At 51.6% G+C, this 134,348-nt stretch overlaps 8 protein-coding genes and 1 pseudogene across 8 annotated transcripts; 2 read left to right on the forward strand and 7 right to left on the reverse strand.

Annotated features, from left to right (window-relative positions):
- Window positions 1-7,468: 7,468 nt before the first annotated feature.
- On the reverse strand, window positions 7,469-11,268 carry LOC132321458 (olfactory receptor 14C36-like). The gene is made up of 2 exons (XM_059834953.1): window positions 10,329-11,268; window positions 7,469-7,686 (listed from the first exon to the last, which is right to left on the reverse strand). The coding sequence occupies exons 1-2, from the start codon at window positions 11,239-11,241 to the stop codon at window positions 7,469-7,471; spliced, it is 1,131 nt and encodes a 376-aa protein (XP_059690936.1). The 5' UTR covers window positions 11,242-11,268.
- A 13,310-nt stretch (window positions 11,269-24,578) lies between these two features.
- On the forward strand, window positions 24,579-25,514 carry LOC132321459 (olfactory receptor 14J1-like). Its single transcript, XM_059834954.1, has one exon. The coding sequence runs from the start codon at window positions 24,579-24,581 to the stop codon at window positions 25,512-25,514; it is 936 nt and encodes a 311-aa protein (XP_059690937.1).
- Window positions 25,515-34,464: 8,950 nt separating this feature from the next.
- LOC132321460 (olfactory receptor 14C36-like) lies at window positions 34,465-37,113 on the reverse strand. Its single transcript, XM_059834955.1, has 2 exons — window positions 36,114-37,113; window positions 34,465-34,550 (listed from the first exon to the last, which is right to left on the reverse strand). The coding sequence occupies exons 1-2, from the start codon at window positions 37,111-37,113 to the stop codon at window positions 34,465-34,467; spliced, it is 1,086 nt and encodes a 361-aa protein (XP_059690938.1).
- Window positions 37,114-39,708: 2,595 nt separating this feature from the next.
- On the reverse strand, window positions 39,709-45,669 carry LOC132321461 (olfactory receptor 14J1-like). The gene is made up of 4 exons (XM_059834956.1): window positions 45,274-45,669; window positions 44,767-45,090; window positions 40,094-40,180; window positions 39,709-39,747 (listed from the first exon to the last, which is right to left on the reverse strand). Exons 1-4 carry the CDS (start codon window positions 45,667-45,669, stop codon window positions 39,709-39,711), a joined length of 846 nt encoding a protein of 281 aa, XP_059690939.1.
- A 16,108-nt stretch (window positions 45,670-61,777) lies between these two features.
- On the reverse strand, window positions 61,778-62,722 carry LOC132321462 (olfactory receptor 14A16-like). Its single transcript, XM_059834957.1, has one exon. It carries the CDS (start codon window positions 62,708-62,710, stop codon window positions 61,778-61,780), a length of 933 nt encoding a protein of 310 aa, XP_059690940.1. The 5' UTR covers window positions 62,711-62,722.
- Window positions 62,723-83,278: 20,556 nt separating this feature from the next.
- On the reverse strand, window positions 83,279-83,674 carry LOC132321508 (olfactory receptor 14A16-like; the record flags this gene model as incomplete). The annotated part of the gene is made up of 1 exon (XM_059835003.1): window positions 83,279-83,674. A coding segment is annotated over exon 1 (396 nt), but the record flags the coding sequence as incomplete, so codon positions are not given.
- Window positions 83,675-95,701: 12,027 nt separating this feature from the next.
- LOC132321501 (olfactory receptor 14J1-like) lies at window positions 95,702-96,619 on the reverse strand. The gene has a single exon (XM_059834995.1). It carries the CDS (start codon window positions 96,617-96,619, stop codon window positions 95,702-95,704), a length of 918 nt encoding a protein of 305 aa, XP_059690978.1.
- A 14,913-nt stretch (window positions 96,620-111,532) lies between these two features.
- LOC132321463 (olfactory receptor 14C36-like) lies at window positions 111,533-112,468 on the forward strand. The gene has a single exon (XM_059834958.1). The coding sequence runs from the start codon at window positions 111,533-111,535 to the stop codon at window positions 112,466-112,468; it is 936 nt and encodes a 311-aa protein (XP_059690941.1).
- Window positions 112,469-121,469: 9,001 nt separating this feature from the next.
- LOC132321464 (olfactory receptor 14C36-like) lies at window positions 121,470-122,443 on the reverse strand (annotated as a pseudogene).
- Window positions 122,444-134,348: the final 11,905 nt, after the last annotated feature.

The raw sequence follows: 134,348 nt of genomic DNA on the forward strand, positions 1-134,348 counted from the left end.
GGCAGAGGAAGGAGAAAAGACAGAGAGGCAGAAGTAGAGAGATGATATCTGCCAATATAAAGACAGTAGTTCTTCTGAGCAATGCTTCTCCAATTGAAGAAATGATAAGAAAATTTATTTTGTTAAGGGGCTGCATAAAAGAATTCACAGAGAGCAAGGGAGTGGAATCAGCTTGCCAGTACATGCCATTGCTGCTGTTAAGAAAAAACTATGAAAAAAAATCATGAAACTTCATGAAAAGCCAGCCATGCTGGAAAGGAAGACTTTTCCAGGTATTACATTGAGTTCTTTTCTGCAGAGGTTTCCAGTTTTCTCCTGAAAATCTACTGGATTCAGTTACCCACACAGAGGTGGTCGCTGTCCTTTGGAGCTGAAGCACCCACGTGGGAAATGCATCCCAGGACGTCTGGGAGCCCTTCTGGAGCCTGAGCTGGTAGGCAGGCAGAGTACCTCGGGGTGGTGGAAGACATCGCCTGCCTTCAGCGCTGCTGGGTAGGCTGTGACGAGGCTTCTCCAGCACAGCAGCACGTTGTGTCCCCTTGGGTGCTGGCTGTGAGGTCAGGTCTGAGCAGCCAGCAGTGGGACAGATACTCTGAGGTCTCGAAAGCCATTGCAATGCTGCCCCCAACAAGATGACAGATTTGGGGAGGTCAGGGGGAGCTGGGACAAGATTTGGGCGAGGGCAGAGAGGTTTGGCCAAGAGAGATGAAAGGTTTTGAAGAGGAAAGATGCGTTAGGGTAATTTTGATGCCACCGTGATACTGACTGAGAAAACATTCACGTGAGGCCTTTACCCTCTTTCTAAGCAGTAACCTGAAGCCCTAACCCTACCCCAAAATGGCACCCTTCACCCTGACAGGAACCCACTGCTCTAATCCCTAACCTCAAACCTTACCTCTAAACCAAAGCCCAAACCAGAAACTCCTCCTCCTACCCTGTTACTCACTCCAATTCCCAGCCTTTATCCCTGCCATTAAATGCTAGCCTTGACCCTCACCCTCCCCACAGCCCTACACAAACCCTAATCCACAAAGCGAGCCCCTCCCCTGGCACTAACTAGACACCCTCAGCAGAACACCAAACCCTCCCCAAAGCCCAACAGGGCCAAGGTCTTTGTCCTCTGGGCTATGGCAGGTGCCTCTGCTACTGACGCCTACCAGGAGAAACCCGGAGGCTCTGGACTTTGGTTCTTCCTCGCCCCTTCTGGGGAGGCTGGGAAGTGTTGCACTGTTTTTCTGCACTTGGCATTGCTCATCCTCACATCCCCCTGCCCCCAGGAAGAGCCCTGAGCCACACGTGAGGGACCAGCTCTGCCTGCCCAGGGCCTGGGGCTCAGGGTTTGGCCTTTCTGCTTCATCTAACAATCCAAGGGCTTTCTCAGCATTACAGCCACCTGCACAGTGCCTTTGCCTCCCTGCAATCACAGCCTCCAGTTATCGGCTCTAACGAGTCCCTGGGGAGGCTCTGTCAGTAATGGCCCTCAGTGGGACCCAGTAATGCTTCAAGGTACTTCAGCTTTTGCTTCTGCCTTTGCCTTCTTGAGAGGTTTGATCCCTCTCATCATCAGAGGTACATGGACTACAGGCCCAAATACACCGTGGGGCTCATTAAAACACAGAAAGCCCTAACGAGCTCTTTCCCTGCGTGTCACTTTCTTCCAGTCTTCAAGACTTGTACAGCTAATTGGAATCATTTCATAGTGCAGTTAAAGAGGAAGATTTCAAAGTGCCCCTAATAAAAAATACATTTTTTAAAATGTTACATTTTATTCCTTTCAGTTTAAAGAAGAGGTGACAGCAGCATTCTCCAGTTGATATTGACCCAGAGTGTCGGGGAGGAAAAGCAGTCCCTTGAGGCCTGACACTGCACGGACACCCTTGCTCCTCACCTCCCCAGCCCCACCATTTCTGTCCTTGGCCACCTGGGACTTGCCTCACTTTGCCTTCCGTCAGACTTCTCGGGACTCTGGGAGCTGAATGTTACAGCGCCATTGCACCACCTCCCACCTGCTTTCCTTAGAGAACTGCCTGCACACCGGCACAGAGGGAATGTTCCTCTTTGCAAGCAAAGAGAAGGAAAGCAAGGAAAAGTTTCATAAACATTAAAACGCACTCCTCAACCACACGTAAAGTACAAGCTAGGTCTCATGAGGCTGACTTTCTACAAGGGATAATCTCATGAGAAATGCTTTAGATAGGGAGATACAAAAAAGTAAATATCAACATAATTAAAGATTTGGCTCTTAAAGAGAGACAATAAGACTACTGAAGGACAGGCCGGCTTTTAGTCCCTGAAGCTCAAAGCAGCAGCAGCGTAGGTGAGAGGTACCAGAACGAACAAAGAGAAAGGGAAGGAGAAAACTGGAGAATAATGGAAAGGGCCTTTGCCCAGGCAGTCTGCATCTGAAACGATGACTTTAGAAATGGTCTTTGTATCAGGGCAGGGGAATGTCTATGAAAGATCAGAGAAATGAAATACAGCGTAGGACAGGCAGAAGAGTGGTACTGTTGTTACAGGGGAAGGTCAGCATTTCCTTGGAATATGCCTTTTGAAAGGTCATGGGATTGGTAGAGGTCTCTTGTGAGTGAGGACAAAGCAATGGTGCACCCCTCTTGGAAAGAAGGCCAAAAGTGCAGCCCAGGGAACCCCAGGCTGCACAAGCTCACTTCACAGAATCACAGAATCAGAGAATCACTAAGGTTGGAAAAGACCTGTAAGATCATCAAGTCCAACCATCAACCAACAAACACAACCATGCCCATTAAACCATGTCTCACAATGCCTCGTCCACACGTTCCTTGAAAACCTCCAAGGATGGTGACTCCAGCACTTCCTTGGGCAGCTTATTCCATTGTCTTACCACTCTCTCAGAGAAGAAACTTTTCTAATATCCAGCCTGAATCTGCCCTGGCGCAACTTGAGGCCATTTCCTCTTGTCCTGTCACTAGTCACGTGGGAGAAGAGGCCAACACCCACCTCTCTGAAACCCCCTTTCAGGTAATTGTAGAGAGCAATGAGGTCTCCCCTCAGCCTCCTCTTCTGCAGACTGAACAACCCCAGTTCCCTCAGCCGCTCCTCATCAGACTTATGCTCCAGACACCTCACGAGCTTTCTCGCCCTTCTCTGGACACACTCCAGCACCTCAATGTCCTTCTTGTATTGAGGGGCCCAAAACTGAACACAGTATTCAAGGTACGGCCTCACCAGCGCCGAGTACAGGTGTACTCGTTTGGTGAGGAGTGTGCCATCAGTTAGAGGCCTCTTGGGTGACATTTCTGGGACCTTGAAAGAGAAGAATTTGTCCAAAAGCAGTCAGCATAGACTTATCAAGGGTGAATCATGCCTCACCGACTTGATTGCCTTCATGATGAAGTAGCTGCATTTGTGCATGAGGGGAGAACAGTAGATGTTGTTTACCTCAGCTTAAGCAAGACTTGTGGCATGGTGACCCTCAATACTCTTCTACCCAAGTTAGGTTCTTACAGTCTGGATGGGTTGACAAACAGATGGGTGAAACATCAGTTGGATGATCAGGCTGAGAGAGCAGTGGTGACGGGGTCATAGTCTACCTGGAGGCCACTGGGACATACTGGGGCATTGTGGGGCAGCACAGGGGACTCTGCTGAGACCTGTGCAGTTTAATACATGTATCTATGACTTGGAGGAGGTAACTCTCATCTTGTTTGTCGATGATCCTAAATTGGGAGGACCATTGCTGTGCCCTAGGGATGCCATAGAGGGGAAACTGGAGAGGTGGGAGGACCGTCCTGTCAGAACCTTCATGGCATAGAAGGCGGCCAAATGGCAGGTCCTGCGCCTGGGACAGACTAACGCCCTGCAGTGGTAGGGGCTGATGTCTGCCTGGCTGGGGATCAGCTCTGCATAAATGGCCCTGGTGGTGCTGGGGGACAGAAAGCAGAATATCATCTGTACACTACAGGGTCAATTTTTGGGCCTCATGTGGGGCAGGGGAGGAGGGAGTGAGCGGCTGTGTGGCTGCTGGGCTATTGGCCAGAAATAACCCATTACAGCAAGGAACATGTTGATAGCCGGGAGCGAGTTCAGAGGAAGACCGCCAAGATGCTCAGGGGCTTGAGGACTTACATTGGAGGAGGAACTGAGGGACAAGTCCTTGTTCAGCCTGGAGAAGGGAAGGCCTCAGGAATATCAGCCTGCCAGTCACTGTGGGGATGTTTTCAGGAAGATGGAGCCAGTCTTGTCACCGTGATCTTTGGCAGGAGGATAATCGCCCATAGTCAAATGTTGAAATAAGGACTATTAAGGCTGGAGATAAGGACAATCTTTTTCTCCATGAGGGCATCCAAGCATCAGAGAAGGTTTCCCAGAGACAATGTGCCATCTCTGTCCCTGGATGCTTTCAGCCTCCACTGGATAAAGCCTTAAGCAACGTGGTCTGACTCCATAGCTGCTTCTGCCATGAGCAGGAGGTCAGAGCAGAGACCCCCTGGAGTCCCATTCAGAAGAGTGGAAAACTAAATGATGCTGCAGTTCCTTCCCCTCTGGGTCTTTCCTTGATGAGAGTCAGGAAAGTTTTCAGTTCCACATGACCACCATGGAAGTAAGTCAGATGTTAGTATGGTCAGAGCAGCTGGAGCTTGCTTATCCGCTTCCAGGCAGTGTTGCTCAGATGCAGGGCTGCTTGACAGGTTTCTCTCAAGCAGCCCTGATCATTCCCTTTGCTTCACCTTTCATTCCCCTTTTCACTCTTTTCCCACCTCTCAAGCCCTACTCTTCAATCATCCTTATCGCCTCCCATGTAAAATCCAACTCCTTTTCACCGTTTCCCCACTGGCCCTGCCTTGGCTTCACTTTGGACCTTCCTTTGGTGGTTCTGAGATGGTTACCACGGTACTTTCTACCTTGGTTAGCAGCTCCATTACACTAGCAGTCTTCTTGTCATCTGTAGTGTTCTGATCTCGTTGGAGGCACCACGATTCAGGATGACCATTGGCACACGTGCTTTAACAGCTGGACTGTTGGAGCTTCAGTCCAGAGAGACCTTGACACACCTGGAGATTTGGCCATGTCCTGGCCCTGGCTGGGGTGGAGTTAACTTTCCCCATAGCAGCCCTCATGGTGCTCAGCTTTGTATTTGTAGCCGGAGTGCTGTTGCTACCACACCGCTGTTTTGGCTCTTGCTTAGCAGTGCCGGTGCAGCATCAAGGCTACCTCTCCAACCTCCCTCCCCTGCAAAGGCCTGGGGAGGTGGGCAAGGGCTTGGGAGGGGACAGAAAGTGTTTTGGGTGCTCTTGGGATGTGTCCTTCACACAATGATGTGTTTTGCATCGGTCTAAGGCTATCCACTGTGGAAAGTGGACTTATGAGGAGGTAAGATGGCCTTAATATACAGGTGAGGAATGTCTTCTATGTTGTATTGAACCATGTCTGCCTTCCGTTTTGTTTGTTGGCAAGTAAGAAACTTCCTTCTGTGCCTGTGTGCAGCTCTTTCTCCAGGTGAAACAGTGGGAACTGGTGCCAAGGGGCTGAAACATGCAGTTGCAGGCTTTAGTTGAGAAGACTCTGTTTGTACAGCACTGCTGTAAGGCGCACGTGGTTGAAGATAGAAATGGTGGAGTTGGTGGAAGGTACCAAGACTGCCCATATAGTTTCTGCCATAAAGGGTAGTGACTTCCATATATATTCCTCGGCAGTTAGGATATGCTCTCTTTCAGTATCAGTTGCAGATTGCTGCTATCACTTAAGGTTTATGCAGAAAAATAAAGGGAAGTGGGAAAAGAATAAATTCTTTCTTCCTGTTGGTGAATGATGAACTCTTTTCACTTTGAATACACTCCTGAAAGCTCTCAAATGAACCACATAAAAACAGAAAATCAGGAAAATTGGCTTGTTAGGGCGTTTTTCATGTTCGAGTGCCCTCTGGAGCCAACTTCCTGAACTGCAGATCCTGAAAGATTGAACAGGCCTCTAGAGAAGGAGAAGCAGAAGCAAACCTCCACGATTCTGAGGGGGTTAGTGAGCCCCACCAAGCGCCATCACTGCAGAGACCACAGAGGGAACGCTGGACAAGGTGACCATCCCTGAGGGCTGGTGAAAGAGGAAGTCAAAGGTGACAGATAAGAGGTGGAAAATGAAATGTGGGGGTGGCTCTGATGCCAAGCAGGCCCTTGATGTCTTTCTCTAAGGAGGATGACCTAGTCCTGACCCCCATCACCTTGCAAAAGGCATCCTGTCCCTCACTGGATGCTCAGGGCTCTTCCTATGAGCAGTGGGATGTGGGGTGCGCAATGGCAAGTGCAGGACAGCGGTCGCACAGCTGCCAGCCTCTATGAAGGATGAGGAGGCAAGAAAGCACTGGGGCTGTAAGGAAATGGTGACCTTCTTGGAAGAGGCAGAAGTGACAGCGAAGAGGACAAGGACCCCACTTGTGTTATTGAGAGGTCCCAGACCCACCAAGACTCTCAGCTGTCCCCACCGCAGGCTTTCCTACACTGTCCTATGCCTGTGCCTGTTTCCCAGCAGATTTAACCACCTACCATGACTTCCTGAATACAGTAATACAATAAATTCAGTAAGTTTGCAGATGATGGTGAAATAGGAGGAGGTCTGGATTTGATTGAGGGTGGAGAGGCCTTATAGAGAGAACTGGATAGACTGGAGAGCTGGGCAATCGCCAACCACATCAAATTTAACAGGAGCAAGAGCTGGATTCTCCACCTGGGATGCAGTAATCCGAGTTATACATACAAATTGGGGGAGGAGAGGCTGAAGAGCAGCCCTGCAGAAAGAGATCTGGGGTTTTTGGGTTCAGGGCAAATTGAATAGGAGTCAATAGTGTGCCGTGGCAGCCAAAAGGGCCACCCGTGTCCTGGGGTGCATCAAGCACATCATCGCTAGCTGGTGGAGGGAGGTGATTGTCCCACTCCGCACTGCACTGGTACGGCCCCACCTCAAGTGCTGTGTGCTGTTTGGGGCACCTCAGTAGAAGAAGGACACCAAAGTATTAAAGTGTGTCCAGGGAAGGGCAACCAAGGTGGTGAAAGGTCTCGAGGGCAAGACTTGGGAGCAGTGGCTGAGGTCACTTGATTTGTTCAGCTTGGAGAAGAGAAGGCTGAGGGGTGAGCTCATCGCAGTCTACAACTTCCTCAAGGAGGGCAGCGGAGAGGGAGATGCTGATCTCCCCTCTCTGGTGACCAGCGATAGGACCCGAGGAAATGGAATGGAGCTGCGTCAGGGGACGTTCAGATTGGACATGAGTAAAAGGTTCTTCACTGAGAGGGCTGTTAGTCATGGGAACAGGCTCCCGAGGGAAGTGCTCACGGTACCAAGCCTGTCAGAGTTCAAGGAGCGTCTTGAAAACATATGTCATGTGCTTTAGTTTTAAGTAGTCCTGGTGAGGATTAGGGAGTTGGACTCAATGATCCTTATGGGTCCCTTCCAACATTAGATATTCGATGATTCCTTGACTTCATCAGGTCAATTCTGTCTTTTACATGCAGTTGTTGATCTTCAGAATGAGACTCATTCTATAGAAACGCTGTTGCTGGTACCAGTTGCAAAACCGATTGTCTGACTGCAGGATCTGCCCAATTCTTTTCAAACCTTTTCCCCTCAATAGCAGGATGGAGAAGAATACCATCTGCACCCTCCTGCCCTTGACCATCACACCCAGAGCAGCGTAGTCATGCTTGCTACTTTCCAGGTCTCCTAGGACAACATCAGTGGTTCTCGTGTGGAAGAGCAGAAGGGGTTAACATTCCAAGATCAGGACAAGCTTCCGCAGCCTCCCAGCAATGCACCCCTTGATCAAGGACAGCTGACAGAGCTCCTTAGAAGCTGCTAGAGCTTGCCAGCAGCTTGTCAGAAGTCTACGTCTCCTCTGACTCTTCTTACTTGGCAGCCAAAGGCCCCTTGAATGTCCTCAGAGGGCTCCATGGATCTTCAAGATGCAGGTTCACTAAGGCTCTCAAAAAAGTCCCCAGAAGACATTGTCAGGACTCCATTCGGCCAAGAGCTGAGGAACTCGGGGTGATTCCAGTATTGATCCTGAAGTGAGCCCGAGGTTGGTCTAGAGGCATCCGAAGGTGCTTTCCAGCATGAATGGGTTTGTGATTCTGTCATCTCTCATAATAGCTACTGCAATTCTTGCAGTCATCAATTCCTCCTCTGCATCTGGATTAGCACCAAGCATGGTAACCCTAGAGCCACACCCTCTCAATGGTGTCAGGATGCCACTAAGGACTGAAACATTTTATGTTGAAAGTTTCATTGTGGATGACTCTTTGTTTTCAGACAGAACAGGCCCTTCTCACAGCCTGAAACACCTGTGCATTGCAACATGATGCCAAATGAGAGGGATGCAATCAGAAATTCATGACACGAGGGTAATGATGTTATAACATCTGAGGGGTCCTTGGGAAAGCCAGTAAAAACTCAAAATGCCCTAAAAATCTCAGACATGACTTTGTAAGGTTGGCTTTGCCACTATGGCAGTCTGAGGGAGCTGGGTTTGTTCAGTGGAGAGAAGAGAAGCCTTTGGGGACACCTGGGGACAGCCTTTCCACACCTACCAGGAGATCACCAGGAAGAGGCAGCCAGGCTCTCCTTCCCTGTTGTGAATGATGGGAGGGTGAGGGCCAATGGACTTCACTTGAAACATGGGAGGAAAAGCTCTTTACCCATGAAGAGGGTCAAGCCCTGAGGCAGGTTGCCCAGAGAGGTTGTGCTCTGTCAGTCCTTGCAAGTTTTCGAGCCTCACACAAATAAAACTCTGAGCCACCTGGTGTGACTTGATAGCTGACCTTGCTGGGAGCAGCAGGTTGGCTCTCGTGCAGCATGAGGGACTGCACATTTCCTTCCACCACAGGGCTTCCCTGAACCATGCTAGGGAAAGCACTCAGCTTCACCTTGGAGGTGAGCAAACCTAAGTTTGGTCAGATTATCTTTTTTGTCTTGCGCATGTCACCACTGCTTACCTGCAGAGCTGCTTGGCAGGTACCTCCAAACAGCCTCGATCATGTCCTTTGCTTCATCTTCTCTTTTCTTTTCCCCTCTTTTCCCCCATCTGAGCTCTGCCCCTTGGTCATCCTTATCTCCTCGCATACAAACAGCCCACCTGTGTTTGCTCTTCCCACACTGGTCTTGCCTTTGCTTGCTCTGTAGCAAGCATTTCTGAGATGGGTAGCATGGAGAATTCTATATTGGAAAGCAATTCCATTAAACTAATACCTCAATTTACCATTTGTAGTGCTCTGCAACTCATGCTGTTACCTTGTGAGAGACACCACAATCAGGGTGAGCCATTTGCACAAACAGCTGACAAAACAGTGACTCAGTCCATGAGGACCTGGAGGATCTCTGGGATTCAGCCAACAGAAACCTCCTGAATTTACAAGGAGAAGCCACCAGTCCTGTACCGGGGGGAGAAGAATAACCCTGTACCTCAGGGCAGGCTGGTACCTGACTGGCTGAGCAGGGACCCAAAGCAGAAGGGCCTGGGCCCAACGAGGGATGCCATATGACCCAGTAGCACGTGCTCACCAGAAGAAAGATCAGCTGCGTTAGGAATGATGTGGCCACCCAGACAGTGGGAGTTATCATCCTCGTCGAGTGAGCACCGTTGTGGCCACATTTGGAGTAGTGTGTCCCTCTGTGGGGTTTCCTGCTTTAGGCAATTTGGGAGGAACTGGAGAGTGCCCAGAAGAGCTCTGCAGAGATGGGGGTCGGGGTCTAGTGCCCTCCTTGGGGGTGCTGAGGCAGCTGGGTGTTCGCCTGGTGGATTTAGACTGGACAGGAGAGTCCAGTGCACACACACAGTGCCCTGCTCTTCTCCTCGCTCATCCCATCTCCCCACAGAGCCTTTTCCCTAGCGAGCACATCTAGGCTGGCCTGGCCAGCCACTCCTGCACCCCCTCCCCAGGCTGTGGAGCCCAGGGCCATAGGGTGAGTCCGCAGGGTCATGCTGGTCATGCTGGGAGGCAGACCCAGCTCCGGGTGACTACTGCACCCTTCACCTCAGCACACAGACGCTGCCCCACGGCTCCAGAGAAGATCTCAGAGAAAGGATCTCAGACAAACCACCCAGAGCAGGGTCCTTTATTTTGTTTAAACAAACAGCTCCCAATTTATACAAAGTCTCTGGGTGACATAGGACAGGCAGATACTGAAATAGAAATAGGATGAAGAATGACTTCCTTTTTGTGGACAGCATTAATACAACCAAGAAAAGCTAAAAACCAACGAAACCAAACTAAAAAACCTCCCAAAGAGAGTCTGGGCATGTAATGAGTTATGTGACAAGAGACATGCAGAAAACGATGGGCAGTTCATTGCCGCTTGGGAAAAGCAACCAGTCATCAGTTTCCTTAGGGCATCCTTGAGCTCCTGGTTCCTCATGCTGTAGATGAGGGGGTTCACTGCTGGAGGCACCACCGAGTACAGAAATGACACCACCAGGTCCAGGGATGGGGAGGAGATGGAGGGGGGCTTCAGGTAGGCAAACACAATAGTGCTGATAAAAAGGGAGACCACGGCCAGGTGAGGGAGGCACGTGGAAAAGGCTTTGTGCCGTCCCTGCTCTGAGGGGATCCTCAGCACGGCCCTCAAGATCTGCACATAGGACAGCACAATGAAAACAAAACACCCAAAAGCAAAAGAAGCGCTAACCACAATAAACCCAATCTCCCTGAGGTACAAGTCTGAGCAGGAGAGCTTGAGGATCTGTGGAATTTCACAGAAGAACTGGTCCAAGGCATTGCCTTTGCAGAGTGGTAGTGAAAATGTATTGGCTGTATGCAGCACAGCATTGAGCAACCCACTGCCCCAGGCAGCTGCTGCCATGTGGACACAAGCTCTGCTGCCCAGGAGGGTCCCGTAGTGCAGGGGTTTGCAGATGGCAATGTAGCGGTCATAGGACATGACAGTGAGAAGAGAAAACTCTGCTGAAATGAAAAAGACGAACAGAAAGACTTGGGCAGCACATCCTGCATAGGAAATGGTGCTGGTGTCCCAGAGGGAATTGGCCATGGCTTTGGGGACAGTGGTGGAGATGGAGCCCAGGTCAAGGAGGGAGAGGTTGAGGAGGAAGAAGTACATGGGGCTGTGGAGGTGGTGGTCACAGGCTATGGCGGTGATGATGAGGCCATTGCCCAGGAGGGCAGCCAGGTAGATGCCCAGGAAGAGGCAGAAGTGCAAGAGCTGCAGCTCCCGCGTATCTGCGAATGCCAGGAGGAGGAACTGGGTGATGGAGCTGCTGTTGGACATTTGCTGCCTCTGGGCATGGGGACCTGTCCAAGGAAGAAAAGTCATTGAGAAGCTAGGGGAGACTTTTCTGAGCAAAACCAAAGCAATTTCCTTCAGACCCTCCCCTTGCTACACACCCTGCTCCCCTGATTTACTTTTCTAGGAGACCTTCCTTCAGCTCCATGGCTGAAGCACTGGTTTGGTGCTGCCTGAATATGCTGTGAGAAGTGGGCTGCTGAGGTTTCAGCCCTGTTCTGCAGCAGTGAGTTCACGGGAACGGTGGAAGCAGGGGCCAGTCCTGGTGTTCAAATATGTCAGATGAAACCACCCCTAATGCAGAAGAGCTTGTCAGCATCTGCATTCCCAGTGCTAAGGAACGAGGTTGGCAGAAAGCAGACTGAAAGTTTTCTCTTTGTTTTTAAATTCCCCCATCTTGTTTGAGGATGGTTTTGGGATGTCAGAAACCCTCAGTATTTCTGTTGCATGCAGTGAGAACACAGTGAAAGCAAGAGGATTGCCTTTGGGTTAGAGCAGAGTGAGGGGAGCTGGTCTGTCCCTCAGTCTGAGATGCCCTGGGTTTGCATCTTTCTGAGACTGAGGGCGATCCCACTGCTTTGTTTCTGTGAAAAGCCCCCAGACACTGCTGAGAGCAGAGGGATCCACTGCAGACCATTAAATGTCTCACTCTTTCTCGACGTCTCAGCAACCCATTTCTAGCCAAGGACACACACGGCTTATTTCACCAACCCAACAGCATTTCCTTGGTCATAACATCTCTGTGCTTATCCATGGTGCTTTCAGATAATACAAAGATTTGGGACAGATTTGCATCCTGGAGGGCAGCTCACAGCATGAAGGATACCTCAAGGAGATACCTATGTTTTTCATGATGGAGTCTCACTAAGGGAAAAATAGCTCATTCCCCAGCCCCACAGACTGCACTGTCCACAGCCTCACAGGTGTGAGGAAAGCTGGGACCCTTGTTCCCATGGACACACTTGCATGGAAGGACGCACAAGATCAGTGTGTGACTCTGCAGATGAAACTCCCATCCCCAGAGAGCCTGACAGCAAGAACGAAGAATCCGAGTTCACATCCCTGATATCATCCCTGGGAGAAGGCAGTCCTGTCCCTCTGATGGTGCAGCAGGAAATACCTGCTCTGGAGCACATTTTCCTCCTCCAGAGGAAAACCCTCCCAAAACATCCCATACTCTGTGGGGTGTAAAAGCTTTTGGAGAGTCATGTAGGAACCGCAAATCCATTCCCCTTCAGCCAGATACTTACCGTGTCAAGGGCTGTGAAAACATCTTTCCAAGTGAGCTCTCAGCATCCTCCCATTCCAGACTGGCTTTAACCTCTCCTTGCCTCACTCCTCTCCCCTCGGTGCCTGCAGGCAGTGCCCTCAGCCCTGCTGTGCTCTGCAGAGGAGCTGCTCCTGGGCAGAGCTGTCTCTCCTCAGCGCTGCCCGCTTGCCATGAGCTCCCTCCATCCCAGGAGCCCGGCCCAGCTCAGCAGCAGAGGAGCAGCCCAAGGCGGCACTTTCTCTGCCCCTCGGGGCTCCCCCCAGGGGTCCCTGGGGCTCCAGGGGAACCTGCTGTGAAACAGGCTGGAGCAATCACTGAGGTTCCCTCCCGCAGCTGGGGAGAGACACTTCTTTCCAGCACTGACATTTCCCTGCTGAGAGACAGAGTCACACCCAAATATCAACTTTTCTTGGCCCATCTTTAGACAGGACAGCCAGACAGGGACAGGCAGGGATCTCCTTTACCCCTGCTGAGGGAAGGGATGCAGCTGAGCCCGACAAGGCATCTCATCCTGGGTTTGGAGTGCTGGGGCTGGAAGGGCACTCAGCTCCCTCCCATGCACACCACAGACCCACAGCAGGTGGGATTCCTCCTGCCCCCCTTCAGGTGGACACACAATAGGCACCTGCATGTGAGCTCCTGCTCTCAGCTCCCATGGTAATTAACGGAGCTGGAGGCCAGGAGTGAGCTGTTCAGATGCAGTTGTCTGGTGACATCTGAGGTGCCAGAGGTGGTCAAAGATGTGTGCCGGTAATAGAGACAGATTGAAGATACGTGCAGGCTGATGTAGAGACAGGCCAACATCTGGGGCATCTTCTTGGAGGCTCTTGGGAATTTCCTTTGGCCAACTGAAAGGACAGCTGCTGCCCAAATTAAGGGCAACTGAACCTGTCCCTACTCGTTATGTTCAGTTCAGCCTATAGAGATATTCATAGGATGGAATGGAGTCGTATGCCATAGGGAGAGCTCCGTCTCTTTCTTCCTCTCCTCCAGGTGCTGGGTTTATTTGATCTTCACTGACTGTATTGGCAGGTGTCTCGTGTTCATCCCCACATTGGGGTACAGAATTCAAGGCAGCTGCTCAATGTAAGGTTCAAATCCAGGCCCACAGAGCTACATGAGATGCCAAGACTGGCAAGAAAATCACAGGACCACCAGGAAAGCAATTCCCATTCAGGGTGGGTGTGTGACAGACACTCCAGTCTGCACGCCAGGCAGACTCTGTCCAGAGAAGAGAGTCTCCCATTTTGGTCATTCAAACTCATACTGTATTCCCTTAGGAGGAAATGACTCTATTCCTCTTCTCCACAGTCAGTCAGAAATGATGTTCTCATGAGACCTTCCTGCTGCATTGTCAGACAGAGACAAGGCCATGCAGGTGCCATGATGGCCGGTACCGAGTGGGAGCTGCCCACAGGCTGCACTGGGACAAGGAGCTGCTGAAGTTGTCCTGTGCCCAAGGGATCTCTGCAGCACAGTACAGGTGTGGAGGCCACGCTGTACATGCAGCACAGCATAGCACTAATTGCTCGGTGCACGATGGTCTTCTGGTCAGGACCAGTGATCAGGTTTCCCTGGGAGAAGTCTGCGCTCCACCCCGGTGCCACGGCTGAGGTGCTGCAGCCCAAAGGTGCATGGCCAGGAGGAGCTGGAGCACAGGCAGGAGGAGCTGAAGCCCCAGGACTTGCCACTCTACTGTGATGGTTTGGGATTAAATGAGATGTGGTGGCACAGCTTGCTGAGCTGGGGTGCTGCAGTGGAGGGATACAGGCTCTGATGGAGAAGGTGACAGATGGACGAGAATCGGGGGGAAGCACGCTGTGTGAAGGAGCAACTGGGATATATGGAGCTCCTCTATGAGATGGGCCACAGGTTGGGCCAGCTTCTGTGAGTGAGGATGAGAACAGAAATCAGTAAGGGTGACATGGTCTTGGCACTCATAACCTACATGGTCAGGGAGAGGAAACAGCAATAGTCCTCTCTCAGCAAGCCGAGGAAGTCTCCAGGTTAAGCAGCAGGTTCCTGTGGGGGACTGTAAGTGCCCTGGCATTCCCTGGCCAGGCAAAGCGACAGGATGGCGGCAGCCTGGAGGCTCCTGGGACAAGTTCCTAACAGAGCTGCCAGGTAGGGACAACAAGGGGGATGCTCACCTGGAGGCGGTACTGGCAAACAAGGAAATATTGGGGTCCCAGGTGTCAAAGGAAGGCCAGCAGCAGAGCACAGGCTGGTGGACTCCAGAGACAAAGACTTTGATATACAGGGGGGACTGATCCAGGTGGTGCCATGGGAAGCAGCTCTGAAGGCGGAAGGAGCTCAGGAAATGTGATAGGCCTTGCAGGACAGCCTCTCCCGAGCACAAGAAGGATCTCTCTGAATACCTATGGAAAAGAAACATTCATCTGTTGGCCAGTATTGCTATGATGGCCAACCCCATCCTGGCTTGTATCAGAAACAGTGTGGACGGCAGGACTAGGGAAGTGATTGTCCCCCTGTAGAGAGGTGGGTGCTGGTCTCTTCTCCCAAGTGACAAGTGATAGGAGAAGAGGAAACAGCCACAAGTTGTGCCAGGGAAAGTTTAGACTGGATATTACGAAAAGTTTCTTCACCAAAAGGGCTGTCAGACACTGGAACAGGCTGCCCAAGGACGTAGTGGAGTCACCATCACTGGAGGTTTTAAAAGACGTGTGGATGAGGCGCTGAGGGACATGGTTTAGTGGTGGACTTAGCAGGGTTAGCTTTACGGTTGGACTTGATGATCTTAAAGGTCTTTTCCAACCTAAACCATTCTATGAATCGATGATTCTATGATCCTTGTACAGAGTCCGCACATGTGCGGCGCATCAATGCCACCTTTACAGAGAAGGAAACAAGGCATTTGACCAGGTCGTTGAACCCTGCAATAGGTATGCCATGCCTCCTGAGGTTCCCGCAAGCACCTAAGCTTTTGTGCAGAGAAGTGTGAGTCCTCTTTAGGTGTCCTGCCTGTCTCCCGCCCCATGCTGTGCCTTAGGCTGTGAAGAGAATCAAAACCAACTTTATGACTCAGTTAGCTTCATTTTACATGCTGAAATACAGGGCAGATGAAGGGAGCTCTGAGCTTCCAGGCTCTCTGCCACCCAGTTAGGACTTCAGAGAATGGAAATGCAGGTAATCCTCTTGTGCCAGTGTACACCACATCATAATTTTGCCTTCCTTTGTACCTTTTCGCTAACCTGGGATCTGCCCGTTGGCTGCCTTTGGTTAAAAAAGAAACTATTCTTCTCTTCCACCTCCCCTTCCTCAAAAAAGCAGAGGAAAAAGATATGGAGCATGAATCACTTAAGGACAGTACTGTAATCTTTAAATTATAAGAAAGAGCAAAGATAGTACAACGAATTCCAAACATCCTTGAGAGCTTCCTTATTTTTACTTGTCTCCAAAGCTCAGCCTGATTAGATCTTGAAAGGACTACCTCAAATCTCTGCAACCCAAATCCCTCCAACCTTCTCTTAGCCAAGGTCTTTTAGCCCAGGACACTTCTGCCTGTCACTTCAGCACACTGTCCAATCTCTCTTTTTCAGCTGGGTGACATCAAGGTACTCCATTGCAACGCCTTCCCTAGAAATGTCTTCTCTCCATGCTGATCCCACTTGGATCATGCCATGTTATGTACGGCTCCATCCTCCTCTTGCAGAGCTCCATTGGATGGGCAGTTTTCCATTTCTTTCATGCCCATTCAACTTCACAACATTTTCTCTTGCATGCATACCACATATTGTCTGAAGCAGCACATTTATCCCCCACAGCTTCACACCTTTCCCACTGCAGGCTGAGATATTTCTCCTCTTGGAGCAGACATTGTGCAAAACTGCTCCATATATGGAAACCCACTTCAATGCTGCATATTCATTTGGGCTAAAAAAAGATAATAAAAATATCCTGAGCTAGTTTCTCAAAGACACATTTTCAAAGCGGCAAAGCAGATTCAATACAGAAATGCTGAGAGCCAAGTTACAAAGAGAGAAGGAAAAATAGGTGAAGACTCACAAATTTGTCTACACTGACAAATTCTCTGTCAGTCAAGAGCAAGTCCCACAGCCTGGGGGACGTTTTCATGAATTGACCCTCTGGGAAGTTTTGTTTCTTGGGCCTCTTGGCTCGAGCCTGTGACATTGACATTTCCAGGAAGAAGAAGAGTTCCAGTTCAGGTATCAAACTTTTGCCCATCCTGCCTGGAGATCCAGGACAGTTGTGTCACACAACACCCAGTGTCATAGTGAAGACAGAGGCAGTGTGAGTTGTCGTGGTTTGGACTCAAATGGAAGCTCAACTCCTGAGCTGTCAGGACCACATTGCTGCAGTTAGACAGAAGTTCCCTGACATGACTGTGCGTTCCGACGTAGTTGGCAGAGTTTTTCACAGCCCTCACTGAGAAGGGCAGGGTGTCAAGGAGAGGAGAACTCATTTCCGTTTCCCAAATCCCACGGCAGTGCCCAAACCGTCCTTCCCTTGTCCCCTGGCACCCCATTGCTTGAGATGCTAATCTGCTGGGGCTTCTCTCAGAAAACCTTCAATAATCCTTCAGATGCTTGTGTGATTTCCCTAAGAGTATCAGTATCAAAAAAGAAGAAGAAACAAAACAAAACCAAACCCGCAACATTAATCTGCCTAAATATAAATATCTGCAACACAGCAGTTTGCATCTCTGATGGCCACTCTGGGCAATGCCACTTAGATCAGTATTTGCAGTGTTGGTCATTATACCTCATCCTCAAGGACAAATCTACAGCAGTTCAGAGGAAAGGTGCCCTTGAAAAGTCATCTTTTGTGTCCCCCAGGAGGCACGAGCACTGCTGATTCCCCACTCCAGAGTGGCAGAGGCTGGATCCCCTTCTCAGGACAGACCCCTTGCCAGGAAGCCACAGGCATGGGGGGAGCTCCCCTGGTTCTTACTGGCAATTCACTCGCATCCCTTTTGGTGTATATCCTCCTTCTCTGTGTCTAATCTCCCCACACACAGGAATGACGGAAGAACAAACATTTCATAAAAACTTGTCATAAAGTCCTTGTTAGAGGCAAGAAGTCCCCCCATGAAATCTGGAGGGAACCCGGAAGATTGCCTTAAGCACCAAGAAGAGCCAAGAAGCTCAAGGCCTCTTCTGAAGTGCAGCAAATTCTTGCAGCCAAGACCTGAGCCTGGAAGTGGGAAGGAATTTCTGTCTGTGGGTGGAGGAGGAACAAGTGTGTTGTGGGAGTATGTCAGGGCTGAAGGCCCTTGCGCAAATCAGAGATGATGGAGACATTCCCACCTTGTGCGCTTGCCTCAGCCTAGGAAATGGGGAGATCCTGCTGCTGGGGGTGTCTGTGCTCAGTCATGCCCCATGAGCTGACCTTGCTCTCTTTTGCAAGAAAGAAGAAAACAGGAGGACTCGGTTTGCAGTATCTAAGTCAGACAGTGGGACACAAATAAGTAATTACATTGTTGGAGGGGAGTCAGAATATGAGAAGGAAAGAAGGGTGAAGTAATGATTTCTGTGTTAAAAAATGGGGAAACTGAGACCCAACTTGTGCATCTTTCCTCTGCGCAAGGATCTACTTTTTTTTTTTTCAGAGGAGCTGACCCTATCAGAGTAGCTTTCACAGTTGTCCTCTGCTAGGAAGCCCAGAGAACAAGAGGGATGGGATTCACCGAGTTGGATTTAGACATGTCCAGTGGAAGGGCTTGATCCAGCTGCCCACTTCTACCTGCCAATAGGGAGATGCCCTGAGGAATCCCAGACATGCAGGAATGCCACGCCTCAGCCTGGCTGGGTGACAGAAGAGAAAACAGCATGCTTAGAGTCAGTTTCCTCCCACTCCTGGGCAGGTGTGGCATTTCAACAGCTCCCACTTGCAGGATCACAACTGGCTTTACTTTAAAGAAGGAAGAAAGCCAGGCAAGTTTTTTACACTCTTCAAGACCAGACCTATATTTCTTTAAGACACAAACTCCCTTCTCCCGCTTCTCATTCCACAACCAGTCCCAAGATTCTGCACTTCTAAAGATATACCTGGTACACAAAAGAGGCACTTACGAGTGGTCCCCACCTGATCAAATGAGATCCACCACCTGTTTATTCCTGGTGGATCACAACATGTATGAGCTCTCAATGCAGGCCACAGTTTTTCTGAGTGCATTTCCAAGAACCCCCTTGACCTCCCTCTTACGCAGGCTGCAGAAGAGTGGATTGACCAGGGGCGTGAGGATGGTGTAGAAAAAGGAGAGGACTTCATGGAGCTGCCTCAGGGAGGCTGTCCTGGTGTCACGTAGAAAAGGACGAGGGTGCCATAGAAAACAGTCACCACGATGAGGTGAGAGGAGCGGGTGGAGAAGGCCTTCTGCCTCCCCATGGTGGTTGGGATCCTCAGGACTGCAGCTCTGGTGCAGATGTAGGATACCAGTGTGAGTCCAAATGGGAAGGCTCCACACACATGGGTGTGTCCCAGTGGGTGGCTCCCCAATTTGGCACAAGTCCCTGATGATTCCCTGTCTCAAACTTCATATCTTTATCGTGACTTGGAGATGGCCGAGGCAGTCACCTAGACAGTCGAGAGAGCTCCTGGAATGGAGGAGCCCTTTTACTCAGTCATTCACCCCACCTACACTGGGGTGCCTTGGTCCTGAAGGTGCTTCCATGGGGAGGGTGCCTCAGATTCACTGCTCGCTCTAAATCACATCCCATGTAGATGGCTGAGAGACAACTGTGAGAGAGCTGAGGGATTGAGATGGATCCCTAAGATACGAGCAAGATGGAGAAAGAGACAGCGAGAGATTAAGAGAGTTGAGAACATAAGGGGCATGTCTTGGCACCCTGGCCCCATACACTCTGCCCCAACCTCTGCCTGTCCACTGAGGTGTGTGAGTGCCCATTAGCTTATGCCCCACAGCTCTGACTGCACTGACCACCACGCTGCCTGTATCTGGGTTCAGCAGTGTCAAGGACACAGAGAGGGTATCTAAGGAAAGAGGAGCTGGAATGAGAAGACAGGCAGGACAGGGCTGTACCAAGACACGTGGTCTCACTTCATAGCTGCCACTGTGCAAAGAGCCACTGGCACAAAATGGCAACACTGTGGCAGGGATTAGAGAAGAGGAGAGGTTTCCTTTTAATTTTGGAGAGACTTTAAGGTACAATTGTAACCCTCATGTCTTCAAAGGATGGCCCCGCTGAGCAAGAGTCCATACCTTGTGCAAATGAGCACGCGTTGCCCGGTATGTGGCTCTGGGCACTTGGCATTACCTATGGGAAAACTAAGCTGCCAAGTCGATGCTTAGTACAGTTCTCCTGAAGACCACTGTAGGAGGAGATGATATCACCCTCTAGAGTGCTGATCCTTCCCTGCTATCAAAGGAGGCCAGAGAATGAACTCATCTTTTTAGACATTAAAGTTATGAAAGTCTATGTCTGAACAAGCTAATTCCACTGAATGTGCTGGATTAGCTGAAGTATTGGCTCTGGGAGCATTGTGTCAAGGACTGGACATTTGTTTCACCAAACATGAGTGATCTGGAGACAGGTGCACTGTTACTCCAAACTACATTCCTGACCAATATTCTAGATTCTGGACCAAATTAGAAGAGAGGTCATTCTCAACAGTTCAACTGGACTGAATTTCAGGCATGCTTTTGTTCTGACCAGGAGGTTAAAAGAGATGTAAGTGCCACTTGGTCGAGAAAGCAAGCTGTTATTGTTCTCTTCATTGTGTTCCACCTATTTTCTGTCATTTCCTAAAGACTAAGAGGTTCAGCAAAGATCTGCCACCAAAATAATCGGGAAACCAGATTTAGGAGGAAGGCGAAGTTGCATGAGAACTGGAGGAGGGTGAAGCTTGTTGAGAATTGGGTGTGCCATGGAGGGATGAAGTCCTCTGCTTGTTGCTTTCTGTCTTGGTTTGCACGCTTAGAAAATGCCACTGTGGTATTCACCAGGGTTTGTAAAGTGCTTGTAGGTCATTTCAAAGGCATTGCTATGTAGGGTCGTCCTACGATGACCTATTGCAGAAGAGAGTCTGGTGTGATATTCGATTAAGGAGATCTTACACTGCTAAGAAATAAAGGTCTCATTTCTGCAGATGCATCATAACCATGTGTTTGCCCTCCCCACCCCTCTCTCCTTTCAAAATCCACTTACAACACCTCTTCTGAGGTGGAAAAGCGGCTTCTGAAGATTATCCCACTTCTCTTGAAACCTGCCTTGAGAGCATCTTTCATCAGCTGGTTCCTGAGGCTGAAAATAAAGGGACTCAGCAAAGGAGTTGGCAGTGTGTTGAGAAGGGCCACTGCCTTGTTTCAGGAAATGTGGTGACTTGAAGGCTGGACATACATGAAGATGCAGCCCAGAAGGGAGTAGAAGTAGCACTGAGTTAAGCAGCCTGGGCAGGACATGGCTTTGCTGGCCATGCACAAGTTTCCTACGGCTTTGGGTATGATGGATATGGTGATGAAAACCTCCAAACAGGAGAGGTTACAGGGGAAAAAGTACGTGGGTCTGTAGAGGTCTCCTTGAGCAAGAACGAGGGGATGATCGGCAGGTTTGTCCCTAAGATCACCAGGTACGAAACCAGGACATCGATTGCCATGAGGGGCTCCTGATGGTGGAGGGAGGGGAAGCCCAAGAGAAAGAACTCTGTGACAGTCGTATGGTTCAACATTTCTGCATCCGAGCTGCAGTGGTGGGGGGCGTGGGGAGAATAACCCCATGCATCAGGACAGGCTGGGACGTGAGCAGCTGAGGAGCAGGTCCTGGGCACTACGAGGGACGCCCTACAACCCGTAGCGTACCGTCCCTATGAACAAGGGCAGCTGCACGTGGGGCCGTGTTAGGAGGAGTGTGGGCCACCCAGACAACTTGAGTGATCATCCCCCTTGACTCAGCACTGGTGTGGCTCCACACACATGGGTGTGTCCCAGTGGGTGGCTCCCCAGTTTGGAGAAGTCAGGAGGAACTACTGAGTGTCGAGTGCGGGTCTGCCAAGATGGGTTTCGGGACTGGGTGCACATGACCTGTGTGGGGCAGCAGAGGGACCTGGGCAGCATTGACCCAGTGACAGAGAGGCTCAGAGCAGTATAGGAGTAGCCTGAGACTGCTGGAAAGGTGGTTTCAGAGATGATGGAGCTTTTGTTCGTAGTGGGAAATGGCATGAGAAAGAACTTATAGCACAAAGGGCAGCTGGAGAGGTCCAGACTGGACACAAGGAAAGAGAAATGTCACTCGAAGGGCAGTGCTGTGGTGTAAGAAGTCACCCAGAAGGAGACTGGATCAACCCAAGGCTTTGTGTTGCAAGGGACAACGAGGAAGGATGGAGAGATATCAGTAAAGGAAGATGCTCAGGTGAGAGCCAGGTGGGGTAGCAGGGTGGATGTCTACAGCCTGCAGAGAAAGAGGTGCAGGTGTGGGAGACCGTAGGACAGCCAATGGTGGAGATGAGAGAGGGATGGAGAAAGTCAGAAAAGCCCCCAAGAGAGATCAGCTCTTTCCCTCCTCGGCTGTGGCTGTTGTCTCTGCCACTGACACCTATGAGGAAGCACCTTGTCCTTACAGCACTAGGGGCTCATTGCCTCCCCTTCCCCACCTGGGAGCCTGGGAGGTATCCTACCGTAGTCCTGCCCTGGGCATTGCCCATCCCCACATCACACCGCCCCAGGAAGAGCCCTGAGCAATGTGTGAGGGACTGGATCTCCTTCCCAGGGGCTGGGGGTCAGAGCTTGGCCCTTTGCCTTTAGGTAACACATCCAGGGTTACTCAGAATCTCTTCCTTCACATTGCCTTTGCCTACCTGTCATCACTGCCTGGAGTTTTCTGCTCTAAGCAGCCCCTGGGGAGGCTTTGTCAGCAATGTCCCTCTGTGGGACCCATTAACACTCCAAGAAACAGTGGAGATTGCATCAGACACTGACTTCTTGAGAGGTTTCTTCAACTCCCTGTCATTGTCTGAGGTTCATGGACTGGGCACCAAACCCACCCGAGGGGTCATTAAAACACCTTGAGATGGTCCTCTGCTGCGAGGCTGTGCCGGGCTCCTGGGACAGAGGGAGCTCAGGGCAAGCGGGCAGCACTGCCGAGAGACAGCTCTGCCCAGGAGCAGCTCCTCTGCACAGCGCAGCAGGGCTGAGGGCACTGCCTGCAGGCACCGAGGGGAGAGGATCAAGGCAGAGAGAGGTTAAAGGCAGTCTGGGGTGGGAGGACAGAGGTGAGCTCACTGGAGGAGAAATCTTCACAGCCCTTGACACGGTAAGTCACTGGGTGTGGGGCAATTTAGGTACAGTTCATGGACAGATCTCCTAATGATGGCACATCCCACAAACTCTGAGACCTTTTAGGAAGAACTGCCACAGGTTCTCCAGTGTAGAGGAGGAGGAGGTGCCCCAGAGCAGGGCTTCCCCGCTGTACCATCAGAGGGACAGGGCATGAGGGCTGCCTTCTGCCAGGGACGGCTGCAGGGTGTGAAGGTGGGTGTGCAGCCAGGGGTGCCCAGGGCTGTCCTTCCGAGCAGGGTCCCTGCACCCCCGGGGCTGGGTGCTGGGGCAGGGACTCTGCCGCCTGCCAGGGTCAGCACTCAGCCTGCCCGGGGAGCTCCCCACGGCGCTGTGGGGAGAAGCTGGGGGTGCAAGGAGAGACCAGTGCAATGGCAGGGTGCTTCTGCTGTTGAGAGGGTGCTGTGTGGGTCAGGGCTGCTCACAGCTCCACATCACTGCAGGATCTTCCCAGGAGACTTTTCAGGAAGCACAGCAAGGCAGGGGCTGCCTGAAAGGGAAGGATCCTGGTCTTTCACTCTTCTCCTCTGGGTTGTCTGGGTGGGCAATGGCACATAGAAATTAATCTCTCATTTCCGGAGGAGGCACTGAAATTCCAAGTCTGTTCCTCTTAGAGGTGAATAAAGCGGGGAGTATTGGAAATCACCATGCCGTGGTCACAGACAGCATCAGTGTCACTTTTCCAGCCTCGCCAGGGCTGGTCTGATGTTCCCCTCAGAGCCTGCACACCCAGAGATGCCCCTGGGCAGTGTCCTGCTGCAGGGAGGGCTCTGCAGGGCAGAGCTGAGCAGGCAGCGGGTGGGATGGGCTCTGTGAGCACTGCCAGGGAGGAGACACAGGGGACAGAGAACCAGCTCCTGGCAGGGACAGCTGCAGGCAGCAGAGACAGGGATGGGGTTGGGAGGACACTGCAAACGAGCACAGGGGGAGGGTGCGCTCAGGCAGCTCTCTTTCTGTGTTTCCCTGCAGATGTCTGCTGGGCACTGTCTGCGGGGCAATGAGCTGACTCTCTCTGTAGAACCTCCCATCGGAGGGACCCCCGAGTCTCTGCTTTGCCTGTCCTGCAGGGCTTGCAAGCTGCCCCCCAGAAAGGCGCAGCTCTGCTGTGGGATCCTCGGGAGTGCGGAGCCTTTCCTTGGGGGTCGGCACTCTCCTCGCAGAGTCAGTTGCTTCTCTCTGGGAGGGGTCGTGTCCTGCCCTCTCCATCACACCTCCACCTCTGGGCTGGTCTGGAGAAGAGTTTGCAGAGCTGTCCTTTGAAACAGGACTCCTCTGGTCTCATCAGAGTCCAGGTTTAGGGTTTTTTTAAAAGAGTAATTTGTGTGTGAAGGCATCTTCAAGGCAGCAAAATGAAAACACAGGGAAGATGGGAAAAGGACTGATAAACACTGCAGCTGTGTGAGAAAACACAGACAAAATTATTAAAAAGACATGCTAAGACTCTCTTCCGCAGCCCACGTCCTTCCCAGTCATGAGTGCAGATATTGAATTTTTCCATGAAAGATGGATTACATCTGACATCCCCTGTGAACATCAGAGTTGTCACAAACCAGCTCCCATGTACCCACTGCAGCAGAGCAAAGCTGACTCCTCAGCAGCAGAAGGGCAGAGCTCCTGCTCCTCACAGCACACTCAGCCAGCACAAACTAGAGAAAGGAAATGCATTCCAACTGGGGGGAGTTGCTATGAAAAATGGAGTGGGTTTTCTCAGAGAAATCTGTCCTAATTTTCTCCTGTCTTTTCCTTGTTTGGACAGAGCCCCAGACCAAGAAACAGCAAATGTCCAACAGCAGCTCCATCACCCAGTTCCTCCTCCTGGCCTTCACAGACACACGGGAGCTGCAGGTCTTGCACTTCTGCCTCTTCCTGGGCATCTACCTGGCTGCCCTCCTGGGCAATGGCCTCATCATCACCGCCATAGTCTGCGACCACCACCTCCACAGCCCCATGTACTTCTTCCTCCTCAACCTCTCCCTCCTTGACCTGGGCTCCATCTCCACCACTCTCCCCAAAGCCATGGCCAATTCCCTCTGGGACACCAGGGCCATTTCCTACTTGGGATGTGCTGCCCAAGTCTTTTTTTTTCTGTTCTTGATTGTAGGGGAGTATTGTCTTCTGACCATCATGGCCTACGACCGCTACATTGCCATCTGCAAACCCCTGCACTACGGGACCCTCCTGGGCAGCAGAGCTTGTGTCCACATGGCAGCAGCTGCCTGGGGCAGTGGGTTGCTCAATGCTGTGCTGCACACGGCCAATACATTTTCAATACCACCTTGTGAAGGCAATGCCTTGGACCAGTTCTTCTGTGAAATCCCACAGATCCTCAAGCTCTCCTGCTCAGACGCCTACCTCAGGGAAGTTGGGCTTCTTGTGGTTAGTGTTTCTTTTGCTTTCGGGTGCTTTGTTTTCATTGTTCTGTCCTATGTGCAGATCTTGAGGGCCGTGCTGAGGATCCCCTCTGAGCAGGGACGGCTCAAAGCCTTTTCCACGTGCCTCCCTCACCTGGCGGTGGTCTCCCTGTTCCTCAGCACTGGCATATTTGCCTACCTGAAGCCCCCCTCCATCTCTTCCCCATCCCTGGACCTGGTGGTAGCAGTTCTGTACTCGGTGGTGCCTCCAGCAGTGAACCCCCTCATCTACAGCATGAGGAACGTGGAGCTGAAGGAGGCCCTAAGGAAACTGATGCAATGGACATTTCTCCATCAACAATAACCTGCCTCCCCTTCTCTGCGGAGTGCCCAGGGATTCTCTTAGCCCAGGATTGTGCTTTTTTCCCCTATGATAATCCTACCTGGCAGTAATTGCTGGGGTTCATACCACTGCTCTTGAGGCTTGGTCCTGTTGTGTCTGACCCTTTCACAAATATGTTGAACGCTGTGTCACGTCTGGCCTCTCTAATAGCATCTCTGAAATAAAAGGCAATCTCCTGAGTGCAGTGCCTGACGGCTGAGCTTTCCTTGTAAAGGTCCGGCCAACAACACTCCAAAGGAATTGGACTTTTCAAAGTTTTCTCCTTCTGTTCTCACTGTGTTTGGGGACATAATCTCGAATCACACCTGGGACACTAAGAACTTGTCTGAAAACCACCTTCCTGGTGTCCAGAGGCACTGGAGGTGGTGCGTGAACTCCCAGTCCCCTTCCTCCGGCTGCCAGAGGTATGACAGGGCTGATAGCAGCTGTCAGTGCCTCTGGAAAGGAATGTGGAGGGCTCAGGAGAGGACAGGCACTCTCCATGTGCCCGGGGGTGGGCTGTGAATGGAGACTCAGAAGGTGAAACCCCCTCAGAGGTGCTGGGGAGCAGGGCTGGCAGGGAGCAGAGCGGGGCATTTTCCCATGTCTGCCCATACACCCCAGCCCTGGGGAGGGGCCTTTCTTGCGTGGCCAGCTCCGTCCTCCTGCTGGGCTCAGGGTACTGGGGCATGGCCAGCTCTGCCCAGCCTCTCACCTGGGCCAGACCCCCGGATCCCACAGCAGGGCTGTCTGCAGATGGCCCCATGGGACACGACGGAGGTTGTGCAGGGGAGGCAGTGGTGGGGGGCTGCACATAGGGGGCTGCTGGGGGAGCAGGCACAGAGGACTGCTGTGTGGACTGTGTCGGGGGATTGTTTCCCTGTCCTTTGATGCTCTCTGGTCCATGCAGCGCCTGCACTGTGGGGCTCTGGGACCATGTGGGGACCACTCAGCTGCAAAGGTCTCATCTTCTTGTCCCACAGTCCCCAGCTCGGTGTCAGCCGACGGGCACTGCCACAGAGCCTCTGTGCTGGGTGTAGGGTGTCTCCTCGTGCCCTGCTCTGAGCCCATGCAGGCACCTGCAGTGCATGTCTTTGCTTGTAGCTGACCACCATGGCCCGCCTGCATGCTCCCAGGACATCCTGACCAGGCTGTCCTTGGAGATGGGTTGTGATGGTGGCTGAGGTGAGCAGCTCTGGTGCAGGCATGATCTGCAGCAGAGCACTCCAGCACTGTACAGGGTATAGAGTGTACAGGGGCTTTCCTGAACCAGGGACACCTCAGGGGAGTGGAGAGACCCATCAGGAGCCAGCAGCTAACATGACAGTGGCCAACGAGACCTGGGTAGGGCCAGGAGTAATGGTGGCCAAGCCCCCACACGTATAAAATAAAACCCTAGGGAGTGCCATGAGCAGGGCGGACAAATGGGGTGTGGTGCATCAGAAAGGGCGTGGCGCAGCAGTTTGCGGGGCAGTTCATGTGGAAGGGTGTGCAGGAAGGGCGCTGTAACTCCACTGGCTTGACCAGGGAGATATGGTATCTACCCAGCAGAACGCCATGGCCTCTCTAAACTCTGCATCCACTGTGACTGTCGAGTCTTTGCAGAGCTCCATTGGGAACATGCTGGAAACACACCCTACCTTTCCTGGAACAAGCCTGTCAGGCAGACCGGACACATCATATGGAGGATTCCCTATCCTCTCTCCACCTAGCTGAACGCAGTCACTCAAGGGATAGGGGGAAACGGCGACAGGTTCCTGCCTGTCACAACAGACGCATCTCCTCCATCACTACCCCACCTTCCCAGGTGTCCTTGCACAACAGGTACGAGAATCTGCAAGTGGAACCCAATAATGACGAGGACGATGGTTCATCTAGGTTGGAGGTGTCCCCAAGGTTAAGTCAGACTACTCCCTGCGTCAAAACCACTTCCATAAAGAGAAAAAGATGGGCCACTGTCATAGGAGACTCTCTCCTGAGGGGAACAGAAGGCCCAACATCCAGACTGGACCCACTTCTTAGGGAAGTCTGCTGCCTCCCTAGGGTCTGCGTTAAAGATGTGATGGGAAAACTTCCTACCCTGGTACAGCCCTCGCATTATTATCCATTCTTGCTTTTTCATGTCAGCAGCAATGAATCACAGAATCACAGAATCACTAAGGTTGGAAAAGACCTGTAAGATGATCAGGTCCAACCACCACCCCAACACCACCATGCCCACTAAACCATGTCCCGCAGTGCCACATCCACAGGTTCCTTGAACCCCTCCAGTGCTGGTGACTCCATCACCTCCCTGGGCAGCCTGTTCTAATAAGTTGCAATAAGAAGTCCAAGGGCAATCAAGAGAGAATTTAGGGCCTTGGGACGACTGGTTAAGGGATCAGGAGCACAAGTAGTGCTCTCCTCTGTCCTTCCAGTTGCAGGAAATGATGAAGAAAGAAACAGGACGAGCCAGCAGAACAATACCTGGCTCTGAGCCTGGTGTCACCAGCAGAATTTGGGGATTTTTGATCATGAGTCGATCTACACAACACCAGGCCTGCTGTCAACAGATGGGGTACACCTGTCCCAGAAGAGGAAAAGAATCTTTGCCGAGGAGCTAGCAGGGCTCCTTGAAAGAGCTTTAAATTGGATTTGAAGGGGGAAAGGGATAAAACCAGGCTCACTAGAGACAAACCTGGGGGTGGCACACCAATGTTGGAGGGACGCTGTGCTAGCGAGGTCCTTCAGTCTGCTCCACGATGTGCTGAGTACAATGGAGCACATTTGAAGTGTGTTTATACTAATGCGTGCAGCATGCAAAATAAACGAGAGGAACTAGAAGCTTTGGCCCAGTACAGCCGAGGGTGCCCCCAACCTTCATGTCCCTCACCAGTCACTCTTTGTTTGTCAGTACTAGGTCCAGTAGAACACCTCTCCTTGTTGTCTCCTCCACCAGTTATCATCAATACACTGGGGGAACCTCCCGGACTGTAAATGCCTGGCTGTGAAGCCTTCCCAGCAGGTATCAGGGTGAGTGAAATCTCGCAGGAGAACTGAGACCTGTGATGGTGGGATGACTCTCAGCTCTCTGTAGAAGGCCTCATCATTTTCCCCACCCTGATCAGGTTGCCTGTAATCAACACCCACAACAGCATCTCTCATGTCAGCCTGCCCCTTAATCCTTACCTACAAGCTCTCAACTCGCTCTTCATCTGCCCCCAGGGAGAGCTCGATACATTCCAGTTGCTCTCTCCACATAAAGAGCAACTCCACCACCTCCCCTTGCTGGCCTATCTTTCCTAAAAAGAACACAGCCATCCATGACAACATTCCAGTCATGTGAGCTATCCCACCATGTCTCAGTCATTGTAATGAGATCATGGCCCTGCGACCGCACACAGATCTCCAATTCTTCCTGTTTATTCTCCATGCTGCTCATTCTGGGCGTCACCTCAAAGCACCAGGAGGAAAAGAAGGTTATCAGAAGTAGTCAACATGGATTCACCAAGAAAAGTCATGTCTGACCAATCTGATAGCCTCCTACGATGACATGTCTGGATGGATAGATGCGGGGAGGGCAGTGGATGTTGTCTGCCTTGGCTTCAGCAAGGCTTTCGACACCGTCTCCCACATCATCCTCAGAGGCAAGCGTAGGAAGTGTGATGGAATGGACAGTGGGGTGGATTTGGAACTGGCTGATAGATAGAGCTCTGAGGGTTGTGATTAGTGGCCCAGAGTCTAGTTGGAGGTCTGTCACAAGTGGCGTTCCTCAGGGGTCAGTACTGGGTCCAGTCCTGTTCAATATATTCAGCAATGACCTGGATGAAGGGATAGAGTGTGCCCTCAGCAAGTTTGCTGATGACACAAAACTGGGAGGAGTGGCGGACACAGTGGAAGGTTGAGCTGCCATTCAGCGTGACCTGGACAGGCTGGAGAGTTGGGCAGAGAGGAACAAGATGAAATTCAGCAAAGGCAAGTGTAGGGCACTGCACCGGGGGCGGAATAACCCCCTGCATCAGCACAGGTTAGGGGCTGAGCTGCTGGAGAGCAGCTCTGTGGAAAGGGACCTGGGAGTCCTGGGGGACAACAGGATGACCACGAGCCACCAATGTGCCCTTGGGGCCAAGGAGGCCAATGGCATCCTGGGCTGCATCCAGAAGAGTGTGGCTAGGAGGGCGAGGGAGGTTATCCTCCCCCTCTACTCTGCCCTGCTGAGGCCGCATCTGGAGTGCTGTGTCCAGTTCTGGGCTCCCCGGTTCAAGAAGGACAGGGAGCTGCTGGAGAGGGTCCAGCAAAGGGCTACGAAGATGATTAGGGGAGTGGAACATCTTTCTTAGGAGGAAAGGCTGAGGGACTTGGGTCTTTCTAGTCTGGAGAAGAGAAGACTGAGGGGGATCTTATCACTGCTTAGAAATAGTTAAGGGGTGGGTGCCAGGAGGATGGGGCCAGTCTTTTTTCAGTGGTGCCCAGTGACAGGACAAGAGGTAATGGGCACAAACACGGTCATAGGAAGTTCCGACTACACATGAGGAGGAACTTCTTTCCTTTGAGGGTGTCAGAGCCCTGGCACAAGCTGCCCAGAGAGGTTTTGGAGTCTCCTTCTCTGGAGATATTCAAAACTCACGTGGAAGCATTCCTGTGCAATCTGCTGTAGGTGAACCTCCTCTGGTGGGGGGGTTGGACTAGATGATCTCCAGAGGTCCCTTGCAACCCCTCTCATTCTGTGATTCTGTGATTTTCTTGGTGGCTCCTTATCCCCTTCTGCAAGAGGGTGGGGAAAACTCTAGTCAGGTCCATGTTGAAGCTGTTTCCGTGTTGGAGGCAGTGAATGGATTTCTTTTGTCCCTGTCCACCAAATGCAGTATTGGCTGTGAGTGAGGCTGTTGCAGTGGTCAGGAGGGTATTTTTGCCCTCACAGAGATGGCCGTGCCTCCTTTCCATGCAGGACTCAACTTGCTTATCCCCAGCAGAAGGTTTCTTTAGCAGCGTTGTGCCCGCTTTCTCCCAGTTCTGAGCTCCTTGGCCCCTTGGGGAGGCAGGAGGAGGGCAGGGCCTGTGGGAACCGGAGTCAGAGGCCAGTAGAGGACAGAGACAAGCAAGAGGTCACTTCTTCCTGAGACCCCGTACGCAGCGCGGTGTTGTGTATATGTGTTCTGAGCGGTGCTGAGGAGGGGGGATAATGCCCGCTGTGCTGTGTGTGCATCTGTAATGGTGTTGGTATCTGCATGGGGGTGTGTGATGCTATGGATAGTTGCAACGGGATCAGTATCTGCAATGGCCGCTCCATCTGCAGTGGGAGACAATCTGCCACGGCATCTGCAAAGGTATCTGCATCCGGAATGCTGTGTGTGCAACTGTCCTGTCAGCTACAGTTCTCCAATGCAGCCATCATTGCGGATGCAGATACCATTATGGATAACAGTGCCAATGCTGGTGCAGATGCCACTGCAGATGGAAATACACTTTCAGGTGCAATTGCTGATGGAGATGCTATTGAGGATGCAGGTGCCATTGCAGAAACCATGGCAGACGCAGACACCATTGGAGATGCAGGTGCCTTTGAAGATTCCTTTGAAGGTACCGGCACCAGTGCCACTGGAGATGCCACTGCAGATGCAGATACCATTACAGACACCACCGGAGACGCAGGTGCTGTGTCAAACAGCATTGCAGCTGCAGATACCACAGCAGATGGCATTGAAGGTGCTAGTATGATTTCCAATGCAACTGCATCTCAATTATGCTGAGTAGAAGCAGCTACTGCAATTAAATACTCATGCTTTTACTCATACTTTTTGTCTTTGTCTTCTTGAAAGTGGATCTGCAAACCCAGTTCCTATTTCATGTAATGAAGACTTCCGATGGGATTTCTAGGAAAGGACCGATGGCAGGGAAAGGGAGGGCTCGAGGTTGTTTGGGGATGAAATAGGGCTAAAAACAGCTAGTCACGATGAAGGAGGTTGCTGATAAGTACACTTGTCTGGCCATGCCCTGCAACTGATGGACCCAGCCTGTCCTGCCTTCTTGTTAAACTCCATTTCACTACTTCCTGGGGTGAGGGGGATCTCTGCTCTTTGTATGTGTGGAGGTGTGAGTGCCAGCCCCTGGAGGGGGGACCACAAGTCATAGGGGCTCACGTGCCCAGGGGGAAGCAACTGGAGAGACTGGGAGGGGGGAGTTGACTACTGGAGGGAGCAGGTGGTCCAAAGCATCGCCTGGAGAAACTGTGGGGTCTTGGGGCTCTGGTACTGGTAAGGCCATAGGTCTGGACCAGGAGGGGAAGTGGTCCTTTACATGCCCCGGCAAGTACCTCAGATACAGCTCTCGAGGTGGCACTGGCTGCTTATGGTCAGACCCTTAAGCTCTGCCTGAAAACCTGGGAACTGCTCTCAATACTTTCTAAAAAGAAAGGAAAAAACCCCAGCACCTTTTGACCAGCTGCAATGTTTCAATACTTTCATTAAAATGTCACTGTATTTTCTATCCTGCCAAAATGGGACTTTTGAGACTGTGTATTTATTGCGGGAGAAGAAATCCTGATCTTGCCCTGTGCTTGCGTTGCCAGTACTCTGTCTATCATGCTGCGTATTTAATCTCCCTAACCTTCCAGGTGTTTCTGCCTCTCCTGATCAAACTCCCCACGTCGGAAGTCATCTCTCCAGAAGCTGATCTGGACATGCGCACTTTCCATTGTTCTCCAGAGGTTTTCCGCCTCTTACTCTTTGATTGTTCAGATCCCTCTCACCTATCACCCTGCTTTGAGCCCCAGGGACGTAAAGCGTCATTGTCTTTCAGTACTCTCTTGTCTTTCAGTACTCTCCCTCATAGTCCCTATAGGCAACTCTTCACCTGGGGTGGCAAAGCTTGTTGGAAGCTGCTAAAAATAACCATACAGCTGAGAAGTGTGTTTATTGTGGATTAAGCTCTCTTGTGTTTTACTTTTTCTTCTTTTTTCTTTCCCCCAATTAAAGAACCCTGTTTCCATGGCAGTTCTCCACGGAGAGCAGGTAGGAATTGCTGCAAAGCAGCTGTAATATTCAGCTGCAGACTTTGGTGGAGAAGTCTGATGTAAAGAAAAGTGATGCAAGTCCCCGGTGGCCAACGAGAGCAATGGCAGGGTTGGAGAGGTGAGGAGCAAGGTTGTCCATACCGTGTCTGGCCTCAAGGGACTGCTTTTCCTACCTGTCCACACCTCTTTAGGATACATTCTGCATCCATATCAACTGGAGAATTCTCCGATCACATCTTCAGATTGCTCATTGAAAAGGATGAGCTAGCTATGCTACTTCAGGGTAGGTGCCTACCTGTCTAATTGGCTATACAAATGTTGAAGACCTGAAGAAAACTGTAGAAGAGGCATAGCTCGTTAGCGCTTTCTGCATTTTAATGAGCCCCATGGTGTATGTAGTGCTGACTCCAGGAGCCTCAGGTACTGAGAAGAGACTGAACAATCCCCTCAAGGAGACAAAGGCAGAAGACAAACCTAAACTACTCTGAAGCATTACTGGGCCCCACTGAGGGCCATTACTGACAAAGCCTCCCCAGGGACTCGTTAGAGCCGATAATTGGAGGCTGTGATTGCAGGTAGGCAAAGGCACTGTGCAGGTGGCTCTGATGCTGACAAAGCCCTTGGATTGTTACATGGAGCACAAAGGCCAAGCCCTGACCCCCGGCCCATGGGAAAGGGGATCCTGTCCCTCACACGTGGGTCAGGGCCCTTCCTGGGGCAGTGGATGTGGGGTCTGCAATGCCCAGTGCAGGACAATGGAACAACACTCCCAGCTTCCCCATGGGGTTGCAAGGAAGAAATGAGGCTCCAGTGCCATGAGGGCAACATGTCTTCTCACAGCCCTTGGTGGCACAGACAACTGCCATAGCCCAGAGGACAAAGACCTGGGTTCTGTTCGTGTCTTCCAGCCTGGCCAGCGCCCTTGGCAGTTTCCATCGCAGGCTGTCCCACACCTGCCCCTGTTTTCCTGCAGGCTGTAGACATCCATCTTGCTTCTCCACCTTGCTCTCCCCTGGACATTTCTCTGCCTTCACTGACATCTCACCACCCTCACTGGCCGTTCGTTGAAACACAAAGCCACGGTCTGATCACCAGCTCTCACTGGGTGACCTCTTGCACCACAGCCCTACCCTTCGAGTGACATTTCTTCTTCCTCATGTCCAGGCTCCACTTTCCAAGCTGCACTTTGTAGCAGCTTTCCTCTCTCCTGCTTTTTCCCACCTCCAAGGAAAGCTCAAAATTCTCAGAAAGCACCTTCCAAGCAGGCAACCTAACTCATCAGCCTTCTTGTGGCCTTTCACCTGAGCTGACAAAAGTAACCTCACTGTGATCTTCTAAACCACGTGACTTTCCCGGCCTTTCAACCTCTTGGATAGACACAAACGAGCCCTATGCCTGCTGCTGTCCCGTCAGGTACTCAGGCAGAAGGCACATGCCAACCCATATCCATGCCCTCTTCCTGGATGGGGCTCCACCATGTGGGGGGATAATGACGACGTTCAAGAGTGTTGGCCCAAATGCTAATCACTGAGGGATTCTGGGTATGACTGCCTTCTAAAAAGACTTTGTACCGCTGATGACATTTGGGCCTCATCATCCAGCCAACTTTCCACCCACCCTACCATCCATTTCTTCATCCTGGAGAGCATCAATCCGGCTCTAAGGAGACTCTGGGAGATGATGTCAAAGGCCTTGCAAAAGGCCAGGTACACAACGTGCCCTCGTTTCCCCTAACCATTCTGCTTCAGCAATGCCTTTCTTGTCCTTCAAGGGCCTGGAGATGGCTGCAGGACAACTTTCCCCATGTCCTCCTAGAGTCTGAGGTAGGCAGGCCACTTGCAATTCTATCAATCCGCATCCCTGCCGTTCTTGAAGAGGGGTTTGATGTCTGCTTTTTCCAAGGACCACAGAACCTCCATGATTCCTCCGGCACTTTTGAGGTCACAATCCAGAATCACAGGCAAGGGTGACGTAGCAGTCAGGAGCACTTGCTATGAGCCTGTCCAAGGCAGCTGAGATGAATGTAGCTGGGAAAATGGAAATTTGTTCTTGGAGTCACACACAGAAATGTCGGAGCTCTGCCAGATGCCCATGTCTCAGCTGGACTCGTGCACTCCTCCTACACACACGGGTGATCAGAGAGAGGAGTCCTTGCCTTGCACGTGCAGAGGCAGTGCACTGCAGCAGTCACAGTGTCAATCTGACCTCCTGCTGCTGCTCCCAGAGGCTGGGAGGCACCTCAGCCCTGCGGTGTATCGCCCTGCTCTGCACTCGTATGAGATGCTCCACGGCATGAGGAATGGACACGGGGACGTGGATTAAATGAAGCACATCCCAGTGCTGCATCCAGGTGCTTTCCCAGGGGATGTTACTCTCAAAGTGAGAAGTGACCTCGAGACACTGTCTGTCCCAGAGGCCTTCATGGCAGCCCCAGAAAGAGCTGATGGCATTTGTGCTCACTCGGGTTCATCTCCCCACACGCACACCATGTGCATGCTTACGTCTCGTCTGTACAATGCAAACCTGGACTTCTGACCTGGTCATTCGGTGTCCCTCTGTGGAGGGACAAGCAACCTCTCCGAGCTGGGGTGAGCGGCCAGTGCTGGACATGGTGGTGGTTATTGGCTGGTGTGTGACGACTGCCCTGGGGCAGCTGCCCGGGGTGTCCAGCGAACACGGGCACAGGTCAGACCCTGCTCTGCTGGTCCTCCATGTCTCTCGCAGGAGCCCGGCTGTGCGAGGACCCTGCTGTGTGCCCCCACCCTGCCCACTCCCACACTTGAGCTGTTCACTGGAGTTCTCCTCTCCGGGGCACTTGCCATCCCAGCCATCCCAGCCCCTCTCTGAATCTTGCCACCTCCCTGCCCTCTCCCCAGCCAAGCCCAGCAGAGCAGCCCTGGTGGGACTGGTCCCACAGCAGGAAATGGAGGCCAGTGAGAATGTCCATCCAGCCGGCACGCTGAGGAGATCTCCGCTGCAGGCAGCTTGCAGCCCCAGGTGCCAAACTTGCTCCCCAGGACGGCATGAGAGAATTGGCCCAGGGGATGCTCAGGAAGGGCCTTTTGCCCCTGGGACAGGGCAGCCTGCCCCCAGCTGCCACTCTCAGCAAAGGGTTTCTCTTTCCATGTCACCCCTGCACACACACAGTGCCCTGCTCTTCTCCTCGCACTGACCAGCCACCCCTGCACCCCCTCCCCAGGCTCCCCACATCCTCGAAGCTGGCGGCGTTGCTCTGAAGAGCAAGCAGGCTGTAGTTCCCAGGGCCATGGGGTGAGTCCACAGGGTCATGCTGGTCATGCTGGGAGGCAGACCCAGCTCCCGGTGACTACTGCCCCCTTCACCTCAGCACACAGACGCTGCCCCACGGCTCCAGAGAAGATCTCAGAGAAAGGATCTCAGGCAAACCACCATGAGCAGGGTCCTTTATTTTGTTTAAACACACAGCTCCCAATTTACACAAAGTCTCTGGGTCACAGAGGACAGGCAGATACTGAAATAGAAATAGGATGAAGACTGACTTCCTTTTTGTGGACAGCATTAATACAACCAAGAAAAGCTAAAAACCAAAGAAACCAAACCTAACAACCTACCAAAGAGAGTCTGGGCATGTAATGAGTTATGTGACAAGTGATATGCAGAAGAAGATGGGCAGTTCATTGCTGCTTCTGAAAAGCAACCAGTCATCAGTTTCCTTAGGGCATCCTTGAGCTCCTGGTTCCTCATGCTGTAGATGAGGGGGTTCACTGCTGGAGGCACCACCGAGTACAGAACTGCCACCACCAGGTCCAGGGATGGGGAGGAGATGGAGGGGGGCTTTAGGTAGGCAAACATGATAGTGCTGATGAACAGGGAGACCACAGCTAGGTGAGGGAGGCATGTGGAAAAGGCTTTGTGCCGTCCCTGCTCAGAGGGGATCCTCAGCACGGTCCTCAAGATCTGCACATAGGACAGCACGATGAAAACAAAACACCCAAAAGCAAAAGAAACACTAACCACAATAAACCCAACCTCCCTGAGGTACAAGTCTGAGCAGGAGAGCTTGAGGATCTGTGGAATTTCACAGAAGAACTGGTCCACAGCATTGCCTTGGCAGAGTGGTAGTGAAAATGTATCGGCTGTGTGCAGCACAGCATAGAAAAAAATACTGCCCCAGGCAGCTGCTGCCATGTGGACACAAGCTCTGCTGCCCAGGAGGGACCCGTAGTGCAGGGGTTTGCAGATGGCAATGTAGCGGTCGTAGGCCATGATGGTGAGAAGATAAAACTCTGCTGACATGAAAAGGACAAACAGAAAGACTTGGGCAGCACATCCTGCAAAGGAGATGGCCCTGGTGTCCCAGAGGGAATTGGCCATGGATTTGGGGACAGTGGTGGAGATGGAGCCCAGGTCGATGAGAGAAAGGTTGAGAAGGAAGAAGTACATGGGGGTGTGGAGGTGGTGGTCGCAGGCTATGGCGGTGATGATGAGGCCATTTCCCAGGAGGGCAGCCAGGTAGATGCCCAGGAAGAGGCAGAAGTGCAAGAGCTGCAGCTCCCGCGTGTCTGCGAATGCCAGGAGGAGGAACTGGGTGATGGAGCTGCTGTTGGACATTTTCTGTCTCTTGGTCTGGGGGCTATGTCCAAAAAAGGAAAAAACAGGAAAAATTAGGACAGATTTCTCTGAGAAAACCCACTCCATTTTTCATCACAACGCCACGCAGTTGGAATACCTTTCCATTCTCTAGTTTGAGCTGGCTGAGTGTGCTGTGAGGAGCAGGAGCTCTGCCCTTCTGTTGCTGAGGAGTCAGCTTTGCTCTGCTGCAGTGGGTACATGGGAGCTGACTTGTGACATCTCTGATGTTCACAGGGGATGTCAGATGTAATCCATCTTTCATGGAAAAGTTCAATATCTGCACTCATGACATGGAAGAACGTGGGCTGTGAAAGAGAGGCTCAGCATGACTTTCTTATAACTTTCTCTGCGTTTTTTGACAGGGCTGCAGTGTACATCAGTCCTTTTCCCATCTGCCCTGTGTTTTCATTTTGCCGCCTTGAAGACGACTTCACACACAAATTACTCTTTTAAAAAAAAACCCTAAACCTGGACTCTGATGAGACCAGAGGAGTCCTGTTTCAAAGGACAGCTCTGCAAACTCTTCTCCAGCCCAGCCCAGAGGTGGAGGTGTGATGGAGAGGGCAGGACACGACCCCTCCCAGAGAGAAGCAACTGACTCTGCGAGGAGAGTGCCGACCCCCAAGGAAAGGCTCCGCACTCCCGAGGATCCCACAGCAGAGCTGCGCCTTTCTGGGGGGCAGCTTGCAAGCCCTGCAGGACAGGCAAAGCAGAGACTCGGGGGTCCCTCCGATGGGAGGTTCTACAGAGAGAGTCAGCTCATTGCCCCGCAGACAGTGCCCAGCAGACATCTGCAGGGAAACACAGAAAGAGAGCTGCCTGAGCGCACCCTCCCCCTGTGCTTGTTTGCAGTGTCCTCCCAACCCCATCCCTGTCTCTGCTGCCTGCAGCTGTCCCTGCCAGGAGCTGGTTCTCTGTCCCCTGTGTCTCCTCCCTGGCAGTGCTCACAGAGCCCATCCCACCCGCTGCCTGCTCAGCTCTGCCCTGCAGAGCCCTCCCTGCAGCAGGACACTGCCCAGGGGCATCTCTGGGTGTGCAGGCTCTGAGGGGAACATCAGACCAGCCCTGGCGAGGCTGGAAAAGTGACACTGATGCTGTCTGTGACCACGGCATGGTGATTTCCAATACTCCCCGCTTTATTCACCTCTAAGAGGGACAGACTTGGAATTTCAGTGCCTCCTCCGGAAATGAGAGATTAATTCTATGTGCCATCGCCCACCCAGACAACCCAGAGGAGAAGAGTGAAAGACCAGGATCCTTCCCTTTCAGGCAGCCCCTGCCTTGCTGTGCTTCCTGAAAAGTCTCCTGGGAAGATCCTGCAGTGATGTGGAGCTGTGAGCAGCCCTGACCCACACAGCACCCTCTCAACAGCAGAAGCACCCTGCCATTGCACTGGTCTCTCCTTCCACCCCAGCTTCTCCCCACAGCGCCGTGGGGAGCTCCCCGGGCAGGCTGAGTGCTGACCCTGGCAGGCGGCAGAGTCCCTGCCCCAGCACCCAGCCCCGGGGGTGCAGGGACCCTGCTCGGAAGGACAGCCCTGGGCACCCCTGGCTGCACACCCACCTTCACACCCTGCAGCCGTCCCTGGCAGAAGGCAGCCCTCATGCCCTGTCCCTCTGATGGTGCAGCAGGGAAGCCCTGCTCTGTAGCACCTCCTTCTCCTCTACACCAGAGAACATGCGGCACTTCTTCCTGAAAGCTCTCAGAGTTTGTGGGATGTGCCATCATTAGGAGATCTGTCCATGAACTGTACCTAAATTGCCCCACACCCAGAGACTTACCGTGTCAAGGGCTGTGAAGATTTCTCCTCCAGTGAGCTCGCCTCTGTCCTCCCACCCCAGACTGCCTTTAACCTCTCTCTGCCTTGATCCTCTCCCCTCGGTGCCTGCAGGCAGTACCCTCAGCCCTGCTGCGCTGTGCAGAGGAGCTGCTCCTGGGCAGAGCTGTCTCTCCTCAGCGCTGCCCGCTTGCCATGAGCTCCCTCCATCCCAGGAGCCCGGCCCAGCTCAGCAGCAGAGGAGCAGCCCAAGGCGGCACTTTCTCTGCCCCTCGGGGCTCCCCCCAGGGGTCCCTGGGGCTCCAGGGGAACCTGCTGTGAAACAGGCTGGAGCAATCACTGAGGTTCCCTCCCGCAGCTGGGGAGAGACGCTTCTTCCCAGCACTGACATTTCTCCTATCAGGAAAAGAGTCAGGCATGAGAATCACGTTTTGTTTGTTTCATCATTAGACAGGACACCAGGAAGGTGACAGGCAGGGATCTAATTTCTGCAAGCTGGGGGCATGTCTTCAGTTGACTGAATTCAGACATTTCATTCTGGGTTTGTAGTCCTAGGGATAGAAAGACATCCAGAATTCTTTTGTCCAAGCCATCTCTCTCCTCTGAAGCAAAGCCTTTGCACACCCAGGCTCTTGGACACTTGATAACAGGTTCCCCTATGGCAAGTATGACCCTGCCTGATGCCACAGCTGTGGTGCTTCAGCCCAGATGTGCAGCAATGCCCTCAGCCAGGGCCACGGACAGGACAAACTGGAGCCGTTACTGTGGGAGACAGAGCTGTGACCTGATGGCACAGCTCAGTCCAGCTGGTCTTCAAGGACAGCATCCTCCAAGCTCTGCAATAACCCAGACCGCAACTCAAAGGAAACTAGAAAGGGCACCATAATGAGTGTTTACTACTTCAGGAGCAGTTAAAGAAGAAAACCAAGGTACTCTGTGGCCACTGCTGAGTTTCATAAGAGCAGGTGTAGACAGAGCTGAGATTCTCTCTTATCCTCTTTGCCTCAGTCTTCCCCAGCAAGGTCTCGCAGGCCTCTGTGGCTCAGGGCAGGACCCTGAAGGAGATCAGCCAGTGGTGGATGGGGATCAAGTCAGGGGTCACCTGAGCAAACGCAACCCTTACCAGTCTATGGGACAAGTGGGGCGGCATCCCAGGGAGCTGAGAGGGCAAGCCAATCTCACAGTGATGACACTCTCCATCATCTTTAGAGGGTGATGGAGGCTGGGGGGACTCTCTGATGACTGGCAGTACCCAAACATGGCACGCACCTTTCAAAAATGCACAACAGATGAGCAGTGAAACTGAAGGCTCTGCCCCAGAGTGTGTCCATTCACTCAGATCCCATTTCTGGGTGGCTGAAAAAGGTGGTGTCTGGTTTTACTCAGGGTAGTGTGTGTCTCGCCATCCTCTTTGCTTTCTGTGATGAAAGGACAGGATTGCTGGGCGTGGGGAGAGCAGTGGTTGTCTTTTAACCTGGAAGTCAGTGAAGTTTTCAGCATCATCTCCCACATTATTCTTGTGCCCAAGTTAGGATATGATGGCCTGCGTGGGTGAGTCAGTAGATGGCTAAAACCACAGTCGGATGGTGGGGCTCAGAGGGATGAGGTCAATGTGTGGTACTCTGCCTGGAGGCATCTAGCTAAAAGGGTCCTGCAAGAGTCTGTCGTGCTACCTGCTCTGTTTCATGTGTTTTTAATGACCTGCAGGAGATGAGAGAGTTCATTTTCATAGCATTTGTAGATGCAACTATATTGAGGAGAGCAGAAACTATACTGCAGTCCACAGCTGCCATCCCAAAGGACATAGACAGGCCAGAGGGATGGGCAAAAAGTAGAAAAATAAAATCATAGAATCATTTAGGTTGGAAAAGACCTTTAAGACCACCGAGTCCCACTGTTAACCTGACACTTCCATGTCCACCACTAAACCAAGTCCCTAAGCGCCACATCTACACATCTTTGAAATACCCCAGGGATGGTGACTTAACCACTTCCCTGCACAGCCTGTTCCTAGGCTTGATAACCCTTTTGGTGAAGAAATTTTTCCTAATATCCAATCTAAAGCTCCCCTGGCACAACTTGAGGCCGTTTCCTCTTGTCCTATCACTTGTTACCTGGGAAAAGAAACCAACACCCACCTCACTACAACCTCCTTTTAGGTAGTTGTAGAGAGCGATAAGGTCTCCCTGAGCCTACTTTTCTCCAGTTCCCTTAGCCATTCCTCATAACACTTGTTCTCTGGACCCTTCATCAGCTTCATTGGTCTTTGTTGGACATGCTCCAGCACCTCAATGTCCTTCTTGTAGTGAGGGGCCCAAAACTGAACACAGCAGTCGAGGTGCAGACTCACCAGCACCGAGTACAGGGGGACAATCACCTCCGTACTCCTGCTGGCTACAGTATTTCTGGTACAGGCCAGGATGCCGTTGGCCTTCTTGTCCTCCTGGGCACACTGCTGGCTCATATTCAGCCAGCTGTCAACCAGCACCTCCAGGTCCTTTTCTGCGGGGCAGCTTTCCAGCCACTTGTCCCCAAGCCTGGAGCGTTGCATGGGGTTGTTGTGACCCAAGTGCAGGACCCAGCACTCGGCCTTGTTGAATCTCATCCAATTGGCCTCGGCCCATCCACCCAGCCTGTACAGATCCCTCTGCAGAGCCTTCCGACCCTCGAGCAGATCAACACTCCTGCCCAACTTGGTGTCGTCTGCAAACTTACTGAGGGTGCACTCGATCCCCTCATCCAGATCGTCCATAAATATATTAAACAAGACCAACCCCAAACCTGAGCCCTGGGGGACACCACTTGTGACCAGCTGCCAACATGACTGAACTCCATTCACCACAACCCTTTGGGGCCTGGCCATCCAAGCCATTTTTTTACCCAGCAAAGAGTACCCCCATCCAAGCCATGAGCAGCCAGTTTCTCCAGGCAAATGCGCTAGGAAACGGTGCCAAAGGCTTTACTTATGTCCAGGTAAACAATACCCACAGCCTTTCCCTCGTCCAATAAATGGGTTACCTTGTACTAGAAGGAGATACAGGTATCAGTAGCTGCAATGGTATCTCTATCTGCAGTGGTATCTGCACCTGTATGGGCACCTGCAATCATCTATGCATCTGCAATCCTCTCTGTATCTGCAACAGCGTCTCCATCTGCCATGCTAACTGCATCTTCAATGGTTTCTCCATCTGCAATTAAATTTTCTCTGCATCTCCAAAGGTACCTTCCTCTGAAATGGTATCTCTATCAGCAATGCTACCTCCATCTGCAAGGGCATCTGCAGCACTATCGCGCCTCCAATTTTGTGTACATCTGCTATGGCGTATGCTCAGAACCTGGAGTGGCATTTGCACCTCTAGTGGCATCTCCATCTGCAATCGCATCCAAAACTGTACGTGTTTCCGCAAGGGCATCTGCAGTGGTATCTGTGTCTGCCGTGGCATCTACAGTGTCATCTGCTTCTGCAAGGGAATCTGCAGTGGTATCTCTGATGGTATGGGTAGTGTTGTCTCTGCCTGTATTGGTATCGGTGTCTGTCATGGTGTCTAGATGGGTACCGGTATGTCTAATTGTACCTGCATCTGCGTCTCTTCTGGCATCTGTGCATGTATCTTCAATTGTATTTGTAGCAGCACCCGTATGTTTAACCCTGCCTCTATCAGTCATGGCACCTCTATCGGTAATGGTATCACGAGCAGTAGCTGTAGTTGTAGGTGTAATGGAATGTGGGTTTGTGTCTGTGACTGTACTTGTATCTGCGATTGTATGTGTGATTGTATCTTGATCTGTAATTGTATCTGCAATTGTATGTGTAATGATTTGTGTGACTGGTCATGTAGCTCTACTTGTGCATGTTATGGTGTCTCCGACTCTAATTGTATCAGTAATTAGATCTATTTTATGCCTGTATCTGCAATTGAACGTGTATATGTGTCTTTTAATTATAATGGTGGCTCTGTGTGCTGGTTTTGGCTGGGATAGAGTTAATTTTCTTTGTGGCAGCATGTATGGTGCTATGCTTTGGATTTCTAATGACAACAGCTTTGATAACACACCGATGGTTTAGTTATTGCTGAACAGCGCTTACTGTCATGAAAATTCAAGACTGGCCAGTGCCGACCGAGCAGAGAGGCTAGGACGCAAAGTAAGGAATTAGAAGGGTAAATCTTTGTTCATGCGCATGAGGAGTCCCAGCCAAATTGGGGCACCCCGAACGAGGTTTTACATGGGCTTCCCATACCCTTCAAGCTCTCGGGGAATTTTTATGGTACCCCGTGAGGTAAATTAAACAGACTTTTGTGCTTAAATATTTAATGACCAATGCATCGGTCAGAGTCCTACCGCAACAAGCATTTCTACAAGGAGTCTGCAAATACGCATCACAAGCAGATTCCTTACCTACACTTGCACCAGCCCAGCTCTGCTGCCCAAAGTTTGCCCCTGAGCTTGGGCCCCTGAGCGCTCCCACTCCAGGATGGCTACAAGACAATGCGGACGCTGTTGCTGATCTCATCACCCAGGGAAACTTCACTCCCTTACAGGAAGTCCTTCTGTTTCTGGCATCCCTGCTTCCAGCCAGTTTAACCCCTTCTGCAGCTGGGCCTCCTTGCCCTCCCTGCCAGATCATTCCTCGGTCACAAATGACCCCTGCTGAGCAATTGTAATTTGAATTTCCCCTCCATATGCAAGGGGCCAGCTGCATGGGGGTAGGGGGCTGCTCAGTGCTGGTCTGTCCAAACCCTGTGCCTGATCTCCATGCTCTGTCATGCCATCTTATTAAACTCTGCTCCGGCTATTTGCTGGGTGAGAGTGCTCACTATTGCCTGTGTGTTTGGGGCGAATGCATGTACACGCTTTGCTGGTGAAATCCAGGGGCTGGCTGCAGCAGGAGGACACCAGGGTGTGGAGAGAGGCAGGGCTGGAGCTGCCAAGTGGATAACGGCCCCAGGTCTGGGCAGGGCACTTGGGCAGACCCAAGCGCAGGCCCACACTGGAGGGACCGTGAGCGTGTGTGCCCGTGGGTAAGCGCTGCAGGATCTGCACAGGCCACTTGTCACCTGCACACCAGACCAGCTTGAGAAGGGAGCGGGATGGGCCCGGTTGTGATACTCATGCCTGTGTGTGTTCTGCCGGTGGTGTGGGTGCTGCAAAGGTGCTGTTCCCTGCTGGAGTTGGTCAGGTGTGTCCATCTGTATTTCCTCGCCGAGACCGGCATTTAACAATTTCCTTTGAGTGATTCCCCGTTGGGTGACCTCTCACTTTGGGAGGATCCAGTCACTGCCCACCCCAGGAACGTGCTGCCCCTGCAGAACCCCCAGGCTCTCCAGGTAGCTGTAGATTCCCCTCCTGGAGGACGTCTTCTGCCCAGTCGTATGTGGGACAGCCCTGGGTGTGTAACTCAGTGCTCATTTACCATCTCCACGGTCACCATACACCAAAGAGTGAGCCCAAGATCCAGACCTGGGTCTCTAACAGCTGTGACAATGTGACAACGAGAGTTTCTCTCTCAATTCCAAGGAGAGAAAGGCCCTTTTGAGGTGAAATTCCTTGGGCCTGTTGCTGCCATCAGCTTTGGAAGAAGAGCCCAAACTTCAATCAGCACACTGGGGAGATCCCATTTGATTTCAGAAATGCTATGAGAGTGTAGCTCTGTCCCAGTGAAAGACAGACTTTTATTTCAGAGCCAGGGAAGACAGAGCAGGCTCATTAATCAGCAGAAGTAAGGAGAATCTCAACATTTATGTAGAAACACAGTAAAGGCTAATAACAACAAAGATAATGAAAACAAAAAGGACAAAACAGCAAACAAAGGACAGTCCAGCAATGGGATACATGGGAAACATCCCTAAAATCACTTTCTTCATGGCATCCTTGAGGTCCCGGTTCCTCATGCTGTAGATGAGGGGGTTCAAGGCTGGGGTCACCACCGAGTACAGCATTGCCATCACTGAATCCAGAGCTGCAGAGGAGATGGAGGGGGGCTTGAGGTAGGCGAATGTGCCAGTACAGGTAAACAGGGAGACCACGGCCAGGTGAGGGAGGCACGTGGAAAAGGCTTTGTGCCGTCCCTGCTCAGAGGGAATCCTCAACACGGCCCTCAAGATCTGCACATAGGACAGCAAGATGAAAATAAAACAACCCCAGAATAGAAAAGCACTAAAACTGAAAGGCCCAGCTACCTGGAGGTAGGAGTCTGAGCAGGAGAGCTTGAGGACTGGGGGAATTTCACAGAAGAACTGGTCCAAGGCATTGCTTTCGCAAAGTGGTAGTGAAAATGTATTGGTAGTGTGAAGAAGAGAATTGAGAAACCCACTGCCCCAGGCAGCTGTTGCTATTTTGGCACAAGCTCTGCTGCCCAGGAGGGTCCCGTAGTGCAGGGGTTTGCAGATGGCAATGTAGCGGTCGAAGGCCATGACAGTGAGAAGAAAAAATTCTGCTGACATCAAAAATAAAACAAAAAAGACTTGGGCAGCACATCCTGAGTAGGAGATGGCCCTGGTGTGCCAGAGGGAATTGGCCATGGCTTTGGGGAGAGTGGTGGAGACGAAGCCCAGGTCGATGAAGGAAAGGTTGAGGAGGAAGAAGTACATGGGGCTGTGGAGGTGGTGGTCGCAGGCTATGGCGGTGATGATGAGGCCATTGCCCAGGAGGGCAGCCAGGTAGATGCCCAGGAAGAGGCAGAAGTACAAGAGCTGCAGCTCCCGTGTGTCTGTGAATGCCAGGAGGAGGAACTGGGTGATGGAGCTGCTGTTGGACATTTGCTTTCTGTGGGCATTGGGACCTGTCCAAGGTGAAAAAGACAATGACAATTGAGGACAGACTTCTGTGAGGAAAATAACATGCCATTTGTCATAGAAATCCCCATCCCTGTGATGAATGAGGAACAAGCCAGCGCATTCCCCAGCCCTGTCAATTGAATGGCATGGTGCCTGACAGTTTAAAACAGAGCTTGGGCACCTACTTCCCATGAAGACACTTCCAGGGAAGGACACACAGAGTCAGTGCCAGAACAGAAGCTGACCTGTACCCCCATCCATACCCCAGAGAGCAAGAGCATCACGGAAGGGTGGGGAAACAGGGAAGAAAACTGCAATGCTTCAAAAAAATGAGGTGAGGTCAGAAAGGCAGAGGGGCGTGCTGTGAAGCCTTCTCCTTACCCAGCTGTGCTCACCACCTCTCACATGGTGTCACTGTAGGGCAGGTGGTTTTAGTCTCTTTTTTGTGTACTGCACCCCAAGACACATCCACCTGGAGGGCAAGCTGCCCAGGGCATGACTCATAACGGGGACCCCATGGCCATGAAGGCAGAGGCTCTGCTGGGTAGGAGAGGAGACCAGGGGGTTGCTCTGGGGAAGGTATCTGCACTCCAGGGCATGGCAGGGAGGTGCCCGAATAGCCCTGCCATGGCATTTCTGGTAGCAGCTCCTTCTCATTCCCTGCCCTTGTCTCTGCTGGAGATGTCCCTGCTGGAAGCTAATTCCCTGTCCCCATGTCTCTCTCCTACCATCTCCCACAGACCCCATCCCACTCACCGTGTGCTCAGCTCTGCCCTACAGGCACCTCCTGGCACCAGGGTACTGCCCAGGGGCACCTCTGTCTGTGCTGGAGCTACGGAGCAGATCAGACAAGAGCTAATGAGAAGTGGGGTCTCAGGGCCTTCCCCAGAACATAGAAAAAAATTCCCATCTCCCACTGCCCTCCCAGACAACCAAGAGGAGAAAACTCAAACCACCGGCAGCTTCCCTTTCAGGTAACCGCCACATAGACCTTCCTTTTGAAAAGTGCCCTTGGAAATGTCCTTGGGGGTATGTGGAGCTGTGAGCAGCCCTGACCCAGGCAGCACCCTCGCAACAGCAGAAGGACCCTGCCCTGTGCTGAAGGGCCACCCACAGTGCCGTGGGGAGCTCCCCAGGAAAGGCTGAGTGCTGACCCTGGCAGGCGGCAGAGTCCCTGCCCCAGCACCCAGCCCCGGGGGTGCAGGGACCCTGCTCGGAAGAACAGCCCTGGGCACCCCTGGCTGCACACCCACCTTCACACCCTGCAGCCGTCCCTGGCAGAAGGCAGCCCTCATGCCCTGTCCCGCTGATGGTGCAGCAGGGAAGCCCTGCTCTGGGGCACCTCCTCCTCCTCTATACAGGAGTGACATTCCTGGGTACCATGCCAGCTTTACGAGAGCCCTCCATGAACTATAGCTGCATTGCCCTGCAGCCAGAGACTTACCGTGTCAAGGGCTGTGAAGATTTCTCCTCCAGTGAGCTCGCCTCTGTCCTCCCACCCCAGACTGCCTTTAACCTCTCTCTGCCTTGATCCTCTCCTCTCGGTGCCTGCAGGCAGTGCCCTCAGCCCTGCTGCGCTGTGCAGAGGAGCTGCTCCTGGGCAGAGCTGTCTCTCCTCAGCGCTGCCCGCTTGCCATGAGCTCCCTCCATCCCAGCAGCCCGGCCCAGCTCAGCAGCAGAGGAGCAGCCCAAGGCGGCACTTTCTCTGCCCCTCGGGGCTCCCCCCAGGGGTCCCTGGGGCTCCAGGGGAACCTGCTGTGAAACAGGCTGGAGCAATCACTGAGGTTCCCTCCCGCAGCTGGGGAGAGACACTTCTTCCCAGCACTGACATTTCTCCTATCAGGAAAAGAGTCAGCCATGAGAATCACGTTTTGTTTGTTTCATCATTAGACAGGATACCAGGAAGGTGACAGGCAGGGATCTAATTTCTGCAAGCTGGGGACACGTCTTCAGTTGACTGAATTCAGACATTTCATTCTGGGTTTGTAGTCCTAGGGATAGAAAGGTATCCAGAATTCTTTTGTCCAAGCCATCTCTCTCCTCTGAAGCAAAGCCTTTGCACACCCAGGCTCTTGGACACTTGATAACAGGTTCCCCTATGGCAAGTATGACCCTGCCTGATGCCACAGCTGTGGTGCTTCAGCCCAGATGTGCAGCAATGACCTCAGCCAGGGCCACGGACAGGACAAACTGGAGCCGTTACTGTGGGAGACAGAGCTGTGACCTGATGGCACAGCTCAGTCCAGCTGGTCTTCAAGGACAGCATCCTCCAAGCTCTGCAATAACCCAGACCGCAACTCAAATGAAGCTAGAAAGGGCACCATAATGAGTGTTTACTACTTCAGGAACAGTTGAAGAAGAAAACCAAGGTACTCTGTGGCCACTGCTGAGTTTCATAAGAGCAGGTGTAGACAGAGCTGAGATTCTCTCTTATCCTCTTTGCCTCAGTCTTCCCCAGCAAGGTCTCGCAGGCCTCTGTGACTCAGGGCAGGACCCTGAAGGAGATCAGCCAGTGGTGGATGGGGATCAAGTCAGGGGTCACCTGAGCAAACGCAACCCTTACCAGTCTATGGGACAAGCGGGGCGGCATCCCAGGGAGCTGAGAGGGCAAGCCAATCTCACAGTGATGACACTCTCCATCATCTTTAGAGGGTGATGGAGGCTGGGGGGACTCTCTGATGACTGGCAGCACCCAAACATGGCACGCACCTTTCAAAAATGCAAAACAGATGAGCAGTGAAACTCAAGGCTGTGCTCCAGAGTGTGTCCATTCACTCAGATCCCATTTCTGGGTGGCTGAAAAAGAAGGTGACTGGTTTTACTCAGGGTAGTGTGTGTCTCGCCATCCTCTTTGCTTTCTGTGATGAAAGGACAGGATTGCTGGGCGTGGGGAGAGCAGTGGTTGTCTTTTAACCTGGAAGTCAGTGAAGTTTTCAGCATCATCTCCCACATTATTCTTGTGCCCAAGTTAGGATATGATGGCCTGCGTGGGTGAGTCAGTAGATGGCTAAAACAACAGTCGGATGGTGGAGCTCAGAGGGATGAGGTCAATGTGTGGTACTCTGCCTGGAGGCATCTAGCTAAAAGGGTCCTGCAAGAGTCTGTCGTGCTACCTGCTCTGTTTCATGTGTTTTTAATGACCTGCAGGAGATGAGAGAGTTCATTTTCATAGCATTTGTAGATGCAACTATATTGAGGAGAGCAGAAACTATACTGCAGTCCACAGCTGCCATCCCAAAGGACATAGACAGGCCAGAGGGATGGGCAAAAAAGTAGAAACATAAAATCATAGAATCATTTAGGTTGGAAAAGACCTTTAAGACCACCGAGTCCCACCGTTAACCTGACGCTACCATGTCCACCACTAAACCAAGTCCCTAAGCGCCACATCTACGCATCTTTGAAATACCCCAGGGATGGTGACTTAACCACTTCCCTGCACAGCCTGCTCCTAAGCTTGATAACCCTTTTGGTGAAGAAGTTTTTCCTAATATCCAATCTAAAGCTCCCCTGGCACAACTTGAGGCTGTTTCCTCTTGTCCTATCACTTGTTACCTGGGAAAAGAGACCAACACCCACCTCACTACAACCTCCTTTCAGGTAGTTGTAGAGAGCGATAAGGTCTCCCTGAGCCTCCTGTTCTCCAGTTCCCTTAGCCATTCCTCATAACACTTGTTCTCTGGACCCTTCATCAGCTTCATTGGTCTTTGTTGGACACGCTTCAGCACCTCAATGTCCTTCTTGTAGTGACGGGCCCAAAACTGAACACAGCAGTCGAGGTGCAGACTCACCAGCACCGAGTACAGGGGGACAATCACCTCCTTACTCCTGCTGGCTACAGTATTTCTGGTACAGGCCAGGATGCCGTTGGCCTTCTTGGCCACCTGGGCACACTGCTGGCTCATCTTCAGCCAGCTGTCGATCAACACCCCCAGGTCCTTTTCTGCGGGTCATCTTTCCAGGCACTCGTCCCCAAGCCTGTAGTGTTGCATGGCGTTGTTGTGACCCAAGTGCAGGACCTGGCACTTGGCCTTGTTGAACCACATAGAGTTGGCCTTGGCCCATCAATCCAGCCTGTCCAGATCCCTCTGCAGAGCCTTCCGACCCTCAAGCAGATCAACACTCCTACACAACTTGGTGTCATCTGCAAACTTGCTGAGGGAGCACTCGATCCCCTCATCCAGATCGTCCATAAATATATTAAACAAGACCAACACCAAACCTGAGCCCTGGGGGACACCACTTGTGACCGGCTGCCAACTGGACTGAACTCCTGTCGTGGTTTAAGCCCAGCCGGACTAATCACCACACAGCCGCTCACTCACTCCCCACCAGGTGGGGTGGGGGAGAGAACCAGAAGAGTAAAAGTGAGAAAACTCGTGGGCTGAGATAAAAACAGTTTAATAGGTAGAGCAAAGAACACCGCGCGGAGAAGCAAAGCGAAAGAAGGAATTAATTCACCACTTCCCGTCGGCAGGCAGGTGTTCAGCTATCTGCAGGGAAGCAGGGCTCTATCACGCGTAGCGGTTGCTCGGGAAGACAAACGCCATTACTCCGAATGTCCCCACCTTCCTTCTTCCTCCCCCAGCTTGACATACTGAGCATGATGTCATATGGTATGGAATATCCCTTTGGTCAGTTGGGGTCAGCTGTCCCGGCTGTGTTCCCTCCCAACTTCCCGTGCACCCCCAGCCCACTCACTGGTGGGGTGGGGTGAGGAGCAGAAAAGGCCTTGGCTCTGTGTGAGCCCTGTTCAGCAGTAACTAAAACATTCCTGCTTTATCAACATTGTTTCCAGCCCAAATCCAAAACACAGCCCCATACAATCCAAAACACAGCCCCATACTAGCTGCTATGAAGAAAGTTAACCCCATCCCAGCCAAAACCAGCACATTCTCCACCCCTTATTCCATACCATTTACATCATGCTCAGGTCTCACACCATCCAAAACGTTCTCATTCCCTATCATCGCCCTTTCCATCCTTTGATATAGTACACAGATATCCTTCCCTTAGTCTATGGACCACCCCTGTAAAATATTTCTAAAATGTCCATAAATGTCCATTGACTTCATGTAGTCCATAACTTCGGGCTCCATCTGTTATGGTGGTCACTCAGGAGAGAAGAGGTGTTGTATTGCATGGAGTTATTGGGCACCACAGCTAGCTCAGGTCGGGTCACTGCTGCACTTGCAATGCTTCTTGTAAGGCTTGTCCTCCATTGGTTCAGGTGGTTCCTGCTGTAGTAATTCCTGTAACATAGAACTCAAATCATGGATTAGTTTCACCCAGAATTAAATCACCTTGAGGTACACACTGGACTTCCCCATTCTTCTGCATTACCCACCAAGTGCACCCAGGTCCTTGAGCAAAAATAACCCGGCGAATAGGTTTACCTTTTCCTGAGGAAGGAATAACCCAGACTGTTTTTCCCAGCAAGTTCCTTATATGTACTACGGGAATCTTATCTCCTTCCACAGTGCGCAGGGGTTTTGATTGGGCAGGGCCAGGTCGACTGGCAGAGCCTCTAGTGTTAACTAGCCAAGTGGCTTCTGCTAAATGTGTATCCCAATGCTTAAATGTCCCAGCACCCATTGCTTTCAGTGTTGTTTTTAACAGTGCGTTGTATCGTTCCATTTTCCCGGAGGCTGGTGCATGGTAGGGGATGTGATACACCCAGTCAATGCCATGCTCCTTGGCCCAGGTGTTAATGAGGTTGTTTCGGAAATGAGTCCCGTTGTCTGATTCAATTCTTTCAGGGGTGCCGTGTCGCCATAAAATTTGCTTTTCAAGGCCCAAGATAGTGTTCCGGGCAGTGGCATGGGTCACGGGGTATGTTTCCATCCATCCGGTAGTTGCTTCCACCATTGTAAGCACATGCTGCTTCCCGTGGGGGGTTCGTGGTAGTGTGATATAATCAACCTGCCAGGCTTCCCCGTATTGATATTTCAGCCATCGCCCTATACCAAAAAGGCTTTAGCCGCTTAGTGTGTTTGATTATGGCACATGTTTCACATTCATGGATAACCTGTGCAATGGCATCAATAGTCAAGTCCACCCCTCGATCACGAGCCCATTGGTATGTTGCATCCCTTCCTAAATGTCCTGATGTGTCATGGGCCCATCGAGCTATAAATAGCTCACCCTTATGTTCCCAATCTAGATCCACCTGAGCCACTTCAATTCTAGCAGCTTGGTCCACCCGCTCATTGTTTCGATGTTCTTCAGTGGCACGACTCTTGGGTATGTGAGCATCTACATGACGTACTCTTACAACCAGGTTCTCTACCCGAGCAGCAATATCTTGCCATAATTCAGCAGCCCAGATGGGCTTACCTCTGCGCTGCCAGTTGCTCTGCTTCCATTGCTGTAGCCACCCCCACAGGGCATTTGCCACCATCCATGAGTCTGTATAGAGATAAAGTACTGGCCATTTCCCTCGTTCAGCAATATCTAAAGCCAGCTGAATGGCTTTCACCTCTGCAAACTGACTCGATTCACCTTGTCCTTCAGCAGTTTCTGCAACTTGTCGCGTAGGACTCCACACAGCAGCTTTCCACCTTCGATGTTTTCCCACAATACGACAGGATCCATCTGTAAACAGGGCATATTGCTTCTCAGTCTCTGATAATTCATTATACAGAGGGGCCTCTTCAGCACGAGTCACCTCCTCTGGTGACACTCCGAAGTTTCGGCCCTCTGGCCAGTCCATGATCACTTCCAGGATTCCCGGGCGGTCGGGGTTTCCCATCCGAGCTCGTTGCGTTATCAGTGCAACCCACTTACTCCATGTAGCCTCGGTTGTGTGATGCGTAGAGGGGATCTTCCCTTTGAACATCCAGCCCAGCACAGGCAATCGAGGGGCCAAAAGGAGCTGTGCTTCAGTAACAACTACTTCCGAAGCAGCTCAAATTCCTTCATATGCTGCTAATATTTCTTTTTCAGTTGGAGTGTAACGGGCTTCAGATCCCCTATATCCCCGGCTCCAAAACCCTAGAGGTCAACCTCGAGTCTCCCCAGGTGCTTTCTGCCAGAGGCTCCAGGTGGGGCCGTTATCCCCGGCTGAGGTGTAAAGTACATTTTTCACACCTTGTCCTGTCCGGACCGGCCCAAGCGCTACTGCACGAACTATCTCCTGTTTAATTTGTTCAAAGGCTTGCTGCTGTTCAGGGCCCCATTCAAAGTCGTTCTTCTTCCGGGTCACTCGATAGAGAGGGCTCACGATCAGACTATAACTTGGAATATGCATTCTCCAGAAACCCACAACACCTAAGAAAGCTTGTGTTTCCTTTTTGTTAGTTGGTGGAGACATGGCTGTTATTTTATTGATCACATCCATTGGGATATGGCGACGCCCATCCTGCCATTTTATTCCTAAAAACTGAATTTCCTGTGCAGGCCCTTTGACCTTACTTTGTTTTATAGCAAAACCAGCTTTCAGGAGAATCTGGATTATTCTTCTCCCCTTCTCAAACACTTCCTCCGCTGTGTTGCCCCACACAATGATGTCCTCAATATACTGCAGGTGTTCCGGAGCTTCGCCTTGTTCCAGTGCACTCTGTATCAGCCCATGACAAATGGTAGGACTATGTTTCCACCCCTGGGGCAGTCGATTCCAGGTGTACTGGATACCCCTCCATGTGAAAGCAAACTGTGGCCTGCACTCTGCTGCCAGAGGGATCGAGAAGAACGCATTGGCGATATCTATTGTTGCATACCATTTGGCAGCCTTTGACTCCAGTTCATATTGAAGCTCTAGCATGTCTGGTACGGCAGCACTCAGCGGCGGTGTGACTTCGTTCAGGCCTCGATAGTCCACTGTTAACCGCCACTCTCCGTTAGATTTTTGCACGGGCCATATGGGACTCTTAAAGGGTGAATGAGTCTTACTGATCACTCCTTGACTTTCCAGTTGATGGATCAACTTATGGATGGGAACCAGGGAGTCTCGATTGGTGTGATATTGTTGCCGCTCACTCACTCCCCCCTGGTGGGGTGGGGGAGAGAACCAGAAGAGTAAAGGTGAGAAAACTCGTGGGCTGAGATAAAAACAGTTTAATAGGTAGAGCAAAAAACACTGTGTGGAGAAGCAAAGCAAAAGAAGGAATTCATTCACCACTTCCCGTCGGCAGGCATGTGTTCAGCTATCTGCAGGGAAGCAGGGCTCCATCATGCATAGCGGTTGCTCGGGAAGACAAATGCCACAAATGTCCCCACCTTCCTTCTTCCTCCCCCAGCTTGACATACTGAGCATGATGTCATATGGTATGGAATATCCCTTTGGTCAGTTGGGGTCAGCTGTCCCGGCTGTGTCCCCTCCCAACTTCCCGTGCACCCCCAGCCCACTCACCGGTGGGGTGGGGTGAGGAGCAGAAAAGGCCTTGGTGCTGTGTGAGCCCTGCTCAGCAGTAACTAAACCATCCCTGCTTTATCAACATTGTTTCCAGCCCAAATCCAAAACACAGCCCCATACAATCCAAAACACAGCCCCATACTAGCTGCTATGAGGAAAGTTAACCCTATCCCAGCCAAAACCAGCACAGCTGGTCACCAGAGAGAGGAGATCAGCATCTCCCCCTCCGCTGCCCTCCTTGAGGAAGTTGCAGACTGCGATGAGCTCACCCCTCAGCCTTCTCTTCTCCAAGCTGAAACAAATCAAGTGACCTCAGCCACTGCTCCTAATTATGCCCTCGAGACCTTTCACCACCTTGGTTGCCCTTCCCTTGACACACTTTAATACTTTGGTGTCCTTCTTCTACTGAGGTGCCCCAAACAGCACACAGCACTTGAGGTGGGGCCGTACCAGTGCAGTGCGGAGTGGGACAATCACCTCCCTCCACCAGCTAGCGATGCTGTGCTTGATGCACCCCAGGACACGGGTGGCCCTTTTGGCTGCCACGGCACACTATTGACTCCTATTCAATTTGCCTTGAACCCAAAAACCCCAGATCTCTTTCTGCAGGGCTGCTCTTCAGCCTCTCCTCCCCCAGTTTGTATGTATAACTCGGATTACTGCATCCCAGGTGGAGAATCCAGCTCTTGCTCCTGTTAAATTTGATGTGGTTGGTGATTGCCCAGCTCTCCAGTCTATCCAGTTCTCTCTATAAGGCCTCTCCACCCTCAATCAAATCCAGACCTCCTCCTATTTCACCATCATCTGCAAACTTACTGAATTTATTGTATTACTGTATTCAGGAAGTCATGGTAGGTGGTTAAATCTGCTGGGAAACAGGCACAGGCATAGGACAGTGTAGGAAAGCCTGCGGTGGGGACAGCTGAGAGTCTTGGTGGGTCTGGGACCTCTCAACAACACAAGTGGGGTCCTTGTCCTCTTCCCTGTCACTTCTGCCTCTTCCAAGGAGGTCACCATTTCCTTACAGCCCCAGTGCTTTCTTGCCTCCTCATCCTTCATAGAGGCTGGGAGCTGTGCGACCGCTGTCCTGCACTTGCCATTGCACACCCCACATCCCACTGCTCATAGGAAGAGCCCTGAGCATCCAGTGAGGGACAGGATGCCTTTTGCAAGGTGATGGGGGTCAGGACTAGGTCATCCTCCCTAGAGAAAGACATCAAGGGCCTGCTTGGCATCAGAGCCACCCCCACATTTCATTTGCCACCTCTTATCCATCACCTCTGACTTCCTCTTTCACCAGCCCCCAGGGATGGTCACCTTGTCCAGCGTTCCCTCCGTGGCCTCCAGTGATGGCTCTCGGTTGGGCTCACTAATACCTTCAGAAACCTGGAGGTTTGCTTCTCCTTTTCCTTCTCTAGAGGCCTGATCAATCTTTCAGGATCTGCAGTTCAGGAACTTGGCTCCAGACGGCACTCGAACATTAAAAAAAGCCCTAACAAGCCAATTTTCCTGATTTTCTGTTTTTATGTGGTTCATTTGAGAGCTTTCAGGAGTGTATTCAAGGTGAAAAGAGTTCATCATTCACCAACAGGAAGAAAGAATTTATTCTTTTCCCACTTCCCTTTATTTTTCTGCATAAACCTCAAGTGATAGCAGCAATCTACAACTGATACTGAAAGAGAGCATATCCTAACTGAGGAGGAACAGATATGGAAGTCAAGAGCCTTTATGGCAGAAACTATATGTGCAGTCTTGGTACCTGCCACCAACGCCACCATTTCTATCTTCAACCACGTGCGCCTTACAGCAGTGCTGTACAAACAGAGTCTTCTCAACTAAAGCCTGCAGCTGCGTGTTTCAGCCCCTTGGCACCAATTCCCACTGTTTCACCTGGAGAACGAGCTGCACACAGGCACAGAAGGAAGTTTCTTACTTGCCAACAAACAAAACCAAAGGTAGACATAGTTCAATACAACATAGAAGACATTCCTCACCTGTATATTAAGGCCATCTTACCTCCTCATAAGTCCACTTTCCACAGTGGATAGCCTTAGACCGATGCAAAACACATCATTGTGTGAAGGACACATCCCAAGAGCACCCAAAACACTTTCTGTCCCCTCCCAAGCCCTTGCCCACCTCCCCAGGCCTTTGCAGGGGAGGGAGGTTGGAGAGGTAGCCTTGATGCTGTACCAGCACTGCTAAGCAAGAGCCAAAACAGCGGTGTGGTAGCAACAGCACTGTGGCTACAAATATAAAGCTGAGCACCATGAGGGCTGCTATGGGGAACGTTAACTCCACCCCAGCCAGGGCCAGGACATGGCCAAATCTCCAGGTGTGTCAAGGTCTCTCTGGACTGAAGCTCCAACAGTCCAGCTGTTAAAGCACGTGTGCCAATGGTCATCCTGAGTCGTGGTGCCTCCAACGAGATCAGAACACTACAGATGACAAGAAGACTGCTAGTGTAATGGAGCTGCTAACCAAGGTAGAAAGTACCGTGGTAACCATCTCAGAACCACCAAAGGAGGGTCCAAAGTGAAGCCAAGGCAGGGCCAGTGGGGAAACAGTGAAAAGGAGTTGGATTTTACATGGGAGGGGATAAGGATGATTGAAGAGTAGGGCTTGAGAGATGGGAAAAGAGTGAAAGGGGAATGAAAGGTGAAGCAAAGGGAATGATCAGGGCTGCTTGAGAGAAACCTGTCAAGCAGCCCTGCATCTGAGCAACACTGCCTGGAAGCGGATAAGCAAGCTCCAGCTGCTCTGACCATACTAACATCTGACTTACTTCCATGGTGGTCATGTGGAACTGAAAACTTTCCTGACTCTCATCAAGGAAAGACCCAGAGGGGAAGGAACTGCAGCATCATTTAGTTTTCCACTCTTCTGAATGGGACTCCAGGGGGTCTCTGCTCTGACCTCCTCCTCACAGCAGAAGCAGCTATGGAGTCAGACCACGTTGCTTAAGGCTTTATCCAGTGGAGGCTGAAAGCATCCAAGGACAGAGATGGCACAATGTCTCTGGGAAACCTGCTCTGATGCTTGGATGCCCTCATGGAGAAAATGTTTTTCCTTATCTCCAGCCTGACTAGTCCTTATTTCAACACTTGACTATTGTTGATTATCCTCCTGCCAAAGGTCACGGTGACAAGACTGGTTCCATCTCCCTGAAAACATCCCCACAGTGACTGGCAGGCTGATATTCCTGAGGCCTTCCCTTCTCCAGGCTGAACAAGGACTTGTCCCTCAGTTCCTCCTCCAATGTAAGTCCTCAAGCCCCTGAGCATCTTGGCGGTCTTCCTCTGAACTCGCTCCCGGCTATCAACATGTTCCTTGCTGTAATGGGTTATTTCTGGCCAATAGCCCAGCAGCCACACAGCCGCTCACTCCCTCCTCCCCTGCCACACATGAGGCCCAGAAATTTACATGGTAGTGTACAGATGTTCTAATTTGCTTTCTGTCCTCCAGCACCACCAGGGCCATTTACGCAGAGCTGATCCCCAGCCAGGCAGTCCTCAGCCCCTACCACTGCAGGGCGTTAGTCTGTCCCAGGCACAGGACCTGCCATTTGGCCACCTTCTATCCCATGAAGGTTCTGACAGGACGGTCCTCCCACCTCTCCAGTTTCCCCTCTATGGCATCCCTAGGGCACAGCAATGGTCCTCCCAATTTAGGGTCATCGACAAACAAGGTGAGAGTTGCCTCCTCCAAGTCATAGCTACACGTATGAAACTGCCCAGGTTCAGCAGAGTCCCCTGTGCTGCCCCACATGCCCCAGTATGTCCCATTAGCCTCCAGGTAGACTATGACCCCGTCACCACTGCTCTCTCAGCCTGATCATCCAACTGGTGCTTCACCCATCTGGTTGTCAACCCATCCAGACTGTAAGAACCTAACTTGGGTAGAAGAATATTGAGGGAGACCATGCCACAAGTCTTGCTTAAGCTGAGGTAAACAACATCTACTGTTCTCCCCTCATGCACAAATGCAGCTACATCATCATGAAGGCAATCAAGTCGGTGAGGCATGATTCACCCTTGGTGAGTCCATGCTGACTGCTTTTGGACAAATTCTTCTCTTTCAAGGTCCCAGAAATGTCACCCAAGAGGCCTCTAACTGATGGCACATACCTCACCAAATGAGTACACCTGTACTCGGCGCTGGTGAGGCCGTACCTTGAATACTGTGTTCAGTTTTGGGCCCCTCACTACAAGAAGGACATTGAGGTGCTGGAGTGTGTCCAGAGAAGGGCGAGAAAGCTCCTGAGGTGTCTGGAGCACAAGTCTTATGAGGAGCGGCTGAGGGAACTGGGGTTGTTCAGTCTGCAGAAGAGGAGGCTGAGGGGAGACCTCATTGCTCTCTACAATTACCTGAAAGGGGGTTTCAGAGAGGTGGGTGTTGGCCTCTTCTCCCAAGTGACTAGTGACAGGACAAGAGGAAATGGCCTCAAGTTGCACCAGGGGAGGTTTAGACTCGATATTAGAAAAAATTTCTTTACTGAGAGAGTGGTAAGGCAATGGAATAAGCTGCCCAAGGAAGTGCTGGAGTCACCATCCTTGGAGGTTTTCAAGTAACGTGTGGATGAGGCATTGTGAGACATGGTTTAATGGGCATGGTGGTGTTTGTAGGTTGATGGTTGGACTTGATGATCTTACAGGTCTTTTCCAACCTTAGTGATTCTGTGATTCTGTGATTCTGTGAAGTGAGCTTGTACAGCCTGGGGTTCCCTGGGCTGCACTTTTGGCCTCCTTCCAAGAGGGGTGCACCATTGCTTTGTCCTCACTCACAAGAGACCTCTACCAATCCCATGACCTTTCAAAAGGCATATTCCAAGGAAATGCTGACCTTCCCCTGTAACAACAGTACCACTCTTCTGCCTGTCCTACGCTGTATTTCATTTCTCTGATCTTTCATAGACATTCCCCTGCCCTGATACAAAGACCATTTCTAAAGTCGTCGTTTCAGATGCAGACTGCCTGGGCAAAGGCCCTTTCCATTATTCTCCAGTTTTCTCCTTCCCTTTCTCTTTGTTCGTTCTGGTACCTCTCACCTACGCTGCTGCTGCTTTGAGCTTCAGGGACTAAAAGCCGTCCTGTCCTTCAGTAGTCTAATTGTCTCTCTTTAAGAGCCAACTCTTTAATTATGTTGATATTTACTTTTTTGTATCTCCCTATCTAAAGCATTTCTCATGAGATTATCCCTTGTAGAAAGTCAGCCTCATGAGACCTATCTTCTACTTTATGTGTGGTTGAGGAGTGCGTTTTAATGTTTATGAAACTTTTCCTTGCTTTCCTTCTCTTTGCTTGCAAAGAGGAACATTCCCTCTGTGCCGGTGTGCAGGCAGTTCTCTAAGGAAAGCAGGTGGGAGGTGGTGCAATGGCTCTGTAACATTCAGCTCCCTGAGTCCTGAGAAGTCTGACGGAAGGCAAAGTGAGGCAAGTCCCAGGTGGCCAAGGACAGAAATGGTGGGGCTGGGGAGGTGAGGAGCAAGGGTGTCCATGCAGTGTCAGGCCTCAAGGGACTGCTTTTCCTCCTCGACACTCTGGGTCAATATCAACTGGAGAATGCTGCTGTCACCTCTTCTTTAAACTGAAAGGAATAAAATGTAACATTTTAAAAAATGTATTTTTTATTAGGGGCACTTTGAAATCTTCCTCTTTAACTGCACTATGAAATGATTCCAATTAGCTGTACAAGTCTTGAAGACTTGAAGAAAGTGACATGCAGGGAAATAGCTCCGTAGGGCTTTCTGTGTTTTAATGAGCCCCACAGTGTATTTGGGCCTGTAATCCATGAACCTCTGATGATGAGAGTGATCAAGCCTCTCAAGAAGTCAAAGGCAGAAGCAAAAGCTAAAGAACCTTGAAGCATTAATGGGTCCCACTGAGGGCCATTACTGACAGAGCCTCCCCAGGGACTCGTTAGAGCCGATAACTGGAGGCTGTGATTGCAGGGAGGCAAAGGCACTGTGCAGGTGGCTGTAATGCTGAGAAAGCCCTTGGATTGTTAGATGAAGCAGAAAGGCCAAACCCTGAGCCCCAGGCCCTGGGCAGGCAGAGCTGGTCCCTCACGTGTGGCTCAGGGCTGAGGGTGTCCAGTTAGTGCCAGGGGAGGGGCTCGCTTTGTGGATTAGGGTTTGTGTAGGGCTGTGGGGAGGGTGAGGGTCAAGGCTAGCATTTAATGGCAGGGATACAGGCTGGGAATTGGAGTGAGAAACAGGGTAGGAGGAGGAGTTTCTGGTTTGGGCTTTGGTTTAGAGGTAAGGTTTGAGGTTAGGGATTAGAGCAGTGGGTTCCTGTCAGGGTGAAGGGTGCCATTTTGGGGTAGGGTTAGGGCTTCAGGTTACTGCTTAGAAAGAGGGTAAAGGCCTCACGTGAATGTTTTCTCAGTCAGTATCACGGTGGCATCAAAATTACCCTAACGCATCTTTCCTCTTCAAAACCTTTCATCTCTCTTGGCCAAACCTCTCTTCCCTCCCCCAAATCTTGTCCCAGCTCCCCCTGACCTCCCCAAATCTGTCATCTTGTTGGGGGCAGCATTGCAATGGCTTTCGAGACCTCAGAGTATCTGTATTCCCACCGCTGGCTGCTCAGACCTGACCTCACAGCCAGCACCCAAGGGGACACAACATGTTGCTGTGCTGGAGAGGCCTCGTCACAGCTCTGCCCAGCGGCGCTGAAGGCAGGCGATGTCTTCCACCACCCCGAGGTACCCTGCCTGCCTACCAGCTCAGGCTCCAGAAGGGCTCCCAGATGTCATGGGATTCATTTCCCACGTGGGTGCTTCAGCTCCAAAGGACAGCGACCACCTCTGTGTGGGTAACTGAATCCAGTAGATTTTCAGGAGAAAACTGGAAACCTCTGCAGAAAAGAACTCGATGTAATACCTGGAAAAATCTTCCTTTCCAGCATGGCTGGCTTTTCATGAAGTTTCATGATTTTCTTCATAGTTTTTTATTAATAGCAGCAAGGGCAGGTACGGGCAAGCTGATTACACTCCCTCGCTCTCTGTGAGTGGTTTTATGCAGCCCCTCACCAAAATAAATTTTCTTATCATTTCTTCAATTGGAGAAGCATTGCTCAGAAGAACTTCTGTCTTTATACTGGCACATTTCATCTTTACTTCTGCCTCTCTGTCTTTTCTCCTTCCTCTGCCTTTTCTGTCTCCAAGGAAAAGACTCACTGCATGACAGAATAACTCAGGTTGGAAGAGATTTAACCATTGTCTTGTCCATCTCTCCTGCTCGAGGCAGGAGATGCTCACCCTGATGGCTCAGCCCTGGGTATGTCCCTCAGTGACACTCACCATCCCCACTGTCACTAGACACACCCAGAGATCAGTTCAAAATCCATCCCTTGGTCTCTAAGAGGTCATAATGTGACAAGGAGGTTTTTGCTCCCATATCCGTGGATCAATGGGCCCTTTTGGACTCTTGTTCTGCTTGATAGCAGCTTTGGAAGAAGAGCCAACCATGCAGGAAGCGTTCAGGGGAGACCCCATTTTACTACAGAGCTAGTGTGAGAGAGTCAGATATGAGCCAGAGTTACACAAATTTTTCTGAGGTGGCCAGATGAGAGAGAGCACGTTCCTGCCTCAGGTGTAGTGGGACAAATTCAAACAGTCATGCAGGAAAATGACAGGGAGAAATAACAACAACAAAACCAGCAACAGAGTGAATAAACAAAGCTCTAACACATTACAGGATGCACTGGGAATCATGTGTGAAGGAGATGGCAGGTCTCAGCTGTTGAAAAGTGTCCGTGAAAACCATTTCTTGATGGCATCCTTGAGCTCCTGGTTCCTCATGCTGTAGATGAGGGGGTTCACTGCTGGAGGCACCACTGAGTACAGAATTGCCACCACAAGGTCCAGGGATGGGGAGGAGATGGAGGGGGGCTTCAGGTAGGAAAACATGATGGTGCTGAGGAACAGGGACACCACAGCCACGTGAGGGAGGCACGTGGAAAAGGCTTTGTGCCGTCCCTGCTCAGAGGGGATCCTCAGCACGGCCCTCAAGATCTGCACATAGGACAGCACAATGAAAACAAAACACCCAAAACTAAAACAAGCACCAACCACAAGAAGCCCAACTACCCTGAGGTAGGCGTCTGAGCAGGAGAGCTTGAGGATCTGTGGGATTTCACAGAAGAACTGGTCCAAGGCATTACCTTGGCAGAGTGGTAGTGAAAATGTATTGGCTGTGTGCAGCACAGCATTGAGCAACCCACTGCCCCAGGCAGCTGCTGCCATGTGGACACAAGCTCTGCTGCCCAGGAGGGTCCCGTAGTGCAGGGGTTTGCAGATGGCAATGTAGCGGTCGTAGGCCATGATGGTGAGAAGAGAAAACTCTGCTGCACTGAGAAAGAGAAACAGAAATACCTGGGCAGCACATCCTGAGTAGGAAATGGCCCCGGTGTGCCAGAGGGAATTGGCCATGGCTTTGGGGAGAGTGGTGGAGATGGAGCCCAGGTCGATGAAAGAAAGGTTGAGGAGGAAGAAGTACATGGGGCTGTGGAGGTGGTGGTCGCAGACTATGGCGGTGATGATGAGGCCATTGCCCAGGAGGGCAGCCAGGTAGATGCCCAGGAAGAGGCAGAAGTGCAAGAGCTGCAGCTCCTGTGTGTGTGTGAATGCCAGGAGGAGGAACTGGGTGATGGAGCTGCTGTTGGACATTTTCTTCCTCCAGGCATGGGGACCTGTGCAAGGAGAAAAAGGCAGTGACAAGTTGAGAAGGACTTCTCTGATGAAAAACCTATGCCATTTCCCATAGAAATCCCCCTCCCTCAGCTGAATGAGGACTGAGTCAGCTCATTCCCCAACCCCACCAACTGAGCGACATGGTGCCTCACAGTTTAAAAAAAACTGAGGCACCTACCTGCCTTGAAGACATACCTGGCGCAGTGTCCCCCCAAACAGAAGCTGACCTTCACCCTCCACACCAACTCCTGAGATTTGAGAGCACCACAGGCAGGTGTAGAAATACATAATATGTCTGTGGTCTGAAAAACTGAAGCAAGGAGAGAAAGGCTGTTGGGCAGGCAGTGAAGCCGTCCCCTTACCCAGCCGTGCTCTCCACCTCACAGATAGCAACACTGCAGGGCACTTGTTTTTAGCATATTTGTTGTGTATCGACTGTAGGACACATGCACTGGTCCTACGCTGGAGGTCCAGCTGCTGAGGAGGTGAACAACCCTCTGCAAATGTCCCCAGAGTGATCTGGAGCTGTGATCAGCTCTGACCCACACAGCACCCTCTCAACAGCAGAAGGACCCTGCCATTGCACTGGTCTCTCCTTCCACCCCCAGCTTCTCCCCACAGCGCCGTGGGGAGCTCCCCGGGCAGGCTGAGTGCTGACCCTGGCAGGCGGCAGAGTCCCTGCCCCAGCACCCAGCCCCGGGGGTGCAGGGACCCTGCTCGGAAGGACAGCCCTGGGCACCCCTGGCTGCACACCCACCTTCACACCCTGCAGCCGTCCCTGGCAGAAGGCAGCCCTCATGCCCTGTCCCTCTGATGGTGCAGCAGGGAAGCCCTGCTCTGGGGCACCTCCTCCTCCTCTATACAGGAGTGAGATTCCTGGGTACCATGCCAGCTTTACGAGAGCCCTCCACGAACTGCAGCTGCATTGCCCTGCACCCAGAGACCTACCGTGTCAAGGGCTGTGAAGATTTCTCCTACTTTGCGCTCTCAGCATCCTCCCCCTCCAGACTGCCTTTAAACCCTTCGCTGCCTCACTCCTCTCCCCTCGGTGCCTGCAGGCAGTGCCCTCAGCCCTGCTGCGCTCTGCAGAGGAGCTGCTCCTGGGCAGAGCTGTCTCTCCGCAGTGCTGCCCGCTTGCCATGAGCTCCCTCTGTCCCAGGAGCCCGGCACAGCCTCGCAGCAGAGGACCATCTCAAGGTGTTTTAATGACCCCTCGGGTGGGTTTGGTGCCCAGTCCATGAACCTCAGACAATGACAGGGAGTTGAAGAAACCTCTCAAGAAGTCAGTGTCTGATGCAATCTCCACTGTTTCTTGCAGTGTTAATGGGTCCCACGGAGGGACATTGCTGACAAAGCCTCCCCAGGGGCTGCTTAGAGCAGAAAACTCCAGGCAGTGATGACAGGTAGGCAAAGGCAATGTGAAGGAAGAGATTCTGAGTAACCCTGGATGTGTTACCTAAAGGCAAAGGGCCAAGCTCTGACCCCCAGCCCCTGGGAAGGGAGATCCAGTCCCTCACACATTGCTCAGGGCTCTTCCTGGGGCGGTGTGATGTGGGGATGGGCAATGCCCAGGGCAGGACTACGGTAGGATACCTCCCAGGCTCCCAGGTGGGGAGGGGGAGGCAATGAGCCCCGAGTGCTGTAAGGACAAGGTGCTTCCTCATAGGTGTCAGTGGCAGAGACAACAGCCACAGGCGAGGAGGGAAAGAGCTGATCTCTGTTGGGGGCTTTTCCGACTTTCTCCATCCCTCTCTCATCTCCACCATTGGCTGTCCTACGGTCTCCCACACCTGCACCTCTCTCTGCAGGCTGTAGACATCCACCCTGCTACCCCACCTGGCTCTCACCTGAGCATCTTCCTTTACTGATATCTCTCCATCCTTCCTCGTTGTCCCTTGCAACACAAAGCCTTGGGTTGATCCAGTCTCCTTCTGGGTGACTTCTTACACCACAGCACTGCCCTTCGATTGACATTTCTCTTTCCTTGTGTCCAGTCTGGACCTCTCCAGCTGCACTTTGTTCTATAAGTTCTTTCTCATGCCATTTCCCACTATGAAGAAAAGCACCATCATCTCTGAAACCACCTTTCCAGCAGTCTCAGGCTAATCCTATACTGCTCTGAGCCTCTCTGCCACTGGGTCAGTGCTGCCCAGGTCCCTCAGCCGCCCCACACAGATCATATGCACCCGGTCCCATACCCCATCTTGGCAGACCTGCACTCGACACTCTCTAGTTCCTCCTGACTTCTCCAAACTGGGGAGCCGCCCTCTGGGACATACCCATGTGTGTGGAGCCACACCAGTGCTGAGTCAAGGGGGATGATCTCTCAAGTTGTCTGGGTGGCCCACACTCCTCCTAACACAGCCCCACGTGCAGCTGCCCTTGTTCATAGGGACCATACGCTACTGGTTGTAGGGTACCCCTCGTAGTGCCCAGGCCCTTCTCCTCAGCTGCTCACGTCCCAGCCTGTCCTGATGTATGGGGTTATTCTCCCCTCGCCCCCCACCACTGCAGCTCGGATGCAGAAATGTTGAACCATACAACTGTCACAGAGTTCCTTCTCTTGGGCTTCCCCTCCCTCCACCATCAGGAGTCCCTCATGGCAATCGCTCTCCTGGCTTCGCACCTGGTGATCTTAGGGACAAACCTGCTGATCATTCCCTCATTCTGTCTGAAGGAGACCTCCACAGTCCCACGTACTTTTCCCTCTGTAACCTCTCCTGTTTGGAGGTTTTCATCACCATATCCATCATACCCAAAGACGTAGGAAACTTGTGCATGGCCAGCAAAGCCATATCCTGCCCAGGCTGCTTAACTCAGTGCTACTTCTGTTCCCTTCTGGGCTGCATCTTCATGTATGTCCAGCCTTCAAGTCACCACATTTCCTGAAACAAGGCAGTGGCCCTTCTCAACACAGTGCCAACTCCTTTGATGAGTCCCTTTTGTTTTCAGCCTCAGGAACCAGCTGATGAAAGATGCTCTCAAGGCAGGTTTCAAAAGAAGTGGGATAATCTTCAGAAACCACTTTTCCACCTGAGGAGAGGTGTTGTAAGTGGATTTTGAAAGGGGAGAGGGGTGGGGAGGGCAAACACATGGTTATGATGCATCTGCAGAAATGAGACCTCTCTTTCTTAGCAGTGTAAGATCTCCTTAATCGAATATCACACCAGACTCTCTTCTGCAACACGTCATCATAAGATGACCCTGCATAGCAATGCCTTTCAAATGACCTACAAGCACTTTACAAACCCTGGTGAATACCACAGTGGCATTTTCTAAGCGTGCAAACCAAGACAGAGAGCAACAAGCAGAGGACTTCATCCCTCCATGGCACACCCAATTCTCAACAAGCTTCGCCCTCGTCCGGTTCTCATGCAACTGCGCCTTCCTTCTAAATCTGGTTTCCTGATTATTTTGGTGACAGATCTTTGCTGAACCTCTTAGTCTTTAGGAAATGACAGGACATAGGTGGAACACAATGAAGAGAACAATAACAGCTTAATTTTTCCACCAAGTGGATAATACATCTCCGTTAACGTCCTGGTCAGAACAAAAACATGCCTGAAATTCAGTCCAGTTGAACTGTTGAGAATGACCTCTCTTCTAATTTGGTCCCGAATCTAGAATATTGGTCAGGAATGTAGGTTTGAGTAACAGTGCACCTGTCTCCATATCACTCATGTTTGGTGAAATAAATGTCCAGTCCTTGACACAATGCTCCCAGAGCCAATACTTCAGCTAATCCAGCACATTCAGTGGAATTAGCTTGTTCAGACATAGACTTTTATAACTTTAATGTCTAAAAAGATGAGTTCATTCTCTGGCCTCCTTTGATAGCGGGGAAGGATCAGCACTCTAGAAGGTGATATCATCTCCTCCTACAGTGGTCTTCAGGAGAACTGTACTTAGCATCGACTTGGCAGCTTAGTTTTCCCATAGGGAATGCCAAGTGCCCTGAGCCACATACCGGGCAACGTGTGGTCGTTTGCAGAAGAGATGGACTCTTGCTCAGCGGGGCCATCCTTTGAAGACATGAGGGTTACAACTGTACCTTAAAGTCTCTCCCAAATTAAAAGGAAACCTCTCCTCTTCTCTAATCCCTGTCACAGTGTTGACATTTTGTGCCAGTGGCTCTTGGCACAGTGGCAGCTATGAAGTGAGACCATGTGTCTTGGTACAGTCCTGTCCTGCCTGTCTTCTCATTCCAGCTCCTCTTTCCTTAGATACCCTCTCTGTGTCCTGGACACTGCTGAACCCAGATACAGGCAGCGTGGTGGTCAGTGCAGTCAGAGCTGTGGGGCATACGCTAATGGGCACTCACACACCTCAGTGGACAGGCAGAGGTTGGGGCAGAGTGTATGGGGCCAGGGTGCCAAGACATGTCCCTTATGTTCTCAACTCTCTTAATCTCTCGCTGTCTCTTTCTCCATCTTGCGCGTATCTTAGGGATCCATCTCAATCCCTCAGCTCTCTCACAGTTGTCTCTCAGCCATCTACATGGGATGTGATTTAGAGCGAGCAGTGAATCTGAGGCACCCTCCCCATGGAAGCACCTTCAGGAACAACGCACCCCAGTGTAGGTGGGGTGAATGACTGAGTAAAAGGGCTCCTCCATTCCAGGAGCTCTCTGGGCTGTCTAGGTGACTGCCTCGGCCATCTCCAAGTCACGATAAAGATATGAAGTTTGAGACAGGGAATCATCAGGGACTTGTGCCAAATTGGGGAGCCACCCACTGGGACACACCCATGTGTGTGGAGCCTTCCCATTTGGACTCACACTGGTATCCTACATCTGCATCAGAGCTGCAGTCCTGAGGATCCCAACCACCATGGGGAGGCAGAAGGCCTTCTCCACCCGCTCCTCTCACCTCATCGTGGTGACTGTTTTCTATGGCACCCTCGTCCTTGTCTATATGACACCCAGGACAGCCTCCCTGAGGCAGCTCCATAAAGTCCTCTCCTTTTTCTACACCATCCTCACGCCCCTGGTCAATCCACTCCTCTACAGCCTGCGGAACAGGGAGGTCGAGGGGGCTCTTGGAAATGCACTCAGAAAAACTGTGGCCTGCATTGAGAGCTCATACATGTTGTGATCCACCAGGAATAAACAGGTGGTGGATCTCTTTTGATCAAGTGGGGACCACTCGTAAGTGCCTCTTTTGTGTACCAGGTATATCTTTAGAAGTGCAGAATCTTGGGCCTGGTTGTGGAATGAGAAGCGGGAGAAGGGAATTTGTGTCTTAAAGAAATATAGGTCTGGTCTTGAAGAGTGTAAAAAACTTGCCTGGCTTTCTTCCTTCTTTAAAGTAAAGCCAGTTGTGATCCTGCAAGTGGGAGCTGTTGAAATGCCACACCTGCCCAGGAGCGGGAGGAAACTGACTCTAAGCATGCTGTTTTCTCTTCTGTCACCCAGCCAGGCTGAGGCGTGGCATTCCTGCATGTCTGGGATTCCTCAGGGCATCTCCCTATTGGCAGGGAGAAGTGGGCAGCTGGATCAAGCCCTTCCACTGGACATGTCTAAATCCAACTCGGTGAATCCCATCCCTCTTCTTCTCTGGGCTTCCTAGCAGAGGACAACTGTGAAAGCTACTCTGATAGGGTCAGCCCCTCTGAAAAAAAAATAAAGTAGATCCTTGCGCAGAGGAAAGATGCACAAGTTGGGTCTCAGTTTCCCCATCTTTTAACACAGAAATCATTACTTCCCCCTTCTTTCCTTCTCATATTCTGACTCCCATCCAACAATGTAATTCCTTAATTGTTTCCCACTGTCTGACTTAGATACTGCAAACCGAGTCCTCCTGTTTTCTTCTTTCTTGCAAAAGAGAGCAAGGTCAGCTCATGGGGCATGACTGAGCACACACACCCCCAGCAGCAGGCTCTCCCCATTTCCTAGGCTGAGGCAAGCGCACAAGGTGGGAATGTCTCCATCATCTCTGATTTGCGCAAGGGCCTTCAGCCCTGACATATTCCCACAACACACTTGTTCCTCCTCCACCCACAGACAGAAATTCCTTCCCACTTCCAGGCTCAGGTCTTGGCTGCAAGAATTTGCTGCACTTCAGAAGAGGCCTTGAGCTTCTTGGCTCTTCTTGGTGCTTAAGGCAATCTTCCGGGCTCCCTCCAGATTTCATGGGGGGACTTCTTGTCTCTAACAAGGACTTTATGACAAGTTTTTATGAAATGTTTGGTTTTCTATCACTCCTGTGTGTGGAAAGAGTAGACACAGAGAAGGAAGAAATACACCAAAAGGGATGCGAGTGAAGTGCCAGTAAGAACCAGGTGAGCTCCCCCCATGCCTGTGGCTTCCTGGCAAGGAGTCTGTCCTGAGAAGGGCATCCAGCCTCTACCCCACTCTGGAGTGGGGAATCAGCAGCACTCGTGCCTCCTGGGGGACACAAAAGATGACTTTTCAAGGGCACTTTTCCTCTGAACTGCTGTAGATTTGTCCTTGAGGCTGAGGTATAATGGCCAACAGTGCAAATAGTGATTTAACTGGTGTTGCCCAGAGTGGCCATCAGAGATGCAAACTACTGTGTTGCAGATATTTATATTTAGGCAGATTAATGTTGGGGCTTTGGTTTAGTTTTGTTTCTACTTTTTTAAAATGCTGATACTCTTAGGGAAATCACACAAGCACCTGAAGGACTATTGAAGGTTTTCTGAGAGAAGCCCCAGCAGATTAGCATCTCAAGCAATGGGGTGCCAGAGGGCAAGGGAAGGATGGTTTGGGCACTGCCCTGGGATTTGGGAAATGGAAATGAGTTCTCCTCTCCTTGACATGCTGCCCTTCTCAGTGAGGGCTGTGAAAAACTCTGCCAACTAGGTCGGAACGCACAGTCATGTCAGGGAACTTCTGTCTAACTGCAGCCAACGTGGTCCTGACAGCTCAGGATTTGTGTTTCCATTGGAGTCCAAACCATGACAATTCACACTGCCTCCGTCTTCACTATGACACTGGGTGTTGTGAGACACAACTGTCCTGGATCTCCAGGCAGGATGGGCAAAAGTTTGATACCTGAACCGGAACTTTTCCTCTTCCTGGAAATGTCAATGCCACAGGCTCGAGCCAAGAAGCCCAAGAAACAAAACTTCCCAGAGGGTCAAGTAATGAAAACATCCCCCAGGCTGTGGGACTTCCTCTTGACTGACAGAGAATTCGTGAGTGTAGACAAATTTGTGAGTCTTCACCTATTTTTCCCTCTCTCTTTGTAACTTGGCTCTCAGCATTTCTGTATTGAATCTGCTTTGCTGCTTTCAAAATGTGTCTTTGAGAAACTAGCTCGGGATATTTTCATTATCTTTTTTTATCCCAAATGAATATGCAGCATTGAAGTGGGTTTCCATATATGGAGCAGTTTTGCACAATGTCTGCTCCAAGAGGAGAAATATCTCAGCCTGCAGTGGGAAAAGAGTGAAGCTGTGGAGGATAAATGTGCTGCTTCAGAAAATATGTGGCATGCATGCAAGAGAAAATGTTGTGAAGGTGAATGGGCATGAAAGAAATGGAAAACTGCCCATCCAATGGAGCTCTGCAAGAGGAGGATGGAGCCGTACATAACATGGCATGATCCAAGTGGGATCAGCATGGAGAGAAGACTTTTCTAGGGAAGGCGTTGCAATGGAGTACCTTGATGTCACCCAACTGAAAAAGAGAGATTGGACAGTGTGCTGAAGTGACGGGCAGAAGTGTCCTGGGCTAAAAGACCTTTGTTAAAAAAAGGTTGGAGGGATTTGTGTTGCAGAGATTTGAGGTAGGCCTTTCAAGATCTAAGCAAGCTGAGATTTGGAGACAAGTAAAAATAATGAAGCTCTCAAGGATGTTTTGGAATTCGTTGTACTATCTTTGCTCTCGCTTATCATTTAAAGATTACAGTATTGCCCTTAAGTAATCCATGCTCCATATCTTTTTTCTCTGCTTTTTTGAGCAGGGGAAGGTGGAAGAGAAGAATAGTTTCTTTTTTAACAAAAGGCAGCCAACGGGCAGATCCCAGGTTAGCGAAAAGGTACAAAGGAAGGCAAAATTTTGATGTGGTGTACACTGGCACAAGAGGATTACCTGCATTTCCATTCTCTGAAGCCCTAACTGGGTGGCAGAGAGCCTGGAAGCTCAGAGCTCCCTTCATCTGCCCTGCATTTCAGCATGTAAAATGAAGCTAACTGAGTCATAAAGTTGGTTTTGATTCTCTTCACAGCCTAAGGCACAGCATGGGGCAGGAGACAGGCAGGACACCTAAAGCGGACTCACACTTCTCTGCACAAAAGCTTAGGTGCTTGCGGGAACCTCAGGAGGCATGGCATACCGATTCCAGGGTTCAACGACCTGGTCAAATGCCTTGTCTCCTTCTCTGTAATGGTGGCATTGATGCGTCGCACATGTGCAGACTCTGTACAAGGATCATAGAATCATCGATTCATAGAATGGTTTAGGTTGGAAAAGACCTTTAAGATCATCAAGTCCAACTGTAAACCTAACCCTGCTAAGTCCACCGCTAAACCATGTCCCTCAGCGCCTCATCCACACGTCTTTTAAAACCTCCAGTGATGGTGACTCCACTACGTCCTTGGGCAGCCTGTTCCAGTGTCTGACAGCCCTTTTGGTGAAGAAACTTTTCCTAATATCCAGTCTGAACTTTCCCTGGCACAACCTGTGGCTGTTTCCTCTTCTCCTATCACTTGTCACTTGGGAGAAGAGACCAGCACCCACCTCTCTACAGGGGGACAATCACTTCCCTAGTCCTGCCGGCCACACTGTTTCTGATACAAACCAGGATGCAGTTGGCCATCATAGCAATGTTGGCCAACATATGAAAGTTTCTTTTCCATAGGTATTCAGAGAGATCCTTCTTGTGCTCGGGAGAGGCTGTCCTGCAAGTCCTATCACATTTCCTGAGCTCCTTCCCCCTTCAGAGCTGCTTCCCACGGCACCACCTGGATCAGTCCCCCCGTACATCAAAGTCTTCTCCTCTGGAGTCCACCAGCCTGTGCTCTGCTGCTGGCCTTCCTTTGACACCTGGGACCCCACTATTTCCTTGTTTGCCAGTACCGGCTCCAGGTGAGCATCCCCCTTACTGTCCCACCTGGCAGCTCTGTTAGGAACTTGTCCCAGGAGCCTCCAGGCTGCCGGCATCCTGTCGCTTTGCCTGGCCAGGGAATGCCAGGGCACTTACAGTCCCCCACAGGAACCTGCTCCTTAACCTGGAGACTTCCTTGGCTTGCTGAGAGAGGACTATTGCTGTTTCCTCTCCCTGACCAGGTAGGATATGACTGCCGAGACCATGTCACCCTTACTGACTTCTCTTCTCATCCTCACTCACAGAAGCTGGCCCAACCTGTGGCCCATCTCATAGAGGAGCTCCATATATCCTAGCTGCTCCTTCACACAGGGTGCTTCCCCCCAATTCTTGTCCTCCCTGTCACCTTCTCCATCAGAGCCTGTATCCCTCCACTGCAGCACCCCAGCTCAGCAAGCTGTGCCACCACATCTCATTTAATCCCAAACCATCACAGTAGAGTGACAAGTCCTGGGGCTTCAGCTCCTCCTGCCTGTGCTCCAGCTCCTCCTGGCCATGCACCTTTGGGCTGCAGCACTTCAGCCGTGGCACCGGGGTGGACTGCAGACTTCTCACAGGGAAACCTGATCACTGATCCTGACCGGAAGACCATTGTGCATCAAACAGTTAGTGCTGTGCTGCGCTGTGCTGCGTGTACAGCGTGGCCTCCACACCTGTACTGTGCTGTAGAGATCCCTTGGGCACAGGACAACCTCAGCAGCTCCTTGTCACAGTGCAGCCTGCGGGCAGCTCCCACGCGGTACCGGCCATCATGGCACCTGCATGGCCTTGTCTCTGTCTGACAATGCAGCAGGAAGGTCTCATGAGAACATCATTTCTGACTGACTGTGGAGAAGAGGCATAGTCTCGTTTCCTCGTAAGCGAATACAGTAAGAGTTTGAATGGCCAAAATGTGAGACTTTTTTCTCTGGACAGGGTCTGCATGGCATGCTTCGCATGCCTGGGAGTCCCATTCGATGCTACAACACCTAGGCATCCCACCACCTAACTAGATAAAAGATTACCTATACTATTCTCTCCTTATAATCTTAGCCCTCACAGCATTTTAAATGGTACCTCACAGAGTCTGAGTACCTTCCTTACTGGGATCATCATGGACCAGGATCTACTGGTGAAGAACTCTCCCAGCACACTTGGATGCAGCCCCTACGGTCCAATGGACTGGTAGGTGTGCGGTTTGCTCAGGTAACCCCTGGCTTCATCCCCATTCACAGCTGGTTGTTCTCCTCCAGAGCCCTGCCTCAAAGCACAAAGGCCTGGGAGACCTTGCTGGTGGAAACTGAGGCAAAGGGGACACAGAGCATCTCAGATCTATCTACAGCTACTCTTACTAAACTTAGCAGTGGTTCCACAGTCTCTCTGTTTCTTCCTTAACTCTTCCTGAAGTACCAACAGGTCATCTTGGTGCCCTTGAATTCCCTGTTGAGTGTCAATTGAGTTTTGGTATGGACCATTGCTGTGCTTGGAGCATGCGGTCCATGAAGACAAGAAGTGTGCAGGCACACTGAGAAAAGGATTCTTCTGTTCCTGGACTGTATCATCATGGGAGTGAGTACAGATCCCTGTGTGATGTGCTTTGTGTTCACGCAATGCCTGCAGCTATTGGGCAGAGAAGGGACAGATGTTGCCTCTCTGATGACATCTGATGACCAATACCTCTGAGTGATGGCAACAGCAATGGCACACAGCAACCAAATTGCATTGTGTGCAATGCCGCCTGCGGTGTCTTGTCACACACCCACCCTGAATGGGAATTGCTTTCCTGTTGGTCCTGTGATTTTCTTGCCAGCCCTGGCATCTCATGTAGCTCTGTGGGCCTGGATTTGAACATTACATTGAGCAGCTGCCTTGAATTCTGTACCACAATGTGGGGATGAACACGAGACACCTGCCAATACAGTCAGTGAAGATCTAGTAAACCCAACACCTGGAGGAGAGGAAGAAAGAGACGGAGCTCTCCCTGTGGCATACGACTCCATTCCATCCTATGAATATCTCTATAGGCTGACCTGAACATAACGAGTAGGGACAGGTTCAGTTGCCCTTAATTTGGGCAGCAGCTGTCCTTTCAGTTAGCCAAAGGAAATTCCCAAGAGCCTCCAAGAAGATGCCCCAGATGTTGGCCTGTCTCTACATCAGCCTGCACGTACCTTCAATCTGTCTCTATTAGCGGCACATATCTTTGACCACCTCTGGCACCTCAGATGTCACCAGACAACTGCATCTGAACAGCTCACTCCTGGCCTCCAGCTCCATTAATTACCATGGGAGCTGAGAGCAGGAGCTCACATGCAGGTGCCTATTGTGTGTCCACCTGAAGGGGGGCAGGAGGAATCCCACCTGCTGTGGGTCTGTGGTGTGCATGGGAGGGAGCTGAGTGCCCTTCCAGCCCCAGCACTCCAAACCCAGGATGAGATGCCTTGTCGGGCTCAGCTGCATCCCTTCCCTCAGCAGGGGTAAAGGAGATCCCTGCCTGTCCCTGTCTGGCTGTCCTGTCTAAAGATGGGCCAAGAAAAGTTGATATTTAGGCGTGAGTCTGTCTCTCAGCAGGGAAATGATGTGCTGGAAAGAAGTGTCTCTCCCCAGCTGCGGGAGGGAACCTCAGTGATTGCTCCAGCCTGTTTCACAGCAGGTTCCCCTGGAGCCCCAGGGACCCCTGGGGGGAGCCCCGAGGGGCAGAGAAAGTGCCGCCTTGGGCTGCACTGCTTCTGAGCTGGGCCGGGCTCCTGGGATGGAGGGAGCTCATGGCAAGCGGGCAGCGCTGAGGAGAGACAGCTCTGCCCAGGAGCAGCTCCTCTGCAGAGCGCAGCAGGGCTGAGGGCACTGCCTGCAGGCACCGAGGGGAGAGGATCAAGGCAGAGAGAGGTTAAAGGCAGTCTGGGGTGGGAGGACAGAGGCGAGCTCACTGGAGGAGAAATCTTCACAGCCCTTGACACGGTAAGTCTCTGGCTGCAGGGCGATTTAGGTACAGTTCACGGCCAGATCTCCTAATGCTGGCACATTCCACAAACGCTGAGACCTTTGAGGAAGAAGTGCCGCAGGTTCTCTGGTGTAGAGGAGAAGAAGGTGCTCCAGAGCAGGGCTTCCCTGCTGCACCATGAGAGGGACAGGGCATGAGGGCTGCCTTCTGCCAGGGACGGCTGCAGGGTGTGAAGGTGGGTGTGCAGCCAGGGGTGCCCAGGGCTGTCCTTCCGAGCAGGGTCCCTGCACCCCCGGGGCTGGGTGCTGGGGCAGGGACTCTGCCGCCTGCCAGGGTCAGCACTCAGCCTGCCCGGGGAGCTCCCCACGGCGCTGTGGGGAGAAGCTGGGGGTGGAAGGAGAGACCAGTGCGATGGCAGGGTCCTTCTGCTGTTGAGAGGGTGCTGTGTGGGTCAGGGCTGCTCACAGCTCCACATCACTGCAGGATCTTCCCAGGAGACTTTTCAGGAAGCACAGCAAGGCAGGGGCTGCCTGAAAGGAAAGGATCCTGGTCTTTCACTCTTCTCCTCTGGGTTGTCTGGGTGGGCAATGGCACATAGAAATTAACCTCTCATTTCTGGAGGAGGCGCTGAAATTCCAAGTCTGTTCCTCTTAGAGGTGAATAAAGCGGGGAGTATTGGAAATCACCATGCCGTGGTTACAGACAGCATCAGTGTCACTTTTCCAGCCTCGCCAGGGCTGGTCTGATGTTCCCCTCAGAGCCTGCACACCCAGAGATGCCCCTGGGCAGTGTCCTGCTGCAGGGAGGGCTCTGCAGGGCAGAGCTGAGCAGGCAGCGGGTGGGATGGGCTCTGTGAGCACTGCCAGGGAGGAGACACAGGGGACAGAGAACCAGCTCCTGGCAGGGACAGCTGCAGGCAGCAGAGACAGGGACGGGGTTGGGAGGACACTGCAAACAAGCACAGGGGGAGGGTGCGCTCAGGCAGCTCTCTTTCTGTGTTTCCCTGCAGATGTCTGCTGGGCACTGTCTGCGGGGCAATGAGCTGACTCTCTCTGTAGAACCTCCCATCGGAGGGACCCCCGAGTCTCTGCTTTGCCTGTCCTGCAGGGCTTGCAAGCTGCCCCCCAGAAAGGCGCAGCTCTGCTGTGGGATCCTCGGGAGTGCGGAGCCTTTCACAGAATCACAGAATCACAGAATCACAGAATCACTAAGGTTGGAAAAGACCTGTAAGATCATCAAGTCCAACCAAAAAAAAAAAAAAATAAAAAAAACCAAAAACAAACCACACCACAACAACAAACCACAACACACCAAAAAACCAACCCACTCAACACCACACAGCTCCGTGCCCATCAAGCTACATCCCACAATGCCACATCCACACGCTCCTTGAATACCTCCAGGGAGGGTGACTCTACCACCTCCCTGGGCAGCCTATTCCAATGTTTCACTACTCTCTCAGTAAAGAACTTTTTCCTAATATCCAGCCTGAACCTCCCCTGCCGCAACTTGAGGCCATTTCCTCTAGTCCTGTCACTAGTCACTTGGGAGAAGAGACCAACACCCACCTCACCACAACCCCCTTTCAGGCAGTTGTAGAGAGCGATGAGGTCTCCCCTCAGCCGCCTCTTCTCCAGACTGAACACCCCCAGCTCCCTCAGCCGCTCCTCATCAGACTTGTGTTCCAGACCCCTCACCAGCTTCGTCGCCCTTCTCTGGACACGCTCCAGCACCTCAGTGTCTTTCTTGTAGTGAGGGGCCCAAAACTGAACACAGTATTCGAGGTGCACCTCTCCTCGCAGAGTCAGTTGCTTCTCTCTGTGAGGGGTCGTATCCTGCCCTCTCCATCACACCTCCACCTCTGGGCTGGGCTAGAGAAGAGTTTGCAGAGCTGTCCTTTGAAACAGGACTCCTCTGGTCTCATCAGAGTCCAGGTTTTAGGGTTTTTTTTAAAAGAGTAATTTGTGAGTGAAGTCATCTTCAAGGCAGCACAAGCGAAAGGACAGGGTGGATGGGAAAAGAACTGATAGACACTGCAGCTCTCCTGACTCTGCATTAAGTTACAAATGGCTGAGACCTTTTGCCTGTCCCATCTCAAGACTCTTCACATTTTCAGTCATAAAAAAGAGGATTTCTACCCCTAAAAAAAACACCCGCCAGATGTGATGGTGTAAAAAAAAACCCACAGACAATATTGTCAAAAAGACATGCTAAGCCCCTCTTCCTCAGGGCACGTTCCTCTCAGTCATGAGTGCAGATATTCAACTTTTCCATGAAAGGTGGATTACATCTGACATCCCCTGTGATCATCGGAGCTGTGACAAATGAGCTCCCATGTACCCACTGCAGGAGAGCAAAGCTGACTCCTCAGCAGCAGAAGGGCAGAGTTCCTGCTCCTCACAGCACACTCAGCCAGCACAAACTAGAGAAAGGAAATGCATTCCAACTGCGGGGGGATTTCTGTGAAAAATGGAGAAGCTTTTCTCAGAGAAATCTGTCCTAATTTTTTCCCATCTTTTCCTTCTTAGTTCAGAGCCACATACCAAGAGAAAGAAAATGTCCAACAGCAGCTCCATCACCCAGTTCCTCCTCCTGGCATTCGCAGACACGCGGGAGCTGCAGCTCTTGCACTTCTGCCTCTTCCTGGGCATCTACCTGGCTGCCCTCCTGCGCAATGGCCTCATCATCACCGCCATAGCCTGTGACCACCACCTCCACAGCCCCATGTACTTCTTCCTCCTCAACCTCTCCCTCCTTGACCTGGGCTCCCTCTCCACCACTGTCCCCAAAGCCATGGCCAGTTCCCTCTGGGACACCAGGGCCATCTCCTACTCAGGATGTGCTGCACAGGTCTTTCTGTTTGTTTTTTTCATGTCAGCAGAACTGTATCTTCTCACTGTCATGTCCTATGACCGCTACATTGCCATCTGCAAACCCCTGCACTACGGGACCCTCCTGGGCAGCACAGCTTGTGTCCACATGGCAGTAGCTGCCTGGGGCAGTGGGTTTCTCAATTCCCTTCTTCACACAGCCAATACATTTTCACTACCACTCTGCCAAGGCAATGCCATGGACCAGTTCTTCTATGAAATTCCACATATCAGCAAGCTCTCCTGCTCAGATGCCTACCTCATGGAAATTGGGCTTCTTGTGGTTACTGCCTGTTTAGTCCTTGGGGTTTTTGTTTTCATTGTGCTGTCCTATGTGCAGATCTTGAGGGCCGTTCTGAGGATCCCCTCTGAGCAGGGACAGCACAAAGCCTTTTCCACGTGCCTCCCTCACCTGGCTGTGGTTTCCCTGTTTCTCATCACTGCAGTGTTTGCCCACCTGAAGCCCCCCTCTATCTCCTCCCCATCCTTGGACCTGGTGGTGGCAGTTCTGTACTCGGTGGTGCCTCCAGCAGTGAACCCCCTCATCTACAGCATGAGGAACCAGGAGCTCAAGAATGCCTTAGGGAACCTGACCCCATGGATGCTGTTTCACAGAAAATAACCTGGCTCCCCTCCTATCCACATTTCCCAGAGATTCTCTTAGGCCACAAGTCGGCTTTTTCCTCTTGTGATAATTCTACTCATGAAAAATTTTCTTGGTTTATACTCCTTCTGTTGAGTCTTGGTGGTGTCATGGGTCACCCTTGCACAACACTGTATCAGCTGTGGCCTGTCCAATGGCAGCTTTTCGGTAAAAGGGGATCTCCCAGGTGCAGTGCCTGAAGGCTGGTTGAGTTGCTTCCAAGAAAATATCCATAGAGTTGCTCTTTTAAAGTTTCTGTTCTCCTTTTGTTCTCAGTGTTTTTGGGGTTAAGCTCATGGTAAGGTTGCGTTCCATTGGGAAAAAAAAAAAGTTCTGGTTTTAAAAGCTCTCTTCTTGATGGCCAGTGGTGGTACAGATGGTCCATGAGCTCCCCATTATCTCCTCAGCTTGCTACATATATGACAGTACTCCTAGCATATATCAGAGGTGTCAGGAGAACATGGGGACTCACACTGTGCCCTGGGGTTGGAATGACTGGAGACTCAGAAGGTGTAACTCCCTCAAAGGGAACGTGCCACAAAAGCAAAGCACTAAGTCGAGCTACCCACAAACAAGGACTCTGCAGTTCCACTGGAAAATTGTCCCAAACCAGTCCCACACTCCCACCATTTCCGTCTCTGCCCATACAGCCCAGCTCCACTGCCATTATTAACAGAAAGGAAACCAGGTTCCCACTGACACTTATTACACACTGATTCCCACAGCTCTTGCCACAGCTGGACTCTCAGCCCAGCCCATTCTCAGACAGCTCCAGCTACATCAGGTGCTCATGGCCTTGTCTCGACAAATATTGAAAATCTCCATCGACTGATCACCCACCAACTGGCCTGCGTCCTTGCTCCCCTGTTTGGCTCTGAGGGATTTCTCAAAAACCTCTCTCTCAGCCTCTCCTTCTCCATCGCGTGCTCCAGGCCCCAACCATTCTTCTGGCCTCTGCAGGACTCGCTCCAGCCTGTCAGGGTGCTTCTTGTGCTGGGGAGCCCCATACTAAACACAGTAGTGCAGACGCGGTCCTGTGGTGGGTTGACTTTGACCAGCAGCCAGACACCAACCCAGCTGCTCAGTCCCTCCCCCTACTCAATAGGGCCAAGGGAGAAAATAAGATGGACTAGCTCATGGGTCAAAGTGAAGACAGGGAGATCGCTTACTAATTCCTGTCACCGGCAAAGAAGAGCTGGCTTGGGGAAGAGAAATTTAATTTATTGTCAATTAAAAGAGATTTGGATAGTGAGAAGATCTAACAGAAATATTAAAGAACATTTCCCCACCCCGCTCCTTTTTCCCAGGTTCACATTACTCCTTCATTCCCAGTTCTTCTACCCAACCCAACCCTGAGAGGCGCAGGGCGGGTGGGAAATGGGAAGGGTCAATCCGTACATAACAGTTCATCTCGGCCACTCCTTCTTCCTCACACTTCTCCTCTGCTCCAGCATGCATCCTCTCCACAGGATCCCACTGTAGTTCTGGTCAAGGCTATGTGCTGTTCACTTCTTTCTGTCTTACTTTTTTCCTTCATCCTCACGGCATAGTTGAGGTTGGGAGGGGTCTCTGGAGATCATCTAGTTCAACCCCCAGTTGAGGCAGGGTCAGCTGGAGCAGGTTGCTCAGGACCTTGTCTAGGTGGGTTTGGAAAGTCTCCAAGGATGGAGATTGCACCATCTCTCTGGGCAACCTGTTCCAGTGTTTAACCACCCTCCCAATCAAAATGTGTTTTTTTGCATTCAGATGGAATTTTATGTGGTTTTAATCTGTGTCCACCACCCCTTGTCTTGTTCATTGGGAACTACCGAAGAGAGTTTCATAGAATCCCAGAATCATAGAATAGTTTGGGTTGGAGGGACCTTTAGAGGTCATCTAGTCCAACCCCCCTGCAATGAGCAGGGACGTCTTCCACTAGATCAGGTTGCTCAGAGCCCCGTCCAACCTGACCTGGAATGTTTCCAGGGATGGGGCATCTACCACCTCTCTGAGCAACCTGTTTCACCATCCTCGTCATAAAAGATTTCTTCCTTATAGCTGGTCTAATTCTATCCTCTCTTAGTTTAAAACCATTAGCCCTTGTCCTATCGCAACAGGCCCTGCTAAAAGCTTTGTCCCCATCTTTCTTATAAGTCCTCTTTAAGCGTTGAAAGGCTGCAATAAGGTCTCCCCGGAGCCTTCTCTTCTCCAGGCTAAACAGCCTTCCTCCATAGGAGAGGTGTTCTATCCCTCTGATCATTTTTGTGGCCTCCTCCGGAACCGCTCCGTGTCTTTCCTGTGCTGAGGGCTCCAGAGCTGGATGCAGGACTCCAGGTGGGGTCTCACCAGCGCAGAGTAGAGGGGCAGAATCACCTCCCTCGGCCTGCTGGCCTCACTTCTTTTGATGCAGCCCAGGATATGGTTGGCCTTCTGGGCTGTGAGCACCCATTGCCGGCTCATGTCCGGCTTTTCATCCCCCAGTAGCCCCAAGTCCTTCTCGGCAGGGCTGCTCTCAATAAGGGAGTTTGGCTCCCTTGTCTTCATTCACTCCCATCAGGAATTTATGTGCTCCAATAAGGCCCCTCTGAGCCTGTTCTTCTCCAGACTGAACAGTCCTAGATCTCTCAGCCTTTCCTCCTATGGAAGATGCTGTAGTCCCTTAAACCATTTGTGGTTTCACCAGTGCAGAGGAGAGGGGAAAGACCACCTCCCTCCATCTGCCAGCAATGTTCTCCCAGGAGGCTGTTGGCCTTTGCTGCAGGGGTGCCGTATTGGCACATGCTCAGCAGCTTGTCCTGGGGACACCCAGTCCTTCTCGGCAGGGCTGCTATCTAGCTGGTCAGCCCCCAGCATGATGTCCACAGTGTGGCTGGATCACAGGCTTTCCTCCCCCGGGGACATTCTCAGCAGCAGCTTGTCCTTCTTCAAGAATCACAGAATCATTAAGTTTGGAAAAGACCTGTAAAATCGTCAAGTCCAACCATCAACCCAACACCACCATGCCCATGAAACCTTGCCCTGCAGTGCCACGTCCACATTTTCCTTTAACACCTCCAGTGACGGTGACCTCACCACTTCCCTGGGCAGCCTGTTCCAATGCTTCACCTCTCTCTCAGTAAAGAAATTTTTCCTAATATCCAGCCTAAACCTCCCCTGGTACAACTTGAGGCCATTTCCTCCTGTTCTATTGCTAGTCACTTGGGAGAAGAGACCAGCACCCACCTCTCTGCAACCCCCTTTCAAGTAGTTGTAGAGAGCAATAAGGTGTCTCCTCAGCCTTCTATTCTCCAGACTGAACAACCCCAGTTCCCTCAGGTAGTGAGCGAGAAGGTCTCCCTGAGAGTCCTTTTCTCCATTTCCCTTAGCCACTCCTCACAACATTTGTTCGCAGGAACCTTCACCAGCTTCATTGCCCTTCTTTGGACAAACTCCAGCATCTCAATGTCTTTCTTGTAGCTAGGGGCCCAAAACTGAACAAAGTAGTCGAGGTGTGGCCTCATCAGTGCTGAGTACAGGGGGACAATCACTTCCCTACTCCTGTTGTTTCTGATACGGTCCTGGATGCCATTGGCCTTCTTGGCCACCTGGGCAAACTGCTGGCTCATATTCAGACAGCTTTCGACCTACACCCCCAGGTTAACGGCCCCAGGTGTGGGCAGGACACCTGGGCAGACCCAAGCGCAGGCCCACACTGGAGGGACCGTGAGCGTGTGTGCCCGTGGGTAAGCGCTGCAGGATCTGCACAGACCACTTGTCACCTGCACACCAGACCAGCTTGAGAAGGGAGCGGGATGAGGCCGGTTGTGATACTCATGCCTGTGTGTGTTCTGCCGGTGCTGTGGGTGCTGCAAAGGTGCTGTTCCCTGCTGGAGTTGGTCAGGTGTGTCCATCTGTATTTCCTCGCCGAGACCGGCATTTAGCAATTTCCTTTGAGTGATTCCCCGTTGGGTGACCTTTTACTTTGGGAGGATCCAGTCACTGCCCACCCCAGGAACGTGCTGCCCCTGCAGAACCCCCAGGCTCTCCAGGTAGCTGTAGATTCCCCTCCTGGAGGACGTCTTCTGCACAGTCATATGTGGGACAGCCCTGGGTGCGTAACTCAGTGCTCATTTACCATCTCCACGGCCACCATACACCAAAGGGTGAGTCCAAGATCCAGCCCCAGGTCTCTAACAGCTGTGACAATGTGACAACGAGAGTTTCTCTCTCAATTCCAAGGAGAAAAAGGCCCTTTTGAGGTGAAATTCCTTGGGCCTGTTGCTGCCATCAGCTTTGGAAGAAGAGCCCAAACTTCAGTCAGCACACTGGGGAGATCCCATTTGATTTCAGAAATGCTATGAGAGTGTAGCTCTGTCCCAGTGAAAGACAGACTTTTATTTCAGAGCCAGGGAAGACAAAGCAGGCTCATTCCTCAGTAGAAGTAAGGAGAATCTCAACATTTATGTAGGAACACAATAAAGGCTAAGAACAACAGATAATGAAAACAGAAAGGACAAAAGAGCAAACAAAGGACAGTCCAGCAATGGGATACATGGGAAATATCCCTAAAATCACTTTCTTCATGGCATCCTTGAGGTCCCGGTTCCTCATGCTGTAGATGAGGGGGTTCAAGGCTGGGGTCACCACCGAGTACAGCATTGCCATCACTGAATCCAGAGCTGCAGAGGAGATGGAGGGGGGCTTGAGGTAGGCGAACGTGCCAGTACAGATAAACAGGGAGACCACAGCCAGGTGAGGGAGGCACGTGGAAAAGGCTTTGTGCCGTCCCTGCTCAGAGGGGATCCTCAACACGGCCCTCAAGATCTGCACATAGGACAGCAAGATGAATATAAAACAACCCCAGAATAGAAAAGCACTAAAACTAAGAGGCCCAGCTACCCTGAGGTAGGAGTCTGAGCAGGAGAGCTTGAGGACTGGGGGAATTTCACAGAAGAACTGGTCCAAGGCATTGCTTTCGCAAAGTGGTAGTGAAAATGTATTGGTAGTGTGAAGAAGAGAATTGAGAAACCCACTGCCCCAGGCAGCTGTTGCTATTTTGGCACAAGCTCTGCTGCCCAGGAGGCTCCCATAGTGCAGGGGTTTGCAGATGGCAATGTAGCGGTCGAAGGCCATGACAGTGAGAAGAAAAAATTCTGCTGACATCAAAAATAAAACAAAAAAGACTTGGGCAGCACATCCTGCATAGGAGATGGCCCTGGTGTCCCAGAGGGAATTGGCCATGGCTTTGGGGAGAGTGGTGGAGACGAAGCCCAGGTCGATGAAGGAAAGGTTGAGGAGGAAGAAGTACATGGGGCTGTGGAGGTGGTGGTCGCAGGCTATGGCGGTGATGATGAGGCCATTACCCAGGAGGGCAGCCAGGTAGATGCCCAGGAAGAGCCAGAAGTGCAAGAGCTGCAGCTCCCGTGTGTCTGCGAATGCCAGGAGGAGGAACTGGCTGATGGAGCTGCTGTTGGACATTTGCTTTCTGTGGGCATTGGGACCTGTCCAAGGTGAAAAAGACAATGACAATTGAGGACAGACTTCTGTGAGGAAAATAACATGCCATTTGTCATAGAAATCCCCATCCCTGTGATGAATGAGGAACAAGCCAGCGCATTCCCCAGCCCTGTCAATTGAATGGCATGGTGCCTGACAGTTTAAAACAGAGCTTGGGCACCTACTTCCCATGAAGACACTTCCAGGGAAGGACACACAGAGTCAGTGCCAGAACAGAAGCTGACCTGTACCCCCATCCATACCCCAGAGAGCAAGAGCATCACGGAAGGGTGGGGAAACAGGGAAGAAAACTGCAATGCTTCAAAAAAATGAGGTGAGGTCAGAAAGGCAGAGGGGCGTGCTATGAAGCCTTCTCCTTACCCAGCTGTGCTCACCACCTCTCAGATGGTGTCACTGTAGGGCAGGTGGTTTTAGTCTCTTTTTTGTGTACTGCATCCCAAGACACATCCACCTGGAAGGCAAGCTGCCCAGGGGATGACTCATAACGGGGACCCCATGGCCATGAAGGCAGAGGCTCTGCTGGGCAGGAGAGGAGACCAGGGGGTTGCTCTGGGGAAGGTATCTGCACTCCAGGGCATGGCAGGGAGGTGCCTGAATAGCCCCTGCCATGGCATTTCTGGTAGCAGCTCCTTCTCATTCCCTGCCCTTGTCTCTGCTGGAGATGTCCCTGCTGGAAGCTGATTCCCTGTCCCCATGTCTCTCTCCTACCATCTCTCAAAGACCCCATCCCACTCACCGTGTGCTCAGCTCTGCCCTGCAGACACCTCCTGGCACCAGGGTACTGCCCAGGGGCACCTCTGTCTGTGCCGGAGCTAAGGAGCAGATCAGACAAGAGCTAATGAGAAGTGGGGTCTCAGGGCCTTCCCCAGAACATAGAAATAAATTCCCATCTCCCACTGCCCTCCCAGACAACCAAGAGGAGAAAATGCAAAACACCGGCAGCTTCCCTTTCAGGTAACCGCCACATAGACCTTCCTTTTGAAAAGTGCCCTTGGAAATGTCCTGGGGGGTATGTGGAGCTGTGAGCAGCCCTGACCCAGGCAGCACTCTCTCCACAGCAGAAGGACCCTGCCCTGCGCTGAAGGGCCACCCACAGTGCCGTGGGGAGCTCCCCAGGAAAGGCTGAGTGCTGACCCTGGCAGGCGGCAGAGTCCCTGCCCCAGCACCCAGCCCCGGGGGTGCAGGGACCCTGCTCGGAAGGACAGCCCTGGGCACCCCTGGCTGCACACCCACCTTCACACCCTGCAGCCGTCCCTGGCAGAAGGCAGCCCTCATGCCCTGTCCCTCTGATGGTGCAGCAGGGAAGCCCTGCTCTGGGGCACCTCCTCCTCCTCTACACTGGAGTGACATTCCTGGGTACCATGCCAGCTTTACGAGAGCCCTCCATGAACTGTAGCTGCATTGCCCTGCACCCAGAGACTTACCGTGTCAAGGGCTGTGAAGATTTCTCCTCCAGTGAGCTCGCCTCTGTCCTCCCACCCCAGACTGCCTTTAACCTCTCTCTGCCTTGATCCTCTCCCCTCGGTGCCTGCAGGCAGTGCCCTCAGCCCTGCTGCGCTCTGCAGAGGAGCTGCTCCTGGGCAGAGCTGTCTCTCCTCAGCGCTGCCCGCTTGCCGTGAGCTCCCTCCATCCCAGGAGCCCGGCACAGCTCAGCAGCAGAGGAGCAGCCCAAGGCGGCACTTTCTCTGCCCCTCGGGGCTCCCCCCAGGGGTCCCTGGGGCTCCAGGGGAACCTGCTGTGAAACAGGCTGGAGCAATCACTGAGGTTCCCTCCCGCAGCTGGGGAGAGACACTTCTTTCCAGCACTGACATTTCCCTGCTGAGGGACAGAGTCACACCCAAATATCAACTTTTCTTGGCCCATCTTTAGACAGGACAGCCAGACAGGGACAGGCAGGGATCTCCTTTACCCCTGCTGAGGGAAGGGATGCAGCTGAGCCCGACAAGGCATCTCATCCTGGGTTTGGAGTGCTGGGGCTGGAAGGGCACTCAGCTCCCTCCCATGCACACCACAGACCCACAGCAGGTGGGATTCCTCCTGCCCCCCTTCAGGTGGACACACAATAGGCACCTGCATGTGAGCTCCTGCTCTCAGCTCCCATGGTAATTAATGGAGCTGGAGGCCAGGAGTGAGCTGTTCAGATGCAGTTGTCTGGTGACATCTGAGGTGCCAGAGGTGGTCAAAGATGTGTGCCGCTAATAGAGACAGATTGAAGATACGTGCAGGCTGATGTAGAGACAGGCCAACATCTGGGGCATCTTCTTGGAGGCTCTTGGGGATTTCCTTTGGCCAACTGAAAGGACAGCTGCTGCCCAAATTAAGGGCAACTGAACCTGTCCCTACTCGTTATGTTCAGGTCAGCCTATAGAGACATTCATAGGATGGAATGGAGTCGTATGCCATAGGGAGAGCTCAGTCTCTTTCTTCCTCTCCTCCAGGTGTTGGGTTTACTAGATCTTCACTGACTGTATTGGCAGCTGTCTCATGTTCATCCCCACATTGTGGTACAGAATTCAAGGCAGCTGCTCAATGTAATGTTGAAATCCAGGCCCACAGAGCTACATGAGATGCCAGGGCTGGCAAGAAAATCACAGGACCAACAGGAAAGCAATTCCCATTCAGGGTGGGTGCGTGACAAGACACCGCAGGCGGCATTGCACACAATGCAATTTGGTGGCTGTGTGCCATTGCTGTTGCCATCACTCAGAGGTATTGGTCATCAGATGTCATCAGAGAGGCAACGTCTGTCCCTTCTCTGCCCAATAGCTGCAGGCATTGCGTGAACACAAAGCACATCACACAGGGATCTTTATTCACTCCCATGATGATACAGTCCAGGAACAGAAGAATCCTTTTCTCAGTGTGCTTGCGCACATCTTGTCTTCATGGACCGCATCCTCCAAGCACAGCAGTTGTCCATACCAAAACTCAATTGAAACCCAAAAAAGAATTCAAGGGCACCTAGATGAGCTGTTGCTACTTCAGGAAGAGTTAAGGAAGAGACAGAGAGACTGTGGAACCACTTCTAATTTTAGTAAGAGTAGGTGTAGATAGATCCGAGATGCTCTGTGTCCCCTTTGCCTCAGTTTCCACCATTAAAGGTCTCCCAGGCCTTTGTGCTTTGAGGCAGAGCTCTGGAGGAGAACAACCAGCTGTGAATGGGGATGAAGCCAGGGGTTACCTGAGCAAACTGCACACCTACCAGTCCATTGGACCGTAGGGGCTGCATCCAAGTGTGCTTGGAGAGTTCTTCACCAGTAGATCCTGGTCCATGATGATCCCAGTAAGGAAGGTACTCACACTCTGTGAGGTACCATTTAAAATGCTGTGAGGGCGAGGATTATAAGGAAAGAAGAGTATAGGTAATCTTTGATCCACTTAGGTGGTGGGATGCCTAGGTGGTGTAACATCAGATGGGACTCCCAGCCATGCACAGCACACCATGCAGAGCCCGTCCAGAGAAGACAGTCTCCTGTTTTGGTCAATCAAACTCATACTGTATTCCCTTAGGAGGAAACGACTCTCTTCCTCTTCTCCACAGTCAGTCAGAAATGATGTTCTCATGAGACCTTCCTGCTGCATTGTCAGACAGAGACAAGGCCATGCAGGTGCCATGATGGCCGGTACCGAGTGGGAGCTGCCCGCAGGCTGCACTGTGACAAGGAGCTGCTGAGGTTGTCCTGTGCCCAAGGGATCTCTGCAGCACAGTACAGGTGTGGAGGCCACGCTGTACACGCAGCACAGCGCAGCACAGCACTAACTGTTTGATGCACAATGGTCTTCTGGTCAGGACCAGTGATCAGGTTTCCCTGTGAGAAGTCTGCGCTCCACCCCGGTGCCACAGCTGAGGTGCTGCAGCCCAAAGGTGCATGGCCAGGAGGAGCTGGAGCACAGGCAGGAGGAGCTGAAGCCCCAGGACTTGTCACTCTACTGTGATGGTTTGGGATTAAATGAGATGTGGTGGCACAGCTTGCTGAGCTGGGGTGCTGCAGTGGAGGGATACAGGCTCTGATGGAGAAGGTGACAGGGAGGACAAGAATCGGGGGGAAGCACCCTGTGTGAAGGAGCAGCTAGGATATATGGAGCTCCTCTATGAGATGGGCAACAGGTTGGGCCAGCTTCTGTGAGTGAGGATGAGAAGAGAAGTCAGTAAGGGTGACATGGTCTCGGCAGTCATATCCTACCTGGTCAGGGAGAGGAAACAGCAACAGTCCTCTCTCAGCAAGCCGAGGAAGTCTCCAGGTTAAGGAGCAGGTTCCTGTGGGGGACTGTAAGTGCCCTGGCATTCCCTGGCCAGGCAAAGCAACAGGATGCTGGCAGCCTGGAGGCTCCTGGGACAAGTTCCGAACAGAGCTGCCAGGTAGGGACAACAAGGGGGATGCTCACCTGGAGCCGGTACTGGCAAACAAGGAAATAGTGGGGTCCCAGGTGTCAAAGGAAGGCCAGCAGCAGAGCACAGGCTGGTGGACTACAGAGGAGACTTTGATGTATGGGTGGACTGATCCAGGTGGTGCCGTGGGAAGCAGCTCAGAATGGGGAAGGAGCTCAGGAAATGTGATAGGCCTTGCAGGACAGCCTCTTCCGAGCTGTGCTGGTTTTGGCTGGGATGGGGTTAACTTTCTTCATAGCAGCTAGTATGGGGCTGTGTTTTGGATTGTATGGGGCTGTGTTTTGGATTTGGGCTGGAAACAGTGTTGATAAAGCAGGGATGGTTTAGTTACTGCTGAGCAGGGCTCACACAGCACCAAGGCCTTTTCTGCTCCTCACCCCACCCCACCAGTGAGTGGGCTGGGGGTGCACGGGAAGTTGGGAGGGGACACAGCCGGGACAGCTGACCCCAACTGACCAAAGGGATATTCCATACCATATGACATCATGCTCAGTATATAAAGCCGGGGGAGGAAGAAGGAAGGTGGGGACATTCGGAGTAATGGCGTTTGTCTTCCCGAGCAACCGCTACGCGTGATAGAGCCCTGCTTCCCTGCAGATAGCTGAACACCTGCCTGCCGACGGGAAGTGGTGAATGAATTCCTTCTTTCGCTTTGCTTCTCCACACGGTGTTTTTTGCTCTACCTATTAAACTGTCTTTATCTCAGCCCACGAGTTTTCTCACTTTTACTCTTCTGATTCTCTCCCCCACCCCACCTGGGGGGAGTGAGTGAGTGGCTGTGTGATGCTTAGTTGCCAGCTGGGCTTAAACCACAACAGTCCTTTTTGGCACCCGAACAGGGACTCGAAGGGTTCGAGATAATAACAGATTCAACAGAACTTCTATCCTTTAAAAGTTATAGGTCAACATTAGTCTGTTTAATTTGCACCATGATCTTCTTTTTGCTTTTTGCTTTTTGCGCTTTTTCAGTATGCTCTGCTCTGCAGTAATTAGTGACATTTTGCCTGGAAGATTTGTTTTTAAAATGTTGACCTTGAGCTGGGTAATCTGGTGTTTGGTCTCTGGGCTGAGGCCATTACTGTATTTTGGGTACCATCTCATGGAGATACTTCACAATTATACTCCTTCTGAGAGTTTTTTTGTGGAGGAAATACAGAACAGCACCCTTGCTTCCTTCTTCTGTGATGTTGTCTCCCTCATGACAATGACCTCTCAGTACCTTGAACATCCTTGGGCAGTTAAAATACTTCTATTGATATTCCTTAGACATATTGCTTCAGTTTTCTCTAAGGTCAACAAGCAATTTAGGAATATGACCCAGGTTCCACGAGAGTATGGTCATGGGTGGCACGGCATGTGGGAAAATATGGGCAGGTATCTAGAGAACTTCTCACCTCCAATGATCTGGACTTTCACCCCTGAACAACTACAGGATCCTGATGAAGTGGTAGAATGTTTGAAAAAAAAATGCCATGGCTACTCCAGAGAGGCACAACTTACCGTGCTGTGCTGGGCCCTCGCCAGCATCTACCAAACACTGCTTGATACTATGCAGCACCCTCAGGGAGAAGAGAGGGGAAAGAGATCAGGCACTGTATTCGTCGCCCCTATAACTAAAAAGAAACAGTGGAAGCGGAAATCAGCTCGTTTAGTAAGGGATGAAGAAGCTTCTCCTAAGAGGGAAAAAGAATCAGAAGAGGCAGCCTCTTCTGCAGCAGAGCAGCCACAAGAACAGGAGGAAGAGACTGAGATAATCAATGAGACAGAAACCACCCGCTCCCTATCCCTAAGTGAGCTGCGAGATATGCAAAAAGATTTTAGCCGTCAACCAGGTGAGCTAATTCTCAGCTGGTTACTTCGATGCTGGGATATTGGGGCCAGTAGTCAGGAATTGGAGGGTAAGGAAGCCCGGCAGCTGGGATCCCTTGCTAAGGACAAGGCCATTGACAAAGGTATTGGAAAAAAGGCAAGAGTCCTCAGTCTTTGGCAGAGACTCCTGTCAAGTGTGAAGGACAGGTATCCCTTCAAGGAAGAACTCGCAAAATCTCGAAGGAAATGGACCAACATTGAGGGGGGCATCCAGTATCTGAGGGAATTAGCCGTGTTGGAGGTGATCTATAATGACCAGGCATGCAAAGACCCGGATGAAATCCAATGCAAACGGTCCATGTGGCAAAAGTTTGTACGAAATGCAGCAACATCTTACACCCACACCCTGGCGATAATGAACTGGACAGACATTGAGGCACCAACTATAGATGAACTGGCCAGGCAACTCCGAGAATACGAAGATAACCTTGCTCCCTCCATGTGTGATTGTGTCTCGGCTGCGGACAGACACAGACTGACTCAAAACATGTTCGAGCAAGCTGAGAAGGGTAGGTTTTCCTCATCCACTCCAACCAAAGCCTCAGCTATTCAGAGTCAGCCTTTTCCTGTTCAAGCGAAAGGGTACTGGTGGCGCACACCACGTGCAACCCTGTGGTTCTTCCTGTGTGACCAGGGGGAGGACATGAGGAAGTGGGATGGTCAACCTACCTGGAGACTAGAAGCTCGGGTGCAGGAGCTACAAGGGAAAACAACAGCCAAAATGCATCCATCCAGGAAAATGACTGCTCCAGTGTCTGTTGGGCAGAGTAGAAGGGCTGACGGTACTTTTGATCCTGATGAAGGGACCTCTGTTATGCACTTACAGAAACCAAGTAATGAAGACTCAGACCAGGAGTAGAGGGGCCCTGCTTTCGGCCAGGCGGAGGAAAGGGACAATCGGCTTTACTGGACTGTGTGGATTCGATGGCCTGGCACATCAGCCCCACGGGAGTATAAAGCTCTAGTGGACACCGGTGCCCAGTGTACTTTAATTCCATCAGATTACAAGGGGGCGGAATCCATCTGTATTTCTGGAGTGACAGGGGGATCCCACGAACTGTCTGTGTTGGAGGCTGAAGTAAGCCTAACCGGGAATGAGTGGCAAAAGCACCCTATTGTGACTGGTCCAGAGGCTCCGTGCATCCTTGGCATAGACTATCTCAGGAGAGGGTACTTCAGAGACCCAAAAGGGTACCGGTGGGCTTTTGGTATAGCTGCTTTGAGTACGGAGGAAATTAAACAGCCATCTGGCTTGCCTGGTCTCTCAGAGGATCCTTCTGTGGTGGGGTTGCTGCAAGTTAAAGAACAGCAGGTGCCAATTGCTACCATGACAGTACACTGGCAACAATATCACACCAATCGAGACTCCCTGGTTCCCATCCATAAGTTGATCCGTCAACTGGAAAGTCAGGGAGTGATCAGTAAGACTCATTCACCCTTTAAGAGTCCCATATGGCCCGTGCAAAAATCTAACGGAGAGTGGCGGTTAACAGTGGACTATCGAGGCCTGAACGAAGTCACACCACCGCTGAGTGCTGCCGTACCAGACATGCTAGAGCTTCAATATGAACTGGAGTCAAAGGCTGCCAAATGGTATGCAACAATAGATATCGCCAATGCGTTCTTCTCGATCCCTCTGGCAGCAGAGTGCAGGCCACAATTTGCTTTCACATGGAGGGGTATCCAGTACACCTGGAATCGACTGCCCCAGGGGTGGAAACATAGTCCTACCATTTGTCATGGGTTGATACAGAGTGCACTGGAACAAGGCGAAGCTCCCGAACACCTGCAGTATATTGATGACATCATTGTGTGGAGCAACACAGTGGAGGAAGCGTTTGAGAAGGGGAGAAGAATAATCCAGATTCTCCTGAAAGCTGGTTTTGCTATAAAACAAAGTAAGGTCAAAGGGCCTGCACAGGAAATTCAGTTTTTAAGAATAAAATGGCAGGATGGGCGTCGTCATATCCCAATGGATGTGATCAATAAAATAACAGCCATGTCTCCACCAACTAACAAAAAGGAAACACAAGCTTTCTAAGGTGTTGTGGGTTTCTGGAGAATGCATATTCCAGGTTAAAGTCTGATCGTAAGCCCTCTCTATCGAGTGACGCGGAAGAAGAATGACTTTGAATGGGGCCCTGAACAGCAGCAAGCCTTTGAACAAATTAAATGGGAGATAGTCCATGCAGCTTGGGCCAGTCCGGACAGGGCAAGATGTGAAAAATGTGCTTTACACCTCAGCTGGGAATAACGGCCCCACCTGGAGCCTCTGGCAGAAAGCACCTGGAGAGACTCGAGGTCGACCTCTAGGGTTTTGGAGCCGGGGATATAGGGGATCTGAAGCCCGTTACACTCCAACTGAAAAAGAAATATTAGCAGCATATGAAGGAATTTGAGCTGCTTCGGAAGTAGTTGGTACTGAAGCACACAGCTCCTTTTGGCCCCTCGATTGCCTGTGCTGGGCTGGATGTTCAAAGGGAAGATCCCCTCTACGCATCACGCAACTGATGCTACATGGAGTAAGTGGGTTGCACTGATAACGCAACGAGCTCGGATGGGAAACCCCGACCGCCCGGGAATCCTGGAAGTGATCATGGACTGGCCAGAGGGCCGAAACTTCGGAGTGTCACCAGAGGAGGTGACTCGTGCTGAAGAGGCCCCTCTGTATAATGAATTATCAGAGACTGAGAAGCAATATGCCCTGTTTACAGATGGATCCTGTTGTATTGTGGGAAAACATCGAAGGTGGAAAGCTGCTGTGTGGAGTCCTACGTGACAAGTTGCAGAAACTGCTGAAGGGCAAGGTGAATCAAGTCAGTTTGCAGAGGTGAAAGCCATTCAGCTGGCTTTAGATATTGCTGAACGAGGGAAATGGCCAGTACTTTATCTCTATACAGACTCATGGATGGTGGCAAATGCCCTGTGGGGGTGGCTACAGCAATGGAAGCAGAGCAACTGGCAGCGCAGAGGTAAGCCCATCTGGGCTGCTGAATTATGGCAAGGTATTGCTGCTCGGGTAGAGAACCTGGTTGTAAAAGTACGTCATGTAGATGCTCACATACCCAAGAGTCGTGCCACTGAAGAACATCGAAACAATGAGCGGGTGGACCAAGCTGCTAGAATTGAAGTGGCTCAGGTGGATCTGGATTGGGAACATAAGGGTGAGCTATTTATAGCTCGATGGGCCCATGACACATCAGGACATTTAGGAAGGGATGCAACATACCAATGGGCTCGTGATCGAGGGGTGGACTTGACTATTGATGCCATTGCACAGGTTATCCATGAATGTGAAACATGTGCCATAATCAAACAAGCTAAGCGGCTGAAGCCTTTTTGGTATAGAGGACGATGGCTGAAATATCAATACGGGGAAGCCTGGCAGGTTGATTATATCACACTACCACGAACCCGCCACGGGAAGCAGCATGTGCTTACAATGGTGGAAGCAACTACCGGATGGATAGAAACATACCCCGTGTCCCATGCCACTGCCCGGAACACTATCTTGGGCCTTGAAAAGCAAATTTTATGGCGACATGGCACCCCTGAAAGAATTGAATCAGACAACGGGACTCATTTCCGAAACAACCTCATTAACACCTGGGCCAAGGAGCATGGCATTGACTGGGTGTATCACATCCCCTACCATGCACCAGCCTCCGGGAAAATGGAACGATACAACGCACTGTTAAAAACGACACTGAAAGCAATGGGTGCTGGGACATTTAAGCATTGGGATACACATTCAGCAGAAGCCACTTGGCTAGTTAACACTAGAGGCTCTGCCAGTCGACCTGGCCCTGCCCAATCAAAACCCCTGTGCACTGTGGAAGGAGATAAGATTCCCGTAGTACATATAAGGAACTTGCTGGGAAAAGCAGTCTGGGTTATTCCTTCCTCAGGAAAAGGTAAACCTATTCGCCGGGTTATTTTTGCTCAAGGACCTGGGTACACTTGGTGGGTAATGCAGAAGGATGGTGGACTCCAGTGCGTACCTCAAGATGATTTAATTCTAGGTGAAACTGATCCATGATTTGAGTTACATGTTACAGGAATAAATTACTATAGCACGAACCACCTGAACCAATGAAGGACAAGCCTTACAAGAAACAGTGCAACTGCAGCAGTGACCTGACCTGAGCTGGCTGTGGTGCCCAATAACTCCACGCGATACAACACCTCTTCTCTCCTGAGTGACCACCATTAACAGATGGAGCCCAAAGTCACGGACTAAATGAACTCAATGGACATTTTGTGGACATTTGTGGATATCTGTGGGCACTTTACAGGCATTTCACAGGGGTGGTCCATAGACTAAGGGAATGATATCTGTGTACTATAGGAAAGGATGGGAAGGGTGATGGTAGGTAAGGAGAATGTATTGGATGGTGTGCTACCTGAGTATGACATAAATGGTATGGAATAAGGGGTGAAGAATGTGCTGGTTTTGGCTGGGATAGAGTTAATTTTCTTCATAGTAGCTAGTATGGGGCTTTTCTGCTTCTCACCCCACCCCGCCAGCGAGTAGGCTGGGGGTGCACAAGAAGTTGGGAGGGGACACATCTAGGACAGCTGACCCCAACTGACCAAAGGGATTTTCCATACCATGTGATGTCATGCTCAGTATAGAAACTAGGGGAAAAGCTGGCTGGGGGACCACTGCTTGGGCTGGGCATTGGTCAGAGGGTGGTGAGCAATTGTTTTCATTTGTACCACTTGCCTTTCTTGTTTGTTGTTGTTGTTATTTTCCTTTTCAATACAATTTTTATTATTATTATCATTATTATTTCATTTTGCCTCATTTCACTTATTAAACTGTTATTAAACAGCTGGGGTGAGAGGCTAGTGCTGGAAAAGGTGGTGGTTATTGGCTGGTGTGTGACGATTGCCCTGGGGCAGGTGCCCGGGGTGTCCAGTGAACACGGGCACAGGCCAGACCCTGCTCTGCTGGTCCTTCATGTCTCTCGCAGGAGCCCGGCTGTGCGAGGACCCTGCTGTGTGCCCCCACCCTGCCCACTCACACACTTGAGCTGTTCGCTGGAGTTTTCATCAGTGGGGCCACTTTCTTGGGCATGTTCTTGAGAGCAGCCTTGGAACAAGTCCTAAGCCTTCAGGCTGTGCCCTGAGAAGATCACCTTTCTTTATGGAAACGCTGTTGTGGAGGCCAGCTCTGTCACAGAAGTGCCCGTTCCCTGTCCCTCCCTGTTTTCACAGGACTACCACATGGCAGGACTGTGCCCAAGCTGCCAGAGCACTCAGGCCTTACACCAATGCAAGGGCTGAGAAGAAGAGAGTAGAAGTGGGAAGTGAGCAGGTCTGGAGACACCAGGCACTGGTGCTCCCTGGCAGTGCTGCCGTGCTGGGATTCTTTTCCTCTCCGCCTCTGCACACCCGTACTCACCCTGTAGCTCCAGAGAATGCCTCAAAGGAAGGATCTCAAAGAAGTCACTGAGGGGTTCTTAGTTTTGTTTAAACACACAGACAGCATGGCTCCTTATTTACACAGACCCTGGGTAACACAAACGTTGGATAGACATATAATTACAAATGGCACAAATAATGACAATTCTTTATGGACAACATTGTGCAAAGTAAGACAAAGCAAATAAACCCCAAACCCACAACCAAAGCCACCAAAAACTACAGAAGATGGGCTTGGCCTGTAATGAGTCACATTAGGAGTGATTTGCAGAAGATGATAATAAGTTTATTGCTTTTGAAAATCATCCAGTCATCAGTTTCCACACTGCATCCTTGAGCTCCTGGTTCCTCATGCTGTAGATGAGGGGGTTCACTGCTGGAGGCACCACTGAGTACAGAAACGACACCAGCAGGTTCAGGGATGGGGAGGAGATGGAGGGGGGCTTCAGGTAGGCAAACGTGCCCGTGCAAATTAAGAGGGAGACCACAGCCAGGTGAGGGAGGCACGTGGAAAAGGCTTTATGTGGTCCCTGCTCAGAGGGGATCCTCAGCACAGCCCTCAAGATCTCCACGTAGGACAGCACAATGAAAAGAAAACAAAGAAAAGAAAAAAATAAAGTAAAAACAAGAAGCCCAACTTCCCTGAGGTAAGCATCTGAGCAGGAGAGATTTACAATCTGTGGGATTTCACAGAAGAACTGGTCCACAGCATTGCCTTGGCAGAGTGGTAGTGAAAATGTATTGGCCGTATGCAGCAGAGAAGTGAGCAACCCACTGCCCCAGGCAGCTGCTGCCATGTGGACACAAGCTCTGCTGCCCAGGAGGGTCCCGTAGTGCAGGGGTTTGCAGATGGCAATGTAGCGGTCGTAGGACATGAAAGTGAGAAGGTAAAACTCTGCTGACATGAAAAAGAGAAACAGAAATACTTGAGCAGCACATCCTGCATAGGAAATGGCCCTGGTGTCCCAGAGGGAATTGGCCATGGCTTTGGGGACAGTGGTGGAGATGGAGCCCAGGTCGAGGAGGGAGAGATTGAGGAGGAAGAAGTACATGGGGCTGTGGAGCTGGTGGTCGCAGACTATGGTGGTGATGATGAGGCCATTGCCCAGGAGGGCAGCCAGGTAGATGCCCAGGAAGAGGCAGAAGTGCAAGAGCTGCAGCTCCCGCGTGTCTGCGAATGCCAGAAGGAGGAACTGGGTGATGGAGCTGCTGTTGGACATTGGCTGTTTCTTAGTATGGGGCTCTGTGCACAAAAGGAAAAGACAGGAAGAATTAGGACATATTTCTCTGAGAAAAGCCACTCCAATTTTCACAAAAACACCACCACCACCACCCCCCCCCCAGTTGGAATGCATTTCCTTTCTCCAGTTTGTACTGGCTGAGTGTGCTGTGAGGAGCAGGAGCTCTGCCCTTCTGCTGCTGAGGAGTCAGCTTTGCTCTGCTGCAGTGGGTACATGGGAGCTGGATTGTGACAGCTCCAATGTTCACAGGGGATGTAAAATGTAATCCACCTTTCATGGAAAAATTCAATATCTGCACTCATGTCTCAGAGGAACATGGGCTGTGGCAGAGAGGCTTGGCATGTCTTTTTAATAATTTTGCCTGTGTTTTTTCACAGGGCTGCAGTGTCCATCAGTCCCATTCCAATCTGCCCTGTGTTTTCATTTTGCTGCCTTGAAGATGCCTTCACACACAAATTACTCTTTTAAAAAAAACCCCAAACCTGGACTCTGATGAGACCAGAGGAATCCTGTTTCAAAGGACAGCTCTGAAAACTCTTCTCCAGCCCAGCCCAGAGGTGGAGGTGTGATGGAGAGGGCAGGACACGACCCCTCCCAGAGAGAAGCAACTGACTCTGCGAGGAGAGTGCCGACCCCCAAGGAAAGGCTCCGCACTCCCGAGGATCCCACAGCAGAGCTGCGCCTTTCTGGGGGGCAGCTTGCAAGCCCTGCAGGACAGGCAAAGCAGAGACTCGGGGGTCCCTCCGATGGGAGGTTCTACAGAGAGAGTCAGCTCATTGCCCCGCAGACAGTGCCCAGCAGACATCTGCAGGGAAACACAGAAAGAGAGCTGCCTGAGCGCACCCTCCCCCTGTGCTCGTTTGCAGTGTCCTCCCACTCCCCGTCCCTGTCTCTGCTGCCTGCAGCTGTCCCTGCCAGGAGCTGGTTCTCTGTCCCCTGTGTCTCCTCCCTGGCAGTGCTCACAGAGCCCATCCCACCCGCTGCCTGCTCAGCTCTGCCCTGCAGAGCCCTCCCTGCAGCAGGACACTGCCCAGGGGCATCTCTGGGTGTGCAGGCTCTGAGGGGAACATCAGACCAGCCCTGGCGAGGCTGGAAAAGTGACACTGATGCTGTCTGTGACCACGGCATGGTGATTTCCAATACTCCCCGCTTTATTCACCTCTAAGAGGAACAGACTTGGAATTTCAGTGCCTCCTCCGGAAATGAGAGATTAATTTCTATGTGCCATCGCCCACCCAGACAACCCAGAGGAGAAGAGTGAAAGACCAGGATCCTTCCCTTTCAGGCAGCCCCTGCCTTGCTGTGCTTCCTGAAAAGTCTCCTGGGAAGATCCTGCAGTGATGTGGAGCTGTGAGCAGCCCTGACCCACACAGCACCCTCTCAACAGCAGAAGCACCCTGCCATTGCACTGGTCTCTCCTTCCACCCCCAGCTTCTCCCCACAGCGCCGTGGGGAGCTCCCCGGGCAGGCTGAGTGCTGACCCTGGCAGGCGGCAGAGTCCCTGCCCCAGCACCCAGCCCCGGGGGTGCAGGGACCCTGCTCGGAAGGACAGCCCTGGGCACCCCTGGCTGCACACCCACCTTCACACCCTGCAGCCGTCCCTGGCAGAAGGCAGCCCTCATGCCCTGTCCCTCTGATGGTGCAGCAGGGAAGCCCTGCTCTGGAGCACCTCCTCCTCCTCTACACTGGAGAACCTGTGGCAGTTCTTCCTCAAAGGTCTCAGCGTTTGTGGGATGTGCCATCATTAGGAGATCTGTCCGTGAACTATACCTAAATTGCCCTGCAGCAAGAGACTTACCGTGTCAAGGGCTGTGAAGATTTCTCCTCCAGTGAGCTCGCCTCTGTCCTCCCACCCCAGACTGCCTTTAACCTCTCTCTGCCTTGATCCTCTCCCCTCGGTGCCTGCAGGCAGTGCCCTCAGCCCTGCTGCACTTCGCAGAGGAGCTGCTCCTGGGCAGAGCTGTCTCTCGGCAGTGCTGCCTGCTTGCCCTGAGCTCCCTCCATCCCAGGAGCCCGGCCCAGCTCAGCAGCAGAGGAGCAGCCCAAGGCGGCACTTTCTCTGCCCCTCGGGGCTCCCCCCAGGGGTCCCTGGGGCTCCAGGGGAACCTGCTGTGAAACAGGCTGGAGCAATCACTGAGGTTCCCTCCCGCAGCTGGGGAGAGACACTTCTTCCCAGCACTGACATTTCCCTGCTGAGAGACAGAGTCACGCCTAAATATCAACTTTTCTTGGCCCATCTTTAGACAGGACAGCCAGACAGGGACAGGCAGGGATCTCCTTTACCCCTGCTGAGGGAAGGGATGCAGCTGAGCCCGACAAGGCATCTCATCCTGGGTTTGGAGTGCTGGGGCTGGAAGGGCACTCAGCTCCCTCCCATGCACACCACAGACCCACAGCAGGTGGGATTCCTCTTGCCCCCCTTCAGGTGGACACACAATAGGCACCTGCATGTGAGCTCCTGCTCTCAGCTCCCATGGTAATTAATGGAGCTGGAGGCCAGGAGTGAGCTGTTCAGATGCAGTTGTCTGGTGACATCTGAGGTGCCAGAGGTGGTCAAAGATGTGTGCCGCTAATAGAGACAGATTGAAGATACGTGCAGGCTGATGTAGAGACAGGCCAACATCTGGGGCATCTTCTTGGAGGCTCTTGGGAATTTCCTTTGGCCAACTGAAAGGACAGCTGCTGCCCAAATTAAGGGCAACTGAACCTGTCCCTACTCGTTATGTTCAGTTCAGCCTATAGAGACATTCATAGGATGGAATGGAGTCGTATGCCACAGGGAGAGCTCCGTCTCTTTCTTCCTCTCCTCCAGGTGTTGGGTTTATTTGATCTTCACTGACTATATTGGCAGGTGTCTCGTGTTCATCCCCACATTGGGGTACAGAATTCAAGGCAGCTGCTCAATGTAATGTTCAAATCCAGGCCCACAGAGCTACCTGAGATGCCAGGGCTGGCAAGAAAATCACAGGACCACCAGGAAAGGAATTCCCATTCAGGGTGGGTGTGTGACAGACACTCCAGTCTGCATGCCATGCAGACTCTGTCCAGAGAAGAGAGTCTCCCATTTTGGTCATTCAAACTCATACTGTATTCCCTTAGGAGGAAATGACTCTATTCCTCTTCTCCACAGTCAGTCAGAAATGATGTTCTCAGGAGACCTTCCTGCTGCATTGTCAGACAGAGACAAGGCCATGCAGGTGCCATGATGGCCGGTACCGAGTGGGAGCTGCCCGCAGGCTGCACTGTGACAAGGAGCTGCTGAGATTGTCTTGTGCCCAAGGGATCTCTGCAGCACAGTACAGGTGTGGAGGCCACGCTGTACACGCAGCACAGCGCAGCACAGCACTAACTGTTCGATTCACAATGGTCTTCTGGTCAGGATCAGTGATGAGGTTTGCCTGTGAGAAGTCTGCGCTCCACCCCGGTGCCACAGCTGAGGTGCTGTAGCCCAAAGGTGCATGGCCAGGAGGAGCTGGAGCACAGGCAGGAGGAGCTGAAGCCCCAGGACTTGTCACTCTACTGTGATGGTTTGGGATTAAATGAGAAGTGGTGGCACAGCTTGCTGAGCTGGGGTGCTGCAGTGGAGGGATACAGGCTCTGATGGAGAAGGTGACAGATGGACGAGAATCGGGGGGAAGCACCCTGTGTGAAGGAGCAGCTAGGATATATGGAGCTCCTCTATGAGATGGGCAACAGGTTGGGCCAGCTTCTGTGAGTGAGGATGAGAAGAGAAGTCAGTAAGGGTGACATGGTCTTGGCACTCATAACCTACTTTGTCAGGGAGAGGAAACAGCAAAAGTCCTCTCTCAGCAAGCCGAGGAAGTCTCCAGGTTAAGCAGCAGGTTCCTGTGGGGGACTGTAAGTGCCCTGGCATTCCCTGGCCAGGCAAAGTGACAGGATGCCGGCAGCCTGGAGGCTCCTGGGACAAGTTCCTAAGAGAGCTGCCAGGTGGGCCAACAAGGGGGATGCTCACCTGGAGGTGGTACTGGCAAACAAGGAAATATTGGGGTCCCAGGTGTCAAAGGAAGGCCAGCAGCAGAGCACAGGCTGGTGGACTCCAGAGACAAAGACTTTGATATACAGGGGGGACTGATCCAGGTGGTGCCATGGGAAGCAGCTCTGAAGGGGGAAGGAGCTCAGGAAATGTGATAGGCCTTGCAGGACAGCCTCTCCCGAGCACAAGAAAGATCTCTCTGAATACCTATGGAAAAGAAACATTCATCTGTTGGCCAGTATTGCTATGATGGCCAAGAGCTTCCTGGCTTGTATCAGAAACAGTGTGGACGGCAGGACTAGGGAAGTGATTGTCCCCCTGTAGAGAGGTGGGTGCTGGTCTCTTCTCCCAAGTGACAAGTGATAGGAGAAGAGGAAACAGCCACAAGTTGTGCCAGGGGAAGTTTAGACTGGATATTACGAAAAGTTTCTTCACCAAAAGGGCTGTCAGACACTGGAACAGGCTGCCCAAGGACGTAGTGGAGTCACCATCACTGGAGGTTTTTAAAAGACGTGTGGATGAGGCGCTGAGGGACATGGTTTAGTGGTGGACTTAGCAGGGTTAGCTTTACGGTTGGACTTGATGATCTTAAAGGTCTTTTCCAACCTAAACCATTCTATGAATCGATGATTCTATGATCCTTGTACAGAGTCCGCACATGTGCGGCGCATCAATGCCACCTTTACAGAGAAGGAAACAAGGCATTTGACCAGGTCGTTGAACCCTGGAATCGGTATGCCATGCCTCCTGAGGTTCCCGCAAGCACCTAAGCTTTTGTGCAGAGAAGTGTGAGTCCTCTTTAGGTGTCCTGCCTGTCTCCCGCCCCATGCTGTGCCTTAGGCTGTGAAGAGAATCAAAACCAACTTTATGACTCAATTAGCTTCATTTTACATGCTGAAATGCAGGGCAGATGAAGGGAGCTCTGAGCTTCCAGGCTCTCTGCCACCCAGTTAGGACTTCAGAGAATGGAAATGCAGGTAATCCTCTTGTGCCAGTGTACACCACATCATAATTTTGCCTTCCTTTGTACCTTTTCGCTAACCTGGGATCTGCCCGTTGGCTGCCTTTGGTTAAAAAAGAAACTATTCTTTTCTTCCACCTCCCCCTCCTCAAAAAAGCAGAGGAAAAAGATATGGAGCATGAATCACTTAAGGACAGTACTGTAATCTTTAAATTATAAGAAAGAGCAAAGATAGTACAACGAATTCCAAACATCCTTGAGAGCTTCCTTATTTTTACTTGTCTCCAAAGCTCAGCCTGATTAGATCTTGAAAGGACTACCTCAAATCTCTGCAACCCAAATCCCTCCAACCTTCTCTTAGCCAAGGTCTTTTAGCCCAGGACACTTCTGCCTGTCACTTCAGCACACTGTCCAATCTCTCTTTTTCAGTTGGGTGACATCAAGGTACTCCATTGCAACGCCTTCCCTAGAAATGTCTTCTCTCCATGCTGATCCCACTTGGATCATGCCATGTTATGTACGGCTCCATCCTCCTCTTGCAGAGCTCCATTGGATGGGCAGTTTTCCATTTCTTTCATGCCCATTCACCTTCACAACATTTTCTCTTGCATGCATACCACATATTGTCTGAAGCAGCACATTTATCCCCCACAGCTTCACACCTTTCCCACTGCAGGCTGAGAGATTTCTCCTCTTGGAGCAGACATTGTGCAAAACTGCTCCATATATGGAAACCCACTTCAATGCTGCATATTCATTTGGGCTAAAAAAAGGTAATAAAAATATCCCGAGCTAGTTTCTCAAAGACACATTTTCAAAGCGGCAAAGCAGATTCAATACAGAAATGCTGAGAGCCAAGTTACAAAGAGAGAAGGAAAAATAGGTGAAGACTCACAAATTTGTCTACACTGACAAATTCTCTGTCAGTCAAGAGCAAGTCCCACAGCCTGGGGGACGTTTTCATGAATTGACCCTCTGGGAAGTTTTGTTTCTTGGGCCTCTTGGCTCGAGCCTGTGACATTGACATTTCCAGGAAGAAGAAGAGTTCCAGTTCAGGTATCAAACTTTTGCCCATCCTGCCTGGAGATCCAGGAGAGTTGTGTCACACAACACCCAGTATCATAGTGAAGACAGAGGCAGTGTGAGTTGTCGTGGTTTGGACTCAAATGGAAGCTCAACTCCTGAGCTGTCAGGACCACATTGCTGCAGTTAGACAGAAGTTCCCTGACATGACTGTGCGTTCCGACCTAGTTGGCAGAGTTTTTCACAGCCCTCACTGAGAAGGGCAGGGTGTCAAGGAGAGGAGAACTCATTTCCGTTTCCCAAATCCCAGGGCAGTGCCCAAACCATCCTTCCCTTGCCCTCTGGCACCCCATTGCTTGAGATGCTAATCTGCTGGGGCTTCTCTCAGAAAACCTTCAATAATCCTTCAGGTGCTTGTGTGATTTCCCTAAGAGTATCAGTAGCTAAAAAAAAGTAGAAACCACACCAAACCAAACCCCCAACATTAATCTGCCTAAATATAATTATCTGCAGCATAGCAGTTTGCATCTCTGGTGGCCACTCTGGGCAATGCCAGTTAAATCACTATTTGCATTGTCAGCCACTATACCTCATCCTCAAGGACAAATCTACAGCAGTTCAGAGGAAAGGTGCCCTTGAAAAGTCATCTTTTGTGTCCCCCAGGAGGCACGAGCGCTGCTCATTCCCCACTCCAGAGTGGGGTAGAGGCTGGATGCCCTTCTCAGGACAGACTCCTTGCCAGGAAGCCACAGGCATGGGGGGAGCTCACCTGGTTCTTACTGGCACTTCACTCGCATCCCTTTTGGTGTATATCCTCCTTCTCTGTGTCTAATCTCCCCACACACAGGAATGACAGAGAAACAAACATTTCATAAAAACTTGTCATAAAGTCCTTGTTAGAGACAAGAAGTCCCCCCATGAAATCTGGAGGGAGCCCGGAAGATTGCCTTAAGCACCAAGAAGAGCCAAGAAGCTCAAGGCCTCTTCTGAAGTGCAGCAAATTCTTGCGACCAAGACCTGAGCCTGGAAGTGGGAAGGAATTTCTGTCTGTGGGTGGAGGAGGAACAAGTGTGTTGTGGGAGTATGTCAGGGCTGAAGGCCCTTGCGCAAATCAGAGATGATGGAGACATTCCCACCTTGTGCGCTTGCCTCAGCCTAGGGAATGGGGAGAGCCTGCTGCTGGGGGTGTCTGTGCTCAGTCATGCCCCATGAGCTGACCTTGCTCTCTTTTGCAAGAAAGAAGAAAACAGGAGGACTCGGATTGCAGTATCTAAGTCAGACTGTGGGACACAAATAAGTAATTACATTGTTGGAGGGGAGTCAGAATATGAGAAGGAAAGAAGGGGGAAGTAATGATTTCTGTGTTAAAAGATGGGGAAACTGAGACCCAACTTGTGCATCATTCCTCTGCGCAAGGATCTACCATTATTTTTTTCAGAGGGTCTGACCCTATCAGAGTAGCTTTCACAGTTGTCCTCTGCTAGGAAGCCCAGAGAACAAAGGGATGGGATTCACCTAGTTGGATTTAGACATGTCCAGTGGAAGGGCTTGATTCAGCTGCCCACTTCTCCCTGCCAATAGGGAGATGCCCTGAGGAATCCCAGACATGCAGGAATGCCACGCCTCAGCCTGGCTGGGTGACAGAAGAGAAAACAGCATGCTTAGAGTCAGTTTCCTCCCACTCCTGGGCAGGTGTGGCATTTCAACAGCTCCCACTTGCAGGATCACAACTGGCTTTACTTTAAAGAAGGAAGAAAGCCAGGCAAGTTTTTTACACTCTTCAAGACCAGACCTATATTTCTTTAAGACACAAATTCCCTTCTCCCGCTTCTCATTCCACAACCAGTCCCAAGATTCTGCACTTCTAAAGATATACCTGGTACACAAAAGAGGCACTTACGAGTGGTCCCCACTTGATCAGAAGAGATCCACCACCTGTTTATTCCTGGTGGATCACAACATGTATGATCTCTCGAGGCAGGCCACAGTTTTTCTGAGTGCATTTCCAAGAGCCCCCTTGACCTCCCTGTTCCGCAGGCTGCAGAGGAGTGGATTGACCAGGGGCGTGAGGATGGTGTAGAAAAAGGAGAGGACTTCATGGAGCTGCCTCAGGGAGGCTGTCCTGGTGTCATATAGACAAGGACGAGGGTGCCACAGAAAATGGTCACCACGATGAGGTGAGAGGAGCAGGTGGAGAAGGCCTTCTGCCTCCCCATGGTGGTTGGGATCCTCAGGACTGCAGCTCTGGTGCAGATGTCGGATACCAGTGTGAGTCCAAATGGGAAGACTACATCCAGAAAGCAGACTCTGAAAGTAACCAGCCTAAGCACCGTGGTGTCACTGCAGGCAAGCTCTAGCAATGGGGCAAAACCACAGAAGAAGTGATCAGTGGCATTGGGAGCACAGAACTGTAACCTGGAAAAGAGCCCGGTGACTATGGTAGACATGAGCAATGCTGCTAGCCAAGACCCAGCCACCAGCTGGAGACAGAGCTTCCAGTTCATGAGGCTTGCCTAGAGCAGGGCTTGACAGATGGCCAAGTAGCGATCCTAGGACATGGTGGCCAGCAGATAGCACTCGGTACCTGCAAAACAGCCAAAGAAAAAGAGCTGTTCCATGCAGCCTTGAGCAGAAATGGTTCTGTCCCTGGCTAGGAAGCTGGCCAGCAGCCTGGGCAGGATAGTGGAGGTGTAGCAGATTTCCACACTGGAGAAATTCCCCAGGAAGACGGACATGGGAGTGTGAAGATGTCCATCTGCCAGCACCAGCACAACAATGAGGATGTTAACAAACACCATCACGATGTAGATCCCGAGGGAGAGGAGAAAGAGAGGCGCCTGAAGCTTGGGGACATTACTCAGTCCCAGCAGGAGGAGGAACTCCACTGGTGATGTCCACGTGTCCCATTCTTCTTTCTCTATGAAGTGCTGCAGGACTTTCTTTTCCCCACCTGTCAGGAAGGAAACCTGAGGAAGGGCATGCGCTTCTGTGTTTGTTGGACAAAGGAATTGGGAAGTAGTCACTGCCAGAGACAACATGGAGGTTTTCCCTCCTCTGACTGAATTCACACTTGGCTTAGGGGCTCCATTCCTCGTGAAAGGGCAGGAACAGGTTATTTGAGAGGGCCAAACTGCTCTTCTTGGAAGAACCTCCTCTCATTAGAGAGATGAGTTGCCGCATTGAGGTGCCTATTTCTGTGTAATGAAAGAGAATGTTCATTTGCTCACATTACATTATGACGCATGAAGTTATTCCCCGTAGTACCCAGCATAGGCGTTAGCCAAGTCCCGCTTTCAAGCAACAGAAAGAGGGGCCCGACAGAAAAGCTCCATCATGCAAAAAAAGCCTTTAGGGCAATGCATCGTGCCATGGACTGTTTCTTCACTCTGAGGAAGAACTTTCTCAAAATTTATACCTTTACAGCGAGTTGAAGATGGCCGAGGCAGTCACCTAGACAGCCCAGAGTGCTCCCGGAGTGGAGGAGCCCTTTTACTCAGTGATTCACCCCACCTACACTGGGGTGCCTTGGTCCAGAAGGTGCTTCCATGGGGAGGGTGCTTCAGATTCCCTGCTCGCTCTAAATCATATCCCATGTAGATGGCTGAGAGACAACTGTGAGAGAGCTGAGGGATAGAGATGGATCCCTAAGATACGAGCAAGATGGAGAAAGAGACAGCGAGAGATTAAGAGAGTTGAGAACATAAGGGACATGTCTTGGCACCCTGGCCCCATACACTCTGCCCCAACCTCTGCCTGTCCACTGAGGTGTGTGAGTGCCCATTAGCTTATGCCCCACAGCTCTGACTGCACTGACCACCACGCTGCCTGTATCTGGGTTCAGCAGTGTCAAGGACACAGAGAGGGTATCTAAGGAAAGAGGAGCTGGAATGAGAAGACAGGCAGGACAGGACTGTACCAAGACACATGGTCTCCCTTCATAGCTGCCACTGTGCAAAGAGCCACTGGCACAAAATGGCAACACTGTGGCAGGGATTAGAGAAGAGGAGAGGTTTCCTTTTAATTTTGGAGAGACTTTAAGGTACAGTTGTAACCCTCATGTCTTCAAAGGATGGCCCTGCTGAGCAAGAGTCCATCCCTTCTGTAAATGATCACACGTTGCCCGGTATGTGGCTCAGGGCACTTGGCATTACCTATGGGAAAACTAAGCTGCCAAGTCTATGCTAAGCACAGTTCTCCTGAAGACCACTGTAGGAGGAGATGATAACACCTTCTAGAGTGCTGATCTTCCCTGCTATCACAGGATGCCAGACAATGAACTCATGTTTTTAGACATTAAAGTTATAAAAGTCTATGTCTGAACAAGCTAATTCCTCTGAATGTGCTGGATTAGCTGAAGTATTGGCTCAGGGAGCATTGTGTCAAGGAATGGACATTTATTTCACCAAACTTGTTGTGGAGACAGGTGCACTGTTACTCCAAACTACATTCCTGACCAATATTCCAGATTCTGGACCAAATTAGAAGAGAGGTCATTCTCAACAGTTCAACTGGACTGAATTTCAGGCATGTTTTTGTTCTGACCAGGAGGTTAACAGAGATGTAAGTGCCACTTGGTCCAGAAAGCAAGCTGTTATTGTTCTCTTCATTGTGTTCCACCTATTTTCTGTCATTTCCTAAAGACTAAGAGGTTCAGCAAAGATCTGCCACCAGAATAATCAGGAAGCCAGATTTAGGAGCAAGGCGAAGTTGCATGAGAACTGGAGGAGGGTGAAGCTTGTTGAGAATTGGGTGTGCCATGGAGGGATGAAGTCCTCTGCTTGTTGCTTTCTGTCTTGGTTTGCACGCTTAGAAAATGCCACTGTGGTATTCACCAGGGTTTGTAAAGTGCTTGTAGGTCATTTGAAAGGCATTGCTATGTAGGGTCGTCTTATGAGGATGTGTTGCAGAAGAGAGTCTGTTGTGATATTCGATTAAGGAGATCTTACACTGCTAAGAAAGAGAGGTCTCATTTCTGCAGATGCATCATAACCATGTGTTTGCCCTCCCCACCCCTCTCCCCTTTCAAAATCCACTTACAACACCTCTTCTGAGGTGGAAAAGTGGTTTCTGAAGATTATCCCACTTCTCTTGAAACCTGCCTTGAGAGCATCTTTCATCAGCTGGTTCCTGAGGCTGAAAATAAAGGGACTCAGCAAAGGAGTTGGCAGTGTGTTGAGAAGGGCCACTGCCTTGTTTCAGGAAATGTGGTGACTTGAAGGCTGGACATACATGAAGACGCAGCCCAGAAGGGAGTAGAAGTAGCACTGAGTTAAGCAGCCTGGGCAGGACATGGCTTTGCTGGCCATGCACAAGTTTCCTACGGCTTTGGGTATGATGGATATGGTGATGAAAACCTCCAAACAGGAGAGGTTACAGAGGGAAAAGTATGTGGGACTGTGGAGGTCTCTTTCAGCAAGAACGAGGGAATGATCGGCAGGTTTGTCCCTAAGATCACCAGGTACGAAGCCAGGAGAGCGATTGCCATGAGGCGCTCCGGATGGTGGAGGGAGGGGAAGCCCAAGAGAAGGAACTCTGTGACAGTCGTATGGTTCAACATTTCTGCATCCGAGCTGCAGTGGTGGGGGGCGTGGGGAGAATAACCCCATACATCAGGACAGGCTGGGACGTGAGCAGCTGAGGAGAAGGGCCTGGGCACTACGAGGGATGCCCTACAACCAGTAGCGTACGGTCCCTATGAACAAGGGCAGCTGCACGTGGGGCTGTGTTAGGAGGAGTGTGGGCCACCCAGACAACTTGAGTGATCATCCCCCTTGACTCAGCACTGGTGTGGCTCCACACACATGGGTGTGTCCCAGTGGGTGGCTCCCCAATTTGGAGAAGTCAGGAGGAACTAGAGAGTGTCGAGTGCAGGTCTGCCAAGATGGGGTACGGGACCGGGTGCACATGACCTGTATGGGGCGGCTGAGGGATCTGGGCAGCTTTGGTCCAGTGGCAGAGAGACTCAGAGCAGTATAGGATTAGCCTGAGACTGCTGGAAAGGTGGTTTCAGAGATGATGGAGCTTTTCTTCATGGTGGGAAACGGCATGAGGAAGAACTTAAAGCACAAAGTGCAGCTGGAGAGGTCCAGACTGGACACGAGGAAAGAGAAATGTCACTCGAAGGGCAGTGCTGTGGTGTAAGAAGTCACCCAGAGGGAGACTGGATCAACCCAAGGCTTTGTGTTGCAAGGGACAACGAGGAAGGATGGAGAGATATCAGTAAAGGAAGATGCTCAGGTGAGAGCCAGGTGGGGTAGCAGGGTGGATGTCTACAGCCTGCAGAGAAAGAGGTGCAGGTGTGGGAGACCGTAGGACAGCCAATGGTGGAGATGAGAGAGGGATGGAGAAAGTCGGAAAAGCCCCCAAGAGAGATCAGCTCTTTCCCTCCTCGGCTGTGGCTGTTGTCTCTGCCACTGACACCCATGAGGAAGCACCTTGTCCTTACAGCACTCGGGGCTCATTGCCTCCCCTTCCCCACCTGGGAGCCTGGGAGGTATCCTACCGTAGTCCTGCCCTGGGCATTGCCCATCCCCACATCACACCGCCCCAGGAAGAGCCCTGAGCAATGTGTGAGGGACCGGATCTCCCTTCCCAGGGGCTGGGGGTCAGAGCTTGGCCCTTTGCCTTTAGGTAACACATCCAGGGTTCCTCAGAATCTCTTCCTTCACATTGCCTTTGCCTACCTGTCATCACTGCCTGGAGTTTTCTGCTCTAAGCAGCCCCTGGGGAGGCTTTGTCAGCAATGTCCCTCCGTGGGACCCATTAACACTCCAAGAAACAGTGGAGATTGCATCAGACAGTGACTTCTTGAGAGGTTTCTTCAACTCCCTCTCACTGTCTGAGGTTCATGGACTCTGCACCAAACCCACCCGAGGGGTCATTAAAACCCCTTGAGATGGTCCTCTGCTGCTGAGCTGTGCCGGGCTCCTGGGATGGAGGGAGCTCATGGCAAGCGGGCAGCACTGCGGAGAGACAGCTCTGCCCAGGAGCAGCTCCTCTGCAGAGCGCAGCAGGGCTGAGGGCACTGCCTGCAGGCACCGAGGGGAGAGGATCAAGGCAGAGGGAGGTTAAAGGCAGTGTGGAATGGGAGGACAGAGGTGAGGTCACTGGAGGAGAAATCTTCACAGCCCTTGACATGGTAAGTCTCTGGCTGCAGGGCAATGCAGCTGCAGTTCATGGAGGGCTCTCGTAAAGCTGGCATGGTACCCAGGAATGTCACTCCTGTATAGAGGAGGAGGAGGTGCCCCAGAGCAGGGCTTCCCTGCTGCACCATCAGAGGGACAGGGCATGAGGGCTGCCTTCTGCCAGGGACGGCTGCAGGGTGTGAAGGTGGGTGTGCAGCCAGGGGTGCCCAGGGCTGTCCTTCCGAGCAGGGTCCCTGCACCCCCGGGGCTGGGTGCTGGGGCAGGGACTCTGCCGCCTGCCAGGGTCAGCACTCAGCCTGCCCGGGGAGCTCCCCACGGCGCTGTGGGGAGAAGCTGGGGGTGGAAGGAGAGACCAGTGCAATGGCAGGGTGCTTCTGCTGTTGAGAGGGTGCTGTGTGGGTCAGGGCTGCCCTCAGCTCCACATCACTGCAGGATCTTCCCAGGAGACTTTTCAGGAAGCACAGCAAGGCAGGGGCTGCCTGAAAGGGAAGGATCCTGGTCTTTCACTCTTCTCCTCTGGGTTGTCTGGGTGGGTGATTGCACGTAGAAATTAATCTCTCATTTCTGGAGGAGGCACTGAAATTCCAAGTCTGTTCCTCTTAGAGGTGAATAAAGCGGGGAGTATTGGAAATCACCATGCCGTGGTCACAGACAGCATCAGTGTCACTTTTCCAGCCTCGCCAGGGTTGGTCTGATGTTCCCCTCAGAGCCTGCACACCCAGAGATGCCCCTGGGCAGTGTCCTGCTGCAGGGAGGGCTCTGCAGGGCAGAGCTGAGCAGGCAGCGGGTGGGATGGGCTCTGTGAGCACTGCCAGGGAGGAGACACTGGGGACAGAGAACCAGCTCCTGGTGGGGACAGCTGCAGGCAGCAGAGACAGGGACGGGGAGTGGGAGGACACTGCAAACAAGCACAGGGGGAGGGTGCGCTCAGGCAGCTCTCTTTCTGTGTTTCCCTGCAGATGTCTGCTGGGCACTGTCTGCGGGGCAATGAGCTGACTCTCTCTGTAGAACCTCCCATCGGAGGGACCCCCGAGTCTCTGCTTTGCCTGTCCTGCAGGGCTTGCAGGCTGCCCCCCAGAAAGGCGCAGCTCTGCTGTGGGATCCTCGGGAGTGCGGAGCCTTTCCTTGGGGGTCGGCACTCTCCTCGCAGAGTCAGTTGTTTCTCTCTGGGAGGGATCGTGTCCTGCCCTCTCCATCACACCTCCACCTCTGGGCTGGGCTGGAGAAGAGTTTGCAGAGCTGTTCTTTGAAACAGGACTCCTCTGGTCTCATCAGAGTCCAGGTTTAGGGTTTTTTTAAAAGATTAATTTGTGTGTGAAGTCGTCTTCAAGGTGGCAAAATGAAAACACAGGGCAGATGGGAAAAGGACTGATGGACACTGCAGCCCTGTGAAAAAACACAGACAAAGTTATAAGAAAGTCATGCTGAGCCTCTCTTTCACAGCCCACGTCCTTCCCAGCCATGAGTGCAGATATTGAAATTTTCTATGAAAGATGGATTACATCTGACATCCCCTGTGAACATCGGAGATGTCACAAGTCAGCTCCCATGTACCCACTGCAGCAGAGCAAAGCTGACTCCTCAGCAGCAGAAGGGCAGAGCTCCTGGTCCTCACAGCACACTCAGCCAGCACAAACTAGAGAAAGGAAATGCATTCCAACTGGGGGGAGTTGCTATGAAAAATGGAGTGGGTTTTCTCAGAGAAATCTGTCCTAATTTTCTCCTGTCTTTTCCTTGTTTGGACAGAGCCCCAGACCAAGAAACAGCAAATGTCCAACAGCAGCTCCATCACCCAGTTCCTCCTCCTGGCATTCGCAGACACGCGTCAGCTGCAGCTCTTGCACTTCTGCCTCTTCCTGGGCATCTACCTGGCTGCCCTCCTGGGCAATGGCCTCATCATCACCGCCATAGTCTGCGACCACCACCTCCACAGCCCCATGTACTTCTTCCTCCTCAACCTCTCCCTCCTCGACCTGGGCTCCATCTCCACCACTGTCCCCAAAGCCATGGCCAATTCCCTCTGGGACACCAGGGCCATCTCCTACTTGGGATGTGCTGCCCAGGTCTTTTTCTTTCTGTTCTTGATTGTAGGGGAGTATTGTCTTCTGACCATCATGGCCTATGACCGCTACATTGCCATCTGCAAACCCCTGCACTACGGGTCCCTCCTGGGCAGCAGAGCTTGTGTCCACATGGCAGCAGCTGCCTGGGGCAGTGGGTTGCTCAATGCTGTGCTGCACACTGCCAATACATTTTCACTACCACTCTGCCAAGGCAATGCTGTGGACCAGTTCTTCTGTGAAATCCCACAGATCCTCAAGCTCTCCTGCTCAGACGCCTACCTCAGGGAAGTTGGGGTTCTTGTGGTTAGTGTTTCTTTTGCTTTTGGGTGCTTTGTTTTCATTGTTCTGTCCTATGTGCAGATCTTGAGGGCCGTGCTGAGGATCCCCTCTGAGCAGGGACGGCACAAAGCCTTTTCCACCTGCCTCCCTCACCTAGCTGTGGTCTCCCTGTTCCTCAGCACTGGCATATTTGCCTACCTGAAGCCCCCCTCCATCTCCTCCCCATCCCTGGACCTTGTGATGGCGGTTCTGTACTCGGTGATGCCTCCAGCAGTGAACCCCCTCATCTACAGCATGAGGAACGTGGAGCTGAAGGAGGCCCTAAGGAAACTGATGCAATGGACATTTCTCCATCAACAATAACCTGCCTCCCCTTCTCTGCGGAGTGCCCAGGGATTCTCTTAGCCCAGGACTGTGCTTTTTTCCCCTATGATAATCCTACCTGGCAGTAATTGCTGGGGTTCATACCACTGCTCTTGAGGCTTGGTCCTGTTGTGTCTGACCCTTTCACAAATATGTTGAACGCTGTGTCACGTCTGGCCTCTCTAATAGCATCTCTGAAATAAAAGGCAATCTCCTGAGTGCAGTGCCTGACGGCTGAGCTTTCCTTGTAAAGCTCCGGCCAACAACACTCCAAAGGAATTGGACTTTTCAAAGTTTTCTCCTTCTGTTCTCACTGTGTTTGGGGACATAATCTCGAATCACACCTAGGACACTAAGAACTTGTCTGAAAACCACCTTCCTGGTGTCCAGAGGCACTGGAGGTGGTGCGTGAACTCCCAGTCCCCTTCCTCCGGCTGCCAGAGGTATGACAGGGCTGATAGCAGCTGTCAGTGCCTCTGGAAAGGAATGTGGAGGGCTCAGGAGAGGACAGGCACTCTCCATGTGCCCGGAGGTGGGCTGTGAATGGAGACTCAGAAGGTGAAACCCCCTCAGAGGTGCTGGGGAGCAGGGCTGGCAGGGAGCAGAGCGGGGCACTTTTCCATGTCTGCCCATACACCCCAGCCCTGGGGAGGGGCCTTTCTTGCGTGGCCAGCTCCGTCCTCATGCTGGGCTCAGGGTACTGGGGCATGGCCAGCTCTGCCCAGCCTCTCACCTGGGCCAGACCCCCGGATCCCACAGCAGGGCTGTCTGCTGATGGCCCCATGGGACACGACGGAGGTTGTGCAGGGGCAGGCAGTGGTGGGGGGCTGCACATAGGGGGCTGCTGGGGGAGCAGGCACAGAGGGCTGCTGTGTGGACTGTGTCGGGGGATTGTTTCCCTGTCCTTTGATGCCCTCTGGTCCATGCAGCACCCGCACTGTGGGGCCACGTGGGGCCATGTGGGGCCAACCCGGCTGTGAAGGTCTCGTCTTCTTGTCCCACAGTCCCCAGCTCGGTGTCAGCCGACGGGCACTGCCACAGAGCCTCTGTGCTGGGTGTAGGGTGTCTCCTCGTGCCCTGCTCTGAGCCCATGCAGGCACCCGCAGTGCATGTCTTTGCTTGTAGCTGGCCACCATGGCCCGCCTGCATGCTCCCAGGACATCCTGACCAGGCTGTCCTTGGAGATGGGTTGTGATGGTTGCTGAGGCGAGCAGCTCTGATGCAGGCATGAGCTGCAGAGCAGCACTCTAGCACCGTGTACAGGGGCTTTCCTGAACCAGGGACACCTCAGGGGAGTGGAGAGACCCATCAGGAGCCAGCAGCTAACGTGACAGCGGCTCACGAGTCCTGGGTAGCGCCAGGAGCAATGGTGGCCAAGCCCCCACATGTATAAAAGAAAACCCTAGGGAGTGCCACGAGCAGGGCGGACAAATGGGGTGTGGTGCATCAGAAAGGGCATGGCGCGGCAGTTTGCAGGGCAGTTCACGTGGAAGGGCGTGCAGGAAGGGCGCTGTAACTCAGCCGGCTTGACCAGGGAGCCATGGTAACTCCCTGGCAGAACACCATGGCCTCTCTAAACTCTGCATCCACTGTGACTGATGAGTCTTTGCAGACAGAGCTCCACTGGGAACATGCTGGAAACACACCCTACCTTTCCTGGAACAAGCCTGTCAGGCAGACCGGACACATCATATGGAGGATTCCCTATCCTCTCTCCACCTAGCTGAACGCAGTCACTCAAGGGATAGGGGGAAACGGCGACAGGTTCCTGCCTGGCACAACAGACGCATCTCCTCCATCACTACCCCACCTTCCCAGGTGTCCTTGCACAACAGGTACGAGAATCTGCAAGTGGAACCCAATAATGACGAGGACGATGGTTCATCTGGGTTGGAGGTGTCCCCAAGGTTAAGTCAGACTACTCCCTGCGTCAGAACCACTTCCATAAAGAGAAAGAAGGTTATCAGAAGTAGTCAACATGGATTCACCAAGAAAAGTAATGTCTGACCAATCTGATAGCCTCCTACGATGACATGTCTGGATGGATAGATGCGGGGAGGGCAGTGGATGTTGTCTGCCTTGGCTTCAGCAAGGCTTTCGACACCGTCTCCCACATCATCCTCAGAGGCAAGCTTAGGAAGTGTGATGGAATGGACAGTGGGGTGGATTGGAAACTGGCCGATAGATCTCCGAGGGTTGTGATTAGTGGCCCAGAGGCTAGTTGGAGGTCTGTAACAAGTGGTGTTCCCCAGGGGTCAGGATTGGGTCCAGTCCTGTTCAATACAGTCAGCAATGACCTGGATGAAGGGATAGAGTGTGCCCTCAGCAAGTTTGCTGAAGGCACAAAACTGGGAGGAGTGGCGGACACAGTGGAAGGCTGCGCTGCCATTCAGCGTGACCTGGACAGGCTGGAGAGTTGGGCAGAGAGGAACCTGATGAAATTCAGCAAAGGCAAGTGTAGGGCACTGCACCGGGGGCAGAATAACCCCCTGCATCAGCACAGGTTAGGGGCTGAGCTGCTGGAGAGCAGCTCTGTGGAAAGGGACCTGGGAGTCCTGGGGGACAACAGGATGACTACGAGCCACCAATGTGCCCTTGTAGCCAAGAAGGCCAATGGTATCCTGGGCTGCATCCAGAAGAGTGTGGCTAGCAGGGCGAGGGAGGTTATCCTTCCCCTCTACTCTGCCCTGCTGAGGTGCATCTGGAGTGCTGTGTCCTGTTCTGGGCTCCCCGGTTCAAGAAGGACAGGGAGCTGCTGGAGAGGGTCCAGCAAAGGGCTACGAAGATGATTAGGGGAGTGGAACATCTTTCTTAGGAGGAAAGGCTGAGGGACTTGGGTTATTATAGTTTGGAGAAGAGAAGACTGAGGGGGATCTTATCAATGCTTAGAAATAGTTAAGGGGTGGGTGCCAGGAGGATGGGGCCAGTCTTTTTTCAGTGGTGCCCAGTGACAGGACAAGAGGTAATGGGCACAAACATGGTCATAAGAAGTTCCATCGTACATGAGGAGGAACTTCTTTCCTTTGAGGGTGTCAGAGTACTGGAACAATCTGCCCAGAGAGGTTGTGGAGTCTCCTTCTCTGGAGATATTCAAAACTCGTGTGGAAGCATTCCTGTGCAACCTGCTGTAGGTGAACCTGATCTGGTGGGGGATTGGACTAGAAGATCTCCAGAGGTCCCTTGCAACCCCTCTCATTCTGTGATTCTGTGATTTTCTTGGTGGCTCCTTATCCCCTTCTGCAAGAGGGTGGGGAAAACTCTAGTCAGGTCCATGTTGAAGCTGTTTCCGTGTTGGAGGCAGTGAATGGATTTCTTTTGTCCCTGTCCACCAAATGCAGTATTGGCTGTGAGTGAGGCTGTTGCAGTGGTCAGGAGGGTATTTTTGCCCTCACAGAGATGGCCGTGCCTCCTTTCCATGCAGGACTCAACTTGCTTATCCCCAGCAGAAGGTTTCTTTAGCAGCACTGTGCCCGCTTTCTCCCAGCTCTGAGCTCCTTGGCCCCTTGGGGAGGCAGGAGGAGGGCAGGGCCTGTGGGAACCAGAGTCAGAGGCCAGTAGAGGACAGAGGCCAGCAAGAGGTCACTTCTTCCTGAGACCCCGTACGCAGCGCGGTGTTGTGTATATGTGTTCTGAGCGGTGCTGAGGAGGGGGGATAATGCCCGCTGTGCTGTGTGTGCATCTGTAATGGTGTTGGTATCTGCATGGAGGTGTGTGATGCTATGGATAGCTGCAACGGGATCAGTATCTGCAATGGCCTCTGCATCTGCAGTGGGAAAGAATCTGCCAGGGCATCTGCAAAGGTATCTGCATCTGGAATGCTGGGTGTGCAACTGTCCTGTCAGCTACAGCTCTCCAATGCAGCCATCACTGCGGATGGAGATACCATTGTGGATAACATTGCCAATGCTGGTGCAGATGCCACTGCAGATGGAAATACACTTTCAGATGCAATTGCTGATGGAGATGCTATTGAGGATGCAGGTGCCATTGCAGATACCATGGCAGATGCAGACACCATTGGAGATGCAGGTGCCTTTGAAGATTCCTTTGAAGGTACCGGCATCGATGCCACTGGAGATGCCATGGCAGATGCAGATACCATTACAGACACCACCGGAGATGCAGTTGCTGTGTCAGACACCATTGCAGCTGCAGATACCACAGCAGATGGCATTGAAGATGCAAGTCCAGTTTCCGATGCAACTACCGATGGAGACGCCCTTGAAGATGTTGATGCCATTGCAGATACTACATGGCCAGAAATTTAGCGAGCTTCCGCTTATGAGGCAAAGACACTTGCTAAAGTGGACACACATCTTGTTGACTCCACACAGCTATAGAAGATATCACAGCTCAGGGTGTGCACGTACAGCCTACCCTCCCTGCTTCCTAGGAAAAAACCCTTTGAGATCGACCCCTTGCTGAAGCCTTGACCATGGGCAGACACTCGGCTCTGCCTGGTAATCCCCTGTTGCTCCCCTGCAAGGTCCCGGGGCTTCCCCTTACTGCAGGGGTCATGAGTAGATTCAGCTACTGCAATTGAATGATCATGATTTTACTGATACTTTTTGTCTGTGTCTTCTTGAAAGTGGATCTGCAAATCCGGTTCCTATTTCACGTAATGAAGACTTCCGATGGGATTTTGAGGAAAGGACCGATGGCAGGGAAAGGGAGGACTTGAGGTTGTTTGGGGATGAAATAGGGCTAAAAATAGCTAGTCGTGATGAAGGAGGTTGCTGGTAAGTACACTTGTCCAGCCATACCCTGGAACTGATGGCCCCAGCCTGTCCTGCCTTCGTATAAAACTCCATTTCACTACTTCCTGGGGTGAGGGGGATCTCTGCTCGTTGTGTGGAGGTATGAGTCCTCCCACACCAGAGGGGGGACCACAAGTCATAGGAGCTCATGTGCCTGGGGGGCAGCTAAAAGGAGAGACCCAACTGCATGCATATCATGTGGATGTGCGTGTCAGTGTGTGTAACTGCTAGCCCACATCAGGCTGGAGTAGCCAGTGAGTAGGATAAGGGGCCTGGGAGCCAGGTACCAGAGAGACGTTAAGTCTGGACCGCATACCAGAGAGCGCCGAGGCTCTGGGAGTTGACTCCTGGAGGGAGCAGGTGGTCCAAAGCATCGCCTGGAGAAACTGTGGGGTCTTGGGGCTATGGTACTGGTAAGGCCATAGGTCTGGACCAGGAGGGGAAGTGGTCCTTTACATGCCCCGGCAAGTACCTCAGATACAGCTCTCGAGGTGGCACTGGCTGCTTATGGTCAGACCCCGGAGCTCTGCCTGAAAACCTGGGAACTGCTCTCAATACTTTAAAAAAAGAAAGAAAAAAAACCCAGCACCTTTTTACCAGCTTCAATGTTTCAGTACTTTCAATAAAACGTCACTGTAATTCCAATCCTGCCAATATGTGCCTTTTGAGACTGTGTATTAATTGCGGGAGAAGAAATCCTGATCTTGCCCGGTGCTTGCATTGCCACTACTCTGTCTATCATGCTGCGTATTTAATCTCCCTAACCTTCCAGGTGTTTCTGCCTGTCCTGATCAAACACCCCATGTCTGAAGTCATCTCTCCAGAAGCCTATCTGGACATGCGCACTTTCCACTGTTCTCCAGAGGTTTTCCTCCTCTTACTCTTTGATCATTCAGATCCCTCTCACCTATCACCCATCTTTAAGCCCCAGGGAGGTAAAGCGTCATTGTCTTTCAGTACTCTCCCTCATACTTTCCATAGGCAACTCTTCAATTGGGGTGGTGAACCTCGTTGGAAGCTGCCAAAAGTAACCATACAGCTGAGAATTGTGTTTATTGTGGATTAAGTTCTCTTGTGTTTTACTTTTTCTTCTTTTTTCTTTCCCCCAATTAAAAAACCCTGTTTCCATGCAGTTCTCCATGGAGAGCAGGTAGGAATTGCTGCAAAGCAGCTGTAATATTCAGCTGCAGACTTTGGTGGAGAAGTCTCATGTAAAGAAAAGTGAAGCAAGTCCCTGGTGACCAACGAGAGCAATGGCAGGGTTGGAGAGGTGAGGAGCAAGGATGTCCATACCGTGTCTGGCCTCAAGGGACTGCTTTTCCTACCTGTCCACACCTCTTTAGGATACACTCTGCATCCATATCAACTGGAGAATTCTCCGATCACATCTTCAGATTGCTCATTGAAAAGGATGAGCTAGCTATGCTACTTCAGGGTAGGTGCCTACCTCTCTAATTGGCTATACAAATGTTGAAGACCTGAAGAAAACTATAGAAGAGGCATAGCTCGTTAGCGCTTTCTGCATTTTAATGAGCCCCATGGTGTATGTAGTGCTGAGTCCAGGAGCCTCAGGTACTGAGAAGAGACTGAACAATCCCCTCAAGGAGACAAAGGCAGAAGACAAACCTAAACTACTCTGAAGCATTACTGGGCCCCACTGAGGGCCATTACTGACAAAGCCTCCCCAGGGACTTGTTAGAGCCGATAATTGGAGGCTGTGATTGCAGGTAGGCAAAGGCACTGTGCAGGTGGCTCTGATGCTGACAAAGCCCTTGGATTGTTACCTGGAGCACAAAGGCCAAGCCCTGACCCCCGGCCCATGGGAAGGGGGATCCTGTCCCTCACACGTGGGTCAGGGCCCTTCCTGGGGCAGTGGATGTGGGGTCTGCAATGCCCAGTGCAGGACAATGGAACAACACTCCCAGCTTCCCCATGGGGTTGCAAGGAGGAAATGGGGCTCCAGTGCCATGAGGACAACATGTCTTCTCACAGCCCTTGGTGGCACAGACAACTGCCATAGCCCAGAGGACAAAGACCTGGGTTCTGTTCGTGTCTTCCAGCCTGGCCAGCGCCCTTGGCAGTTTCCATCGCAGGCTGTCCCACACCTGCCCCTGTTTTCCTGCAGCCTGTAGACATCCATCTTGCTTCTCCACCTTGCTCTCCCCTGGACATTTCTCTGCCTTCACTGACATCTCACCACCCTCACCGGCCGTTCGTTGAAACACAAAGCCACGGTCTGATCACCAGCTCTCACTGGGTGACCTCTTGCACCACAGCCCTACCCTTCGAGTGATATTTCTTCTTCCTCATGTCCAGGCTCCACTTTCCAAGCTGCACTTTGTAGCAGCTTTCCTCTCTCCTGCTTTTTCCCACCTCCAAGGAAAGCTCAAAATTCTCAGAAAGCACCCTTCAAGCAGGCAACCTAACTCATCAGCCTTCTTGTGGCCTTTCACCTGAGCTGACAAATGTAACCTTACCGTGATCTTCTAAACCACGTGCCTTTTCCCTGGCCTTTCAGCTTCTTGGATAGGCACAAACAAGCCCTATGCCTGCTGCTGTCCCATCAGGTACTCAGGCAGAAGGCACATGCCAACCCATATCCATGCCCTCTTCCTGGATGGGGCTCCACCATGTGGGGGGATAATAAGGACATTCAAGAGTCTTGGCCCAAATGCTAATCACTGAGGGATTCTGGGTATGACTGGCTTCTAAAAAGACTTTGTACTGCTGATGACATTTGGGCCTCACCATCCAGCCAACTTCCCACCCACCCTACCATCCACTTCTTCAGCCTCGACAGCATCAATCCGGCTCTAAGGAGACTCTGGGAGATGATGTCAAAGGCCTTGCAAAAGGCCAAGTACACAACGTGCCCTCGTTTCCCCTAACCATTCTGGTTCAGCAATGCCTTTCTTGTCCTTCAAGGGCCTGGAGATGGCTGCAGGACGACTTGCCCCATGTCATCCTAGAGTCTGAGGTAGGCAGGCCACTTGCAATTCTGTCAATCCGCATCCCTGCCGTTCTTGAAGAGGGGTTTGACGTCTGCTTTTTCCAAGGACCACAGAACCTCCATGATTGCTCCGGCACTTTTGAGGTCACAATCCAGAATCACAGGCAAGGGTGACGTAGCAGTCAGGAGCACTTGCTATGAGCCTGTCCAAGGCAGCTGAGATGAATGTAGCTGGGAAAATGGAAATTTGTTCTTGGAGTCACACACAGAAATGTCGGAGCTCTGCCAGATGCCCATGTCTCAGCTGGACTCGTGCACTCCTCCTACACACACGGGTGATCAGAGAGAGGAGTCCTTGCCTTGCACGTGCAGAGGCAGTGCACTGCAGCAGTCACAGTGTCAATCTGACCTCCTGCTGCTGCTCCCAGAGGCTGGGAGGCACCTCAGCCCTGCGGTGTATCGCCCTGCTCTGCACTCGTCTGAGATGCTCCACGGCATGAGGAATGGACACGGGGACGTGGGTTAAATGAAGCACATCCCAGTGCTGCATCCAGGTGCTTTCCCAGGGGATGTTACTCTCGAAGTGAGAAGTGACCTCGAGACACTGTCTGTCCCAGAGGCCTTCATGGCAGCCCCAGAAAGAGCTGATGGCATTTGTGCTCACTCGGGTTCATCTCCCCAAACTTGCTCCCCAGGACGGCATGAGAGAATTGGCACAGGGGATGCTCAGGAAGGTCCTTTTGCCCCAGGGACAGGGCAGCCTGCCCCCAGCTGCCACCTTCAGCAAAAGCTTTCTCTTTCCATGTCTCCCCTGCACACACACAGTGCCCTGCTCTTCTCCTCGCACTGACCAGCCACCCCTGCACCCCCTCCCCAGGCTCCCCACATCCTCGAAGCTGGCGGCGTTGCTCTGAAGAGCAAGCAGGCTGTGGTTCCCAGGGCCATGGGGTGAGTCCACAGGGTCATGCTGGTCATGCTGGGAGGCAGACCCAGCTCCCGGTGACTACTGCCCCCTTCACCTCAGCACACAGACGCTGCCCCACGGCTCCAGAGAAGATCTCAGAGAAAGGATCTCAGGCAAACCACCCTGAGCAGGGTCCTTTATTTTGTTTAAACACACAGCTCCCAATTTACACAAAGTCTCTGGGTCACAGAGGACAGGCAGATACTGAAATAGAAATAGGATGAAGAATGACTTCCTTTTTGTGGACAGCATTAATACAACCAAGAAAAGCTAAAAACCAAAGAAACCAAACCTAACAACCTACCAAAGAGAGTCTGGGCATGTAATGAGTTATGTGACAAGTGATATGCAGAAGAAGATGGGCAGTTCATTGCTGCTTCTGAAAAGCAACCAGTCATCAGTTTCCTTAGGGCATCCTTGAGCTCCTGGTTCCTCATGCTGTAGATGAGGGGGTTCACTGCTGGAGGCACCACCGAGTACAGAACTGCCACCACCAGGTCCAGGGATGGGGAGGACATGGAGGGGGGCTTTAGGTGGGCAAACATGATAGTGCTGATGAACAGGGAGACCACAGCTAGGTGAGGGAGGCACGTGGAAAAGGCTTTATGCCGTCCCTGCTCTGAGGGGATCCTCAGCACGGTCCTCAAGATCTGCACATATGACAGCACAATGAAAACAAAACACCCAAAAGCAAAAGAAACACTAACCACAATAAACCCAACCTCCCTCAGGTAGGTGTCTGAGCAGGAGAGCTTGAGGATCTGTGGGATTTCACAGAAGAACTGGTCCACAGCATTGCCTTGGCAGAGTGGTAGTGAAAATGTATTGGCTGTGTGCAGCACAGCGTAGAAAAAAATACTGCCCCAGGCAGCTGCTGCCATGTGGACACAAGCTCTGCTGCCCAGGAGGGTCCCGTAGTGCAGGGGTTTGCAGATGGCAATGTAGCGGTCGTAGGCCATGATGGTGAGAAGATAAAACTCTGCTGACATGAAAAGGACAAACAGAAAGACCTGGGCAGCACATCCTGCAAAGGAGATGGCCCTGGTGTCCCAGAGGGAATTGGCCATGGCTTTGGGGACAGTGGTGGAGATGGAGCCCAGGTCGATGAAAGAAAGGTTGAGGAGGAAGAAGTACATGGGGGTGTGGAGGTGGTGGTCGCAGACTATGGCGGTGATGATGAGGCCATTGCCCAGGAGGGCAGCCAGGTAGATGCCCAGGAAGAGGCAGAAGTGCAAGAGCTGCAGCTCCCGCGTGTCTGCGAATGCCAGGAGGAGGAACTGGGTGAAGGAGCTGCTGTTGGACATTTTCTGTCTCTTGGTCTGGGGGCTCTGTCCAAAAAAGGAAAAAACAGGAAAAATTAGGACAGATTTCTCTGAGAAAACCCACTCCATTTTTCATCACAACCCCACGCAGTTGGAATACATTTCCTTTCTCTAGTTTGTGCTGGCTGAGTGTGCTGTGAGGAGCAGGAGCTCTGCCCTTCTGCTGCTGAGGAGTCAGCTTTGCTCTGCTGCAGTGGGTACATGGGAGCTGACTTGTGACACCTCCGATGTTCACAGGGCATGTCAGATGTAATCCATCTTTCATGGAAAAGTTCAATATCTGCACTCATGACATGGAAGAATGTGGGCTGTGAAAGAGAGGCTCAGCATGACTTTCTTATAACTTTGTCTGTGTTTTTTCACAGGGCTGCAGTGTACATCAGTCCTTTTCCTATCTGCCCTGTGTTTTCATTTTGCCGCCTTGAAGACGACTTCACACACAAATTAATCTTTTAAAAAAAACAATAAACCTGGACTCTGATGAGACCAGAGGAGTCCTGTTTCAAAGAACAGCTCGGCAAACTCTTCTCCAGCCCAGCCCAGAGGTGGAGGTGTGATGGAGAGGGCAGGACACGACCCCTCACAGAGAGAAGCTACTGACTCTGCGAGGAGAGTGCCGACCCCCAAGGAAAGGCTCCGCACTCCCGAGGATCCCACAGCAGAGCTGCGCCTTTCTGGGGGGCAGCTTGCAAGCCCTGCAGGACGGGCAAAGCAGAGACTCGGGGGTCCCTCCGATGGGAGGTTCTACAGAGAGAGTCAGCTCATTGCCCCGCAGACAGTGCCCAGCAGACATCTGCAGGGAAACACAGAAAGAGAGCTGCCTGAGCGCACCCTCCCCCTGTGCTTGTTTGCAGTGTCCTCCCAACCCCGTCCCTGTCTCTGCTGCCTGCAGCTGTCCCTGCCAGGAGCTGGTTCTCTGTCCCCTGTGTCTCCTCCCTGGCAGTGCTCACAGAGCCCATCCCACCCGCTGCCTGCTCAGCTCTGCCCTGCAGAGCCCTCCCTGCAGCAGGACACTGCCCAGGGGCATCTCTGGGTGTGCAGGCTCTGAGGGGAACATCAGACCAGCCCTGGCGAGGCTGGAAAAGTGACCCTGATGCTGTCTGTGACCACGGCATGGTGATTTCCAATACTCCCCGCTTTATTCACCTCTAAGAGGGACAGATTGGAATTTCAGTGCCTCCTCCTGAAATGAGAGATTAATTTCTATGTGCCATCGCCCACCCAGACAATCCAGAGGGGAAGAGTGAAAGACCAGGATCCTTCCCTTTCAGGCAGCCCCTGCCTTGCTGTGCTTCCTGAAAAGTCTCCTGGGAAGATCCTGCAGAGATGTGGAGCTGTGAGCAGCCCTGACCCACACAGCACCCTCTCAACAGCAGAAGCACCCTGCCATTGCACTGGTCTCTCCTTCCACCCCCAGCTTCTCCCCACAGCGCCGTGGGGAGCTCCCCGGGCAGGCTGAGTGCTGACCCTGGCAGGCGGCAGAGTCCCTGCCCCAGCACCCAGCCCCGGGGGTGCAGGGACCCTGCTCGGAAGGACAGCCCTGGGCACCCCTGGCTGCACACCCACCTTCACACCCTGCAGCCGTCCCTGGCAGAAGGCAGCCCTCATGCCCTGTCCCGCTGATGGTGCAGCAGGGAAGCCCTGCTCTGGAGCACCTCCTTCTCCTCTATACAGGAGTGACATTCCTGGGTACCATGCCAGCTTTACGAGAGCCCTCCATGAACTGTAGCTGCATTGCCCTGCACCCAGAGACTTACCGTGTCAAGGGCTGTGAAGATTTCTCCTCCAGTGAGCTCGCCTCTGTCCTCCCACCCCAGACTGCCTTTAACCTCTCTCTGCCTTGATCCTCTCCCCTCGGTGCCTGCAGGCAGTGCCCTCAGCCCTGCTGCGCTCTGCAGAGGAGCTGCTCCTGGGCAGAGCTGTCTCTCCTCAGTGCTGCCTGCTTGCCATGAGCTCCCTCTGTCCCAGGAGCCCGGCACAGCCTAGCAGGAGAGGACCAGCTCCAGGTGTTTTAATGACCCCTCGGGTGGGTTTGGTGCCCAGTCCATGAACCTCAGACAGTGAGAGGGAGTTGAAGAAACCTCTCAAGAAGTCAGTGTCTGATGCAATCTCCACTGTTTCTTGGAGTGTTAATGGGTCCCACGGAGGGACATTGCTGACAAAGCCTCCCCAGGCGCTGCTTAGAGCAGAAAACTCCAGGCAGTGATGACAGGTAGGCAAAGGCAATGTGAAGGAAGAGATTCTGAGGAACCCTGGATGTGTTACCTAAAGGCAAAGGGCCAAGCTCTGACCCCCAGCCCCTGGGAAGGGAGATCCAGTCCCTCACACATTGCTCAGGGCTCTTCCTGGGGCGGTGTGATGTGGGGATGGGCAATGCCCAGGGCAGGACTATGGTACGATACCTCCCAGGCTCCCAGGTGGGGAAGGGGAGGCAACGAGCCCCGAGTGCTGTAAGGACAAGGTGCTTCCTCATGGGTGTCAGTGGCAGAGACAACAGCCACAGCCGAGGAGGGAAAGAGCTGATCTCTGTTGGGGGCTTTTCCGACTTTCTTCATCCCTCTCTCATCTCCACCATTGGCTGTCCTATGGTCTCCCACAGCTGCACCTCTTTCTCTGCAGGCTGTAGACATCCACCCTGCTACCCCACCTGGCTCTCACCTGAGCATCTTCCTTTACTGACATCTCTCCATCCTTCCTCGTTGTCCCTTGCAACACAAAGCCTTGGGTTGATCCAGTCTCCTTCTGGGTGACTTCTTACACCACAGCACTGCCCTTCGAGTGACATTTCTCTTTCCTTGTGTCCAGTCTGGACCTCTCTAGCTGCACTTTGTGCTATAAGTTCTTTCTCATGCCGTTTCCCCCTACGAACAAAAGATTCCATCATCTCTGAAACCACCTTTCCAGCAGTCTCAGGCTAATCCTATACTGCTCTGAGCCTCTCTGCCACTGGGCCAAAGCTGCCCAGGTCCCTCAGCCGCCCCACACAGGTCATGTGCACCCGGTCCCAAACACCGTCTTGGCAGACCTGCACTCGACACTCACTAGTTCCTCCTGACTTCTTCAAATTGGGGAGCCACCCACTGGGACACACCCATGCGTGTGGAGCCACACCAGTGCTGAGTCAAGGGGGATGATCACTCAAGTTGTCTGGGTGGCCCACACTCCTCCTAACACAGCCCCACGTGCAGCTGCCCTTGTTCATAGGGTCCTTATGCTACTGGTTGTAGGGCATCCCTCGTAGTGACCAGGCCCTTCTCCTCAGCTGCTCACGTCCCAGCCTGTCCTGATGTAGTGGGTTATTTTCCCCTCGCCCCCCACCACTGCAGCTCGGATGCAGAAATGTTGAACCATACGACTGTCACAGAGTTCCTTCTCTTGGGCTTCCCCTCCCTCCACCATCAGGAGCGCCTCATGGCAATAGCTCTCCTGGCTTCGTACCTGGTGATCTTAGGGACAAACCTGCTGATCATTCCCTCGTTCTTGCTGAAAGAGAGCTCCACAGACCCACGTACTTTTCCCTCTGTAACCTCTCCTGTTTGGAGGTTTTCATCACCATATCCATCATACCCAAAGCCATAGAAAACTTGTGCATGGCCAGCAAAGCCATGTCCTGCCCAGGCTGCTTAACTCAGTGCTACTTCTACTCCCTTCTGGGCTGCATCTTCATCTATGTCCAGCCTTCAAGTCACCTCATTTCCTGAAACAAGGCAGTGGCCCTTCTCAACACAGTGCCAACTCCTTTGCTGAGTCCCTTTGTTTTCAGCCTCAGGAACCAGCTGATGAAAGATGCTCTCAAGGCAGGTTTCAAAAGAAGTGGGATAATCTTCAGAAACCGCTTTTCCACCTCAGAAGAGGTGTTGTAAGTGGATTTTGAAAGGGGAGAGGGGTGCTGAGGGCAAACACATGGTTATGATGCATCTGCAGAAATGAGACCTCTCCTTCTTAGCAGTGTAAGATCTCCTTAATCGAATATCACACCAGACTGTCTTCTGCAACACGTCATCATAAGACAACCCTGCATAGCAATGCCTTTCAAATGACCTACAAGCACTTTACAAACCCTGGTGAATACCACAGTGGCATTTTCTAAGCGTGCAAACCAAGACAGAGAGCAACAAGCAGAGGACTTCATCCCTCCATGGCACACCCAATTCTCAACAAGCTTCACCCTCCTCCAGTTCTCATGCAACTGCGCCTTGCTCCTAAATCTGGTTTCCTGATTATTTTGGTGGCAGATCTTTGCTGAACCTCTTAGTCTTTAGAAAACGACAGAAAATAGGTGGAACACAATGAAGAGAACAGTAACAGCTTGCTTTCTGGACCAAGTGGCACTTACATCTCTGTTAACCTCCTGGTCAGAACAAAAACATGCCTGAAATTCAGTCCAGTTGAACTGTTGAGAATGACCTCTCTTCTAATTTGATCCAGAATCTGGAATATTGGTCAGGAATGTAGTTTTGAGTAACAGTGCACCTGTCTCCTGATCACGTATGGTGAAAAGAATTTCCAGTCCTTGACACAATGCTCCCAGAGCCAATACTTCAGCTAATCCAGCACATTCAGTGGAATTAGCTTGTTCAGACATAGACTTTTATAACTTTAATGTCTAAAAAGATGAGTTCATTCTCTGGCCTCCTTTGATAGCGGGGAAGGGTCAGCACTCTAGAAGGTGATATCATCTCCTCCTACAGTGGTCTTCAGGAGAACTGTACTTAGCATCGACTTGGCAGCTTAGTTTTCCCATAGGCAATGCCAAGTGCCCTGAGCCACATACCGGGCAACGCGTGATCGTTTGCAGAAGGGAGGGACTCTTGCTCAGCAGAGCCATCCTTTGAAGACCTGAGGGTTACAATTGTACCTTAAAGTCTCTCCAAAATTAAAAGGAAACCTCTCCTCTTCTCTAATCCCTGTCACAGTGTTGACATTTAGTGCCAGTGGCTCTTGGCACAGTGGCAGCTATGAAGTGAGACCATGTGTCTTGGTACAGCCCTGTCCTGCCTGTCTTCTCATTCCAGCTCCCTCTTCCCTCTAGATACCCTCTCTGTGTCCTTGACGCTGCTGAACCCAGATACAGGCAGCGTGGTGGTCAGTGCAGTCAGAGCTGTGGGGCATAAGCTAATGGGCACTCACACACCTCAGTGGACAGGCAGAGGTTGGGGCAGAGTGTATGGGGCCAGGGTGCCAAGACATGTCCCTTATGTTCTCAACTCTCTTAATCTCTCGCTGTCTCTTTCTCCATCTTGCGCGTATCTTAGGGATCCATCTCAATCCCTCAGCTCTCTCACAGTTGTCTCTCAGCCATCTACATGGGAAGTGATTTAGAGCGAGCAGGGAATCTGAGGCACCCTCCCCATGGAAGCACCTTCAGGACCAAGGCACCCCAGTGTAGGTGGGGTGAATGACTGAGTAAAAGGGCTCCTCCATTCCAGGAGCTCTCTGGGCTGTCTAGGTGACTGCCTCGGCCATCTCCAACTCACTGTAAAGGTAAACAGTTTGAGAAAGTTCTTCCTCAGGGTGAAGATCAGTCTATGGCACAATGCGTTGCCCTAAAGGCTTTTTTGCATGATGGAGCTTTTCTGTCGGGCACCTCTTTCTGTTGCTTGAAAGCAGGACTTGGCTAACGCCTTTGCCGGGTACTACGGGGAATAACTTCCTGCATCATAATCTAATGTGAGCAAATGAACATTCTCTCTCATTCCACATAAATAGGCACCTCAATGCGGCAACTCATCTCTCTAATGAGAGGAGGTTCTTCCAAGAAGAGCAGTTTGTCCCTCTCAAAGAACCTGTTCCTGCCCTTTCACGAGGAATGGAGCCTCCAAGCCAAGTGTGAATTCAGTCAGAGGAGGGAAAACCTCCATGTTGTCTCTGGCAGTGACTCCTTCCCGATTCCTTTGTACAACAAACACAGAAGCGCACACCCTTCCTCAGGTTCCCTGCCTGCCAAGAAGGTCCTACAGCACTTCATGGAGAAAGAGGAATGGGACAAGCGGACATGACCAGTGGAGTTCCTCCTCCTGCTGGGACTGAGTAATGTCCCCAAGCTTCAGGTGCCTCTCTTTCTCCTCTCCCTTGAGATTTGGAACGTTTCCAGGGATGGGGCATCTACCACCTCTCTGAGCAACCTGTTTCACCATCCTCGTCATAAAAGATTTCTTCCTTATAGCTGGTCTAATTCTATCCTCTCTTAGTTTAAAACCATTAGCCCTTGTCCTATTGCAACAGGCCCTGCTAAAATGTTTGTCCCCATCTTTCTTATAAGTCCTCTTTAAGCATTGAAAGGCTGCGATAAGGTGTCCGCGGAGCCTTCTCTTCTCCAGGCTAAACAGGCTTTCTTCATAGGAGAAGTGTTCCATCCATATGATCATTTTTGTGGCCTCCTCTGGAACTGCTCCAACAGGTCTGTGTCTTTCCTGTGCTGAGGGCTCCAGAGCTGGATGCAGTAGAGGGGCAGAATCACCTCCCTCGACCTGCTGGCCTCACTTCTTTTGATGCAGCCCAGGATATGGTTGGCCTTCTGGGCTGTGAGCGCACATTGCCGGCTCATGTCCAGCTTTTCATCCCCCAGTAGCCCCAAGTCCTTCTCGCAGGGCTGCTCTCAATAAGGCAGTTTGGCTCCCTTGTCTTCATTCCCTCCCATCAGGAATTTATGTGCTCCAATAAGGCCCCTCTGAGCCTGTTCTTCTCCAGACTGAACAGTCCTAGATCTCTCAGCCTTTCCTCCTGTGGAAGATGCTGTAGTCCCTTAAACCATTTGTGGTTTCACCAGTGCAGAGGAGAGGGGAAAGACCACCTCCCTCCATCTGCCAGCAATGTTCTCCCTAATGCAGCCCAGGAGGCTGTTGGCCTTTGCTGCAGGGGTGCATTGCTGGTTCATGCTCAGCTCCTTGTCCTGGGGACGCCCAGTCCTTCTCGGCAGGGCTGCTATCTAGCTGGTCAGCCCCCAGCATGATGTCCACAGTGTGGCTGGATCACAGGCTTTCCTCCCCCAGGGACATTCTCAGCAGCAGCTTGTCCTTCTTGAAGAATCACAGAATCATTAAGGTTGGAAAAGACCTGTAAGATCATCAGGTCCATCCATGAACCCAAAACCACCACACCCAGTAAACCATGTCCCGCAGTGCCACGTCTACTTGTTTTTTGAGCACCTCCAGTGATGGTGACTCCACCATTTCCCTAGGCAGCCTGTTCCAACGCTTCACCACTTTCTCAGTAAAGAACTTTTTCCAGAAAGCTCCTTGTTCAGCCAGGCCGGTCGTCTTCCCTGCTGGCTCTTCTTATGGCACATGGGGACTGCCTGCTCCTGCACCTTCAAGATTTCCTTCTTGAAGAACATCCAGCCTTCCTGGGCTCCTTTGCCCTTCAGGACCGTCTCCCAAGGAACCCTCTCAACCAGTGTCCTGAACAGGCTGAAGTCTGCCCTCCGCAAGTCCATCGTAGTGGTACTACTGACTGCCCTCCTCACTTGGCCAAGAATTGAGAATTCTATCATTTCATGGTCGCTAAGCCCAAGACGGCCTCCGACCTTCACTTCTCCCACCAGACCCTCTCTGTTTGTAACAGCAGGTCAAGTAGGGCACTTCCCCTGGTAGGCTCCCTTACCAGCTGTATCAGGAAGTTATCTTCCACACACTCCAGAAACCTCCAGGACTGTTTCCTCTCTGCTGTGTTGTATTTCCAGCAGACATCTGGTAAGTTGAAGTCCCCCACAAGAACAAGGGCTTGCGACTGTGAGACTTCTGCCAGTCATTTGTAGAACGCTTCATCGGCTTCTTCGCCCTGGTTGGGTGGTCTATAACAGACCCCCAGCAGGATATCCGCCTTCGCCCTCATCCTTACCCATAAGCATTCAACCCTGTCATCACAATCATCGAGCTCTATACAATCAAAGCACTCCTTGACGTACAGAGCCACCCCACCGCCTCTCCTTCCTTGCCTATCCCTCCTGAAGAGTTTATAGCCCTCCATCGCAGCACTCCAGTCATGCGAGTCGTCCCACCATGTTTCTGTGATGGCGGCTACGTCATAGCTGTCCAGCTGCACAATGGCTTCCAGCTCCTCCTGTTTGCTGCCCATGCTGCGTGCATTGGTGTTGACACAGAAGTCACGGACAACAACACGACGACCTATCTGATCAGGTTGATGCCAACTTTATTGCGCGGATAGCGCAGTTAATATACATTCTGTTATCACATTACATGCGCCGTCGGCATTATGATTGGTTTTCAGCAAGCAAGCACATGACTCTAAGCATTCTACCCTTGGTTAAAGCTAGCTGTCCATGGGAACGTGGCTCCTGCCTAAATCCTGGCTGAAGTTCTGTCTTTATCATGATTTCCTCCCTTTTCTCACAGAGCATTCATGTTGCCCAAAAGTAACCTTTCAGCCCATATCATTGTCTGCTCATAACCTCTGAGTCCAGAGGCCTACATACAAGTTAAGTACAGATTTTCAGTGCTTGGAGTGTTCACAGGATTTCCATTTCTTACCAGAAAATCTCCCACAATTCCCCCTTCTTGTTTTTGAACACTCCAAGTCTCATCGGATGGAATTGGCACTTGGTTGAACCATACTCTTCGCACCATTCCTTCTAATGTCTTTTGAAAACATCGAAATAAACAAGGCAACACAAGCAATGCTACAAAAATGACAAGCAATATAAACAGCCCAGTTTTAACCAGTGATGCTAACCATCCTGTAATACCCCACGATTTAAACAATAATTCCAACCATGAAGCGTTGACCTGGGTGATAGCATGTAAGATTTTTGCATGATCCCATATTTGTTGTACATTGGATAAAATTGCCCCTGATTGATCTACATAAGCGCAACAAGACTCGTTTATAAGGGTACAGACTCCTCCCGCCTGTGCGGTGAGGAGGTCAAGAGCTTGGCGATTCTGCCATACAACCTCTTTAAGGATTGAACTTCCATCTGCAACGCAGTGATGGCTGCGGCCGTAGCATTGGCAATGAGCTCCATTTCTGTGGAAATATTTGCCAGGGCTTGCTCTAACTGTTGAATACCCAATGTAGGAAAGATTGCCCTAACAAAGCTGTGAAAACTGGTATTGTAAATGGTTAAGGGGTTCTCTCGGCTTCTCTGATATCGTGACTGTGTCCAAACACCGCGTACGATACCATGCATGTCAGAATGATTAAACACTTGGAGGTTTGGTATTAACATTCCAAGCGTACAGTGCCCAGTCCAGTTGCCAGGCAACTGCTTTCTGGCTATCAAATCACCACACAGCCACCATAGGCCTGGTTGTAGGTCACAGGTGACCGTGATCGTGAGGCTTTTATTCTGCCCAGTGAGAGCATAGAGAAAGTCGGTCCACTGTTGGAGATCTATACCCAACGTGTTGTTTTGTCGACCTTGTCTAAGTGCGTTAAATGGACCATATTTCAACTGCACTCTCGTCCAATTCCCCTTCGAGGTATTAAAATCCCCATAATAGGGTGAGGACGTTTTATTCGAGGTTACTGCCTCGTTATCATAAGTATAATTGATAAAAACAACAGACTTATTGAGTAGCTGTAATGAGTAGGGATGATCCTGTAAGGGGCTAGATAAGTTTCCACATTGACCACTACTGTTGAGTAGTTCACAGGGATTGTATGAACTCCAATTTGTTATCGGAATACCAATTAGGGGGTTCTCATATCGATCAGCCATACCACAAACCCAACATTCCTTCAACCCGGTGATATTTACAGCCATTTGAAGTAAGGTGATAAACGAATTACCGGAGAAAGCAGTAAGGCTTCTGCCAGGTAACGCTAACAAGCCCATAAATAACAACCACCACTCCATATTTATCTGTTCCTCCGCTTACCCTTTTATATTCAAACAAATCAGCACACTTTGATTTAGTTTGTTCCCATTCATTCACAACCAAATGACCGTACTAACCAAATGATCAATACAAATCATGCAATGTAGTAACCAAGTGATTAATACAAATCATACATGCAATTGTATGCCATCCGGCGGGGTTCTAACGAACGCAACTTATGAGCAGCTTGAAATGACCGGTCCCTAACAAAAAAGAATGCCTTATTCTTACCAGAGGTCCTTGTCTGCCCCCGCGAGGATCTGCTGAATCGGTGAGTCCCTCCAGAGAAATCTCCGGGGCCGGCCTAGGGAGTCGCCGATTCAGAGGTTCCTGCAGCCAGACAGAGATTGCCCCATCTAAAACTGAAACAACAAAGTCGGTACCGAGCCTGCGATCAGGACGGTTTTCTGAGATGAATAACTTAATAACAACTAGTTTGTTATCAAGCAGGCATTCTTTAATACAGCGCTGGGCAGCACTGGGGATTTGTCCACCACGAGTGCTCCAATGGGTTAGCAAAACACCTCAGTTCGTATACAGAAAAATCATACATATTCATCAGAATTCTAAAAAGGGCAGTCTTATGTGGATGAGTTCCCGGAATTCACTTGCTGCCAGATCCGGGTATACCATAACTGAGTCTGTTGGAGCAGTCTGTCAGAGTTGGCCTCAGGCTCGTGACCTGTTGCTACCACGATGCGAGAAGCATTGAGAACCGATTTGGTATTGTCCTTTTAAACAGTCATGACACCAATGTCCCGCTAATCCTCGACGACGGAATTCTTGTCGTCCGCAGGTGGTACAGTGCACGTATTCAGTTGTCATTCAACTGGACGGGGTCAATCGAAGGAGGAGGTTCTTTCCATGGCCTAATCCACTGTGCTGTGACCCACCGTGGACCCTGATCTGTTAAGATACAAGCATAACCTCTCCCAGTCATTTTAACTTCAGCAGGACCTTTCCATTCTCCGGAAATTGGGTCCTTGAAGTGTACCCGCACAGGTGTCGAGGGCTGCAGGCCAGATTTCAACGATAAATGATGTATCACTATTGGGGGGGACTCGCGATTGCCCGTTAAGCGTAAAAAATTTAACACATACAGCGCTTTTGCAAGCCGTTCAGCTGGACACAGGGATGAGTCTCCCCCTTTTTGTTTTTGCAAAAGTGATTTCAGCGCAGCGTGAGCACGTTCCACTATGGCCTGTCCCGTCGGGGAACGTGGAATACCCGTAGACCTACGGATACCCCACTGGGTACTGGGTACAAAAATGTGCAAAGCGTTGCGAAACATAAGCAGGACCGTTATCGGTTTTAATTTCATTAGGTACACCTAACACAGCGATGGATGCGCACATATGTCTAATCACACGTCTTGCTGTTTCACCTGTCTGAGCCGTTGCCCACATAGCCAGAGAATATGTGTCAATGCTTACATGAACATATATTTGACGCCCAAATTCAGGAATATGAGTGACGTCCATCTGCCACAATTGTAAAGCATGCAATCCACGAGGATTGACTCCTAAACCCAATCCCAGACCTGTAATTTGGCAGTCCGGACATGATTGCACAATGCCACGGGCATCAGAAATAGAAAGATTAAATTGTCTTGCTAAAACTTTAGCCGATTGGTGAAAAAATTCATGGGAATTCCGGGCTTGCTCAAACAGGTTAGTTTGGCGATTTTCCCAAGCGTCAGCAACTAAGTCATCTGCTCTGTTATTGCCAATGGCCAGACCAGAGTCAAACTGATGGCTGCGAATATGCGTAATAAAATAAGGATTGGTTCGCTGATTTAACAAATGCAACATCTGTAACAACAACTGATATAATATTGTGTTTTTCACCTCACGTACCATAGATCGCTCAATCCATTTAAACAGTACCCACTACATACAAAGAATCGGGGCGGGGGGGCGGGGGCGCCGGGCGCACACAGCACAGGCACACGCACGGCGGTGGCGGCGGCACAGCCGGGCCCAGGCTGCGGCAGACAGATATTCACCCCCTCCCCGCTCCCCACTTTGCGCCACTTGCTGGTGCCGATT

The sequence above is a fragment of the Gavia stellata genome, unplaced genomic scaffold (assembly GCF_030936135.1).
Source record: "Gavia stellata isolate bGavSte3 unplaced genomic scaffold, bGavSte3.hap2 HAP2_SCAFFOLD_42, whole genome shotgun sequence".
Classification (NCBI taxonomy): domain Eukaryota; kingdom Metazoa; phylum Chordata; class Aves; order Gaviiformes; family Gaviidae; genus Gavia; species Gavia stellata.

Excerpts from the sequence above, each read along its gene's own strand:
- LOC132321458 (XM_059834953.1), bottom strand. The coding sequence starts at position 11,241 with ATGTCCAACAGCAGCTCCATCACCCAGTTCCTCCTCCTGGCATTCGCA. Across the intron at positions 7,687-10,328 it reads CCTAAGGAAACTGATGACTG|GAGACCTGGAAAGTAGCAAG; the intron begins GTTGCTTTTCCC and ends ATGTTGTCCTAG.
- LOC132321459 (XM_059834954.1), top strand. The coding sequence starts at position 24,579 with ATGTCCAACAGCAGCTCCATCACCCAGTTCCTCCTCCTGGCCTTCACA.
- LOC132321460 (XM_059834955.1), bottom strand. The coding sequence starts at position 37,113 with ATGTCCAACAGCAGCTCCATCACCCAGTTCCTCCTCCTGGCATTCGCA. Across the intron at positions 34,551-36,113 it reads ACATGCCCAGACTCTCTTTG|CTACATTCATCTCAGCTGCC; the intron begins GTAGGTTGTTAG and ends CCATTTTCCCAG.
- LOC132321461 (XM_059834956.1), bottom strand. The coding sequence starts at position 45,669 with ATGTCCAACAGCAGCTCCATCACCCAGTTCCTCCTCCTGGCATTCACA. Across the intron at positions 40,181-44,766 it reads TCAAGGATGCCATGAAGAAA|GTGCGTGCCATGTTTGGGTA; the intron begins GTGATTTTAGGG and ends CATTTTTGAAAG. Across the intron at positions 39,748-40,093 it reads TGATGGAGAGTGTCATCACT|AGCTTGGAGGATGCTGTCCT; the intron begins GTGAGATTGGCT and ends GGGTTATTGCAG.
- LOC132321462 (XM_059834957.1), bottom strand. The coding sequence starts at position 62,710 with ATGTCCAACAGCAGCTCCATCACCCAGTTCCTCCTCCTGGCATTCACA.
- LOC132321501 (XM_059834995.1), bottom strand. The coding sequence starts at position 96,619 with ATGTCCAACAGCAGCTCCATCACCCAGTTCCTCCTTCTGGCATTCGCA.
- LOC132321463 (XM_059834958.1), top strand. The coding sequence starts at position 111,533 with ATGTCCAACAGCAGCTCCATCACCCAGTTCCTCCTCCTGGCATTCGCA.